This window comes from Erigeron canadensis, chromosome 2 (genome assembly GCF_010389155.1).
Source record: "Erigeron canadensis isolate Cc75 chromosome 2, C_canadensis_v1, whole genome shotgun sequence".
NCBI classification, from domain to species: domain Eukaryota; kingdom Viridiplantae; phylum Streptophyta; class Magnoliopsida; order Asterales; family Asteraceae; genus Erigeron; species Erigeron canadensis.
Window position 1 is genome coordinate 1,556,645 of NC_057762.1, and position 144,179 is coordinate 1,700,823.

The window sequence follows — 144,179 nt, forward strand, 5'->3', positions numbered from 1 at the left end:
GAGTTGGATGACTTTAAAAAGCTAGGATAACTATTGTTTTATTAGATATATAGATATATATATATATATAGGGGAAAGATAATTTGAGACCAACTAAAAAAAGTCCAAAAAAGGACCATTGATTTTCGTAAGTTACACACCACCATCATGATCTACTACGATATAAAAGACTTTTTTTTGTAAAAACACTAAGATTTTCCAACGACGGGCCCACAAAAAATTATGTGTAAGTTAACTTACACATGTGTAAGTACTTACACATGTGTAACTTAACTTACACATGATTTTCTGGTGGGCCCATCGCCGAAAAGTCTTAGTGATTTTACAAAAAAGTCTTGTATATCGTAGTAGATGATGATGGTGTACAAAAATCAATGGTCCTAGTTGGTCCTAAAATAAGAGGTGGTCTCAAAATATCTTAGTGAAAAGTTATTTTGAGAACCCTTTTTTTTGCGAGAACCTTTGAGAACTTTTCAAATCAAGCTCAACCGATGATTATTCTTTACATGAAAATTGTTTTTTGATTGTAATCTGAATAACTTATGTGTAATTTTGAAGTTTATAATTTTGTGGAGCATTGATTATCATCCATTATACAATTATGTAGAGATTTGGATTATTGATCACATGTGCACGAATATTGCTATGATTACATGTGATCGACTTGCATACATGTGATCATAGCAATATTCGTGCATATGTGATCAAGAATCCAAATCTCCACATAATTGTATAACGGATGATAATCCATGCTCCACACAGTTATAAACTTCAAAATTACAGATAAGTTATTCAGATTACAATAAAAAAAACAATTTTCATGTAAAGAATAATCATCGGCTGGGCTTGATTTAAAAAGTTTTCAAAGGTTCTCGCAAAAAAAAAAAAAAAATTTCAAAATAACTTTATCCTATATATATATATATATATATATATATACATTGATGTGTCTCGATGATTGTAGGTAGTAATTGGGTGCTTACATGAATATACATTTATGACACTACAGGAAGTATTTGTGGAAATGCATCTTGTGTACAAAGGTTAAATAAAGCAAACATTTGTGACACTACAGGAAGTATTTGTGACACTACAGGAAGTATTTGTGGAAATGCATCTTGTGTACAAAGGTTAAATAAAGCAAACATTATTCTTATTTCATGATCGTGTATTAAGCATAATGTTAAAACCATTGGATAAAAGCAATTGTCAAATAACCGAGACAAAGAGGCTCGAGATGCAAAGATAGACTCGAGATATGACAAAGGAAGGAAGCTCGAGATATGCTTGCTCGAGCTAATATATAGGGTATATATTTAATTTTAAATTAAGGGATGGACTTACAGAAATTAGATATGCTCGAGATATGACAGAGGAAGTAATGCTCGAGATATGACAAGCTCGATATATGACAATCGTTGCTAGATAAAGCACGGTCTAAAGCTCTCGAGATTACGGAGATGCCTCCTCAATTATATATATATTAAGATCTAATAAAGGAATGGAAAGGCTATGATATTTAACCTAAGGGGCTCGAGATGCAAGGGTGGAGGCATGCCCGAGATATGATAATACATGAGCAATCTCAGGAACTTTGTTTCATGAGTACATGATATCACACATTGGGCTGGATCTATATCATACATTGGGCTGAGTTATATGACTTAAGTCATAAGTCTTGCTCAAAGTGTATGGCTCATGATCATATATTATTAGCATGCTGCTCGAGATACTAGTTCATGTTACATATGTAATGTGAAATTATACATATGACATATAAACATAAATATTCATATGATAATCAATACAAGTCAAACTACAGTCTTTACGACTAAAAGGAAATTGACAATATTAGAATCCTCGAAAGTGTTTGTCTGTCTTCCAAATATACTTCTATAAAAGCTCAATTCAATGCTGTCAATCGGGACACATTCAATTCAGTCAATCAATCATATTCAATCAATTCACAATCATTCCACAATCACTACCGCTTTAGGTTCGTCAAGAACTTGTTAGGTTCGCATTGAATTCTCAGGAGTTGCGGTGGTTGTGCCCCTTAATTTTATTTGTCACTGAGCCAATTAATTTAGGTTCAAACATTTCACATACTATTGATTTCTTATCAAAGCACCAAACAAAATTAGGTGTCGTATATAATCTGGATAATTCATGGGGTATAGTGAAAATTTTCTTTCCGTAAGAAAAGTGGCCTTTCATTATTGGACCACGTATACTCCACTTCCACAACTAGGGGTGGAGCTAGTGGGGGACTGGGGTGCTTAGTCTCCGCCAACCATTTATGTTTTCCATTACAAGGCTAATTCATAGTCGACTAATACAAAGGTCTTTTTGAAGCAAGCCACATTCAATATATAAATGTTTGATTTTTAAGCATGATAGTTTAAGTAAACCTTTACATTTGATGCATAAAAGTAAACCATCGCAATAAAATTTTATTTTACTAACAACGATCAGGAAAGAAATACAGTTGAGTCCCCCTCAACATGAAATCCTGGCTCCGCCTCTATCCACAACCATACAAATTTTATTTTTAACTTTTTACATACACGCGTTTTCTAGTACCATTTTGATTGTTCCACAACCGATACAAAGCAAAACAACGTTGGACCACATCTGTAATACCTATTTATACATGATATCCTTATGTTAAAAAGAATTGTAGCATGAATATGAATAGAAACCGTTTTACGTCATAATTTACTATACGTCTATCACATAGCATGGACCATAAGTCAAATTTTGCAATTTCGTATTATGTTCATGTTTTTAAACATGAGTTACTCATTTGTTTTAGCAAAACAAAATTTGGAGGTTTTTAATCAAATATATTATAACCTTTTCGTCGCTATATCCCGTATTCATATATATTATCCCGTATTCATATATATTATATACCGTTATACAACATTATTTAATTTTTCTCGTACTTTTTTTCATTTTATGTCTTTAACTAATATATATTGAAAAGTTTTATTAAATTTAAAAAAAACATTTATTTATGTTTTATTGGACATATAAAAATATGTATTCATTAGAATAAACTTTTAGAAGCGTTTATGCTTTTGACTATAAGAGGTGATATCTATATCACAAAATTTGATATATCTACCACCAGTATGCATTATTGACTTGTATAGTCATTTATAAAACTTATACATTGTGTTAGATGAATCAAAAAGTGTGATACGTTTACCACATCCCTTTGACTGTAAGCCAATATGTATTTCATATGTCAAAATTCTTAACTAACATATATAGTGACACATCATCAATAACAAAGCATAATCACAATAATAGAAACCCGCAATGACCAGAGTAAACTAATGTGGTTTTGCCCTTAAATAAATATATATTACGTTAAACATAACTATTTTTAATAGGCGGTTGAGAACTCAAAGCAATTATACTATAATAACTAGATTTTAGGCTCGTGTCCAATACAAGGAGTTTATGACAGTATTAATATTAAATTTAGTTTATCATAGTTATTTTTATTAATACAAATTTAATCTACATATTAAAACTTTGAATTTTTTTTTAAATATTATAAAAAATATGTTTATCGAATTTATTTAGTATGACATAATTAGTAATATTTGAATATTACAAAATCATAGTATGTTCATTGACGTTGTAGCTTGTGACACAGTTATTGATACTTGAATTTTAAAAATTATATTAGGTCACTATCATTATATTTCTTTATGATTACATACGGTATATTATATTGTTATTTTGCACTATTAAAAATATCCTTTTATTAGATTAAACAGATCCTAGATATTTGAGTCATATAGGTTTCCTATAAAGATTGACATTTTTACGAGTTTTGTTTTTGTCATAATAATGATTAAAAAAAACTCTAAAAAATGATATAGTACAATCACTAAATCTTATTATATCTACATTGAATTTTATTTATTTTTAACTAACTAATGTTGTATTTAATATATATATATATATATATATATATATTAGTTTTTATTCTATTGTATAATATATATAAGTTATTATTCTATTAGATATATATTAGATATTAATCGTGATTTATTATATTGAAAATATTAGTTAAAAATGTAAATTTGTGAGATATATATTAGTTATTATTTTATTGGATATATATTTGATATTATTTTATTGAATATATTAGCGATCATTTATGATTTATTATATGAAAATTGTTGGTTAAAAAATATAAATTTGTGATAAAAACAAAAAAGTATAAATTAAAGTGAATTTTGAAAATGAAAATAAACCTAATAAAATTGAGAATAAAGATTGATCGATAAATTTTTAAAGCAATTGTCTGTTAGCCCCGTTGGCCGAATTTTACTAGTATAATTTATTAACATTTTTTATAATCGACAATAAAAGTATTATATTAAAATATAAAGATCACTAACAAGATACTAGTCACAAAGTACTAACATATTAATATTAATAATATTAATATTAATATTTTTATTAACTTAATAGAGATGATGAACAGTAAGATTTTAAAAAGTAATATATAAAATATGTTCAGTAAAACTTATTAATATTTTATTCCAATAGTCACGTGTTTGATTCCATTATTCTACATTTCTACCCCAGCCATTATTTTTATTTTTTATTTTTATTTTTTGGTTGCATGTTATGTCTAAGATTTTTAAGATTTGACATAGCTAGGGATTTTATTGGGCTAGCTTAAGATATCAATCTTTTATTTTCGTATTAATAAACTGCTTAAAATAAATAAGAAATAATTGTATTGCTTTTTTTAAAGTATATGTTTAATTATACTTTAAAAAAAATACTACATTATAATATTATAGCCTTATTGAACTATTTCAGACACAAAAATGTATTCGTAATAGTAATATCATGAAGGTGGTTTAATTAAATCTACTTGAGCATTCGTTGTGCATGTTATTGCTCGTAACAAACACGTTTACGACAATTAAGGTTATGATATTGCCTTAAGGGTTTTTTTTATTTCTTTTTGTTTTTGTTAGTTATTTTGTGACATACTTTTGAGTCTTGTTGTGATATCACTCTTAATTAAATAGATATGATTTTAATATGAACAAACTTTTTTGTATTTATGATTGTTTTTTTAGTCTAGAATTTTATTATTATTATTATTATTATTATTATTGTTTTAAATAAATTATAAAGATTTAATGGTTAGGCTTAAGAATTTTACATAGGGATAGAAGGTAAATGGGCAACAAGCTGCGCCGCTAACCCTTTTTGAATAGAAGAACCAAGAAATTTAAAAACTATATTCATGTATGTTAGCATCATGACGTTAGTGTGCATGACCTGTTAAATCCTACCAAGGAACTCAACGCTTCAGATGCGAAAAATCCATTGTTGGTCTTTCTGTGAAATTTTTTTCGTTTCTCAAACTTCGTTGATAATAAACATAAACATGATATTTGAGGTCTGTTTAAGCATAAAATTACACGGGTTTATTATGTGATATTATACTTAATTTCAGGGGGGTTAATCTTGTATGGAACGTGAAAAGGTTATCGAGGGCTTGTTAGCGGTTCCATGTTCGGTGTGGAAATATGAACAATCTCCACGCTACCAAGCTACTAAGGCGATGTTATGCATAGGTGAGGATGGTATGTTGTACGTGTGTGTGGATCTGAGGCCAAAGGGTATGTTATTTATAGGCACCAAGGGGAGTGGTCCTTGGCGTGTGACGTTTTCATGGCAGGAGGCCGTTATTCGGTGCGTCGTGTTGCTTAACAAACTTTGTCTCTTTGGCTCAGAGGTCCCAGTACGATCTTGCAGTGTACAATCATAAACATCATCGCTCTGGGACCAACGCTTCCGGGTTAAGGCATTGTTCCGATGCTATAATGATAGCCGTAACCCTAAGCCGGAGGGTGTACGTCATCAAGGTCCAGTAGCGTGGGACACGTACCCTAGTGGCAGAGCTACCGAAGAGTGGGATGGGCCGTATAGTGACCTCATCTTTGTATTAGGCTGTTATATCTTTTGGCCAATCTTAATTAAAAGAGGTTCATCCATGATCAGATGTTTGATTGTTATTAAAAATTTATTGTTACTAATAATTTCTTATTATGATTTAGATTTCCTTTTACTTGTTTTTGTCTATCTTGCCCATCCTGAAAAAACTTTCTAGTTTTACCAGTGAGTCAGTGACGTACCCCGAGTTATATTATAATTTAAATTGAACGTGGAATAATATATAGCTCGCATTATATACTTTATTTATACTCATATGATATATGAATTGACTATACATATTGTATGCATTCGTTCTTTTCAAATGTTAGCCTAATAATGAGAAACATGTATCATAAAAATATTTTAAGAGTTGTAAATGTAGGTGATGTAAAAGAGATATGGTAGTTATTTTAAAGGTTGTTGTATGTTATAAACAATGTTGTTAAGGGTATTATTATAGGTATATAAGTTAAAGATATTTAAATTAGTGAATAAAGGAGATTAGTAATTTGGGTAGATAGTGGTTGGATAATATTTTAAGAATATATTGGGTAAATCTAATGTGTGGGTTGAGAAGGAGTTAAAATGTTGATGGATCTTTTAAATATTTTAAAGGCTATAATTTTAAAAAGAAAGAATAATGATTTGTTTTATAAGGGTGTAAAAATTACGAGTACAATTCTATAGTAAGTTCTCAACTCCATATGGAAGGTGACATGGAGTTAGGTAAAAGGCTTAAACCAAGTGCATTTCACACTTCTATAAATACCCAACTCATGTGACATGGTAGTTCAAACTTATTTACATTCAGTCATCAATATAAAAAAAAAACATATAGTCTCTAGTTAACTAGTCTTGAATTGCCATGGCGCCATTGCTTATCCCAAGCTTTTTCGTGCTTGAATCCGGTGGGAAATATTTGAGCGTAGCAGAGAACAATTCAAAAAACAACCTACCATCAGGGTTCGTGAAATTTAATGAAGAAAATATTTGGAGTCCTCGAACCAAGTTTGCGGCTGAGCCAGCAGAAACCGGGGAGGATGGCGCAAAATTGGTGCACATCAGATCCTGTTACAACAACAAGTATTTGGCGACACAACAAATCGGGAACAATTTATGGATTGTTGCTTTTGCCAAAAAGCCAGAGGAAGACCGAACAAAAGCGTCATGCACGTTGTTCGAGCCTCATTATTCCTTGTTGTCGTCAGATGATCAACAAACAACAACATCCGTCTGCTTGCGCCATGTTCAGTCCCAGGCCTCTGCAACACACTCGTTGAGTGCGGATGATGATGGTGACGCGGCCCAGGAAGGATTGCTAATATCCTCTGGTAGTGCTGGATCTGGTTTCCGTGCAATTGATTCCAAGTCTCTGATAGTACTTCCCACTCTAGTGGCATTCAAAACATCAGACGCTAAAGGAAAATTCGTCTGCTCCCGTAGACTGAGAAGCATTGCAATTCAGAGAGGTTGGCCATATCTGCGGTTCGAGGATGACCTCGATATCGCAGATGAAAAGGTGGCCAAGCAGCTCTTCCCCACTGCCCAGGGATACTATCGTGTAAAGGACTTGTACTTTGATAAGTTCTGGAGGCGTAGTAAACCTTCCTGGAATGGGGCTAACCCCAACTGGATATGGGGTGACGGCGAATCTAACAATACCTCTAACGAAACCTTGTTTTCCGTCGTCAGAGTAGACGACAATGTCATCGCTCTTAGAAACATGGAGAATAACAACTTCTGTGGTCCCCTCTCCGCGGAGGGAGAATCCAACTGTTTGAACGCCAACTTTCCTAATTTGACAAGTCAGGCTATGCTGATGATACAGGAGACCGTCCTTTTAAGGACGATCTCGGGTATCACATACCGGCTATCTGACGTAAGGATTTACGGGGAGCAGATGATAGAATGTGACACTGCTTTTGCAACCAACAACCTCCCAGACCATAGCGCCAATATCACGCTAAATTTTTCCTTTACCGATTCCAGAACCACTAGCTGGGAGAACTCAGTGTCGTTCTCATATGGAGTAATGACAGAATTCAAAACAGACAGGATACCCTTCATTGGGTCTGGAGGAGTCGAGATCTCAACCGAGTTCTCTCATTCGCATTCGTGGGGAGGATCTGAGACAGAGACGATTGAAAGAGGAGCCACCTACAGTGTGCCAGTGCCAGCGCGAAGTACGGTAAAGGTGACGATGCTGTGTAACAGGGCTCTTTGTGATGTCCCTTTCTACTACACTCAAACCGACCTTCTTCCTTCTGGTGAACGGGTTACCACCATCAATGATGACGGCATCTTCACTGGCATGAACTCCTACAACTTTCATTTTAAATCCGAGCTGGTTCCAAATCCCTAATTCTTGCATGCACTCCATATATATATATCTGTCGTACGTGTCGAATAAGGCCGGCCATGCTTGCATGGATCGAATAATTAGGCCATCAACTTTCGTTTTATATACTGATCTATGTTTTTCCCCTACTTCTGTTTAATTGTTTGTATGGAATAAGGCCATGCATGCCTCATCAATGTATGTATCGTACTTGCATATGTAGATGTTTTATGCATGCATCTTTGCTACTTTATATTAAACTAGCATTATTACCAGCCTAAAATATTACTTATTAACGTATATTATACCACTTTATATCTCTTTATATTTTGTGTGCATTATGTGTCAATTTACAAGAAAGTTGGTTTTTAAAGACGACGCAAAAGTCATCACCAAAACCCCACTAAACGATAAACAATTCAACGAGTTGACTAAAAAAATCAAAGAAACGTTTCAGCGGCGACAAAGTCGTCACAAAATAATTTTGCCTTTTCTTTTTTATTTTTCCCAATGACAAAAAATGAAAAATAATTTGTGATGCTTCATGTCGTCGTAAATGCCGTCACGAAATATATTTATTTTTCATTTCCATTTTTTTCTTTTCCCTCCCAAAAAATAATTTTCCCGCCATGCTTTTGGTGACGATTTTTGTGACGACATTGTCGTCCCTAAATCCTTTTTCCCCAAAAAAAAATGTCTTCGTTTTTCGTTTTAGTTTTTTCGTTTCCCGCCTAAATGAAAAGTTCCCGCCACTGTTCTAGGGACGAGTTTTGTGACGACTTTGTCGCCCCCAAATAGTTTTTTTCAGAAAAAAACAATGTTATTTGTGACGACTTTGTCAACGAGTTTTGGTTGTATTTTCTTTTTATAGAAAATTGAATAAGTAGTCGGAGTAAAGACAATGTTACATGAGGATTTAAGTAGAAGATCTTGCCTTGGAGGAACCTTATAATTAGCTGATGGATCAATGACATTAGAGGTTTATTAATCCCCTTATCATGGCTCTTAACATGTTATAACACCCCTAATGTTGTCAAGATCAAATCCCATTAACATATAGTGATATATATATAGTTTGTGGAAATTATTATAAAAATGTACAATTAATGTATTTAGTTCTCTAAATCAACAAATTCATATATATATCAAAAGTACCGAAATACCTTAATTGAATAATGTATTGTTAACAAAATAGATTGCAAGAATGACCTCCATATAATATTTAGTTTTAAAGCTTTAACGCTCATAACTCATTTATCATTATTATAAATCATGACATATTAAATGATTGTGAAATGCCTAGCCGAAGGATAAACTAAAAAAATATAAAAGGGTGAAAACGAAACTATTAACAAATAAAGGGTATGAAACAAAAAATAATGGTTTGATCGAGTTGATTATGTAACACATATATATTTGCATTTTTCTTTTAATTTATGGGGCCTAATTGGTTTGATTGAGTTCAACTAATTGAATATTGCCAAAAGAACGGTGTTTTTTTGGTCGGGCATTTCAATAATTTTATAATCTTTTCAGGTAACATATAGATTTTTTTTTCCACCTAACATATCTAAGATAATAGTTATAATAATAATAAAAAATAATCATAATAGTAATAAAAGCTCCAATAATTAGATGAGTATTGACATTTCTCAAATTTGCCTCGTACATATCATATCAAAGCGCGCGCGCCTCTCTTTAATTTTATCTAGGGGCACCTATATCTTGATCAGTTAGTTTCATGTAATTTAAACAAGGTAATTTCTAAAACAATCTTTGTTCATTTTTTAATGTTTTCATTTCAATAAAATTAAGTACGTGTTGAGAAGGATGACATACATGTTAAGCCCCTAATTATGTTACGTTTCTTTGTTACAGTTGTTTTATAGAGTTGTGATCGATTACAACACTATGGAAGATATGATCATCATTGTTGTTTCCTTGAATTGGTTTCTTGCGCAATCGTTTACTACTTATTTAGTATTATGGTCACTAAACGTAGTTCTTCAAAAGTCAACTTGCCACCCGGTCCATATTCGTGGCCGATCATTGGCAACTATTTTCAAGTCCGAAAGGATACCCATATTTGCCTCGCCGAGATGGCCCAAGTGCATGGACCACTCATGACACTACGTGCCGGTCAAAAACTTATCATCGTTGGATCATCAGACACCGTGGCAGCAGAGATTCTCAAGACACATGATAAAGCTCTTTCATCTCGAGATCTATCACGATTGCTTGTTCATGACAAGGAACAAGCCGGTCATAACAAAAATCTTGTTTTTTCGTCAAACTGTGATATGATGATATATGGTTGGAGGTATATACGTAATATCTACAGATCGGATCTTTTTTCAAGCAAAGCTTTGGAATATCGTAAGACGTTGAGAGAAAGTAAGGTTACGGAGCTGATGAAGTATTTGAGTTCAAAAGAAGGTGAAGAAATATGTATAAATAAGGTCATGTTTGCAACGGCAATTGACCTCTTAAGCAATACAATATTCTCTATAGATTTTGTGTACTTTGAGGGCAATGGTATAGGTTCATGCATTATGAACCTGACTAGAAGACTTTCTAAGTTGGCTAAGCCACAATTAGCAGACATGTGTCCTTGTATATATATTCGGTAGATGGGATTTATATGGTTGGTATAAGAGGTCATGCATATTTTAAGGCAGCTTGGAGATGTTTGGAAGGATAGTCTCGATAAGAAAAGAAGAGATAATAACAATGGAAGAGATATTTCTTCGAGTCTAATCGACTTTGGTGATACGTTGATTGAAAAGGGATTTGATAATCACCAAATTAATATCGTGCTTCAGGTGTTTTATTCTCTTGCTCTTTCAAAACCTTAAGCTATATATATATTAACATTAACTAGTTTAATTAGTTAAATTATTTTTAATTACGTTTGAACCTCTTAAAAACATGCATATTGGTTTCCTTGATTATGTTCCACTTCCTTCTTAGGAAATATTCTCGGCAGGTACTGAATTGAAAGCACAAGTGCAGTTATCGAGTTCTTCATTATAGAGCTTCTAAAAAACGAAGAAGTAACGCATAAGGTTGTCGATGAAGTCATGAAACAAATTGATGGAAATATATATAGTGACAGAGTCTGATTTGGAACGCCTACCCTACTTAGAAGCTTGCTTTAAAGAAACACTCAGATTGCACCCTCCAGCACCACTTCTTTTGCCTCATAAAGCTACCCAAACATGTGAAGTGATGGGATACACCATTCCAAAAGATATATAGTCAAGTACTAGTTAATGTTTGGGCAATCAATCATGATCCAAAAAATTGGGACGATCCTTTTAGCTTCAAACCCGAAAGATTTATTGGATCGAACTTGAGTTACAAAGGCAAAGACTTTAAGTACATACCGTTCGGGTCAGGAAGAAGAATGTGTCCAGGAGAAGCAATGGGATCCTAGACAATCCCCTTAATAATGGCCTCTCTAATTCAGAACTTTGACGTGTCCCTTCCAAATCACATAAATGCCAAAGAGATAAACATGGAAGAGGCATTTGATTTTGTGATGCGCAAGAAAGAGCCAATAAATGTAATTTTCAAGCTTCGTGATCGAACAGTCTAAGAATTGACGTAAATCTCATGCATATCTGCTTTTGTGAAGTATCTAATGATTCTAATCATCATCTCGATCTATGCATGCAAGGGCTCTCTATATATAAGTTGTAATAGAAATAAAAATTGAATGGGTACTTGTGTGTGCTTTGGTGCTCTGAATGTATTATATATTTATTATCAATTGATGAAATTTCGAAGTATAAAATGTCTAATGATAGCTTTTATTTATTGTATAAAAAATATAAGTTGTAAATTGTTCTTTGACGTGGATATAAAAAATATATTTTTACAATTTATAAAAAATATAAATTGTAAAAATATAAAATGTCTAATGATAGCATATGTTGATGTAAATAAAATGTTGAGTATATTGTATATTGTATATTTGTATATATATCAGTATGAGAAATTGTGAAAATATCAAAAGATTGAAGAGAAAAAAATTTAGTTAGAGGAATCTTAGAAAAGTGGGTTAAGTTATTAAATAATGAAAAAAACTAATAAAGTACTTTCTAAATGTTAACTAAAAAAGATTTTTAAAGGTCACTGATCTTTCAATGTTTAATGTAACCTTTTAAAAAAAAAAATTTTCTTTATTAGAATGCTAAAAATTGGTTGTCATCCAACCTATTTCTACAAATATATAGTGTACTGCTTGCTACTTTAAAAAGCACGTGAAGTCTAATAATTGGTTGGCATTCGATTATTATCTATATTTTTCCTTTTATTTTGTACATGATAGATAAGATTTTTATGTCATGATTTCCATATTTAGATAACATTTTTATCTCTGTGAATAACTAATATGGGTGAGAGCATAGGGTGTGGGGCTCCTATGCCGACACCGAATCCCACATAGACAATTGACGTCGACCCCCAACCATACCGCCCGCTTAGTTCTTGGTTCTTGCTTTGGCATGTGGCATTTGAATGCCGAAGCTCGGGGTTTGATTTTCTTTTTTATCTATTCCAAATGAATACTAAAAAGAATCGAAGAGCGCAAAGGCAGAAGAAGACAAGAACAATAATGGAAATGTTAGAAATGGGTTAAGTATTTGGAGATGTACGTAACATGTACTCGTACATTTTTCTTATTGTGTGAAAAAAAAAATTATTCGGTTAATTGCATGTAATTAACTTACAAATTTCAAAAAAAATGTGTAAGCGACAAGCTAAATGTTGATGTGGGGGTCACTCATTGTGTCATGTTTCAGATGTAGGATGGTATCACGTTAACATCCAACCGATTTTTTTACAAGATTTGTTCTATTTTACAAATTATTTACATACAATAAATCGAATGGAATTTTTTTTTCACATAATAGTAAAAGTGTACAAGTCATATACATATCGAGATACCTAACCCATTAATTTCCAAAAGTCTTTAGAAAAGAAAGAGAAAAACCTTGTCCTTGACCTATTCTTCAAGATTAAGCGCGTCAAACTCAATGGACCAAGTTTAACCAGGTTAATATTTTTACTAAGTAACAAGAGTACAAAATAAAAGAATTTTACCACAATAGTCAAAATTCCGGGTCCACGAACCGCACAGCTTGGCTTCAAACCCATGATAACTGCCAAATTTATCACAATCCTTTTCTTTAGTGCACAATAAAAAACTTCGCACACAATCTTATACTTTGAGAGATACAAAGGTTTTTTTTAATGTAAACAACTTATATGTTTAAGCTAAAACAAAGACGAACACTTTGCGGCACTTTCAATAGCCTTAGGGGTTTCTTAATGGAACTCAAAGTCACATGTACGATTGTCATTCTCGGTATAGTCTAATTTAACAAGCAAAACTATCTATAATACTCTTTATAAAACAAATCCAGCCTTCTCCTTAATTAAGATTTTGAAATACTTAAATTACTCTAATAAATTCAATATTCTTCTCATTCATTCATTAAATGTATACAAAATGCCCCTAACAATTTTAACTCACACAAATCTAAGGTCAAACCCTAATCTAATTATTTATTTATATCTATATTATTATACGGCAAATATCATTTTATTGAATTTTAAGTTTCAATATCCCAAAATTCATTAAAACTACATTGTATCAATAACTTACACTACTTGTCACTGCCACCATTACCACCAATCGTCGCTGCCACCGTCGACGCTACCGTCGCACACCAACATTCGTTATTGTCACCGTCGCCACCATTACATCGCCATCACCACTGTCACCTCTACCTCCGCCGTTACCGCCACACGCCACCACCACCCGTCATCGACCACCTCAATCGCGTGGATACTCTTCTAATATAAGTAAACGACCTCCAAATTAGTTTAAAAGAAAGGCAAAATGATGTTTTCCTTTTTATTTTATATATTTCATTTAGGAAATTTAACACACAAGCATACTCGTTGATTTAATTTATCATTGTAAATTATAATAGATTAATTAACTAATAAGAATATTAAAAACGAAAGATATTATAGCATTTGATATTTTGTTATTCAGTTAGGCATTTCGTCAAATACATTGTATGCATAAAATACAAACAATCATGTAAACAATATTAATTATTGCTTGGATCTTATCCTCTCGAAAAACAGACAAACAAAATATCAAAAAATGTGATAAATAAAAAGATAAAATGAAAAGATATAATTTTGAAGTTTTAAGAAGCTTAGAGAAAGGGAAGATTTAATTTGGGAAAAATAATGGCGGAGTTATTTTAGATTTTAATACGTTTTGGCCAAAATTATTCAAACATGGAGGGAACTTTGTTTTATTATTCGAGTGCACCTCCCATCATATAATGATAAAGTTTTTACATATACTTTAAACTACAATACGTCAAATATCTCATGACATGTCACTTTAAAAAATCAAACCTATGACCTAATTAATAGTAATATAACTTTCATTGTCTGAGAAAACCTTTAACAAGTAAAAGAGAAAAAATTATGTAATCTAAGTAAAAATTAGTGTATGTACGTATATGTATTTCAGAAAAGATTCGCGAAATACGACGGTTGTTTTTTTTTATATTTATGGTGTTCAATAAACGGTTGTCCCAACTTATGATTTAAAAAATAATAAAATTTAAATGCAGTGGCGGCTTAAGGTTTTTTGAGGCCTCAAACGGTATCAATTTTTGAGGCCTAATTCATTACCATATAACTTAGAGTAAAAGAGAAAAGCAAAAAAAAAAAAACAACTCGATTTTTATTATAAACTACTAGTAATAAAAAAGATATGGATGTTGATACCAAAACCAATAAGAGCGTTACTATAATGCAAATTATATATTGTAGTTAGTCCAAAATTCAAACGTTAAGTCGAATATACAAAATATTGAGGCCTCGAAAATTTAGAGGCCTAAAGCGACCGCCTAGTTCCATAGTACTGTTGAACTACTTCTGTTAAAATGTGATAATTGTATACAGATGTGATGGTTAAAGTTATATGACCAAATGTCAAAGTGCATTCTTAAGTTTTTATTAATACAATAATACGATTTCATCAAGTATTAAAAAACCACCATAATAAGATCCAACGGAAAAAATAGATATCGTTATAATCATACTTATTCAGTTACTCGATCAGATAATTACCCAACATAAATCTTGTGGTATCAGGTGCTTTTTACGACTATCAAGTTATCCTGTAAATACTTGAGTGCCTTTTAGTGATTTATATTGGTTCCCTATTGTTGTAAGATGCAATAAAAGGTTAGCACGTAAATTAACAACAATAGCTGCAGAGACTCTATTGTTGTTCTCAATAATACCGGTCCTCAAACAACTTTGTCCTATTAGGGTTTTCTCTCTTCTCTCTTTAACCTCTCCCTCTCCCTCTCCTTAACAGTAACAAATTTCTAGATCTAAGATCTGAATTTGTGATCCGAAGAGTAGGATTGAGATTGAGATTGAGATTGAGATCGAGATTATCCCTATCCGGTTAAGGCTTCCACTTCGGTGGATCTAACCCTATTTTTCACTTTTGAGCCGGAGGTCCCTTCCACTCCGGTGGATCTGGAAGCAGCCTCTCTACCTTTGAGTAGGGTTAAGGTATGTCTACATTATACCTCCCCCATAGCCCGGCTTATGTCGGGATTGGGTACCTTGTTGTTGTTGTTGTTGTTGTTGTAGCTGCAGAGACTCTATTATATATTGTCTTGTTCTAATTCTAAGTTATGAAGGCTGATCGGGACCACTTATAGCAAGTCACGAACGACATGTCTTCAAGGAATTGAATTCTTTGCACTTCTTTAAGGAATCAGAAGATTAACAAAGACTCCTTGAAGTATTACACAAACACACATTCGCTGAAACGTACCATTGAACTTTTGTGCCCAATTAATTTGAATTTATTTTTCTTATGTGACATGATTATTGAGACCCATCCTCTCCAATATATAATAATGCAGTGAGATTTTAGCCTTTTCTAATTATTTGATTTCAGTTGATCATCATGTACGTTGGTTTTTATTTATGAATGAGATAAGATATGATCGATTTTGAGAAGTATTTTATAATACATATATTAATTGCTGGCCATAGACAAATTAAATTTCATGACTCAAGTGGCTACCAGAATTGAATTTTAAAGCTCCATCATATCTGAGAAAATTCTTATCATCGCCGGCCTCGATCTTGATCAGTTTATCTTGGTTTCATATTATTACAAGGTAAAATCTAAAACAATCTTTGCTTACTTTTTACAGTTTTCATTTACTTAAATCTATGTACTAGTAGCATATATGCAAGTTAAGCTTGATTATGTTACGCTTTTAATTTCTTTGTTACAGTATTGCGATTACAATATATGGAAGATATGATCATCATCGTTTCCTTGGTTTGTTGCGCAATCGTTTACTTCTTATTTAGTATAGTCATTAAACGTAGCTCTACAAAAATCAACTTGCCACCTCTTCCACCAGGTCCATATTCGTGGCCGATCATTGGAAATTACTTCCAAATCCGAAAGCATGATACTCATATTTGCCTCGCTGAGATGGCCCAAGTGCATGGACCACTCATGTCACTACGTGCCGGGCAAAAACTTATTATCGTTGGATCATCAGCAACCGTGGCTTCAGAGATTCTCAAGACACATGATAAAGCTCTTTCAGCCCGAGATTTACCACAACTAGTTATTCAAGACAAGGAACAAGCCGCTCACAACAAGGCCCTTATCTTAACGTCAAATTGTGATGATGGTTGGAGGTATTTACGTAGTATCTACAAATCGGAGCTTTTTTCAAGCAAAGCTTTGGAATCTCGTATGGAGTTGAGGGAAAGTAAGATTATGGAGATGGTGAAGTACTTGAGTTCCAAAGAAGGTGAAGAAATTTGTATAAATGATGTCATGTTTGCAACAGCCATGATCATCCTAAGCAATACATTATTGTCTATGGATCTTGTGGACTTTGAGGGCAATGGTATCGGTTCGGACCTTAAGAACTTGATACGAAGACTTACCAAGTTGGCTGAGCTACAATGGTATAGGCATGAAATATTTAGGTCAGGTGATTTACATGCTTGGTATAAGGAGGTCATCCATGTTCTAAGGGAGCATGGAGATGTTTGGAAGGATAGTCTCGAGAAGAAACGAAATGGAAGCTCTATATCATCAAGTCTAAATGATTTTGGTGACACTTTGATTGAAAAGGGATTTAACGACCACCAGATTAATGTAGTGATCCAGGTTTTTCATTCTCTAGCTCTTTCAAAGTTAACTTCAAGCTATCAACTAGTCATTTCTAGCTTGTCTCATATTATGACAAAAAAAATACATAAATACGCATCTAATTAGGTTCAAACTCCTTAAACATGCACATTGATACTAGCTAGTAGTCATTAATTAATTAGTTAAATCATCCTTAATTCTGTTCTTTTTCCTTCCTAGGAACTACTTTCGGCAGGTACTGAAAGCACGAGTTCAGTCATCGAGTGGTATTTTGTAGAGCTTCTTAGAAACGAAGAAGTAATGCACAAGGCTGTTGATGAAGTCATGAAACAAATTGAAGGAAATGTCGTCACAGAGTCTGATTTGGAACGCCTACCCTACTTAGAAGCCTGCTTTAAAGAAACACTCAGATTGCACCCTCCAGCGCCACTTCTTTTGCCTCATAAAGCTACCCAAACATGTGAAGTGATGGGATACACCATTCCAGAAGATAGTCGAATATTAGTCAACATTTGGGCAATCAATCGTGACCCGAAGATCTGGGACGACCCTTTATGCTTCAAACCTGAAAGATTTATTGGATCGAAGTTGAATTATAACGGAAAAGACTTTGAGTACATACCGTTCGGGTCAGGAAGAAGAATGTGTCCCGGACAAGCAATGGGTTCCAAAACAATCCCCTTAATAATGGCATCTCTAATTAGGAACTTTGATGTGTCCCTTCCAAACCACATGAATGCCAGAGATATTAACATGGACGAGACATTCAATGTTGTAATGCGAAAGAAAGAGCCATTACATGTAATTTTCAAGCTTCGTGAAAATTCCAAAAATTGAGGTACATCATGGATATCCACTCTTGCGAAGTATCTTATGATCTTAATTACTCTGTATTCTAAAGAAAAATAATCTTAAGATTATAATCGTCATTTATACCAAATGCTTTAAATATGTAAGTTGTAACAATAATAAATGAATGAGTGTGTGTGTAATTGCTTTCATGTAGGCTATAAATGTATTAGACTAAGGCGTATGAGGCGAAATATGAGACGCTTTGGCCCGGAACGCCCGCTAAATTGCCTCCTTGGCATTCCAAGTTTTTTTTCTCTCCTTCACGGGTGGGCAAGAACGTTGACTTACACACCCCGTCACTACAAGAAAAATATCATTTAGCGACATTTTTAATGACTTATTTGGAGACATATTTGAAGGTAGTGTCACACTTAGCGATATCAAGTAAGAAGTTTCTAGGAAAAAGTCGTAGATTTTTGCGACATTAGAATGTAAGACGCTGAAAGTAACGACAATAATAGTGTTAGTCCTCCATATGTCGCTAAAACTGACGATAACCTTGTTAATAATCTTAAATAAGTCACTATTCAAGCATGTCACTCTACAATCTACATGTCTTTATTATTATTTATTACGAGAGCAAGTACCCGCGCGTTGCGATGGTGAGATGGTGAGGGTGATAGGTCGTAGAGTATGATAGGTCATAGGAAGTAATATGTCATAAAGTGTCATAGCCAAATGTCTTAGCCGTACGGGCTCCGCCTTCGGATTTAAAAATTCGTCGAAAATATATCGAATGACATCTCTAATGAAAGAGCATGAAATTTAAATAACACCCATATAATTTTTATAATTTATCGATGTATGGTTTTTGAGATAAAAGATTTTGAATGAATTGGAGGAATAAATGATTTATGGAGGAGAGAGAAAAAAATGATTGGTTGAGATTTGAGGAGAGAGAAAGAATGGTAGGTAAATATATAATTGATATATGGGCATTTTGAAAAAGTAAATGTTGAAACTTAAAATGTAAATGGAGAAGATCTGCTTATATATAGTATAGATTAGAGACCCATTCTCCGTGTCATATGTCATATAATTTTTTTTTATATGACAGCAATTTGCTAAATAACTAATAACTATAAACCAATGAATATGATATTCAAATTCAAACTATTATACGTTACATAACTGGTTATTTCTTCTAATATCCAAAGTAACTTCTAAATAAAACTAAACATCAAAAAGTATGATGTTGTATTCATTATACTATTTTCCAATTCTTCAGAAATCAGAACACCATAATCTCTCTGATGTCGATTTGGTGAAACATGTATATTAGAAATTCACGGTATATATCTTTCGTTGTGTCAAATATCTGCACGCGAATACTAGTAGTCTTCGCAAAAATCTACAACTACGATTAGTAGATATATTAACGAAATGAAGAGCATTCTTACCTGTTATCTATGTCTTATTGCCCCAACGTTGATAAATTTCGATATAATATTATATTACTTAATTATAATTTTGATAGTTCATATGTGAATATATTTGTCACATATAAACTATTAAGTTATATTTATAATTAGGGAAAATAATGGCTACAGTCAACTGCATTGCAGTTGCTCTCACAATCATTTAAGTGAGTGGTTTATTACAAAAATGCTCTCCTGATTTTCCCTGTAAAAACACCCGTTGCAGTGCAGCCAGCCGCATCTAAGCTATTCCCTTATAATTATCTATGTTCATATGTGAATATTTGTCACATGAATCTTACCCTATATATAAGATGAAATGGAGTAGACAACCAACATTCTGTGATTTTTTTTTTTTTTTTATTTCCGTGTTTAGTTTATAAAATTTATTTTTATATTGTTTTTATTTTATATATTAGGTATAAACTTAATAAAAAATTTGATGTGAAAGTTGAGGAAGTTTAGTGAAATTTGATAAGAATGATGTTAGTGTTTTGGTGATATTTGATCAAATTCAAAGAAAATTGTGGTAGATAGTTTATTAAAAATTGATGAAATAGAAATTTAATAAAATTGGTGAAGACCACGCCCTCCCCTTGGAATACATGTGTTAAAATGGAAAATAATTCATTTTTTAAAATATTAGCTTAAAAATTTTATTAAAACTTTATGAATGTAACATGTGGATTCACTTAATTTGTTTCTTAATCACTCTCATTGAATTTTCACATGTCACCATCTCAATTAATGATTATAAAGATTAATCATTCCTTCCTAAGAATGTGGATAATGATAAATTCTCTGAAAAATTAGTTTAAAAAATCTCCTAAAATTATAAGAAAGTGGCATGTGATATTAATTAATTCTTTTTTTTAATCTTGCATCCTTATTATATAACATTTATTTATTTAATAATTAAGAGTATTTTTAAGTTATTTAATTAGGAGATTAATTATTTCCTTAAAAATATCTTTAGCAAGTTGCCGCCGACACCGCTTACTCTTTGACTGTTTGTGCTTTATCCATTGACGACAAAAATTACATGTGTTTTGTGGTGGTGGTATCCAAAAAATAAATGGTTGGCCCTTCCACTTTACTGAAATGTACTACTTCACCCCCTTTATACACATGGAATTCATGTTCTCGTTACCTTTGAATCTTTGATCATTGTTAATTATAAATCTACTATTTACACATTAACATTATGTTTATTGATTAACGATGATAATGGATCAGATTTGAATTTGGTGAACCTATAATATTCACAGTCATATGTATTAAATTTACATTTGATTGTCACATCTATATCCACGTAACTTTTCAATATATATATATATATATAGGTTTTTGGTAAAATAAAACAAGTATTAAAGTAAAACAAATAAAATTAAGGTTTTTTTAATGAAAATCACCATGCATCATGAAAATCATTATACATCGATTGTTTCGTGAATCTTCGTGCATCAATTTAACCATGATCTAAGAAGATTGTGTCTTATTTGTTTTACTTTAATACTGGTTTTACAATACCCAACCTATATATATATATATATATATATTAAAATGGGTAAAAACAAATTTTTTTTTAATAAAAGACCAACTTCTAAGCAAAATCAAACTATCATATGCTTAAAGGTAAAAACAGGACATGAAATCACATTTGAAACTAGACTCTAGACAATCATACTTAATTAGTTCTCATTGTCTATATTATTTACTCTCTCTGTCTCATGTTTGTCCAGTTTTGACTTGTTAAGTCTTATGTTTACAACTTTAACCATAAATATTTTTGTTTATATTATATAGTAATTGATGAAAGTTATATGAAGTGTACTTAAAGTTCAATCCGACCATAAAATTTATATGAAGTGTTATATAATACAAGCAAAAATGTTTACGGTCAAAGTTGAAACCTTGACTTGACAAGTCAAAATTGAACGCTTAATATGAGACATAATATGGGACGGAGGGAGTAGATTTTGTTTTCGACTGACTAGTACGATACCTCTGTAATGCGTCAGTAGCGGCAACAATGGCGGTGTGGTGGTGGCGGCGTAGGTGATTGGTGGCAGGGGCAGAGTTGAGAAATGTAGGTTGATTTAAATGTAATCTATTGTAAAGGTGGTAATAAAGATATTTTAAAAGATAAAAGTTTATGATGTAAATTAATAAGATAAGAGTTTAGTATGAAAATTAATTTATTAAAGTCATAATTAGGACATTTTAACATATCTCTCTATATAACTAAGAAAGGATAATTTTTTTCCTGTGTGACATTTTTTTATTTCGTGTCAACTAAGTTTTTCGCTTAGGTGTCATTTTCTGGTAATTTTAAAAATTAATTACTTAAATGGTACCTAACGTTTGCGCGATATTGCCAGTTTGATACGTTTTCTTTCGAAATTACGCGGATCATACCTAACGTTTTCAAAACTCCACTCGGACCATACTGGAACCAAACGTTGTTTGATGGCTGTTAAACCACGTCCCCCCCCCCCCCCCCCACACACACGTGACTTGCACCTGAGGGGTAAAAATGTGATATTGCTCATTTCATACCTAATGTTTAGTTATTGCTCATTTCATACCTAATGTTTAGTTATTAATTACTATTTTTTTTTAAAGGTGAATTTCGCTTAAAACTTCGTGTTGCGATAAGTCTAACATATGTTGTCTTTTTTTTCTCTTAACGATAACATATGCTAGATCTCCTACTACCGAATCGCGACACGAAACTTAAAGCAATGTTTTAAATACCGGTAAATACCGTCCGGTATTTATGGTATTCTTGGTATTTTCCGGTATTACCGTTGCAGTATTTTCGACATTTTCAAAAAAGAATATTTGAAAAAAAATTTAAATTATGTTTACGATACTTTATTGCTATTTTTTGTTATTTGTGAACTTTAAAACTTATATTTTTTGATACGAAATATCTATTTGGTATTATTTTCTAGTGTATTATAAGTGCATTTTGACGATTTTCGTTAAATTGTAACAAGATTTGGAGAGTTTTTATAAAATAAAAAATAAAATAAATTAAAAATAGTCGTAATAGACGGTATTTTCGACAATATCGGAAAATTTTCACACCGGTATGACTAAAAATCGGTTTTTAAAACATTGTTTTAAAGCGAAATTTACCTTTCAAAATAAAAAAAAATACAAAAAAAAATAAAATAAAAAATTAATGACTAAAAACTTTAGGTACCATTTAAGTAATTAAGAAACACGATATTATATTTTTACCCCTCATGTGCAAGTCATGTGGGGGAGGGGGGGGGGTTTAACGGACATCAAACGATGTTTGGTTCCAGTATGGTCCGAGTAGAGTTTTGGAAACGTTAGGTATGATCCGCGTAATTTCGAAATGAAAGGTATCAAACTAGCAATATCTCGCAAACGTTAGGTACCATTTAAATAATTAACTCTAATTTTAATCATTTTTTTTATATATATTGACATTTAAATCTATATTTTTTAATGAATGCAAGTGTGACACTTCATTCGTCACGTCATTTATTTCTATCAATTTTAAATAACAAATAAAAAGTACAAATACAAGATTTGAACTCATGACCTCTAACTACTAATATTGCACACAAGCCACTTGATCTAAGTTAATATTTGTTTATTTTTTGCAAACTATGGTAGATATTCAATGAATATTATAACTAATTATAAGATAATAATAATATAATTGTCAATCTATGTAACTTATCTTCTTGTATTTAATTATCTTTGTAAATGGAATATAATTTACTTTAATATAATATAAAACTAGCTAGATTGTATTGATAATTAAATCTAATATATTGCTAACTGATTATATTTTAAGATATATATTGTCTTATTTTAATCTACCTTTATAAAATATTAAAGTTAAATTAGATATTTATTTTATCAATTTCACACACATATTATTGATATTTGTTTTTATATTTGATTTATATTTCTCCTCTTCTCTTTTATATCTTCTTTTTTCTTTCTCTAGAATCTACTTATGTTTCTTTTAAATTTTACATACATAATAAGAGTATAATATCATTAGAATCACTTTAGTTATGTTGTAAAATTTATGAATAGATAATGCAAACAACTTTTATAAAATATTAAATTCTAATATTTCTTATTAAATTTATTTGGTTTACATATGATTTGATAAAACAACATTTATAATAAATATTTAGTAATTTGTTTTAGTTATAGTGTCCGTTCATCGGACAGGTATAATTAATAATTTTTATTTAGTGTCATAGAATGTAGATATAGTAATATGAAAATTTTAAAAGTCTATCTTGATTTTAGCAAAAAGAAAATGCTAATTAATCTTTAAAAGTTTATAAATCTTGTAGTCTTTGATCATTTTAATATAAGTATGACTTAAAATTCTTAAAGCTTGAACTTTCAATAAACATGTAAGTTATGTTTGGCACAAGAATGTCAAGAATTTTTTAAGAGTTTTAGTTTTTTGTTTTAAAATAAAAGCTTTTAAAGTGTTAAAAGTTTTGTTTAGATAAAACTAGCGTTAGTTTTTTTTTAGACAAAAAAAACGCCAAAATAAAACGCAACTTGAAGTAGCGTTTCGAGAACTTTAGCTTTTCGATGAAGCTTTCAATCTTTAAAAATTACACAAATACCTTTTGAAGTTGCAGCTACAACTACCAAATCAAACACTTTAAAAAAATAAAAGTTATAGGTAATAGTTTTGTTTAAAAGATACAATAGTTTACAACTCTAACTAAAAGTTGCAACTATTTTTACCAAATATACCCGTGATGCTAATGATATAAACTTTACCCAAAAAGGTATAAATGTATTATGTATATGGGAAAATTGAATATAAGGTTGTCTGATACTTAAGTTTTGGTGTGGAACACCTCACATATTAATTTTTTAGAATTTTTTATTTAATGAATAAATGTTTAGGCCTCATAAATTTTATAAATTAAAAAATTAATATGAGAGTGTTTCAAACCTAAATTTAAATACCAAACAGTCTTTTATATTTACGACCCCTTATATATATTTGAATCATTCAGGTTGACAAATGGATTATTGAGAGAGGACAATTTATCGTCACATCCACATCCATATCATTTTGTTATCCACTAAAAATATAGGCAAAGGGTAATACCACCAGGCAAAAGTCAACCCGATCCAAGGTATTAGCGGCAACGTCGCCGCTAATACTCTGACACTGACAGGGGCCCCGCTAATTTCTCGTTCAAATTTACCATTACAGACATGGGGGCCCGCAGTATTAACGGCGATGTTGCCGCTAATACCCTGTGTGATGAGGTTACACATTTTTCTCTGATGGGGTTACCCATCCCGAAAATGTATCTAGGGTATGTTTGGTAAAATTAGTTGTTAGCTAGAGGCTGGTAGCTGTTAATTAGTAGCTGGAAGCTGGTTATTGTTAGTTGTAACTGGAAGCTGGTAGCTAAAGCTTTTTATATTTATTTAAGTGTTTGGTAAGATAGCTGTAGCTTTTAATAATGTATAAAATGACAAGATTAGACATGAACAATATGAATACTTAATACAAATAAAACCCAATTTGTTTAATTGTGTAAAACTCAAAAATGCATATACGAGTATACGTTTTCTCAATTTAATATACAAGTAAATATATAAAAAAGAACTTAAGTATGTGAGGAGGAAAAGAGTACCACAAGTAGACAAATGACCTTCTATAAGAAAAGAAATTGTTTACTTAAAGAAAGCTTTTGAGTATTCTATGCTATATGATGTTCAATAGCTCGATCTTATTATCTTCTCTGTAAAAAGTATGCAGTGTCATAAAAAGGTTATTTAAGTAATATTAATATATCATCGATGAAAAGCTTGTAGCTGTTTATAAACGCTAGTATCACAAGCATTCAAGTAAGGAGCTTTTTGTTCCGATTTAAAAGCTTGAAGCTCCTCGAACCAAACAAAGCTTTTTGTTAAATGAGAGTTTTTTGTTAAAAGCTTGAAGTTTGAAGCTCCTAAAAGCTTTTTGCCAAACACACCCTGTATGAAATCATTCCGGGTGATTATCTATCATGTCGGGTGGCCTTTGCCTCCCCTTAGTATAATTGACTTCGTGTCATTCGTTAGTGGAAAATGAGGTATGAGATGTATACTTAAAATATCCCAATTTGAAATCTAAAAAATTTGTTTAAAACAAATGTTAAGATTAAAATAAAAATAGTTAAAAAATTCAAGGATTCATTTTCAATCATACATCTGGTACCCGTATGAGTAATATTGATTTTAGCTCATCAACACACAATTTTTTTTCGCTAACTTAATTAAATATTCATTGATAAAACATGTTATAGTAAAAGAATAAATTTATAAAAATCTATTTTTGAGAAGATATAACTTCATGAATTGAAATTGGGAGAGAGGCAAACCAAGTTGGGACTTTGAGACGAGCTGGTAATACATGTTGGGTTCTAACTTATTTTCAATTTGCTGCTTTTTTAAAATGTAATTACATCCTCTTATTATTTAAGATCATTTGAGTTTGAATTTGTGTTAATTTTACAAATGTTGCAAAAGAAATCTCAAAGATATTGTCAATGCCAATAGAAGATGTGATTCTTTACTTGCAAAGATAACAAAATTTTCTAAAACACAACAAATATATAATCGGATATGAATTGTTCGTATAAGTCTAGTCGATATCATCTTCGTCGGTAAGATAATCATGTTACTTTTGAAACACTAGTATCGGATATATTTATCTCCACATTTAACAAACAATTGGACGAGTCTAGTAATAGATTCAACGTCAAAAAGGGAGTTGTTGGGTATGTTTTGCAAAAAGCTTAGAGTTATGGCTATGGTCAGAAGTTTGGAGTTGGGGCTTGAAAATGAGACTAGGAACTCGAGCTTCTACTTTAACCTTTTTTACACAAATTTTTATTTAAATGATTTTTTGAGGCTTTAAAGATCTTTTTGTGGCTGGAACTTTTGATCACAAATGTATATTCAAACAGAACTACCTTTTTAAAAAAGGTATATTTTCAAAAGTTTGAAGATTTTAAGCTCCTAAAAGCCCCAAAAGACCTTACTCGATAGACCCGTTAACTCATAATGCGTTGTTGTTTCCCAAAGGGAATAATAAAGCGTATTAGTATCGAAAGGTGTGATCGATCTTCGTGTTTAGCAAGACTGGAGTTTCTTTTCTATTGTTCGTAGAACCTGGAAACAATCTTTTTACTTTTGTAAAGATAAAACTGTTTACATCTAAACCTCTTATGCACCATTACTTTTCAGGATTGAAAGGTGTTCCGGACAAATTCTGAAAGGAGGAAGTAATATGACAGTATCGCCACTCAAAACTTGATAAAGAAATTAAGAATGATATGGTTGGATCAGTGGTAAACACCCTTGCTTCTAGAAAAAGAGGTCATGGGTTCGATCCTCATCCCATGCAAAGGTTGGAGGGCATTTTCTACCATTTAGGTAGATACTGGAAGCAGCCTCTCTACTTAGGTAGAGGTAAGGTCTGCCTACTTCTTAACCTCCCCCATACACCGTTGAGGTATTGGGACTCAAAACCCGCGGAAGGTGGCACTGGGCAGTTACTTACTTACTTACTTACTTTTAGACATGGTGGGTATTGGGGTGCACTCTTAAAAAGTATAAGGACCAAATCTTAAAATTTTCTTTAAGAAAAAAAAACAAAACAAATAGAGTTATCTATTTCGCAAATACAAATTCTCATCACTTTTGTTCCCACTGTCTCTATCTTTTTGCAACTGTTACTTTCTCTCTCACACAGAAGACTCAAAAGAAGACAATGGGGAGTAGGGTAGTGTTAATGGTGGCACTGTTATGTGTGGTCCTGCCGGCGTTGATCGACGCCGGACGTCCGATGTCTCGGCCATTCCGTTTACAAGGCAGAGTTTACTGTGATACTTGCCGTGCTGGCTTCGAAACTTCTGCCACCACTTACATTCCACGTACCCTCTTTCTTTTTCTATTTTTTTTTTGTAACTACTATATTTCTGTTACACATTTATATAAATTTTATAAAGGTTAAAAAGATAAGTAGATCTGTATAAATGAAAGTGTAGATGGTTAAGTATATTTGTAGATCTGAACTCAGAGTGATAGATTAGGGTTCTACTTATTTGTATTTATGTCATTTAGCCTTAGCCCTCTACTTATCCATTAAATTAATTGTAATTGTAATTTATTATCGTTAGGATAATAATGTAGGGGTATATTGGTCATTATAGTATGACAAGAGGGACAAGTTTATCAAAAAGATTCACATTTAAAATGAGATTATTATCTTTTGTGATGATGGTTAAAATTGGATCTAGTTGGAATCAAAGTGTTTACAGGTGGCTTAGGGTTTTGACTTAAGGGATTATTATCATCCAATTAATAAAAGAGAAGTTTAATTAGGATTAGGATCAGTATTTACTATTTAGGACAATTGAAATATTGAACATTACTTTTGATTGAGTATTCTTTATGCCTTATGGATAATCGATCCAACCTTGGTTCTTCACACACGAGTCCCATGGCTAACATGAGAGGTAGATTGTGTAATCTTATGATTAAAATGACACGAGAGAACTATTTCTTTGGTGTTGCGGCGTCTTGCCAGAGCATAATATTCATACAAATCTTAGCCGATAAAAAAAAAATGACACGAGAGAAGTAGATTGTGTTACATTGTAGTTAAAGTTACACGAGAGAAGTAGATTGTGTAACATTATGGTTACATTTTACATAGGTGTAAAATTTGTGTTCGGAAGGAAGTGTTGAATTGTATGTATGAACTTTTAGAGTTAGTGTGATTATATTCATTTTCTCATTTTGAACTTCATTTACATGTATCAAGGCAGAGAACTATTATGTGATTGAAATATTTTGCATAAGATGAACTATGAGTATGCGAATACACTCTATTAAGCGTTCCTTTAATTTAAAGATTCTCATTCTTTAGGACATTATAGGGCAGCATCTACATTGAGTCATAAAAAAATCATATATGCCGTCATTAAGACTATAATTGATGTGTATCATATTTGTTTGCTATATAGGTGCCAAGGTTAGGGTTGAATGCAAGGACAAAGAACAAAAACTCGTCTATAGCAAGGAGGGAACAACTGATGCCACCGGAACTTACCATATCCTTGTCAATGAAGATCACGGAGAAGAGACCTGTGATGTAATGCTTGTCAGCAGCCCAATGGGTGACTGCATGACTGCTGACCCTGGTCGTGAACGTGCCCGTGTTGTCCTCACCAGCCACAACGGCATTGTCTCAAACACCCGTTTTGCCAACGCCATGGGGTTCATGAAGGACGATATCATGTCTGGCTGCACCACACTTTTGCAATCACTCATGGAAGAAGAGGACTAGATTGTGGTTAACAACAAATAACACCTAATGTTTGTGTCATGGCATGGATCAAGTCATTTGAGAAAATGTTGTCCTAATACCATCTATTTATGTGTCTGAAGTCTAATGTTGGAGCTTGTAGTATTCTTTTGTTTGTGGTAATCTGGAGATTATTATTATTATGATTTATGATGAATATATTAAGGATTTTAAGGTGTTGTTTTAATGTTGATATTAGCAATCAGCATTATGAATGATATTGTAGCCCTGCAAAATGTTACCTGTTTTGTTTTAAAACGGAACCGAAGTATCTTACTATATGATTGTTAGTCGAAGACCATACACATTTGTGGGTGATTTAGGTTTGGTGTCATTTTGGTTATCATGATTTGCTCGAGACTTTGAGGGTTTCGGTTATAAGATCAGATACTGCACTTGTTTTAGCTAGTTAGATTTATGAAATTGAAAGGTTGTGTTTGGTTTATGTCATTTCTTCCAAAGATACACCTTCTATGAATTGGTACTTCTTTTCATACTCAACTACCATCGAACCATGAGGTTTTCTTTGATCGCTCACGAAATTTTTTTTATGGTAATTGTAACATGTGAATTAATAGCGTGAAAGATAACGTAATTTGTTAAAATGTTAAATTCATTACATATACACTTAGTTCTCGACTATAATTTTGACTGTCTGTATTAAATTTACAACCATTGTAAATTCTCATTTAAGTATTTCGTGTATAACGAGGCATTTTGTTCGTCAAAGGTTTATCCAGTCCTCTCAAACCCTATTTACTCGCAACATTTTGTTCGTCACTGTAAAACTATTTATTCAAAGCAATTACAGAAAACGAGTCAAATATATGTCAAAGCGAGTAAAGTAGTACTAGTGATATCAAACTGATTATGAGAGATAATCAACATTACATTACAACCTTTTACTTTTGATGAGATGATAATCTTTGATTAATTAGGGGCATTTATAAATAATCAAGAAGTAACTATGGCTCAGTTGCAAAATACAAATTGGTCTATATATATAGTGAACATTCTATTTATTAACAAGAGTAAACATAAAATGGTATCATGGGGATGTAGCTCAGATGGTAGAGCGCTCGCTTAGCATGCGAGAGGTACGGGGATCGATACCCCGCATCTCCACTTTTTTATTGTTTATTTATGTTTCCACATTTCTAATAACACATTCACAGACAATCTGATTTCAATTGTGAATTCTTTTTATAGGCATTTATCCTTGATAAAACTCTTATGTTCATAGGCCTAAATAATTCCAATCTAGCTACATCCAATTGGGGTTGGAGTTGTTCGGTAAGATAGAAAGCTTTTTGACTCTTTTGCTTGGATATCTATTCTAGAATGTTTGTTATTTGTCAAAGTTGAACTGATTATATTGCATTATCATCGAAAATACTACAGTAGGTTATTCCATCACATGGTTCGGGCTTCAGGCCAATCATGGGTGTACAAACCCATTTCTTAGACCGGGCTGAAGTTGACCCGGTGAGATATCGGCTCGGTTCACTTTCTGGTAGTTTTCAGTTTTTGGTTAGCAAAATCTAAGAAAAAAATATTCACGTACAGTTGTAGCCCAAGCGTTTTAGGATTTAGGATGTGGTTCCAACATATTCCCATGTAAACGATTTAATTTCGTTAAAAAGGTTAAATTAAAGCTTATTAGTTTATACATTATATCACAGCGTGATATAAGAAATAGTGATTGAATGGACCTATTAACTCATCTAGCTTCTAAAAAATTAATAAACAAAAACTGTTTGAATAGATATACATAAATTAAAATGACCTTTTAATTTCATCAAAAGACAATATTGTCAAAGACCACTTACAATAAAGATATATGGTTATAGAAATGATCATTGCATGTACTTCAATTTAAAATGAAATGAGTTGTTTAAACTTATGAATAGACATGATAGTTGTATTATATATACTTAACTTAATTTGTTTGTTTGTTGTTCATATTCTTGTCCGTCAAATATTTCATAATTCCTTGTAATAACCATTTGTTTAGCCTCGAATTTATCTACAAATTTCATCTTCTAAACCAAACCATTTTGCATTGGTATATAAGTACTCTCACTTCTATTTTCTCAACTACTATACACACATTGTGTTCGTAGCTTGCATAAGGTAAATATCATATAGGGTATACATGTTGCTAAATATTTTGTTTGAATTTATTAGCTGTTTTCGCACTTCAGTTTACATGAATCTACACATAGTTATTTTGACGCATGGTTCATCTGTTCTATGTTTAATATTTCTGACTATGCGGATTATAAGTTAGTTTTTCACTGTGTCCGAGTTGATTTTTTTGAAAAGTATCACAGGTAACCCGTAACCACAATGGTGGTGTCTTAAAATTTTGGTCTCTAGAGGTTCCAAGTTCAAATTTAGGAGGAAAAAAAAAAATTCCCTTCGTGACTGTGGAGATTCACTAACGAAACTATATATCATGAATTTTTTTTAAGCTAAGTTATATACTTAAATATTAAATTTTATACGAGTAACAAACACTGCCCTACTAAAACTTTTTGTTGGTTGGGCTACCATATATGTCACCATGAGACATTGAGTGAACTTAGTTTACTTTCTGTCTGACGGCCCAAGGTTGTCTCTCATGGGCCTGTCGGGATTTCTCTGGAATCAACCTTTGGAACATTAATGGTGCGTTTTATAGGAAGAAATCTGGTGAAATGAAATACATTTAAGTGTAAATACGCATTTTTATGCTGTAGAAGAATTATAGGTTTTCAATGAATTGTTATACTATACTTTGGTGGGCATATTTCTTGCACAAAAACATTTATTTGAAATGACTTGCTTCGACTTTGGTGGTAAATGACTTGGTTCGAATTTTGGTATGAACTATGTAGTGAAAAAAATGTGTCGCAACCAAGTACAGTAGATCTTAATGTTACTAATGGAAATAGTTTTCAATCTCAATTTCAAATGAGTAATTTTACAAGATTAGTGGTAATCGTCTTGTATCCAACATGTTAACTCCCTACTAAAAAAGTACATGGGTCATTCTATTTCCCAGAATGGAAGCAACAGCATTTCAACAGGCTACTGGTACTCTGCAGCCTCATGGTTACAGTAGTAACTCTGCCCTTCCTCGTGAACGTGAAAATGTGTCCATGAGGTCGATTCCAAAAAGATTCAAGCTAGAGATTGGCGGGTTATCTATAAGAGAACGTTCTCAAAAGAGGACTGCTGGTTTGATTCAAGCATCTGCTTTTCAGACAAGTGTATGCAATTTAGTTTCAGTCCCATCAATCAACGCCCCAAAGGAATCTAAATCTCCAAAGAAATCGAGTATGATAGCATGGTTTAATTATGATAAAATACATACTTTGTGTAGAATCTAAAATGTTTGGCCATTAGGCCATATATCAAGTATCTAAAGTGCATTTAGTAGACAAATAATACAATCTTCTAAAGTCAGTCAATGTCATCTTGTGAATAAGTAATAATTTTTAAATTGATGGTTGTTTCAGGAGAAGCTGCTTTGATTCTGACTAGACATGGTGAGTCACAATGGAATGCAAAGAACTTGTTTGCAGGCTGTGTTGACGTGCCATTGACGCAAAAGGGTGTGGAAGAAGCAATTGAAGCTGGCAAGAGAATAAGTAATATACCCATTGACATGATTTTTACGTCTGCGCTCATTCGTGCACAAATGACTGCTATGCTTGCCATGACTCAACATCGACGCAAAAAGGTATTAATAGATACATCATACCTGTCAATCATACATAAGTCCATCCATACATATGTATATATTCATATACATAGAGTAAATTTGTCGACATATCTATAGGTGCCAATTGTCATGCACGACGAAAGTGAACAGGCAAAGGCATGGAGTCAAATATTTAGTGAAGAAACTGAGAAACAGTGTATCCCTTTCGTAACAGCTTGGCAACTGAACGAAAGAATGTAAGCATTTCTCGAGTCTTTTTCATGCTTCCGTTTGTTGTAATCCTGATTATTAATCTAACTTAAGCATTCAGGTATGGGGAGCTTCAGGGTCTAAATAAGCAGGAAACTGCAGATAAGTATGGAAAAGAACAAGTCCAGCAGTGGCGTCGTAGTTACAATATACCTCCACCAAATGGCGAGAGTTTGGAAATGTGTGCTGAAAGAGCTGTTGCATACTTCAAGGAACATGTAAGAATGATCTTCTGTTGTGTAAAATCAAATGAAAGGTTCTTCTCTAGCTAAATGTTTGCTTAATTTTCGATCTTTTTCAGATTGAACCTCAACTGCAAGCTGGAAAGAACGTGATGATTGCAGCACATGGAAATTCGTTGAGGTCTATAATAATGTATCTTGACAAACTAACTTCCCAAGAGGTTTGATTCTTTTCATAAAAAGAATTAGTTTTAATCATATTAATGATCAAGTTTTTCTTAAATATCTTTAGAACGGGCAAAATAGTGGTTTGGGTCAACCCATACTAACCCATTTCCCTTACATAAATTACTTGGTTCACCATGACCCAACTTGCCCATGATTTACCTATAATTAGTTTGTTCCATCTAGGAATCATGAAAGTTAATATGTTTTGTATTGTTAGGTTGTAAGCTTGGAACTATCAACTGGGATACCGATGCTTTACGTTGTCAAAGAGGGAAAATATTTCAGAAGAGGAAGTCCGGCAGCACCAGATGAGGCTGGCGTTTACGCTTATACTAAGGTAGTAAATACTTTCCCTTATGAGCAAATAGATTATTCACTTCTGACTACTGTCTTCGTCTTGTGAAAATTTGAACATATGGTTCTTCTGTTAATATAACTAAAAAGTTTGAGTACCGCTTAAACGTCTAACAGACCCCTACTTTGACAAAATAAGGCAATGATATGGACCAACACTAGAAACAGGCAAGTTTAATTTGTAAATTTGCTAAATACTAAGATTGCAACTCTTTTAAGACACCCTGAAACAAATTGAGTTATGAAGGTGATATGTAGAGGTACCGGTTGTGGCCCGTTTGCTTATGAATGGGATTGTTCACGTTGTGTATCATCTTTAACACATCGAACAGGTAAAATCATAAGGACTTGGGTAAAAAAGAAATATGCCTAACCATTCGATGCATTTCCTGTTTAAATTTTGAACATTTTGGACAAGCAGTGTATTGGGCCACTGACCCATAACAAAAGTTACCTGGTTTGACCAAAACGACAAAACCCATTTGTTCATCACGAATGAGAAAGACATAAACAAGAACGAAGAAAAATCTGATGTCTAGTCATACTGTTGTTTCTGTCTTAATATGCTCTCCAGGTAAATCACCAGGAAAATAACAACAAATTTTGATGTGGGTTCTTACATTTTATTGCAGCATTTGGCCCGATACAGACAGAAGTTGGATGAGATGGTAAATTGATAAAGCTAGAAGCTTTGAAACTTGTCGAAAAATCTTCACCAATCTATTGAAGTTAAAATCAAATCTATTGAAGTTCTTTACATATCTGTAAAAAAGTGAGACCAACTGATGTTCAAATTATCCTAAGGTTAGGTTGATTTACATTATCCATCATATTTACATCACATTGACTTAAAAGGCCCATAGAAAGAAAATAAAGGATACCTCATACCTTCGTATATCATATGGAAATCTTTATACGTAGGTCGATTTTGTAAGTAACAGACAACTGTTTAAAAAGTGCGTTTGGAATTACAGCAAGTTGCTTAATATGTGTATTCGTCATTTTGGTTTTGATATTTGAGATTTTATGCCTTGTCTTTGTGTTTTACTATAACTTTTTCTTCAAATAGTATGAACATTAGTAACTTCAAAAGAATCAAGGCTAGAAACACTTCTGATATCATAATTCTCATGATAACAATTCAACAATCTAAATACTTCAACGAGGGAGAATGTACTTGTTTGGCCTCATAACGACGTCGTTTTGATAACACATATTGAAATTTTAAAAACCTGTAAGAGACATTTGAAAAGGTTTGATGATGGTCTAGAAAGGACACAAAAAAGTCCAAAGGTGAACGACAAATTAAAAAATAATAATAAAAAAAAAACATGCTTGGATAGTTGAAAGCAATAACCACAAGGGTGATTATATCAATTCAACATTTCTCTTCATTTCTCTTTATACTCGTAACTCGTAAGTTCCCATCTACTCAACAATGGTTTCTACTTTAAAAATTGAGGCTTGGGTGTGTTGCTATTAACATCAACTATTTTACTCTAGTTATCAGACAAACTACTTAAATCACTACCCAAATGACCATACAATCTGAATTTCAGAAGTCCTATTGACTTGATTTAAAGTAAGGTAAGATTAGATTTCAATTTGTAAAGGGGAAGCAACACATCTGATATATATAGTAGTCGAAAGAGTATTCTGCTTGGTGCATAACTGCATAATATATAGAGGACAATTTGCCTTGACATAATAAAGGTCAAATGATCATTCAACAATAACATTTATGTATACTTCACAACAAAACATTACTACGCTTCAGATAAAACAGTTGAAATAACTAGCCACAGATTGGACAACGGCATGTGAACATACAGGTAGCTGCTACACAACACCATCAATCTAATTTCTCTATATGTTGTAAAAGGTTTTTAAAGGCAAAATCAAGCATTTGATGCACTTACAGAACGAGATACCAGTAACAAGGGCAGTACCACACTTGGAAAACACGTCTATATTCTACTTAAGATAACCTTCAGATTGTGCATAATATAAAGCTGCAGCAAGTAACAAGAAAAGCAGTATGACCCATAAGCTCATTCCTGCAGAAAAAAATGTAAAAGAAACCAAACATCAGCAAGCATATGTATGGGCACTCAAGCATGGATATCTACAAGATTGACCACAAACATTTGCTACTAGTTATTATATGCATTAACAAAAAACTTTGGGAAAATTTCACCGTGTTTGACCCAAACTGGTTTAGCTTCAAAAAAGAAAAAGTTATTTGACCGGTTTGATATAAAACACTACCCAAATTCATGTACATGGGTCGAATTCCCACCTCTAATTAATGCTATCAGATTGTTAGAAGAGCCAAGGAGTTGCATACCAGTTTTCATATTTTCTTTTATTAGTGTCACTCTAGCACTTGAATCTAAAGATGCAGAAGCCAAAGCCCTGTAGATTTTAGACAAGCCTAAGCAAGATATTTGGAGAACAAAGTTAACCTCCAGATAAATAGTGTTGAAAATACAGAACGCACCTAGAATCACTTGAAAATGCTAGTGCTGTTACAAGCCCGAGATGTGCTTTCTTAACTACAGTATGTACCTTCATGCTACTAGAATTCAGAATAAGAATATCTCCTTGAATGGTACCACTGCCATGGAAATGAAGAAAATTAATAGAGGAAGATTAAAGCACTCAATGAAACCAATATAAATCTGCTGAGAAGATTCAACGGTGCAAAGTGTCAAGTTTCAAGAATTAATTATACTTTTAGTAATTTATTATTTTTAGTAATTATACTTTTAGTAATTTATTATTTTTAGTAAAACCTTGTACACCAAGTTAGGGTATTTGTCACTTGTCAGCTTGGTTAAATAAGGCCATAGGCCACTGTGTTTTGTGTTCAGAAAATTAATCGTGGAACTTGTAGGAGTTGCTAGACTCAAACCAGTTAGGGAGCTTCTGTAGGAATTGCTGTTAATTAATTGCTAGACTTCAGTCGGTTTTATTCGTGTTAATTAATTGCTGTTATCTTATTTATTCTGTAGGAATTGTGTATTTGCTGCTGTTTTCTGCTTTCATACATATGAGAAACTTACAAACGAGAATTTATCTGCGTTTTTTATATCACATGAGGTATCAAGTGCTAGCTACTTCAATGAATCAAGAGACTTCCTATCTATAGATCAGATCATAATCTTACTAGAGATGGCAAGATGAGCTGGTTGAAAAACTGGCCGTTTTCAGGAGAGGTTAAAACAGGTCAGGTTGAGCTAACATATATCTTTTCCGTTATATAAATTTTTACAAAATAATCAAGGCGTCAACTAACCATATAAGTGTATACAATTTGTAATACAAATATTAGAATAAGAAAAAATAGGAAGGTGGTAATGTGGCATGCTATATAGGCTTTGGCAAACTTTTGTCGACCAGCTCACGTTTAGGAAACTTCTATAATTGACCATTTGACCTGTTTGAGAAGAAAATAACCCAACTAGGAAACGCCGTTACCAAACACTCATGAGTAAATGGGCCAGGTTTGACGCCTCTACAAAACATTTTGGAGGAAAACTTCAACATAAGAAAATAAGAACTAGCTTATGCTTAAGGCATGTTTTACCATACAAATGACCATCTATAAATCAGCTAAGATATCTTAAATTTTGAAACAAGAAATCATCAATCAACAAAGCTTACAAAAGAAACAAACCCTTACATGGCCAGGTGCTTCCCATCATCTGATACATTGAAAGCAGATATTGGATCTCTGATAACATGTTTTGAGCTTATCCGCTTCCAGGTTGTGGTGTTCCACTTCACTATACTTCCTCCTCGGTCTAGCAAAGTCAGTAAGTCCATAAATCAGTCAGGGCGTTCAATAACACAGAATAGAGGTTTTTAGAGTTGGATACACACAATAGCAAACAGAGCAACGTTGAGTACACTTTCATGCACTAATCCCATCAGTTCAAAGATAATGGAAAATTTTCCTTTTGGTGATTTCTGAAAACAAATTCAAGTTTGCTTTTTTAGGTAGATACCTCTTTTTCCCATTAAGAATGATTTTAATAAGTATATAGCATAATAATTTACCCCCACAAGGACCTCCATGTCGATGCATGAGGGGTACTTTAGATATGTGAATAATAGCGAACACACTCCATTAGTATCGTGTTTGGTAGTCAAAAGTTAGTAAAAATGGGACCGGGTACTTATTCACAACTTATTAGTCAAGTTTAACTAACATCAATGCATATAAAAAAAAAACTAATAGTTCAAATACATAACCAGTAGAAGCAAAAACCAGAAAAATGCCAAACAGTATATGCACCTCGCATTGCAGTGACATAGAGAACTTGATCATTCCCGCTATTTTGTGAGAATTTACAAAATCCAAAGATTTCATCCTGTACCAGACGCATGAATGAGATTAGATCAAGAATGCGGAAAAAAAAGAGTAATACAAGCAACATGTAAACCAATAACTTGCGGTTCATGAGATTATTGATTGACTAGCATTAAGATTGAAAATTAATAAGACCAGATGGACTGAAATACTATTAAGCAGTATAAACTTATTGAATCTTCAATAAGTACATTAAACTTGCTCAAAACTTGTTCATGTTTTGAGTTACAACCTCACTACTTACCAAAAACATGTGCATGCTCACCAACTTTATATACATGCAGACTAACCACCAAGACTAAGACATCAGATTGCTTATGAATGGGTCGATCTGGATCATCTTTTATTTCAAAAGAGTCAAACTAACAGAACTTGCTTAAAAAAAGAGTGGGTCAAAAGTTGCCCAAAGGTATTTTTAACGCCTAGAGTCGCTCTAATTTGCATTATTAAAATACTTCAATTATTGCTACGTATAAATTTTGTAACTATAATTAATGTATCAACTAGTTATATAGTCTAAAACAAAGAAAAACAAGAGCTTAGATCAACCCACCGACCCGCAAAAAGTGTTACTCAATAAACCCAAACCACTTTTGACCAGTTACTGAACAGGCTTATCTTGCCACTCTACTTGCCATTAGGGGTGTAAACGAGTCAAGCCTGCTCGCGAAATACTCGAACTCGATTCGTAAAAAGCTCGTTTCGAGCTGAGCTTAAACGAGCTCGAGCTTTGAATCCATAACTCGATTAAGCTTGCGAGCCTAAACGAGCTTTCATATACTAATCGAGTCGAGCACTATCGAGCTTAGTTTTGATCACTTACCGAGCTAGATCTCGAGCCAAACTCGAACTTATTTAGTTTTTTTGACAAACGAGCCGAGCTTGAGCTTTCTTAACAGATCACGAGCCGAGCTCGAGTTTATATACTAAGGCTCGAACGAGCTCGAGCCCGAGCTCCTTAAACGATCTCGAGCTCAAGCACTATCGAGTTCGGGCTCGGCTCGGCTCGTTTACACCCCTACTTGCCATCATATTTTTATAAAATACACAATTAAGTATAAAATCTTACATTTTCTTTTGGTAAAGAGGCTTTGGCTACGGAGGATGAGAGTTCCCACACCCTACCAGGGCCACTTCCTACCGAGACAAGAAATTTCCCATCAGGACTGCACGACAAGTCAAGGAAACTATTATCAGAAAACATGGAGAAATGGAGTAGAGATTAAGCCTTATGCACCTATTATAATCAAACCTGAAATCTAAGTTCTTCACAGATGAATGAGCCTTAGGTACATCAAGAATTAATGACATGCTAGGCCACTTGAATGCCCTCAGTGTACCATCCTGTACTGCACCATAATTGGATGATTAAAATCCTTATGCTTCCTCAAACTAAACACAGACTCAAGAAAAAGGTAAATCTCCAAGCATTTGCTTTTAAAATTAAAAATGGTATGTACAATAATGTCACATAATCTAATGAAGACAAACTTAAGTATGCAAAGAGAGAGCAACCTAAAATATTACAAACATGCATCCAAAGAAAATAAGTGAAACCAAGACTCGGCTCTGTTAAAGGATATTAAAAACAAGTGTAATACTAGCCCTACCTCACCGCCAACTGCAAGTAGAGAACCATCATGGCTAAATGTAACTGCCAATTGTTGCCCAACATCTTCCAATTGGTCAAGAATTTTTTCAGACGGTTTTACACTCAACTTAAAGATATCTTCCTTGGTAAAGGTATCCCATTCAAACCACCTGCAAAACCAAATTCAAAACAACGATGTAGAACCTAAATAAATAACATGAACATAAAGACTTCAACAAAAATATTTTAGGTTCTTTACAGATATGGCAAGATAAACCTATGAGCCAAAGCAATGACCTTGTTCATATTTAAAACTAATCATTGCATAGTCTCAGGGAATCTCACATAGTAGACACTGTAAAATCAAGTGTATCGCACTCGAGTCTCTACTATTAAAGTCAAACATGGTTTTTGAATTTTTATTGCTTGACAAATTGAAAAACTACAGCTCAATATTAACATTTGGGTGTCTTTTGGGATTCTTGAACCCCATAGTTAAGAATTACCTGCAACTTTTTGGCAATGAACATATTACACCTTCTCCTCCAGGGTGAACAGCCATTCGGTAGGGCAGATCATCACCAGTTCCATGTTTATCCACCTTATAAAGAGACTCTAACCGTTAAAAGGTTTCTGTTATTTAAACAGCACAAGCAATACATGAAAACACAGAGACGCTAGAATAAAAGGAAGCGTTTGACATATCACTAAATATTTGAAGAAGGTTAGGCTAGTCGCATTTAGCTTGCCAACACGAAATGGGGTCAATATGCCCAGGTAGATCCAGTCCAAGGATGCAATTGAACAATTAGTAAACATGAAAGTGGTATAAAGACATAATTACCTAACATTCTTAAAAGGGATGACTTGTCTTGAAAACAGAAGGTATTTGTAAGTGAGTATAGCCTATCGAATCTTTTACAAGCCAAAATGCAGTTTAAAGTGTGCATGGTTATTAAGAACATTTTTGCTTAATTTAAGGAAAAAAGCACTTATTTTTAAGCCTGCCTTGTTAAAGCAACTACTTGGTAGGCTTCTCATCTTCCGTCTTACACTTAAGCTATACGATTGTTGCTTATTTTGAACACAACTTTTAAGGCATAAGCACTAATAAATAGGCACTTCAAAGTTCTTACACACCCATTTTTTTAAACAGCAAATTTCAATAAGCCAACCAAACAACTACAAGGTGAGACCCCAAATTAATGATTAAACACCTATACCATATTTGAACCCGAGACCTCCTAGGGAGGCAAATCATCCTACATCCAACTCGGACCACTAGACCAATAACTAATTCGCTCTCAAACACCCTCTAACTTGTACCTATCTATATACCTCTTAAGACAAGTAATTCTAATCTTTTGTCGGAAGAAATATTTAGTCGTAATTGCATTTTCACTTTTTCATACAAGTACCGATAACTAGAGAACTAGTTGAGGTAACACAATCAAGTAATCAATAGCAGATATTAAATCCCTAAGTCACTTTTAGCATGCCAAAGATACAAATGTATATGATATTGACAAAAGTTAAGTGGAAAATGGGAAACTCACGGGCTCATCAGAAAGGGAATTTGTGGCGGCATCAAAAACCGAAACAACAAGAGCATTAGGGATGCCACTTCGACCTTCACCGCCCCCACCGGAGAATATCACATAATTCGGTCTAGAATTATCGTCTTCTTCTTTCTTAGGTTCGGCATCATTGGATGATTTAAGGAGAACATTATGGGGAACAAATGAAGCACCATAAAATGGAACTCCATATGTCTTGCTACAATTCTCATTCTCCCCCATTATCACTTCTACTTTATTGTTATTATCGACAACCTATATGAATTATTTATTTATTACTATACTATATACACACATATATAAATCTATATAAATTATTTATTTATTACTATTACTATACATACACAGATAAATCTAAACAACTAAATATAATACTGTATAAATATAAGCCTATTAGAAATAATATATGAACTTAGCTTATAAAAATCAGATTATAAACTGGATCAGTCAACCCTAATTGACATGATTTAGATTATATTTTATGATTTGAGATCAAATATATAGAGAAAGAGAGATGAATTATGCAGAATTTACCTGCTGCTTATATGGATGGAAGCCTTATGAGTGATTCAATTATGCTCAAATTTAAATTTAAATAAATTCTTAGAAATATAGAAAAGAAATAGATAGATGGGGCAGGTTTCAACTCCAACATGGCTGGCTGCCTGGCTCCACGTATTACAAAAACAGAACAACAAATCATGCCCAATCAAAGTGTTCCACGTGGTTCAGATGCTTCCATTAAGAGCTTCATAATCGTAAAGGGAATAGTCGTAAATCAATTACATCTAGAAAAGACATAAAAAGAGTCATTTTACACAGAATGGTCGTAAAACAAATATAAATTAAATAAAAATATATTATAAACTGAATATGATTTTTTATTTATTTGATAATGAATGATAAAACTGATGTGTGAAAGTTAGATATAAAAGTTGATATGTAATTTTTATGATGTATAATGAATTTTAATTTAAAGAAAATAATTTTATTTTTATTATCTTATTACTTTTTATATTTGAACCATAATCAAATTTTACTAGACACATGCCTACATAATGTAAAAGTGACGGTGATACCGGCGACAGTGTGGTGTAGTGGTGGTTGCACAGTGGCGGTACGGTTTATTTTAGCACAGTGTGTACTTTTGTAAAAATAACTTATGGATGTGAAGGTGTCATGTTTTTTAAATCATTAAGTGACCGAATAAATTAAGTGATTGAATGATTAAATAATATTCTTATGTATCCGGTTAATACAATTGTTTTTTTATCCATTAAGTCAAAAACAAACAATGTTGAGTGACTTTAAAACCTAGATCTTGTTTGTCTTAACCTTAAAAGCTTCCTTCGACACTCATAGTTTTGTGGTTGGTGTTCTTCTTTGATTTTGTGGTTGGTGGTAAACAGACAATTTTTTACTTCTGATTTTTGAATATGATCTATCTATATTAAAAATAACCCTAGCAAGATGGTAGAAACTAAAACATACACATCTAAAAATAAACAACACATTAGAAAACTTATATTTAAAAATCTATTATTTTTTAAAACTTGTCTCATTGTATAGTTCTCCTATACATTTTTTATTTAATTATGACATCATCATCATACTTTATTAATTTAAGGGTAAATTACAAAAATCATACTTGAGGTTTGTTCGAAACTACACTGGTCATACCTACGATTTAAAAATTACACGAGACATACCTATCGTTGTCAAAACTTTACACTTACCATACCTATCGCTGACGGTCGTCTATTTGACCGTTAAGTCAAGTCACATGCCTTGCATGTGAGGTATCAAAATCGTAATTTCGTGTATACTTCAGGTATCATCTGTGTAATTTACTCTATTAAAAAATTATTAAGATATTTATGTTTATATTTCAATTATTAAAGCACGTATATATTCTATATTAAATTTCATATATATAGGGTAACACTCCGGCAAGAACTTTTTTAAAATAAGAACGGTCAAAACACTTAAATACATCATTTTGATGCATCAAAAGTCCATAAAACTAACATAGTGCATAACTAATTATCATTATTTAAGTGTTTAACAACACATTGATCCGTCAAAATCGGAAAAGTCACGTTTTTTATTGGATGCATCATTTTGAAGAATATGCATCCAAGATGGATGCACAAAACAAAAAACATGTTTTTCTCTGAAACTCCAAACCCAAAATGCTACAAAATACTAATTTGAGAAATATTTTAAAACCGTAACGAGTCTTCAACTTTGTTTTACCCCTCTAATCTCAAGGGATGACAAAAATCATATGAAAAAGTTATATTGCTTTTTTAAAAAAAAATTAAAATTTGTATCTTTTTATATATAGGTTTATATCAAAAAGAATAAATCATAAAAAATAAAATAATAATAATAATAATAATATAAAAGTAAAACTTTAGTGGTTTTATGGTTATTATAATAATAAATGCATTCTTGTATCAATTATTTTTTTTCAATACATTTTTCATTAAAAAAAAACTTTTTTTTCATAATTAAATTATTTTCTTTTTTTCATATCTACCCAACTCAATAATTGAAGTATAAATAAAACTTTAAAATTCTTAATAATTTTTTATTAGGGTAAATTACACAAATGATACCTGAAGTATACTAGAAATTACAATTTTGATACCTCACATGCACGACACGTGACTTGACTTAACAGTCAAATAGACGACCGTCAGCAATAGGTATGGTCAGTGTAAGTTTTTGACAACGTTGCGTATGCCTCGCGTAATTTTTAAATTGTAGGTTTGACTAGTGTAGTTTCGAACAAACCTCAGGTATGATTTTTGTAATTTACCCTTAATTTATAATTTGAAATATCTTTCCTTTTTTACACACACACATATAGATTGTTATTACATTAAATGTTTATATTATTATGTAAATTTTTAATCACCTTAATTTGTCGTTATAATATGCCAAAAATAATGGTGTCTTTCCGGATGACGGTTTTTTTTTTTTTTTGCTTTTAGCAATCATATGTATTTTAATGTGTGTCCAAAACTATACAACTTTTGTTTTCATTTAATTTCGTTTTTTAAATAATATTTTGTTACAACTTTTCAACTTATTTAACATTGTTATTATGCATTTTAATATAACAACATATTTTAAAGTTATCTCAGTAGCATTCGGTTTATTTGCAAAACATTTATACGTTAACCCGTATTGAATACGGATTGATTAACTAGTATTAGTTAAAACAGATCTTTAAAAATTTCCCCATGCAAAATTTTTTTTTTTTATCGACAAAATCTTAAACTATCAAATATTCCAAGTATAATTTTTAGACGTCATGGTCTTTCTATCAAGTATATAAAAAAACCCAGCCACGCAATGGTAATAAGATATCGAAACTTTTGACGTTCGATTAAATAATTATTGGATATTGGGTTACTCCTTTTAGTATGCATTGGTTTGACATAAATATAACGATAATAATTTTTATTTTTTTTGAAAGGTAGATATATAACGATAACAAGTAGTTATATGTTTTGAAAACTATATTCTTACTTTAGCAGATAAGGACAAAACGAAAATAATATCAGAAACTTAAAAATATAAATCTTTCGTATTCCATGGAAAGAAAAGAAAAAAAAAAGTTGAAAAGATCCACATATATAAGCTAATGGCAGTGACCGAAATTATTAAAAATCAACAGGGGCAAAACTAGAAATCCATTCATCAGGTAAACATAAACAGGTTTACATTGTTTTTTGGTTTTGATATAATAGAAAACCAGTTCCTTGTTATATAATCCACCATCAACCACCACCGTCGGCCGACGACATGACGTCATCACCACCACCACAAGTACCATGGGGAACATGGGATGAGCTGTTATTAGCTTATGCCGTCAACCGTTACGGTACCAAAGACTGGGACTCCATTTCATGTGAGCTACAAAAACGGACACCCGACCCGACCCATATTACTCCTCTTCATTGTCAACAAAAATACTCTGAACTCAACCGTCGGTTTAATCATCAAAACCAAAACGACGTCGTTATGGATGATGATAATAATAATATCCCTTGGCTTGAGGATCTGAGAAGACAACGTGTTTTAGAACTACAAACTCGGCTCCAGAATTACGATCTTAAAATCTCGTAATAATATTTTAAATTAAAATTTTTATATACATATAAATATTATATAGATCTATAGATCTGTACGTATATATAAATATAATATATAGCTATACGTACAGATTTTATGTATCTATAGATTTGATTTTTTTTTGTTTGAAAAAACAGGAAGTTGCAATCAAAAGTGAAGAAGCTAACGGAAGAAAGTGAAAAACCGTTAGATTTAGATAACGGAAACGAACCGGAAAAACCGGAACAAGAAGAATTCCCGGTGAAGTTTTCGGCGACGGAGGCGGTGGTTTCAGGCGAAGGAGAACGGTCCGACGAAGAGGAGACGGTTTCCGACAGGGATAACCAATCAGTGAACGGTTCAAATGGGAACGTGAATATAGAAACAGAAGGAAAACCGGAAAATGGGAAGGAACCGGGAACCGGGGAAGAGAAAAGTGAACCGGTTGAAGATGAACCGGTTAAGAGTGAACCGGGTCAGGGGGAAAGAACCGGGTCGGGGGAAAAGGAAAATGTGGGAATGAAGGAGAATTCAGATGTACAAAGCTCGGCTAGTAAGTCGAATAAAGAAGAGAGAGGAGTCGATAAGATACGGCGAGGGCCCGCCGCTAGTAAAGGTGAAGACGAAGATGAAGAAGATCAATCGACGGATAGTATTCCTGTTAGATCGTTGCCTTTGGTTGATTTCTTGGCTCGGCTTCAAAAAGTTGGCTCGGCTGTGTTTGATCGCCCTCGGCTTGATCGTCAGGTCATTTTTCTTTTTTTGTTATTTTTAATATTTTATACATTTTTTTTTGTAAGTTTTATTGAAATCGGGATATGGTGTGGTCGTGTGGTCATCCGAGATTTGATAATATTCTTTCATTAAAAAGTAAAATAAATAAAAATATTTAATACATGAGATCGTGTGTTCTTTAAAATTTTACATATATAATTTCTTCAACAAACTTTAGTATGATTTTTTTTTAGTATTACAAATCATAAAATTGTTAAGTTTTTTTTTTTTTCCTTCAAACGAGGCGGTACCTCCAATTATATTAATCAAAAACTCATACTCGTATTAAAAATCATTCCTATTAGCAACTTCCCCCAAGTTTTACAAATCTGTATTTTGTTTACTTGATTCGAGTTTTTTAGATGATCTATTTTGGAGTAGCTTGACCTAAAAAAAAGTACCCAAAAGGCCAAAAGCCTACTTTTTACCCATTTATTTTTAGACAGTTACCATATATTTTGTTTTTCTAACGGCGTTACCATATATTTTATTTTTCTAACGGCGTTACCATGTGCTTTGATGAATACCCGTTAAGTTTAAAGAATGTTGCACTTTAAAGGAATCCAATAATTCTTAGCTTAACCAAAACTGGTTTAGCATATATATATAACGAAAACCAAAATACTGTTAAAAACATGGTAGAATCATGCTTCTTTCTTACAAACTCCCCCTTTAAATTAACCCTATATATATATATATAGGATGGGAATATAAGGTTGTCAGATTTTTAAGTTTAGGTGTGAAACACTCACATATTGTTTTTTTAATCCATAAAAATCATAGGGGCCCATTTCATTAAACAAGAAATAATAAAATATTAGTATGTGATGGGTTCTACACCTAAGCTTAGGTGCCAGACAGCTTTATATTCTATTTTCCATATATATATATATAATATAAGTACTGTTAATACTTAATATACATATATGTCCTGTTTGAAAGCAAGAGTTGTGTTTCAAGGTACTTATATTAGCTGAGAAAGTTGTCATCTGAAGATTAATTATATAGATGTGAGTTGTGGCGACCATATTGATGTATATGAACATGTGGCTGATAAGGAATAGTTGATTTGAGATGGTAAAAGGGCTTGGATTTGTGAGGAGGAATATTTTTTAGTATAATTCTTTACTACTTTAGTATTACTCGTATTATATTTTAACATGATATTTTTTTTATTATTATTAAATTTTTTTACCAATAAAAAATCAAAAAAAGAAAATCCCAACCCGTTATCAATCTCCCACTCCAGCAACTTTTATTCTATTAACGTATCTTAGGGATGTAACATATGTTATTATTATCAATAATAATAGTCTTCGTGCCACATTAACTTTGCAGGAAAAACAAAGATACAAGAACTTGATTAGGCAACACATTGATTACGAGATACTACAAGCCAGACTCAAAGAAGGCTGGTATTCTGATGGCAACGATAAGTTCTTTAGAGATCTTCTCCTCCTTGTTAACAACACCCGCGTATTCTTCCCCAAAGAATCTCAAGAATCGACTGTGGCTAAGGACCTTCGACAGCTTATTCTAAAGGAAATGATGTCCAAGAAGAAACTAAAAACGGATTTAAAATTGATGGATAAACAAACCTCGTTAAAACTTGCAAACTTACCCACAAAACGAGCGTCTGAACCACCTGATTCGTTGCTTCACAAACCCATTTTAGCTGTCCCGATGGTTGTTTGTAGAAAAAGAAGCTCGATAACAGCTAAAGCAGCAGCGGCAGCATCTTCGTCTGGAGTTGATAAGAGAAAGGAACAAACGGATTTAAAGAGTTCTGAAAAGTTAGATGAGGAGAAGCGGGAGACACCAAAGAGATCTAAAGATTCGTTTCCTTTGATCACGAAGAAAAAGGTGAAGAGCATTGAAAAGAATCCAGGTAACGAGACTCCAAACATGAAACCCGACAAAAAGAAGAAGCTAACAGAAGCAGAAGAGAAGAAGCAAAGCGCAGCCAAGTTTTTGAACAGAATGAAACGGTCCAACAATGAGCCATTGCTGAATACATTGAGAAGCACGTCGGAAAGTGGGGGAAATTCAGAAAACGACGGTAAAGGAGGAGGAGAGACTAAAAGAAGTGGAAACAAGGGTGGTGGTGAAGGGAAGAAAGACCAGGTGTCGAAGAAGAACTCTGGGGGCCGCCAACGTAAAGAAAGTCCTGCAAAAAGGAGCGTCGGCCGGCCACCAAAGAGAGCTTCTGCAAGGTCTCCCTTGTCGGGAACTTTAGGAAAACGAAATCGGGAGTCGGGGGATTCGGAAACATTGGTTACTAAAAAAACCAAGAAAAGATCAAAGAGGTGAAATGGTAATGTAGTTTATGTTAGTGTATGTTTCAGTTATCATTAAACTAATTAGTCTAACCCTGTTGCTCTATTTATCATTTTGTTCTACATTTGACATCATGTTAACATGTTTTTGTAGTTGGTAGTTTAAGAAACTTAGCAACTTGTGCTTCTAAATTTGTACGAGTAATTTTTTGGGGTAAGTGATGAATGGCTTTCGAGATTAAATGATGACATCAATCATTTTCATTTTAAATCGAAACTTCTCTAAACTTGAAATCAACTTTATCAAAATTTTAACTTAGATAATTTTTAAATATCTAAAAGTCAAAATTCTTTCATTTCACTTATAAAAAATTGTTTTCAAACTTTAAAGATCTCAATCTTTTATTTTGTGTCACAATCTTGTTGGTTGTCATGCATTTATTTAATTTGCTAATATTTTAGGGTCTTTGTTCTAATACTAAGGTGGATTAAATAGTTATACATTTTTCATAAAATTTAGGGGTATTTTTTTAATATGGATGATACAATTTTTTATGCACTAATCAGCGGCATTTAATATTTTTCTATTTTTTAAGTAGTATAGAATTCAATTATATACCAAAAATAAGATCATATGTACCAAAATCACATTAATTCTATTCTATAATGAATATAGATAGAGAAGTTAGAAACATAACATTACATTATGTGTTGCCTACAAAAAGATAGAAACATAATAATCGTGTTCGTGTTCCATTATTATAAGGTTTGTGTCTTTCTCAATATGTAATTCAATGATGATGCATTTTATTGATTCTATAGTATTTGAACGATAATTTTAAGGGTTTTGTTAAATGAATCCCTAGGCGCTTTTGTTAAGATGCATTTTGCTAAATGAATCCCTAAGCACTTTTGTTAAGGTGCATTAATTGGTTGAACACTTACCATAAAATTCAGAGGTGAACTTTAAGCAAACAAGATACAGTTATGTATGGAAGGTTTGTGTCTTTGGCCAAGATACAGTTATGCATGGAAGGGTTATATATAAATTCCATTATTTTAGTAATAAAGATATTCTTAGAAATCTTGTCAGCTTCGCATATAATGCGACCGAAGCTTTAGGAGCTTCCTATATGATCTCCATATTCAAGTATTCAACAAAAGAAGATGTTAATATCTGTTATATATGGTTCGTAAATAATTCTATTCAATTTTTGTCTGTAATACTTGACATGTATCCTTTATTTCTAACTGATTTTTCTCTTTAGGAATTTTTTGTAAAGTGTCAACACAAACAATATTCAACAAGAGATGTTAATTGAAATTGAAGTTTTCACATTTATCAATGGAATCTGGAAGAAAGAAATGATAACCCAATGAAGACAATTGCATACTTATATTATTATGACAAAATAAAAAGGATCATTGACAAGGTTCTGTTATAGTCCCAAAAAATCAATTAATAATTTCTGTTCTATCGGGTATTAATCACAAAATCTTTCTGATTGCATCCTCGAGTTTGTCCAGTTCTTGAAACAAATCGTCGTCTGTTAGTAGATGTCTAACAATTTTTTGACCAGCAGCATCATCTGTGGATCAAACGAGACTCGTGTTAGTAGTGATCATATCAAATGTGATCAGTAAGTTTCATCTGTTTAAAGATAAGAAAATGACACCAAGAGTGCTAACTTTATGTGTATTTGCCTTACCTTTGGACTGCTTTCTTGATTCTATAGAAGATCTGTTTTTTCGACATGTCCACTCAGTAATCGGATCTTTACACGTTGGTTTATCATTTGAAAAACTATTCTGTCTGCCGGGTTTCCTGATACCAGTATCCATCTTCAAAACACTACAACTTTTAACTTTTGTCACACTGTTTTGATCATCTTTCGAAAAAATCAAAGGCCGCTTCGTCCTGCTAGACTCTAGATGTTGCCTCTCATTTGACCGGTGTTGTGGTTTACTAGAAGAAGAATCTGTCTATCAAACAAGGCTCGAGTTAGTAGTGGTCATATTAAATGTGATCAGTAAGTTTCATCTGTTTAAAGATAACAAAATGACACCAAGAATGCTAACTTTATGAGTATCTGGCTTACCTATGGACTGCTTTCTTGATTCTATAGATTTGTTTTCTTGACATGTCTAACCAGTAATCAGATCTTCACACGTTGGTTTATCATTTGAAAAACTCTTCTTTCTGCTGGGTTCTGTCAATCAAAAAAGGCTCGAGTTAGTAGTGGTCATATTCAATGTGATCCGTAAGTTTCATATGTTTAAAGATAAGAAAATGACACAAAGAATGCTAACTTTATGAGTATTTGGCTTACCTTTGGACTGTTTTGTTGATTCTATAGAAGATCTGTTTTCTCGACATGTCCACTCAGTAATCGGATCTTTACACGCTGGTTTATCATTTGTAAAACCCTTATTTCTGACGGGTTTTCTGATAGCAGTATCCATCTTCAAAACACAACTTTTAACTTTTGTCACACTGTTTTTATTATCTTTTTTCAAAAAAATCAAAGGCCGCTTCGTCCTGCTAGACTCTAGATGTTGCCTCTCAGTTGACCAGCGTTGTGGTTTACTAGAAGAAGCATCGGATACACATGTAAGCGAATCTCGACAAGTCCACTCGGTAATCGGATCTTTACAATTTATAAAACTCTTCTTTCTGGTGGGTTTTCTGGTATCAGTATCCATCTTCAAAACACTGCAGCCTTTAACTTTTGTCACTCTGTTTTGATCATCTTTTTTTGAAAAAATCAAAGGCCACTTCATCCTGCTAGACTCTAAATGTTGCCTCTCAGTTGACCGGCATTGTGGTTTACTAGAAGAAGACTCGGATACACATGTAAGCGAATCTTTATCACCGTTAGCTTGTTTTTGACCATCAGTATCTCGAAATGGCGTAGACTGCATCATCCCGCTAACATGTTCCCGCTGCGTGTTTGACAGACCATGAGTAACCCGATGAATTTTATTTAAAGTTACTTCTCTGGCCGTTACAGGACTGGTTGATACAATGATATATATGTGCATATGACCCAAAGAGAATGTGATGAGAGGTTTGGCATTACTAAAGAAAATTGAAAGCTTTGATAATTGGCCACGTCGAGCAAAGATGTAGACGGTAAGTGTGAAACATAGGAAAATCGTTGCCAGGCTATTGACAACGAAAGAAACAAACATGTACACAAAAACAGCAGAGAGAAAGAACTCGACACAACAAGCAGAAGGCATTAAAGAAAACATTTTGAGAGAGACAAACAGGCTTGATTTGGTGTGATGAAGTTTAGTCAAAAAAACCTGCTGTATATATAGGATCATGTAGCTATTCTATTAGTTGAAACACTACGCATATATAGTAAACACATTAATTAAATTTCAATCATTCCATTTACCATTTCTGCCTACTTAAGATTCTCAATTTTACCTTATTAGTCATATTTTTTCAAAAACAATTTATGACTAACCAGTCCATTATCGGTTCCTGACCAATGGGTCCTTCTAGATACCATCATGTTTAATTTAGAAACTTTTAGATAATTGCATTTTGTTGCTTTGTATCATATGCTGAGGAAGACTTTATTAACATTCAAACTTATTTATTTTATTGATCATACTACAAGGTCAATGGCATACTCTTGGTCTCCCACAAGAAGGGAATGAGACCCTTGTTCGATGACCATCAGCCCATCTTTGTTAGCCCTACTAAAGTGCTCACAAGGTTTGACAACAAATTCAACTTCAACCCTTTCACTTGCTCCTAAACTCACTCTCTGAAACCCGACCAACTGTTTGACCATCGGTCCATTTAAATCATCACCCTTCGCTTTTGCAAATAATAACACAGTGTGATTACTTGCCTGGCCCTGGTTCTCAACTCCAACCACCACCGGGAACTCCACTTTTTCACATCTCTTGATCCCAACCCCTGAAGTTAACACGTAAGGTGAAGGTGATGTTTTGTTTGGGCTAAGAATAATCTTGCTTTGATTACCCGAAATAAACTTGTAGGAATGCTTTGAGTAACTGAGACCATGTCCGAATTCAAAAACTGTTTTACCGTTATAAAATCGATATGTACGACCTGGGTAGTCTGATGATAGGTCAGGTCTCATTCGCATATCTGTCATCGACACGTTAGAAAATTCTTTCGGATACCAAGTCATTGGTAATCTTCCTCCTGTAAGAAATAAAAACATAATATTTTATCTGCATTACGTCTTATATACTGAGACGAATCAAAAGGTTGACTTAAGAAGGATATGGATTGGACAAGTTAAAAGTTGCTCCTGTGTTATATTTGATGCAACAGCAAGGAAACATACTCGCCCACTTCATTAACAAAGTCATATTATAATTATGAAAATAGTGTTTGTGGGTTAAACGAGTACACATTTTGAACCAAACCCGTTACCCAGCCCACCCCGCCCATTTGGCATTTGCCAATTGTGCTTTGACTTTCAGCTTCAAGCATACCATATCATACAAAGTTAAAACCACCGATTCATTTACAAGATGCCTGATTTTGGTACCCAGAAAGAATTTAGTGAGATGAAACTTTAAATTAAGAAATTCATGTGTTTGACCTCATAAGTCAAAAGTGCAAGCTCACCTGGGTTATGGTCACCAAAGATGATTTCCGCTAGTGCAGTTCCACCAGCTTCACCAGGGTAACCAGCCCACAAAATGCTCCCAATTTTGGCATCATCTTTAGCAAATGAAACATCAACTGGACCACCACAAATTAAAACCAGCAAAACTGGTTTCTTTGCAGCTCGAGCCACCGCTAAGACAAGATCCTCTTGCTTCCCTGGAAGTACTAGTTCAATCCGATCATGTTTCTCCCTTTCTTGGCTTTGATCCAAACCCATCACCAGAATAACAAAATCAGCCGCTTTTGCTATACCCACAGCTTCATCAATGGCAATAGAGGTGCAATTCACATAATCGACACACCCCTGGTGGTATTTTGTGTTTTTCACATATTTTCTGAGTGCTTCAAAAACCGTAACGTTTTTGCAGGCCACACCCTCGTAGTTTCCAAGCAATGTTTCTGTGGTTTGAGCATTAGGGCCAATTACAGCAAGGGAAGTGGTTTTGTCTTTTGAAAGTGGTAGATGTTTAAAAGAATTTTTAAGCAAGACAATCCCATTTCGAGCAGCTTCAAGAGCTAGGTCTTGGTGCTCTTTAGAGCAGACTTCCTTGGGTCCGAGGTTGCCATACATGCCTTTTTTTGGGTTCCCGTTGAACAAACCTAATCTTATTCTGATGGTAAAAAGATTCTCTAGAGCCCTGTCTATATCTGCTTCTGTTATTTTCTTCATTTCAACTGCTGATTTTGTGTATTTTTTCAAATATGAACCGCAGTTGACATCCATCCCTACAAGAGAACTCATTCAGTCACAAAATTATGTCAGCCATGTCATTTGTTTTACGGATAAATTTAGTCTTAACAATGAAAGTTTGCCCATATAGGAAGAGCCAATTAAGTGGCATGCTGTTAAAATTCTAATTAAAGATCATCTACTCGGTATTGGAGTGGCCATACTCAGAACTAATGCAAATATGTTACAATAACGTTCATTAACATGTTTACATTGTGTTGTACTTGGTAAAAAACTTAATACCAATAAACAAGTCCTACTTCTGTAGTTCTGTACCCAGGAGGCCAGGAGTTATAAATAAATAGGCCATATGGAATGCTGTAATGCTATTGACCTATTGTAGCTTGTACTTTAGGCATTTAAGGTTGTATATTGCACTTGAGGTGGCCATTTCAGAAGCAGAACATGATTGAAACAGAATACCAAAAAAATGTATAGTTATAAAAACTAGAATGTATTGCCTGACTGAATCATTAAATTTTGATGCAAAGAAACAATCAGGCATACATTACCGGCTTTAAGAACACTAGCAACAGCATCTTCGGGTAATTTTGAATATCCTTGAACATCATGCATAATCGCAACTGCATCACAATCAGACACAATGTACCTGTGATCATATGAACAAGTTAAACAACAATGCCACTATTACATTTACAAAGGCAGAATCTTGGTGCAAAATGCATCGCCACTTGTACAACAGCAGTACATATGGATGATGCACTTCTCTATCAGAAGTCTGCTTATTTTACAGAAACATAACTTTTATATGGAAATCCGACTACCCTTTAAATCCCCAATCTTGTCGAGCCAACTTGGTCAAAAGATTATAATCAGCACAATTTGGTAAGTCGTTGACTCGATTATAAGCACACATTATCCCACTGGCTTGCCCTTGTTGGACACACTTATGAAATGGTGGTAAGTATGTGTCTGCTAGATCTTGTTGAGTGATCTGCGTATCCGTTTCACAAAAATACAAGCATCATTGCATGGAAAATTTGTATTAACACTAAGATTGCACGAGAGAGACTTACATTAGCATCAAAATTGTAACGATCAGCCGTTTTCCAGTTATCTAAATCATTAGCAATGAAGTGTTTGCAGCAAGCAGAGACTTGAAGATTGGCACCATTTGGGTCAAGTTTTCCACCTTCAAAAGTGTCACCTTGAATCCCTCTAACGTACGAAACTGAATAATCTCCAACGACCAATGGGTCTTCTCCAGGTGTCTCTTGTCCTCTACCCCATCGTGGGTCTCTTAGCACATTAATGTTTGGTGCCCAAAAAGTCAAACCTCTTGCTTGACCCACATTGTACATTGCTCTTGCTTCCCTCCCAATTGCCTAAATGTGCATCAAACTCCAATGTATAAATATCCAACACATGGTCTAACAAGAGTACCAGTATTGAAGTCATTGCTCAGAATTCATTTGACCAAGCAAAGTCAGCGTTACAAAAAGGAAGTGATGCATGCATTTGACTAAAAGTTGACTATTAATCTTCTAAATTGAAAACTATAAAAGGTTTGACTTAAAATTACCAGCTTAAAATCCTCAAATATTTGAGTAAGAGTAAATATATTAATATCAACAACAACTTACGAATCAAAAAAAAAAAAAAGTGCACATTATGTTTATCAATTTTTATTTATTTAATTATTTATATGCTAATTAATAAATTAATTATAAATATACCTGACCAATGCGGAACCAAAGGCGTGAATCAAAAGAAGCGGCGGTGAGAATAACTTGAGGAAACATGGTTGACGCCGTTATGCTTCCGTTAAATCTCACCCCTTTTCCGTGTCTCGATACCCCATGTAAACCCTCTGACCACCACTCGTAACTCGATACCCCCAGCCGCGGGATTTCCGGAGCGCCGTTAACTAACTGCAACACTTTTTCGTCTAAGGTTAGCCTCGAAACGACGTCGTTTGCGCGTTTCGAAATCGGCAAAGTTACGTTGCAAAATGGATACGATGATGATGGATTGCATGAATATGGCGGGTCATTAAGTGGATGAGCGGGTTTGATGATTATCATTATTATGATGATGATGTTGTTTATAATTGGGTTAATGTTGTTACGACGTCGTTTCATGTTGAAGAGTAAGATGGAAAATGCTTAATTATGATGTTATACGAAGTGGAGTGTGTGTTTTGTGTGAATAGAGAGAAAGGCAGAATGAAAGTAGGTCACGTGTGTGTAGTGAGTAACGACTAGTGCTCTTGGGCGGTTGGGGATATATATAGTGGAAAAACCATACATACAATATATCATCACTATTTTTTGGTTATATTTCCTCACTTACCAATTACTCCTAACATTCAAACAATATACATATACAAGGAAGTGGACAAATTTAAAAATCAAAGTCTTACAAAATTTTTAGTTTTTATTGGCAATAAAATCTTTTTTTAATTTGACGTAAACAATTATAAAGATTGAGTTAGTCATAATTGTGGTGAACCACATACTTAATGATAGACTTTTAGTCATATCTTGAGGGTAACCTTTAATTATTGACATAGCCAAATTTATGAGTTGCAAATTCAACATGGACATGTTTGTCTGCATATCAATTTTATATGTTTTGATTTCTTTTTCAAGTTTTTAGTCTTTAAGGAGAATAAGTAAATTACCATATAAAGTTGTTTTAACAGTTATGAGTAACATACCTTTTCTTGATATCTTCTGACTCTTCTGAATTCTGTTTCTGCTAGTGACCAAACCCAACCAATATTTCCCTAGCGACCTCCTGCCTAAACGGTACTTCATCATGGCTTCAGGGTCTCCAGGTTTAACAATAACAATTATTTAGAGAAAAAGATAGATAACTAGAAAAGATAGTCTTATTTCATAACTGTCTCTTATCCGAAGATAAGAAACTTCTTGATAATTTACATTATTTCTCCTTAATGGAGAAACTACTCACTAATAATCATAATATTATACAATGAGAGAGAAAGGTGTGTGAAGGATGTTGGAATGAGATTACAGGTGGTGATGCTAAGTTGAGAATGGGATGTCTTAAACTAAATGATCCATCTTCCTTATATAATGGAAGTGGCTTATTACAAGACAAATTAAAAAGTCGTCATCTCTGACGTTTTTTGCTCGACAACCGCATGTGTTGAGTTAATTTTTCTTCTTTCGTCATCCATGACGTTTCTTGATCGACAGCTACATGTGCTGGGTTTATCTTTCTTCCTTCGTATAAAGAGATTCTTTATTAGTGGAGGGACCACTAGAATTACTTTTCTTCTGTTGAAGATTCTTAGCAATAATCGTAATTTGACTTTCAGTCATTGCTATTAGCTTTTTACAAAGCTTTTTCTTCATCGCTTGAACTTGGTCATCAATGGTTTAGTAGAAGGTTACCTTTAATGGTATTTCTTTCTTTCCAAATTGTGCCGAATAGCGAGTAGCTTCTTGTTGGGCTTGTAACAGCGTTTTATATTTTTTATATGGAAAAGAATTTCCAGTAACATATTTGGAGACAATTCCCCAGTCTTCATAAATTCCTCTGTATTCGCCTTCGAAAATGACATAATACTTGGAGTTTGTGTTTATGGGCTCTTGTAGAGCGTAACTTGGTCTGAGAGAGACCTTTCCAGTTTTTAAAAAACAAAATGGCTCTGATACCATTGGAAGTCATAATTTATAGTTGATGAACCACGACCATGTTGCCAAAGCGTGATTAACCATTTTGTTTTTTAAAAGGGGGAGATGGAGAATAAATCCATTTTAATAAATGATTCTGAAGAATCTAAAGAAAACATGACTGAAATTTTAAATTTCAATGAAAATGAAAAAGGTTTTGTATCAGATTACATGATTAATTCTGATCAACTTACAAAAATTAACAAGCTTAAATTCAAGCTTGATTCAAGACAGGTTTTTAATCAGTCTGGATATTTACAGAGTTTAGTTTCAAAAGCTTTTACTTGAAAAAATAAAATCTTTCACTGTTTTAATACTGAAGAACTTTCAGTAGATATAAAAGATACTTCTGGAGAAGTTTATTTACCACTTTTAACCAAAGGTGAAATAGCAAAAATGCTATTAAGTATTAGACCAGATTTAAGAAAGTCTCTTAATATGGTTCATATAGGAGCTGTAAAAATTCTCCTAAAAGCACAATTCAGAGATGGAATTAACTTTCCAATAGAAATGGCACTCGTTGACAATAGAATTGTTAACAGACAAGATGCTCTATTAGGGGCAGTACAAGGAAATTTAGCATACAGTAAATTTATGTTTACTGTTTATCCTAAATTCGCATTACATAGAGAGTCTAGAGATTTCGATAAGTCTTTAAGCTTTATACACCAATGTGAAAGAACTGACCTTATGGAACCAGGTAATAAAGTATTTACGGTTAATTATTTAATCGCATATGCTATTACAAATAGTACTCATTCAATAGAGTATAAAGAAAAAGAGAATATCACAATGGAAGATATATTCTCAGAAATTGGAACTGTAGAAGGCAGTAAATTTACTGAACCATCACAGTTACAAGAAAATTGGGCAATAAATATTGCGCGAAATAAAAAGGTTTTACACCAAAGGCCTAGATATAATTTCTCTAATTCGTTAAGATTAAGTGAACCTAGTTCATCTGAAATCTCTTCTGATTTAATGAGATCAATGTCCGAAAGGATAGATAAATATGGAGAAATCCTCAAAGAGGTAGTAGGAATTTAATATGTCCTATTATTCCTAAAAAATGAGTTCTATTACTGAGAAGTTAGAAAAAAACTTTTTTGATAACTTAGAAAAAGATGATCTAGATCAAGTCAATGAACTAGTGCAACTTTTATCCTTAAGCGATGAAGAATGTGAAAAAAGGTTCTCAAAAAATAAAGAATTGAAAAATAAATATTTTCCCTATCAAGAGAAGATTTTTACTATTCAAAAACCAAAAATTGAAGAACCAGAAACCGAAGACGATTCTTTTGATGACATGGAGGTTGAAGAAGAAGAAGAGCCAATAGAGCACAAAATAAATAGGAATCAAACTCAAGCTAGTAGTAGCAAAAGGTCTTCCTATAATAATATTAAATCGGAATTCTCTATGCCATATCACAAAGGCATACCCAATTCAAATAACAATGGAAATTCACAACCCATTGACACTATAAAAATTGATTGCATCTTTGACTTCGAAAGAAGAAAAGAAATAATTGATAAATGGAATACTGAAATAAGTTTAATTATTCAGTCAAATCCTAATGAGTTTTCTCATGCAAAAACTGTTTTACTTTTGGTAGAACATAAATCTTCTGGCATAATTCAAAATATGATCAAAAGAACTAATTGGAATATAGATCTACATGGAGGAGATTTAAATTATCAAATTATTGGTGCCATATACATGATGTTCTTAGGACTTGATTTTGTTACCAATAGAGATCAAGAAAATGGCAAAATACAAGAAAAGGCAAGACAAGCCTTAACAAAAGCTCAAACTTGCGATATATGTCTTTTAGAAGACTTTACTTGTTTATTTGAACAAAATCTATGTAAATTATCCACAAGTGAATATCATAATTGGATAGAGATATATTTAATGAAAATTCCTATCGTTGGAGTAAAAGCCAAAGTTAGATGGAATAAAGAAAAAAATGATTTAACAAAGCACTCCCTTGGATTTGCTACAAAAATTGTTAAAGAAGAAATTGCAATTATTTGTGATCTTGCAAATACGCAAAAACAATTAAAAAGGTTTAATAAAAATTGTTGTACAAATTTGACTGATATACCACCATTATCATATGGTTGTACATAGTTAAAGACAAGAAATATTTCAAAAATAAATATAAAAAGAAATATGATAAACCTACCAATAATAGAAGGTTTTGGAAGCCAAAAAAGAAAACATTTACCTCAGGAAAATACTTTTCAAAAGAAAAACCTAAGGTATGTCCTCAAGGTAAAAAAGACTGTCGGTGTTGGATATGCTCCGAAGAAGGGCATTATGCAAATGAATGTCCAAATAGGCAAAATTTTCCTAACAAAGTAAAGCTTATTTTAGAAGCAGAAAAAGATGGATATTTTCCCTCAGAAGACAATTTTAAAGGAGTAACAAAGGTATACTCATTAAAAATTGAATACTCTTCGTCAGAAGAATCTAGTGAAGAATAAATATTATTTTAAACAGATGTTTCTAATAAATTTTAAAGCGCAGGTTTTGAAGACAAAAACTGCAGGAAAAGAAGAAATGACCAAAGAAAATTACTCATGGTAAAAAAGATTATCTATCCAGATAACAAGTGATGTCTTGTCAAAAGACAAATGCAGATTTCAAGATATTCCATTAAAACATCTTGACAAAAATGATACTGTTTATTGCTTGACCCATTATTTTCATAAACGAAAGCAATGACACAATCAAAATTTTTGCTATAAATAGCATTCAAAGAGTCTTTGAAAAGGAAAAAGACATCTAATTTTCCATTTAAAGAAAGGGGAATAATGGATGAGCTTAAGGCATTTCGCCTAAAAGAAAAAATTCTTTTGATTGAGTTAAAAGCTATTCAAGAAAAAATAGCTCTCTATGACGAAAGTCTAACAACTGTTAATTCAGAACAAGAATCCGCAAGGATAAAATCTGAGTCTATTCCCTCTCAAACGGTAAAGGGTAAAGAAAAAGAAAATCCGTTGACTCCTGTTGCTTTGGAAAAAAGCAAAAAGAAAGTTAATGAAGAACTACAATCTTCATCTAGTCCAGCAGCAAACGGCTCTGGTAAAGACACAAAAAATCCGTTGATGGCTGACAGTTTGCCAAAAACTGAAACGGTCTCTCTCAGACCAAGTTATGCTCAAGTGATACATGAGCCCACAAACACAAATTCCAAATATTTTGTCATTTTCGAAGGCGAAAATAAAGGAATTTACGAAGATTGGGGAATTGTCTCCAAATATGTAACTGGAAACCCATTTCCGTACAAGAAATATAAAACGTTGTTACAAGCACAGCAAGAAGCTTCTCATTATTCAGCACAGGTTGGAAAGAAAGAAATACCTTTAAAGGTAACCTTTTTTACTGAGCCATTGAAGAGCAAGAAGAAAGAAAGAATCATCGAATTCAAGCAACCTTTCTCAAGACCAACAATTATTGAAGAAAAGGAAGAAAGAGATTTAATCTCTCTAGACGAATTTAGAATGATGTGGTCCAAAGCCAGATCGCTAAGTCAAAAAGACTTTGAGGTCGAACATATCTATTCAGAAGATAAAGCTACTAAAAGTTTAATTATCTTTTTTCCAAGTACCAGCCCAGAGCTTGTTTCTCTAGCATTTTCAGCTGGATTAATAAAGTTCATATATCCTTCTCCTAACTTGCTAGAAATTAGCTTACTACCAGAAGGAATGAAGAAAGCTATTAAAAACTTTCGAAAAAAGATTGCAGCTGCAAAAGATGCAAACATCTTTATCAAGTGTAATTCTACACTACCAGATTGGTCACATGGAGAATCCTTCCAGAGTTACCATCTTCTAGAAATTGGCATTGCCCAAGCAAGAAAAGTTGATCCGTCCAAAGTAATGGATGAAGACTACAATGACCCAGAAAACTGGGTTGATATTAGAGCAAGAGGATTTATAAAAATCCTAAATAATCTATAAGGATTAAAAGCAGGTAGCTTTAACAAAGTGAATTATTGTAGTAACCATTGCATTTTCACTAGTTATTGTGGAACCCCACTACCAATGCACGAAAAAGAAGCTTTAGAGAAAATGGAGCAAAATTTGCCTTAAATACAATTGAAACAAGTCCAATCACTAAAGAAAAACTTTGCAAAAGGTTAAAGGCTATGACCAAAAATCATAACTGCGATTATTGCAAAGAATCTTCAACAGAAGAAAATAATTCAAGTGGTCCCTCCACTAGTAAAGAATCTTTTTATACGGACGAAGAAAGATAAACCCAGCACATGTAGCTGTCGATCAAGAAACGTCATGGATGACGAAAGAAGAAAAATTAACTCAACACATGCGGTTGTCGAGCAAAAAACGTTAGAGATGACGACTTTTTAATTTGTCTTGTAATAAGCCACTTCCATTATATAAGGAAGATGGATCATTTAGTTTAAGACATCCCATTCTCAACTTAGCATCACCACCTGTAATCTCATTCCAACATCCTTCACACACCTTTCTCTCATTGTATAATATTATGATTATTAGTGAGTAGTTTCTCCATTAAGGAGAAATAATGTAAATTATCAAGAAGTTTCTTATCTTCGGATAAGAGACAGTTATGAAATAAGACTATCTTTTCTAGTTATCTATCTTTTTCTCTAAATAATTGTTATTGTTAAACCTGGAGACCCTGAAGCCATGATGAAGTACCGTTTAGGCAGGAGGCCGCTAGGGAAATATTGGTTGGGTTTGGTCACTAGCAGAAACAGAATTCAGAAGAATCAGAAGATATCAAGAAAAGGTATGCTACTCATAACTGTTAAAACAACTTTATATGGTAATTTACTTATTCTCCTTAAAGACTAAAAACTTGAAAAAGAAATCAAAACATATAAAATTGATATGCAGACAAACATGTCCATGTTGAATTTGCAACTCATAAATTTGGTTATGTCAATAATTAAAGGTTACCCTCAAGATATGACTAAAAGTCTATCATTAAGTATGTGGTTCACCACAATTATGACTAACTCAATCTTTATGATTGTTTACGTCAAATTAAAGAAAGGCTTTATTGCCAATAAAGACTAGAAATTTGTAAGACTTTGATTAAAAATGGTCTTATACTTAAAATTCCTTAAAAAGGAAATATATCGTGTTAATCAAGAGATTATCCAAAAGAAAAATATGATTAGAAGGTTATATGAATCTATTCATAAACAACCAATTGATAGACATGTTGATATATGTCAAATAATTAATTTAAAACTCCATGTAGTTTTATTAAATGAAGAAATGAGACGCTTGTCTCTAAGAGTCTTTTAAAGATCTTTTTATAATTTAATCAATTATAATGAGTTCATACATTAACTTCTTGAAACAAGAAATTAAAAGAATTAATCATCAGATTATTCTTAATAAACAACGGATCCGATTGTTATCAGATTCTGTTATCCGACATCCAGCCAACTGGCGTAGAGATGTATCTCAAATACGAGAGTTAAAACTCTATCTAGTTGAACTAGAACAAGAACTGAGACTGTTTTAAAAGTCATTTATTATATTAATCAAAGTTATCTCAAAAAATATTTTTTTTACCCTAAAAAAAGCTCTAGCTATAGAAAAAAAAATGAGCTCCTAAAGAATTTGGTTAATGTCGGGTTTAGTCAAATTATCAACAGTCGGTGTTGAGATGGTCGAATTTCGCTGAGGTAAGTGCAGTCTATGGGAACGACTATCTTTAACATCGGTCTTTGAAATTTTGGAACATGTTATGACGAAGGAGTTGAGTTATATTAAACAAAATAAGGGTAAGTTCATCGAAATCAATCACATAAACTAGCTTCAACATATCTTTTCTACATTACTATTATGATTATTATTGTATAATCATTTGAAAAGAAAATAACATTTTCACATACAATATATTATTAATGTATTATACGTTTACCCAAACAAAAAAAACCCTTTTTTTCAACCTTTCTTTTTCTAATATATCAATAATCAAAATAATTCAAGATTTTTACTTTACCAATAGAAAAATTTATCTCAAAATTAATGCTTCCAGTGATATACTTTTAAAGAAGAGGCTTTATGACAACAAAGATGATATTTGTATGTATTCTCTATTTGTTTATATTTTTTTAAAAATAATTACATACAAATATGCCTTTAAAAAAATTTATATTGTACCAAAATTAAACTGGAGGCAGTTGCTCACACTGCCCTATTGTAGTTCCGTCCATGTACATATGTACATCATGATATCAATTGGTGAATGAAGATGTCACTTGGTTAAAAGGATAAAAACGTAATAATGATGTGAGAGGACTAATTAAACTCTCATCTCAACCATTTGGTCTTAGATCCATCTGAGACTTTTTTTTTGGGGTTTAGGGAAGAAGATATTGTGGGATCGAATATTAATTTCTTATAATCTTTGACATTTTTTTTTTGATACGTGTGGGTCGTGTTATAGCATTTTTGGTCTCCAGAGGTGGCAAAGGGTTCGCTAGCATGCTGCCCGATTGGATGTCACTGCTAGCGTTCGAACCACTAACAGACTAACACGTCATTTTAGAAGAAAAAAAAAACTCTCGTCTCTAGGAAGATAACTATTGACTTTAGAAATTAAAATTTTTTCATTCATAATTTAAGGTAAACCAATAAGACTCAAATTGAAGACTCTAAAAAATAAACAAATTTCCGTCCGTAATTTAAGGCAAATCAGTAATAAGCCCAAGTAAGTAAGTTGATCAAATACAAACCATATGCGGGTTTATCTTTTATCCACTCTTAAAAGATGACTGTAAACATAATATTAATGTGTAATTGTGACATGTACTATGATTTAGTTTATCATATGATATGATGGTTGGCAGACTTGGCACAAACATATATCTTAAACTTTATTTTCTTTTAAAAAAAATACTTTATCTTATTTTCAACTTTTTATCCTTTTAAATACATAACATGTCGCTTCATTTTAACTCTTTTTTTACCCACACACCGAATTTAGTTTATAACATACATTTATCAACCTTTAAAATAATTACATTACTTTTTTTACATCAATTACTTTTACATTAATAATCACACTATTACTGCCACAATCACCATCACAATCACCATCACCTCCGTCGTCGATCGTTGTCATTGCCACAACATTGCGCAAATACCCATCTAGTGTGTGTATATATATCTATACCATCTTATTGAAAAAACAATCCCTTATTTTTAGAAATATTGAAAAGTTGTGTAATATTTTTACGTAGCACTCATTAACATATTTTCATCTACACTATTTTATTAACATTAATGATTAAATTATATTTTTGATCATTTATCTTGTAAAATATTTTCATTAACCATTTACATCAATTACTTTTACATAACATATATCCACACAACTCGAGGTCGTCTCCAACATCACACCGTCGTTATTACAACCACTGTCACATTGTCCGGGTCGCATTGAACGAGTATTGTGCTAGTATATATAAAAGGTACGAAGTTTTAAAACAATGTTATTCATAACAATGTTTAATTCATATGGAAAACTCGCAATAATTTTATTCATAACAATGTTAGGGAGAACGAAAAGGATTTATTTGATATGCTAGTTTCGACTTCATTCTTGTGGAATTCTAACTGAGGAAATAAACTTGGGGTGGATTGGTCTCATTGGGAAGAATGTCCTTTAAGGATGTGATGCTCCTTTCCATCTTCACTATCTGTTGGTATGATGGTAATGTGGACTTATCAGGTTTTAAAGCCCCAAGTCGTGTTGTCGAGTATGCCCCTTAGTTCTTTTGTTGTCTCTTGTTATTTTATTTTTTACTTGGTTATAACTTTGTACCTTTGTTTTGTGACTTCTAGTACCTTGCTAGTTTATTAATAAATGTTTTTTTGCCGTTACAAAAAAGAAGTTTTAAAACAAAGGTCGTAAAAATTTACCCAAACGAAGAATATTTGAATCCATCTCGGCCTTATTATATATAAACCCAATACTATTGGGCTTTATCACGTGAGTCTTATTGCTATTAGAATTAAAAATAAAAAATAAAAATGGTTCTTTCTTTGTAACGGGTCATAGTGGATCAAAAGCGCCCTAGCTGTTTACAAGACTCCATTGCCTTCGTGTCCACTCTCCTACAATTATTTTAATTTGTTTCCTTCGTCATCTATCAGGTTTTTCACTTTTCCTCTATCAATATTATATATATATATATACGAGACGGGGTGCCCGCGCGATGCAGCGGTGATGGTGGTAACGACAAAGGTGTGGCTGCAGCAATTGTGGCGATGATGTGCGGCGGTAAAGGTTAATATGGTTATTTAAGGATTGGAGAATCTATGTTGTAATTTATTTTATTAAGGGTATTATAGGTATATAGGTAAAGATGTTTAAGTTAATGAATAAATAAGAAGGATAATATAGTCATTTCAGGTTCTTAATTACTTAAAGGGGAAGACAGTTTGATTTATATATAGTAGCATAGATACACACATAATACATATCATTATAATAATAAATAATAAGAAGAAGAATTAGCGTCAATATATTCAAACTATAGTGGCAATTTTGCGAAATCCAAAAGTTAGTACCATTTACTCACAGAAACAATTTGAAACCCTAGGCCCCTTCCTCCCACTGTCCGCCATTTACGGAACTCTTGCAATCGCCGCCTTCTGGCACCGCCACCAACTTGCCGTCCGGCATTCTCACTTGCTTTACTTTCAAAGTGTGTGTAAATATATAAACTTTATTATTGTATATAACATTATTTTACTGCATATAACCCCAAAACTTAATATCGTTATAATTTTATAGAATTGCAGCAGGCTGTCTGCTAGTATAGAAGTGGACCTTTTTGCAGTTAAAAATGGGTATGTTTTTGTTTTTTTTTTTTTTGGATTCTCATTTGTTGATTGGTTGGAAGTTTTACAAAATATCAAAGATGATTTTTTTTTTTTTATTATGTGGGATGTAGGTAAAGAATCGGGAGTTAAATCTCGTAAAGAGAAACGGAAAGAAGCTCGAGTGGAAAAGAACAAGAAAAAGTTTGATTCTTGGGTCCAACATAATGTATGTTCAAAATTCTTGGATATAGTTTTTTTTTACCTTAAACCTGTTTTGGTTACATTGTCGGATGGATTTTGTACTAATGTGTGTTTATTTTGTGTGGGTTTATAGCAAGTTAAGAAAATGAAAAGGGTAACTAAAAAAAAGAAGGCGAAAAAGGTGCAAAAGAATGTTCAAGTTGCAGAAGCGGAAGAGTCTAAGATGTTAACGGAAACTTTAGAGGCTGAACACGTGGAGACCCGTAACGATGGAATTTCTGGTAATGGGGACTTAGGGTTGGAAAAAAAACTTGCCAAGAAACTGAAAAGGAAAAATAAAAAGTTACGTGAGAGAAATGATGACGATGATGAGGAGGATATGTCATCCGAAGGAATTCCTACTTCCCTCGAGTCTTTGGAGACAGAAAAGGAAGGAAATTTTAGAAAGGCTAATACTTTACGTAAGAAAAGTAAGAGACGTGTAGCTTCGGGTGATGACCAAGTGAAGAAAAAGAAAACAAAGTTCGAAAAATATCTTGAATTGGAGACGCAGACTGATATGGCCTCTGCTAAGGAGGATCTTGCTTTGGAAAGAAAACTTGCAAAGAAGCTTAAAGTGAAAAAAGGGAAATTAGGGGGAGATGATGATGAGCTGAACATGTTATTTGAAGGGATTTCGTCGGTGTTTGATTCTATGGAGCCTGAAGAAAATTCAGATATTGAAGAAGCTTCTAGAAAAAAGAAATCAAGGAAGAAACGGAAGAAGAACACAGAACAGAAAGTTCATAATGAGATCAAAAGTGAGGACGTGGTTAAAGAATCTGAGGGCGAACCTGAAACTGAATCTGAACCTGAAAATAATCATGTTGAATCACTGGTAGTTGAAAAACATGCAAAATATGTGCCCCCTCAACTGAGATCATCGTCGAGAAATGAATCAGAGGAATATTCTCAAGTTCGTAAACGTGTGCGTGGTATGGAAATCGAAATTTTGAATCGATGTTAGTTTCAAATTGCTTTCTTGATTATATGTTAAATGGCTAACCATTTTGTGTATGAATCTTGATTGGTTTCAGGTCTTCTAAACAGGCTGGGTGAAGCCAATGTTGAAGGAATTACGGGGGAGATGTCCACTATCTTCCAGGTAAGCCTTGTAGTTTCATAAATTCCTTCATGTATTCTATCTAGTTATCATGCATAACAAAAGGTTTTTATGTACCATCTATAGTAACTTACCAAGTATGCTATGCGTATTTGAGGAGCTATCTTTCATTTTGTTATCCTAACTCAATAAGCTTTTATGGCTTCACAAACAACTTTACAGTTTATCTGCTTAGGCTTAATAAGTCTAGTTTTACGAGATAGTGAAATAGAGTTATTTGAATGGTGCTTATTTAGCTTTAAGAGCGCTTTTGTTATAAGGCATAAGCTGTGATAAATAAGCTAACCTGAACAGCCGCTAAGATCAATTTTACTCAGTAGTCTCATTTTTGTCTAATTACCAACTTGCAGTCTATTAGCCGCAGTGATGGTACTAAAATTATCAGTGAAGAAATCTTGGCATCATGTTCGGGTGGACCTCGTGGTAACGAACAGTTGAGTCAATCTGCTATACCTTATAAATGTTATTCCTCTTCATCGTTCTGTTTAGCATTTCTCTGACTAAATGACATTTTTTTTCCCTGCAGATATGCTGCGATTTTTGCAGCTTTAGTTTCTGGTATGGCTTGTTTGGTTGGGATAGACTTTGGTGCAAAACTGCTTGCTTCACTTGCAAAGTGTTTTGAGGTTCTTTGCTGCTATTAATGATGTTTGTCTTTTTATAAGAATTTTTAATCCAGATTTATTAGCAATCAACTTGAAAGTTTTTAAATTTTGATGTTTCTTGTGTATATATTAGGACGAGTATGAGAAAGAAGACAATCTTTCCTTGCGGAATCTTACTCTTTTACTCTCTTATTTGTACATGTTTGGAGTTTGCTCAAGGTTAGTCAATTTCATCTGAAGTCTCAGCATAAAGTTAAACGGACATTGTAACAATCAATTGTCATTTTAATGTGTCATTTATCATCTTGACAACACTCTTTATGTCCGTTTAATTGAATCTGTTCAAATGGCTTTCAGTGATTTGATATACGATTTTATGATGATGCTGAGCTCGCGGTTGACTGAGGTTGATGTTTCCACTATCTTGACAGTTCTCAATTGTAAGATTCTAGATACTCCAATGCTATACTTATTTCTGCTAGAGCTGGGAAAATTGGCAGGTCATGCAAGTTTTTGGTACGGGTGAAACCTGGCCTGATTTGGGCAACTTTTGACCCTTTTGGTCCTGTTTTCTTTGAAGTTAAAATTTTGTTTACGCATTTGACCTGTTAGGGTACAGAGTGTAACTTAGCTCAATCCATTCATAAGTAAATGGAAGTTCCTGTCTGTAATACTTGTTATAATTGCTTACTCTGTCAATATATGTACACAACATTTCCATCAATTGATTGGTCTAAATATTCTGTCAGTTGAGTTGTCTAAGTTTACTGGTTTATCGGTTTATAATTACTTATATTTGCATCAATAGGTTCTGGAATGAGATTGAGAAGTGACGATCCGGCCAGCATGAAAAATTTTATTGTTAGCATACAAAACAAGGTGACAGAACTGAAGGCTGCTTCTGGGGATAGCCAGGAACAGACTAAAAGTAAAAGAGTACGTATTTTAATAGTACTTAAGATTCATTAGGAATAAATGAGTATTCTCTTCATCAATTCATTTTTAACATTTTACTTAAATTATCTTCTCAGTTTAGCTTCTCTTGTAACTTTGTTCATTTCACACATAACAGATGGAGTTCATGCTTGAAACCATATGTGACATCAAGAACAACAAAAAGAAGGCGAAAGAGGATACATTACAACATACACGCATCAAGAAGTGGCTTCAGAAGGTCAGTAGAAATAGCTTATTTTTCTTATATATAATTAAAAAAAATTATTACACCAAAATTCATTTTATTTTTATTTTTTTCTGACAGTTGAGGGTAGAAAGTATATTAGTGCGGGGATTGAAGTGGAGCAGGCTTATTGACCCGGACAAGAAAGGTCAATGGTGGTTATCAGGAGATATGGTATCCACTACAAGTAATATTGAAAATGTTGCTAGAAAGATCGATAGAGAGAGCTCAGAGGCTCAGAAAATGCTTCAACTTGCTGCTGGACAAAGAATGAACACAGATGCAAGAAGGGCAATCTTTTGTATAATAATGAGTGGGGAGGATTACATTGATGCATTTGAGAAACTTTTAAGGCTGGACTTGCAAGGGAAGCAGGTAACTATATATGTCTGACTGTCTGTTTATTAAGGGTACAAAATGGGCGGGTTAGGTTGCTGGTTTCGGGTCATTTTGGTGGGGGTTCAGAACACATCAATATAAAGTTATCTGCTATATTAGAGGTGCAAAATAGATGGTACAGGTGGGTTGGGTAACAGGATATGGTAAATGTTATTCGGTTTTGGTTCAAACTGAAGTGGGTCTTGTGGATTGGCCCGGTACACTTTTTGTCCTAAATTTTAAAAAATTTAAATTGTTGCTATTTAGTGAATTCAATGTGGTTATAAAACTTCATACTTATTATTACAAATAAAACAATTTAGGAGGTTTTATGCATGAAATACACATTGGAGAACTTATTTTCCCATCTTCTTCTAAGTTTTTAATTTACTAGAGCATTTACCATAACGAGAAGTGTTGAAATTGTATATCTAGTTATCCGACCTTTCCCATTGTTACAAATGAGATAATGACAGTAACATAATTACGCAAGATTTATCCTTTTTGTCATTATGGGTGGGCTGGTGTTGGGGGTGGGGGGTGTCTTTACATGTCATGGGACGGTGGCTGGATCGCCCTAGTGACTAACCTATAAACTTGACAAATAGTTGCCATTTCCAATGTACGCATCATAGTCGCGTGTAACTGGGTTCACGGTTCGATAAATTCTAAAATTCGGTATGATGGGGGGCAGGCTCATTTACGGATCAATATAATTTGGTATGATGCACCCAATATTAAAGAGGTGTTTGGATAAATTTTAGATTGATAGGTTTGATTCCCAAATTATAATTCCAAAGCAATAAAGCAAACACTTTCATTGAGAATGAAAATGATTCCTTCATTCCCATTCCCATTCCCTTAAACCAAACATACCATATAGTTTCCTATATTTTTTAGACATGTACACTTCACAACCAATTTCCCATAATATATTTTTTTTTAGAAACACTTTATCCTACTCCTACTTCTAAATTACACGCATGCCTAGGATGAACTAGACTCTCGAAAAACCCTCTATTAATCCACCCCCACAAATGTGGGAAGTGGGTCTCGAATCCAGGTGGATCCTTTCAAAGTCAATGACCTTACCAATGGCCGACCAGCCCCATTGGCTTCCATAATATATTAAATTTTTTTTTGAACGGCAAATTTGGGCTCAGCGGTATGTCTCTTCATATACCCAACTCCAATTCCAGAGGAAACCCATTATGGGAAAACCCCTATCTCCATTCCTGGGAGCATTTTGCTCACACCAGGATTTGAACCCAAGACCTCTCAGTCTCAGGCTCCACCATATACCAATCCATCTATTGATGATTGGTTTCCATAATATATTAAATATTTCAAAATGTGTTATACTCGAATAGAATTTTGCGAACATATCTAAAGGAACACATCTGGTATGCTCAAATATTTTGGGGACTCAGAAACTCACACAATCGAGTAGCTGATTTATTGACATCAATACACCTTACCAAACATCTTGGAACTTGATTTTGTGGAACCCAAATTGCGATCCTGAACACTCCAGATGGCAATTGTACTGTAATCCAGTACGGCCGTATCAAAACGAAAATCGTGGCTCGTTCTGTGATCCTTGTGACTATGGTACAGATAATCTTCGCTATGGAGTTCAAATATTCTTGTTCTTATTATTCTTGGATAATCTTCCAATGGAAGTATATATTTTCTTTTTGTCAAATCGAGCTCAGTTATCGTGCTTATCATTAACCGATTATATTAGTATTTCATTATCTTATTCTTTCTTGTGATATTTTAGGATAGGGAGATCATGCGAGTCCTCGTTGAGTGCTGCCTGCAGGAGAAAGTATTCAACAAGTACTATTGTGTTCTAGCTTCGAAGTTATGCAGTCATGACAAGAACCACAAGTTCACGTTACAGGTACATTATTTCATTTTGTATCTTTTATATAATAATAATTCATGTAACATTTTAAACTGGATATTTGAGGAAAATTGATACATTAGTCATTTGAATACATAGTTTAGACCCAAGCCCTGTGCCAAAGCCGGGATAAGGGGACAAATGGTCTTGTTGGCCCAAACTGGAGGCCATTCTTTTTCTTTTCCAGTTATATTTGATTACAAAGTATTTTAAGTTCAAAACAAAATATTAAACTTCCAAAAAGATAGAATCGTTTACAATTTAGTTTTATGAAGGATGAGAAAATTGTAAAAAAAAAACTCACATTTGCTATTTGAAGCATTGAAGTATTCAAAGTTTACATTAGGTGTAAAAATTATTTACTATTTTACATATATATTACTTTGGAAAAACATTTTTCTGTGCTGGGCTCAAGGTACCCGACGTTCGGCCCTATGTGGTCCTGAGGGGGCCTAACTGAGCGTTTTGATTAAATTTAGATAGCCTTTTCCCTTACTAGTAAGGGGCAGCTAGTAGTAGCGCGCGTTGTACTAGTGAATAGGAAAAGCGAATTGAGATTACTAATGACGGATGTAGGTTGAGGATAGAACATAGATGGTTTGGACCTTCACGCCTAACCAATCTTCTATAGGAATAAGTCTTTTGAAGTTTGGACCAAGCAAGAAAACCAGATTAACAGCTCGTTACAATTGAAGTTTCATTAATCAAGTTCTAATCAATTTTATTTCTTAGTACTGCATATGGGACCACTATACCGATCTGGAATCGATGCAGCTAATCAGATCGATGCACCTAGCGAAGTTCATAGCAGAAATGGTTTCGTCTTTCACTCTTTCTCTAGCAGTCTTAAAGAAGGCGGATTTACACGACACAAGTCAACTCACCTCTAGAAAAACCATGCATATTAAGATCTTTTTCGAGACTGTATTTGAATATGCAGATAATACGATATGGAACGTATTCAAGCGTATAGCCGGTTCACCACAATATGAGACCCTTCGAACAGGAATCAGGTTTTTCATAGAAAGGTACGTTATTGGCAGCGAAAAACAATTTGCGGCAAAATATAAAATTGCAAAAAAAGCCCTAAAGAGTGTAGAAGAAGACGACCCATTTAGTTGAAAGGCTCCAATTCTGATCCTTTTAATGTGTTGCATTGGGTCCAAGAAAATTTTTGTAGCTATAGGGTTTAATATATTCCAGGTTTTTTGGCTTCTGTTTCTTTAATTTGGCGTTTTAACATTGTTTTGTCACTTTATTTTTGGTCTCGGTATAATTTAGACAACAATATTTGTTTGAGTTAATTACAAAAATCATCCTTGTCGTGGTACCCAACTTGCAGGTTTCATCCCTAACTTTCAAAAATTACAGTTTTAGTCCAAAAAACTTTGCTCCGTCAACAGTTTTAGTCCTGGCCATAAACGGCCGTTTAAAATCAAGTCACGTGATGGGTAATCTCGTAAATTGACTTAATAATACCCAGAGTTAATTATAGAAATCGTCCCTGTTGTGGGCGGTCATTTGCAATTTTCATCCCTAACTTTCAAAAAATTACATTTTTTTGTCCAAAATCCAAAATAAAATTAAACGCAAAATCATTTGGATTTCTAATGCATAACATATATCACAGATACAATCCCATATCCAAAATCAAACACAAATTTAATCCAACATTTAATGAAACTTCAAATCTCATTATTTTCATATCAATACATGATCTGTATACAAACATAATATATAATTATATATATTAGATATATTCTTTATATACAATTAACTCACAAATAAAAAAATCTTAGAAAAATCTCATCATCTTTATTATTCTTAGCTCTTCCTCTGTTTTTATAAGTTCTCAAAACAAAAATAAAACTAAGTAAAAAAAATATATTAATTACTTAAAATCCATAAACACTTAAGTCCAAGAGAGTCTGAATCTCTAGTTTTCAAAAAGAGAGTAGGGTGTAAGTTAAAATTGTTTGTGAATTTATATCTGATAGAAATAGAAGAAGTTGGATAATTAGGATTTTTTTTGTGTGTGTAAATGTTTCTTTTCATATAGATTGAGGATAAAAATTTTGGACCAAAACTGTAATTTTTTGAAAGTTAGGGATGAAAGTTGCAAGTGACCGTCTACAACAGGGACGATTTCTGTAATTAACTCTGGGCATTATTAAGCTAATTTACGAGATTACCCATCACGTGCGAATCACGTGACTTGATTTTAAACGGACGTTTATGGTCAGGACTAAAACTGTTGACGGAGCAAAGTTTTTTAGACTAAAACTGTAATTTTTGAAAGTTAGGGATGAAATTTGCAAGCTGAGATGACAGGGACGATTTCTGTAATTAACTCTATTTGTTTTAATCACTGTTGATTAAAAGCTATTCTAAGATTCTCATTTTCAACCGAATCAAATGTATTACTTTTTAGTCAAAGTGCAATCAATGTTGGATAAAGTTCAATGAGCTTTATCTTTATTTTAAGTACACATGGAAGATGTTATTTTTATTTTTTTTGGAATGGTGAATTTCGCTTGAAATTTCGTGTGGCTATTCGACAGCGAGAGGTCTAGCATACGTTGTCTTAATCGGTTCCGCGCTAGAAAGCTCCCTTAAAGTAGAAATGTCTACCCCTCAAGCTTGAACTTGGGTATACCCTAGTCGAGTCCTCATTGAAGGACTACTTATATCTCAAAGTTGGTGCAATAGGGATGTGAACCTGGGACTAATAGGTTATCAGGGGAACTCCAAACCATTATCACCTGATTTGCGGTTCGCTCCGTTTTGGGTTCGCAATTCGCAGGGACCCGCGAATTCGGTTCGGAAGGGGTAGGCTCATTTAGGTTCACTTCGGTTCGCATCGGTTCAGTGAACCCGAATTTAGGCATATAATAATAGATTCAAATATTGAATATTACAAAGTTCAAACATTTTTATTACTTCAAATAATAAATTACAAGTCTTTAAACTTAAAAATTTAAAACTAACTACATAAAATAAAATAAATGCTTAAAACTTACTCCATCCTTTCTTTTTTTTTCTATCCATTTTAATATATTCACTTTGATAATTGCAATATTTAGTTACTACTTAAATCAAAATCATTGAACCCAAACACAATTCACCGAACTCAGTTCTTCAAAAACGTGAATTTTTTTTTTGTCCAAATCGTTGAACTACACCTATTTGGGGTCGTCGAACCACCTTCTACCGATTCGGTGTTTTTTGTCTTCAGTTCGCGAATGGGTTCACAAATTGTATCGCAAATTGGATCGCCGAACCAAAAACGAAATTCGTGGGGTGTTTCAACGAATCTTGTAACTATGCTCCAAACCACTACACCAACTCATCATTGATACATGGAAGATGTTATTTAACTTTACTAGAAATGAAAGTATAATTGTGAATTATTAACTTCTTTTCATCCATTTTTATTTAAAAACACATCATATTACTGAAGGTTATATAATTGTCTTTTTTTTTTTTTTTTTCTCTTCAAAGTCAAGAAAAAGCATCTATAGATTCAATCAACTTGAACAGCTAAACGTTGAATGTTAGGCCAGGAGATTCTTTGAACATCAATCTGCCCTTCTATTTTTATTTTTTACAGCAGTTTTTTTCATAATCTATTGATCCGATTACCCTAAAACGTCTGTGAATACGTATTCTTCTCATTAGTTCGAAAACTTTAAGTTTTATAATCAATGAACTTGTACAAAAAAATATTTGATAGCATGTTCGATAGACACCGAGCCACCTTGTTAGGGAGTTGAACAAACTAACACCAGTGATTATTAACGCTTCGGAGGAAAAGTTGATTAAAAAGTTCACGCCTCAACTGTTTGATAACCCTCACTGATATTCTGAAGTCGTTACAGATAAGGAAAAAGTGAAAGTTCATGTGAACATATTTTAGTTCAAACGTCCTTTCAAAGGCAAATAATAGTTGTCCTACCAAAAATGAGTCTAAAAACATGTGATTGAAGATATCATCAAAGCAAAGTAAAAGCAAATAGTCACAAGAAACATCGGTACATGCTTCACGGATTTGGGACGTCTTCAACATGAAGACTTCGTACAATTATAGATGTACATATCAACAAATCAACAAATTGCTTGATAATTTATGTATCGGAGGTGATAAAATTACCACCATTATTGATTCATTTACCACAATATTTAATTTTTATGGCAAATTGTACAAGTTAATAAGAAATAGTTATGAAATGAATCAAATATTTATGGTAGCTATTTCACTTCCCTTTATATATACTTATAGGGAATTTATATATACTTATTGGGAAATGCTAAATACAGCCCTAAGGGTTGTATAAAAAAACTTATATCTTCCATATTAAAAGTCCGCCCCCTGATTTTCATAGTAAATCTATAAATAATTTATGCACCTTAAACACAGCCCTAAGGACTGTATTTAACAAACCCCATACTTATATAGTTCTGTATCCTTCTATTTATTGAAGCTGAAGGCATACTTTGGAAATAACTTAAATTTCCCTTCTTTACTCTTGATATTGGTGTAATTGAGAAACAACATAGAGAAAGCTAATGTGGTTCATAGCTTAATATATTGTAACGGAATATAACTAAAACTAACAAAAGTGAGATGATTGTCATACAACAACAATACTCAATTCCGTGAAATATAAGATATAAAAAAGATGAAACGTAAACAGTTATACATCATGTATATATTCGATCGGAGTGAGATGACAATAGATAACAAATAAATGCAACACACAAGATGATTTAACTTTTACTTGGGTGTAAATCACACGACACATTCACATTTTTAATTTCTCAATAAGTTATCCCTTGTGGGAAGCCTACTCAGCCCCACTCTCCAAACAAACATTAACATCAAGTAGAATCCAATTAAACAAACGCCCAGGACCTAAACTAAAAAAAAAACTATATTATCCATAAGACCATAACACATACAATTTTTGACTTTTTAAAAGTTATTTGAATTATAATAGTTCATTTAGATGGAGCATGCACTAATTGATGAATTACAAAGTAAATGGTGTTATATTATTAAAGTTCGTAGCTAAAGTCAACCAAACATAAACGCGTAAACAATTGTGCTATACTGAGATAGTGAGATATATCACAGCTTCGAGCTTACGATACGTGTGGGTTCCACAGGCTGCATATACATAAGTTGCTCTAAATTCTCGAATGCACGAAATAAATGATAACAACAATAAAAAAAATATTAAATATATAAGATGCAGATGCTAAAAATTTCATATGGGATATTCTTTTCAAAGGTAAATATATGAGTAATCTAGCTACCAATTAATATATAAATGCTACAACATTAGATTATACTGCAGATCGAACTAATTTTAAGGTTTAAATACAAACAAGTAACGGTCTGGTTGTAAATTTAATTACAAAATAAATTTAATGCATTAGATGTTTGACATATGTTATAAAAAAATTTTCTCTCCCCATTTTTATCATTCATTATGTTATGAGTCCCTATCATATTTTTGAGCTAATCTTTACACATATCAATTAAACCTATTAATCAATATTATAATTAAATTTTTATCAAATACAATATCGTTGTGGATATTCATCATTCATGTGATAAATATGAAATTAGGAAAAATTTATAAAACTAATGTCTTTTATATATGAAAATGCATATAATAGTTATTTGTTGCCCATTTTAAAATAGAAATATACCTTTTGGCACAAGTTTTGAGCCAACATTTGTAAATGGACTCAAGTAAACAACTACTACACATTTTTGTGAATAACCCTTCGTCAAAATGTACACTTAATAATTGAGTTGTATTTAAGATGGTGACCTTTCTCTTCCTTGTTCGTATTTTTTCTCTTTTTCCATAATTATTCACATTTTTGGTCGATATATATGGATATTCAGTAGAGAAATATCGTTGTCAACATGACTCAATTTCATTTTAATAATCAATAAAATATATAAATAAACGTGTACGCATCTTCTCCTATCTCTATAGGTTCATATATCATATAATTTAAAAATTAATATATGGTTTGCCACGTCTTTCAAATGTCATTTTAATGTTTGACTAATTTGAGATAGTTTATTTAGTCAAAATGTACATGTTCTTATTATTCTTTCGTGGAAAAAGAAAAAGCATTATCATTATATTTAATAAATTGTTAATTAATGATTATAAGTTGTTAACTCATGATAAAGTAAACTAAACGGCATTCAGAAATAGAATACCGGCCAGTTCTATTTTTTTTTTTTATGGATATATTTATAAATTTAAAATATTTTATGCCTTTACATATACTATTATGTAGTAAAAACCTAAATATGCTAGTATGCAATTATAAAACTTATTACTCGTATTTTTAAAGCCGTTCCATTTTAATTGTCTTATTTTGGCTGGTCAAAGTTATATCAATGAAAAGTACATTCAAAACTCTATCAATTCATATATGCTATATCAAATGTTACATAATACAAACCAAGATATTTATGGTCAAATTTAAAAGAAAGACTCAAAAAGTCAAACTATGACACTTAATATGGAACGGAGAGCATGTTCTCATTATTATGAAAAATTTTAGTTAATTAAATACATATTGAAAGATGTCCTTTCGGTGGAATGTATGAAATTATTAATTTAGAAATTAACAACTAACATTTGTTGTTAAATAAGAAAAATACATACTAAAATTTGTCCTAATGACATAAGCTAAGAAAACCAAATGCACCCTAAGTATGATTATGAACGATGGCTTTTGGATATAGCTTCGAAAGTGTATGAATTTGTTGGTTTATTGGTTACGAATATTCAATAGTTAGTGAGCCTATAAATTGAGAACTCTTTAAGATGATTAATTTTTGGGAAGAAGTTAACAGTTTTAATTTTTGGTGCTGCAAAGGTTAAAAGTTTTTAGAGAAAATGTCACAAATAGTCCATGTGGTTGTCGGTATTTGCATTTTGCCTTTTGTACTTTTTTTTCGTTGCAAATAATCCTTAGGTTTTTAATTTTTGTTACAAGTAGTCCCTGACACTAACTTTCATTAGTTTTGGACCGTTAGTGGGGGTATAATCGTCCATTTATATAAAAAAAACCTTTCTTCTTTCTCCTTCTTCATTACTTATCCGGCCACCACCAACACCACCGCAATTCCGGCCAATTCAAAAAATGCTAACCCAAATCTCTCATTATCTATATCAAATCTAAATACAAATCTATATATATAAAAATAACCCAAAATTTAACAACTGCCCTCAAAATTTATATCTATACCTCAACATCACCATAACCATGGCAGTAGTAAATCGATAGTTAAACTGATTTGATATGCATCTAAAACAACTTTTTCCTATACACACATATACAAAATACATGTATACGACACACACACACACAAAAAAAAAAAAACACACAGATGTCGGAAAAATGGAAAATATATTACTAAAAGTCCTAAGATCGAACCACAGTTTGCTAATCTTGAAATTCAATTAGCTTCTCATTCGGATCCACAGGTTCACTAAACAACTTTCTTTTTCGAGTTCACTAGATTTAGTGGCGACGGCGGCGGCGGAACAACAACAGAGCAACGACAGAACAATAATATCAGCAACGGAACATGGTATTGGTCACAACTTTAATCCATCGTCACCTATGCCGTCTTCGTCACTCTCTACCGCCACCTCACGTCCGTTATGATCAGTTGCTCTTGTTTCATATCTGTGTATTATTTGTAAATATAATATGTATGTCTGTTCATTCTGGATCTCTAGTTTGAAGATGTTGATAAAAATTGTCATATGATGATGATGATGATCAGGGGAGTTTGTACCAATTGATGTGTAACTTTTAAGTTTTTGATTGAAATTAATGTTGATACGTGGTTGATGGAATTTAAGATGTTATAAGTTTTGGTTGATTATTAATCAAATCAATTTTGATATACACATACGTATAAAGGATATATAGATATGTTTGGTGATTGTTTATGTTTAATGAAGAATATTGATAGAGGTTGGGGAAGAATCAAGTCAAAAGACTAAAATACCCCTCATGTGCAATGCACATGAAGGGTTTAACGGTCCAAAACTAACAGAAGTTAGTGTCAGGGACTTTTAGCAATGAAAATGAAAAACCAAAGGACTGTTTGCAACGAATAAAAAGCACATGGGGCAAAATGCGAATACCAACAACCACAGGGACCATTTGTGACATTTTCTCAAGTTTTTAAAAGTTTACATACTTGATTTTTGAACATTAAGGTCGCGTTTGGTTCACAAAATGTTTTTGAAAGTAATTAAATTTAATGGTATGAAATTTGATGGAATGAAATTAAATTCAATCAATGTGTTTGATTGGTAAAATGCAAAAGGAATGCTTTTGACATAATGACTAAAATGACATATATATCCTTCCTTAGTATAAAACAAAGAAACACATACATATCAGATCTAGTTTTATCAAAGCCAATATTAAAGGGGAAAAAAATATGAACGAGTATAAATGGCTACAGAGATAAGGCAATTATAATGCCTTTTTACAAATTGCAACCTCTAATCAGATCTTCTTTTTTGTTTTTTTTTCCCTCCTCAAACCTTTCTCTCCAATTTCCGGCCGTCACATATTGTCGGAGTAAACTTTCTCAAATTTTCCGACCATCATACATCGTCGGCCACCGCCACCAGCTTGTGCTGCTGCGCTCAACAACCACCCCCACCGCTGCAAAATTTCCAGTTCGTACCAAATTTATTATTTATTTATCTTTGGATGACATAAATTAACTAATTTATGTTTTATTGTAACTATGGAAGAAAACCATTTTCTTAACAAAGTTATCGGCTTGTAAATGAAACAAAGTTTGTTGTTTTATTGTAAATTAACTTTCGACAACTTGAAGGTTAAAGATTAACAAAGAGTTAATGGGTGTGTGTTGTGGGTTTTATTGTCTTTTGGAGATAAGAGATATGATGGAATGAGATTCAATCAATACCTCTTAAGGGATGTGAATTCTGTATATGCAGGAATCTTTTCATTATGTGGAATTTGATTCATGTGACATCTTACAACCAAACACGCCTATAGAATGAAATTAAATTTCAATTCCATCAAATTCCTTCAAAATCCGCGAACCAAACACGGCGTAAAAGTTTACATGCTTACTTCATAGTTAAATTTATAAAATTAAATTAAGATAGATTTTTAAGAGCATTCAATATCCATATTATAGTCGTCGAATAAAACTATAAAAATTTAATAATTAAGATTATATTATTTGGTAGTGATAATTAAGTAGCTGGAATTTATCATATTGTAAAGTTGTAGTATATATACGTTGGCCAACATTCGGGAACAATAATACGCAAACAAACACGTGATGTAAAGATCAATAGTTGACTTTCTTTATATTTGATCAAAAATAATAGAGTATACAAAGTATTGGTATTAAAATAGATCAATATACTCCATTATTTCTCTTTTCACAAAGTCATATGTATCTTTTTGGCATCAAGGCTCTCTCTTTATCTTTTGCTGAAAGAGGGTTTATCAATTTTATCATTGTTGTTGTCTATTATTGTGTGCCAAATTCCAATTCTAGCATTTTCTGTATATGACCAAAGCTTTTACAAGAAGTAGATGATCGACATTTCACAAGATAATACATTTAAATCATTTGACTAATAACAAATGCAGTGTTTTTTTTTTTCTCATAGAATAATCTGTACTAGAAATAAAAATAAATATTGGGTAATCTATCTATAATATAACTAAAAGTAAAAGTTGGGGGTACACTTTAACACCCATAATCCCCCTCTTTGACCCTAAAACTCCCTTCTAATTAATACTCTATTTTTTAAATATTTTTTAAATATTATAATAATCCTTCAAATATGATTCCCACGCCCATCTTTTCTCTTATCTTTTCTTTTGAACCCTTACGTAACTTAATATCAGAACCCCTCTAGGACGCCACTTTCTTTCTTTTTTCTTTTTTTTTAAATTGTATATTTAATTTTGAGTTAATTGCAGGATTCGTCCCCGTGGTTTACCCATTTTCATGGTTTACATCCCTGTTAAGTTTTTTTAAACAAAACCGTCCAAACCTGTCATATTCTTTGCAAGTTACGTCCCTGTGGTTAACGACGTTATTATTTGGCCGTTAAGTCGACGCACATGAGGGAATTTTTGTAATCTGCCACCCACAAACAACTTTGTAATTGCACGATTCGTCCCTGTGGTTTGTCCATTTTAGTGGTTTACATCCCTACTCAAGAATTTTAGTGGAATAGATCCAAAGTACGTAAATTTGTTGCATGTTTCATCCTTGTGGTTGATGTAGTCAAATTGTTTACGTTAAATGGGATCAGACGGCGAATCTGTTTAAGAGAATTGTGTTAAACACAAGTCCGGTTATACTTTGTTTTGTTTTGCAGGAACTGTTCGTGTTGCCGATTTTATTTAAATCTGTTTTTCATTTTGTTCCTGTTTAATAGCTTCATCATTATCTATCGTATTGTAATGTACTTAAGGAATTACGTATTATTATTATTATACTATTTATCCAACAAACTTAAACATATCGATTTAACAACACGATTTGTTATTAACTTGTTTCGGTGTTCTTCCTTCAAAATGGAATCTCAACCCATGTTCTCTGTTATTCCCACTTCTGGTGTTCCTGCAGCTCCTGCTGTGTCTGCGATTATGGCATCTGTTGTCTTTGTTACCTCCATGATAGTTCCACCATTGCGTACTGCGGTGGTAACTTAGGCCGAGAAACCCGAAAAGTTCGATGGTGGGAACTTCAAACGTTGGCAACAACAGATGTTCTTTTACTTGACAACGTTGAACCTTGCGAGGTTCCTGACTGAAACCGCTTCCCAAGTCTCTGAAGGGGAGATGGATGCTCAAATTGTGAGCGCGATTCAAGCTTGGAATCATTCTGAATTTTTGTGCCGCAACTATGTCTTGAATGGCATAGTGGACTTGCTCTATAATGTTTATTGCAAAATCAAGACTGCCAAAGAATTATGGGAGTCATTAGAGCGTAAGTATAAAACAAAGGATGCTGGCATCAAGAAATTTGTGGTGGCTAAATTCTTGGATTTCAAGATTGTTGATTCAAAGAATGTCATGAGCCAAATTCAAGATTTGCAAATTATGCTCCATGAAATTCATGCTGAAGGAATGACACTGAGTGAGACATTCCAAGTTGCTTGCATAATAGAGAAACTGCCACCAAGTTAGATTGATTTCAAGAATTATCTCAAGCATAAGAGAAAGGGGATGACCATTGAAGATCTCGTTGTTCGTCTTCATATTGAAGAAGACTTCAAAGTTGCTCAAAAGCAAAGCTATGTCCCAAACTCAGCAAAGGCTAATGTTGTTGAAAGTGGTCAATCTTCATGAGGAAACAAAGGCAAGGGACGGGTTAAGAAGAAAGGCAAAGGAAAAGGTCCAAATCTTGGAACCAAATATGGAATTGTGAAAAAGAAATTCCAAGGTACCTGCTACAATTGTGACAAGCCAGGTCATAGGGCAAATAAATGCAAGCAGCTCAAAAGAGAGACTACTCGCCAAGCTAACATGGTTGATGTGGATAATCTGGTAGTTAGATCTCCGATCTCACTATGATGATCTTTGAAGTTAACTTGGTTGGTTGTAATACCAAGGATTGGTGGGTTGATACCGGTGCCACCCGCTACATTTGTTCTAACAAGAATCTGTTCAACACCTTCAAGGAGGTTACTAATGGTGAAAAGTTCTTTATGGGAAACTCAGCCACTGCTGATGTGAAAGGCGAGGGTAATGTGCTCTTGAAGATGACTTCTGGAAAAGAATTCACTCTGCAGAATGTGTTGTATGTTCCAGAGATTCGTAAGAATCTTGTGTCTGGTTGGCAGTTGAATAAGTTTGGTTTCAAAATTGTGTTTGAGTCTGATAAGGTCGTGTTGACCAAAGATGGTTTGTATGTTGGTAAGGGCTATGCCCTCAATGGTATGTTCAAAATGAATGTAATTGCTATCAATGGAATGAATAAGATCGGTACTAGTTCTTCTTACTTGCTTGAGTCTTCTAATGTGTGGGATGGTCGACTTGGTCATGTCAATTTTAATTCCTGATGTGCGAAATCTAGCTTTAAATTTTATAAACATGATTTACCGAAAATACTGACTACTACACACTCACAGGCAGTGTACCTGATCGCATGCAGTATAGTTAAAACTGGTGAGCCGAGATCGTTCGCAAGGACTTAAATAAGCAATTGTAAACATTAAATGATTCAAGTAAAATATGGGGGGTTTTGTGGCCGAATTGCCACGTTGCAAGTAGTTAGTAAAATTTGTTAGTAATCCCGGAGGATTAATCGAAAGAGAAGTTTGTTGTTGAAAACAATAATTTAAAAGTCACCCATCTTGATTTCGCTCAACAGAATGTTAGGATTGCACATTTGATGAAGTTCAAATTCAATTTAGTGATTAAATGACCGAGACTCAAATTAATAGTCAACCCCGTACCCGTCAAGTTAACAACTTATTCGACTCTCTTGCATAAACTAGTTTCATTATTAAGACCGGTACCCCGAGACGCCTTTTTATAACTTCCCTAGTTAAACAATGGTTTTGGTCATTTCAGATAACAATTTTGCCTATCGATTGTACCCAACCGTCAACCCGTTAATTCTTATCAAATATTGACTACCCTCTACCGTACCCGTCATAGAGCCAATTGCTTCTAACCGAGCAATCAAAATAACGTACACCCACATCCTAGTCGTCACTAAGCAATAAATACAAATTATCCGTAATCAATAATTGAATAACAAAGAATTAATAGATTAAGTTCACGAAAAAATGTTAAATCAAATCACTCGAATTAATAAATATTGTGCAATCCCTACATAATGTCTCACTCCATCAAGATGGATGAAAAGACGATTAGCCACTCATATTAAATATGAAATAACAAATCAAATAGAGAGAATTCATCGTTACCGAATACAAAGAATTGAACGGAAATAACGAGAATAATCCAATCGTAATATCGATCTTCAAGGATGATAAATCTGATCAAAAGTCTCCTCAAAAGGTCTTCAAAACGGTTGGAAAGTGTAAGATAGGGTTTTGGAATGAAAAACAAGCTATTTATATGTTTCCAAAAACTCTTATGTAGAATCGTCCTTAGCCGCGGCTCAGTTCCTCTTTAATTGCTGTTGACTTTTGACTTTCATTGACTTTGCATGGGACAAAACTGGACGAGCTGCTGCGCAACTTAGGCTTTCTGTTTCACAGCTGCTGCTCAGCTATACTTGATTCCAGGTTTGACTTTTGTTGACTTTCACCAAACTTCATCCAAACGACCCGGTAATCATTCGTAAGCACTTATTTCACTTCAAGAATGTCGTTTTCTTCAGAAATACGCTCAAGTATCTGCTATTAACCTGAAACACTAACAAATACCATAAACGCACCAATTGTATACGAAAACGACTCATTAAACATGCTAACTTAACTATATAAACCGTGGAAAATGGGTATAAAATACGACATATCAATTCCATTCGTCGTTTGATTAAATTGAATTGCATACCAAATTTCCATATTGACTCAAATCATAAATGTGAAACTTGTGTTGAAGCCAAATTAATAAGGGCACCATTCAAATCGGTTGAGAGAGCTACTGAACTGCTTGATATGATACACACAGATGTGTGTGATCTGAAATCCATTCCAATGAGATATGGATTTAAGTACTTCATTACGTTTATCGATGATAACACGAAGTATTGTTATGTTTACTTACTGAAAAGTAAGGATGAAGCAATTGAAACTTTTATTGCTTACAAAAATGAAGTTGAGAATCAACTTAAAAGGAAAATCAAGGTTGTACGAAGTGATGGAGGTGGTGAATATGTCTCACCTTTTGCTGATTTTTGTTCACAAAATGGAATACGACATGAGTTCATTGCACCCTATTCACCTCAATCAAATGGAATTGTTGAACGAAAGAATTGAACCTTGAAAGAAATGGTGAATGCCATGTTGATGAGTTCTGGTGTCAATCAGAACATGTGGGGGGGGGGATGCCATTCTATCGACAAATTATCTTTTGAATAAGATACGCCACAAGAAAAAGAATGTAACCCCATATGAGTTATGGTGGAAGAGGAAATCATCCTATGAATATCTAAAAGTGTGGGGGTGCCTAACGAAGGTAGCTGTTCCACTACCTAAGTCCCAAAGGATAGGACCCAAAACTGTTGATTGCATTTTTATTGCATATGCTGATCACAGTAGTGCATACCGTTTCCTTGTGCATGAATCCAAGATTCCGGATATACACACAGGATCGATAATGGAATCAAGGAATGCCCCATTCTTTGAAAATATCTTTCCATGCGTTGCAAAAGAATCTGTAAATTCGTCTAGGGTAGTCAATGAAAGTGTCCAAGATGAGACACCCAATGAGCCAGTCCAAAAGGAACTGGAACAACTTGAGGAAGAAGAACTTGAGCCTAGACGGAGCAAAAGAGCTAGGAAAGAAAAGTCTTTTGATCCTGATTTCTACACTCATGTGGTGAAAAATGAACCTCAAACTTATCGTGAAGCGGTAACTTCCTCAGAAGGGCCTCAGTAGAGGGAAGCCATCAAAAGTGAAATAGATTCCATTTTACAAAATCATATTTGGGAGCTAGTGGATCTTCCCCTAGGATGCAATCCACTAGGTTATCGATGGATTTTCAAGAGGAAAATGAAGTCAGATGGCTCCATTGACAAATATAAGGCAAGATTGGTGATCAAGGGTTACAAACAGCGAAAGGACTTTGATTATTTTGATACATATTCGTCGGTAACTCGAATAACCTCGATCAGGTTGGTACTTGCCATTGCCGCCATTAGAAATTTGGAAGTTCACCAAATGGATGTGGAAACCTCTTTCCTAAATGGAAATCTTGAGGAAGAGATTTATATGGAGCAACCTAAGGAATTTATAGCTCCCGGGCAAGAAACGAAAGTGTGTAAGCTTGTTAAGTCTTTGTATGGATTAAAACAAGCTTCCAAACAATGGCATGAAAAATTCGATAATGTCATGCTAGAGTCTGGGTTCAAGATTAATGAATGTGACAAGTGTATATGTGAAAGACACATCAGATGGATATGTCATCTTGTGCCTATATGTAGATGATATGCTCATTGCTGGAAGTAATGACAAAATGATAAAGTCTACAAAAGATCTCCTAAAGGCAAGGTTTGACATGAAAGATATGGGTTTAGCATATGTGATTTTAAGGGTTCAAATCACACGAACCCATGATGGACTTGTTTTAAGTTAGTCCCACTATGTAGACAAAATTCTTGAGAAGTTCAATACAAATGACTCTAATGTAGCAAGGACTCCTATTGACATGAGTCAACATCTTGTGAAGAACAGAGGAGAGCCAGATGAACAATTACAATACTCAAGAATTATTAGAAGCCTAATGTATTTGATGAGTTATACAAGACCAGACTTGGCATATGCTGTCAACAAGCTAAGTAGATATACAAGTAATCTAAGTTCAAGTCATTGGAACTGTATGACCAGGTTACTTCGGTATTTAAGGTACACTCGTGACTATGGTTTGCATTATGGCAGATATCCAGCAGTGATTCATGGACATTGTGATGCAAATTGGATATCTGACACGAATGATTCAAGAGCAACAAATGGATATGTATTGACACTAGGAGGTGCAACTATATCGTGGAAATCATCTAAGCAAATGGTTATTGCTAGATCCACGATGGAATCAGAGTTCATCGCTTTAGATAAAGCGGGTGAAGAGGCAGAATGGCTACGCCAGTTTATTGAGGATATACCAAGATGGCCTAAGCCGGTGTCAGCCATATGTATATATTGTGATAGCCAATCGGCAATTGGCAGAGCTCATAGCACAATGTACAATGGTAAGAATAGACATATCAGCCGTAGACATAATACAGTACGACAACTAATCTCTACAGGGGTTATCACTGTTGACTATGTAAAGTCAAAGGATAATATTGCGGATCCGCTAACAAAAGGCTTAAGCAGAGAGTTAGTTCAGAAGTCGTCAATGGGAATGGGACTGTGCTAAGTTTATATGAAGGAAAACCTAACTTAGCTGACTGGAGATCCCAAGATCTGAGTTCAATAGGAAAACCTAGTTTTATGAACTGGCGAGGTCACTATGGGGGGATTTGATACAAACCCCACGCTTTTACAAGGGATTTAATTATAGGGCATAATAATCTTCCTAGTCCGTTCCTAAAAGTGACAAGTTATGAGGTTAAGCCTTTGGTTTTTAATGATTCAGGTAGCCTACAAGGTGAATCACCTATGTGAGAGAGAAGTGGGGTCGTTTCTTAGGGTATTGATGGGGGCACAATACTCAACAGCTCTCACAGAACCAGGTGCATGTCCAGGACCATAACGGACATAACTATGAGGACTTGACTTTGTCAGGGAGAGTCTTGTGTGAAGCGTATTGTCGCCTACACAAATGGCAGACGAGTTCAAATACGTCACTGTTTATTCAGAGCCAGTAAACTAAGTGCGTTTCATGAGCGAAGTTTCAAAGGGTAACACCTACCTTCGTATGCAAGATTCAATTGTTGAAATTTGAATGGGACACTGTTGTTTCCGAGATCGACCTCCATTCATGCGGGGGATTGTTGGGAAAAAGTGTATTTTTCCACCATTTTGGACTTTAATAAAAATATGGTCAAGTGACATATATCGGGAACCGTTTAATGGGTTTTGTAGTCTCTGGCCAAGGCTACGCAACGAACTAAGATGCGTCCAAATTGGGTTAAAGATGAATGAGATATCAAGTCTCAAAGTAGTGTGTTTGGTGCATAAGTTGGAGTTCAAAACCATTTGTCCCACATTGGTGTGGGATCTATACTTTCACTAGTTTATAAGTGGAAGTTTCTAAGCTATGTCAATATCTTGTGTTTGTGTTTTACTCTGGCTCCTACCCGCGTGCAGGGGGGGTGCAGAAAACGGGTTTCTGGGTCAAAATTCTCTGAACCAATGCGTGTACGCGCGGACACGAATGCAACTCAAAAAATTAGGGCCTGCACAGGGCTCCTTTTTGCTTCGACCCGGTTTTTGACCCGTTTAAGAATGATCTAGAATAAGCTTTTGGCATGTTTGTAACTCCTGAAACTAATGTCATAAACATCAGTTTTGTAACTCATGAAACTTATAGTAATTAAATCACCATTATTGCTAATTAATTATATGAGTTACAATTTTGTGTATAAAAGGTCCGATCAGGGACTTGGAAAATACACAACAAATCACAGAATTCGTATCACATACACATACTCTCTTTTGGGTTCCTGTTATCTGAAAAAACATCTATCCTTGTGCTTCGTTCTTCTTTCAGGCAATTGATCAACGTCCGGCAGTACGTTGCTTTCAACCGGTGTACCCTGGGAACAGACGGCGAATCTGTTTAAGGGAATTGTGTCAAACACAAGCCCGATTATACTTTGTTTTGTTACGTTTTTTGTTTTGCAGGAACTGTTCGTGTTGCCGATTTTATTTAAATCTGTTTTTCCTTTTGTTCTTGTTTAATAGGGTAATTACCTATCATATTGTAATGTACTTAAGGAATTACGTATTATTATTATACAGTTAATCCAACATGACTAATTATGAGTATAAGGTATATATATATATATAAAATATATATATATATATATATATTTTTGATATGGTTTTTCATTGATACTGTAGTTTGAGTTAGAGTCCTATCATGATTGATACTGCATTTTTAATGTTAAAGTATTGATTACTTCTGCTCACATACTTTAGGTGTTAAAGCATAGTACGCTCAAGGTGAAAAATGAGAATGTGCTATTGAGATGAAAAAGATTATTGAGAGGCAAGCTTACTTAACTTTTCTTTTTGATTTTTGTCTTACTGTTGTGTATAGAAAACTATTCTATTGGTGTTTAAAGTCATGCAATTGAAACGTTAAATCTCTTCGGGATTCAACGCTTAATGGATTATAAGGTATAAATACACTTTGATATGTTTTTTTATAACAATTCATTATTTTTGATTTTTTTTACTGAGTATTTAACTATTGGAAAAAAGGAGATTAACTAGATTCAATATTTATATAGAGTTAGTTTTCATATGTTTTCTTCTTTAGTTTTCGTAATTATAGTCTAAAGTTGTTGTTTGTGTTTGTGTTAAGTTTAGATATAATAAACTACAAATTTTTTATTTAACTAAAGTTGCAATAAAAAGGGGGTAAACTAGATTCAATATTTATATAAAGTTAATTTTTATATGTTTCCTTCTTTAGTTTTCGTATTGGTTAAATTGTCGTATTGGTTTTAGGGATTTTGTCCCCTTTCACGATAATTATACTGTTGAATATTAACATTGAACCTTGAGAGTGCAATCTGCCTATAGGGAAATACCGAACCACGAAACTTAACTCATGAAAAAAATGTATTTTAATTTTATTTGGTATATATTTAATATACTTGAATTCCAGTTTTTTATTTTTGATTAATATATTTTGAAACTACCCGTCTATTCTCAAATACTAGTTAATATATATATTCAGGTTTTCGTGCATCGGCAACAAAGGCGCAGTCGAAAAATGTGAATGGCCATGTGAGATGAACGTGGCTTTGTTGGCATAACGGAACTCAACCATGGTCAGGTAATAAGGTTTAAGTATTCACATTCACGTCTTTTACACAATTACACACATGATACATAGATAATCCAAATTGTTTTATTGTACCAAGTCAAATTGATGCGGAATATCATTATGATTTTAGTAATTATTAATTGTTATTTAGTACGGAGTAGTTATTACTTTCCATATTTTGATGATTTGTTTCCATAGCTATCGTTCTTGTATCTATAAATTAAGATATAAGGCTCCATTGTGAAGAAATTAGTTTTATTTATAAAAGAAGTATTGTAAAGCTTTAAGCTTTAATCAGAATCATTCAGCATTTAAATATTATCATTAATTTTTGATTCATTTGATTGTGCTTTTTTCTGCATCACAAATTTCAGGTTTAAAAGTGTTTTTTTCTGCATCACAAATTTCAGGTTTAAAAGTTAAAACTTAATGTTGACATTGAATAGTTAAGTTGGTGATAACCGAAAACTAATATTTGACGTTTTAGTTTTCTTTGTACTTTAAGATTCCTAACGTATCGTCTTTTTTGTTTTTTTTTTTGTCTCTAGCATCTTGCTAAATGATCGTTATCTAATAAAATTCTAAAGAAAGAAAAGAAGACAAACTAATTTGCATACTTTAAATTCAATTTATATAGAAGAAATAGTTGAACTAAATCTTTTATAAGTTTTATGTGCAATTTGCCAATTGAAAGGGTTCCAGTCAATAGTCATCCATATTTATTGCGACTCTTTAAGTCATTAATAATGAAGTATGGTGTGTCCACTACGTGACTACATGTAAATGTCTAAAAATAATTGTAATATATTTTTAAAAGATATATATCGTGTCTATCATCATATAGGAGTATCAAATGTTTATATTATCTATCTTATTTCTCCTCAATTTAAATGTTTATTTCTTCTGAAAATTACAATAACCATTAACTTAATACTATACTATTTAATTAGATTTTATAAAAAAAAAGTGTGTGAAAGGTAGAAACGAAAATGTCCATCGACTATGTATATAAGTTCTTAAGGGTGACAAACAAGATTTTTAACTATTATTGTGGTATTGTTGTTACAACATGAATGAAGTGGCGGTAGTATATCACGAGCAGTATTGCAATTTACAACACACTCCCTTATCCCTACTCCCTCCCATAAGATAACTTTATGTAGTTAATAAGACGGCAGGAATTGTTAGAAATTTGAAAAGGTCACACCATATATTTTAGAGATCATGCGCGTAGTACGTGGCTATGGGAACCAACGTAGATTCATTCTTGAACCCATTTGTCTATCAAGTCATCAACAGCTCACCATCATAACAAAACAAATACTCTACCTTACTCGTAAGAGAAGCGATCATGTATTCACAACTTAAATTTGTCATTTATAACAATTATATGTTTCAGTTTGTTGTACATTATGCAGTAAATACTTATACTTGTTATAAAGCTAATGGGAACAAGACGTTCTTTTTCCACTTTTCACCTTCGGAAAGCCCCGGGAAGCACGAAACATTGCCCCAAGGGGCTTTCTTGGTCAAAAAATAGATGGGACGTGAGAAATCCGACGACATGCTATGGCGTGCTATGTGAAGAAACTGTGAAGAAGTTGTGGGTCCAAAAGGAATCTTTTATCTTTTCATAAAGAAAGCCCCATAAAGCCTTACTCCACCAATTAATTTAAGGAAGTCCCTTGATAATTGGACTGTCATGTGTTGCGAGACGCCCCTAAGAGGGAAGCCTTGTTCCGGATAGTCTAAATGACAATTTTTTGTTGTGAGTATACCAATTCCCTACTCATAATTAGGGGTGAGATTGAGTCGGTTTGGGTCAGTTTTTACCTAAACCGAAACCCATATCGGTTTTTCATATTTCGAACCCAATGGATTTGGCTTTTCATCGGTTCGGTTTTTTGGTTTTCCAGTTCAGTTTGGGTCGCTTTTGGCTTTTTGTTCGGTATTTACCTTTTGGGCTTGGTCCCAAAAAAATGAACTCCTTTAACTAGTGCTTACATTTATAAGGCATCTCCTTATACACTCTACTTCTTCCCTACTTCTTACTAGAGATGAGCAAAAACATTGTTGACCCGCGCCCGACCCAGAACCGGCCCAAACCGACTGGTCCGAAGCCCTAACGGGCCAGGTCACAGGTTAAGCTTTTGGTGTTTTCGCAGGTCACGGGTTGGACGGGCCGGGCCGGGTCGGGTGAACGCAAAAACCGAAAAAGTGTGAAGGAAAGTCGTGACCTGCCCGTGACCCGCCCAAACCGACCCGACCCGTGTCTTCACGGGCCGGGTCACGGTTCACGTTTTCAATCTTTTGCGGGTCGCGGGTCGGGTCAGGTTTCGACCCGTGCTCATCCCTACCTCTTACCCACTTCTTCCACTATTCATCAACTTTCTCTCTCTTAGAATACCCCAAGAACACCTCCCTCCTTATACTACCACTTTTTCCCCACTTCTTCCACTATTCATTTATTAATTTATTATTTCATTTTCTTTTACAAAATTAAATAAAAACACATTCAATTTTTCAAAACAAACACGTTTTTATTCTGAAACACAAAACAATATATGAAAATTAAACATTACATCCTAAAAACACATATTAAACCTAATAATTAAAACACATTTAATCGGAAAACACAAACTACATTTACATATCCTTAAAATATGGCCCGTACTTATCAATGAGGCTTTTGCGCGTACTTCGGATTTGCTCCAACTCGTCTTCGTCTATGCCGGTCGGAATTGGCTGTTGCAGAAGCTTAAACGCCGCCCTGACTTGCTTTCGGAAGCGATCATCCAGTCTCATCTTCCACTCCTCCTCTATGCTTCTCTTATCCTCCTCGATTTTTAACATCTGCTATTGTTGCACCAACAGCATTTGATCAAGCTTGCCCAACGCCTGTTCTGACCCACTCGAACCACCACGGCTAGAAGTCGCATCTGAGCCACTAGACATTTTCCGGCTAACATTACGACCCGGTGGTCTTCTAATTGGGTCGTCTCCAAACAACTGGTTCAAAGCCACATCCGGTTCCACCCTTGGACCAGCCCCAACGTGTCTTTTATCCTCTCCCAAATCAACAAAATCAGTTGCAGTTCGTTTGGCAGTACTATGGTCTTGCCAAAATGCAGGACAATCTTTTAGCACATCGTAACACTCCTCATATGGATATCGGATTTTCCCATGGGCATGTTCATAGATTTCATGAGCAGCCTTATACATTTGTCTGTCATCTGCCCCGCTCTGTCGGCCTTGATCTTGCAATCTCTTCAAGATTGCTCCAAACTGCTTGGTGGTTCTCTTGTTCTTGCTCCATTTGCCTTGTAGTTGACTTTTGTTGCGCTCTTCCGCTGGGCGGTTACGGTTGAACCCCTCGATCACTTTGCCCCAAAACATTGACTCGTCTTGGCTTATCCCCACTCTCGAGTCTTGTGAAGCATGTGTCCACGCCTACACCAACAAAACCGCCTCCTGAGTTGACCACTTCGCCTTATCCACTAAAGCAACCCCTTTTTCATCAACCATTTAGGCGGGGCAGGAACTTCTTCCACGACTTCCTCGACAGAGGCGACACTAGTTAGTGCCGGTTGAGACGAAGTCTCACCTACAGGCCTTTGGAATTGAGGAAATTGTGAATTCGTAGCAGCATATTGATTAAATTGTTGCATTAACATGAACTGCTAACTGTTTGTTCAATAGTGGCGATTGCAACAACTGCGTATATGATTGGTTTATAGCACCCGAGCTACTAGATGCCCCCATCATATTAGACGACGACATGGAGGGGGGAGATCCCACCAGCAACGCGTCAAATTCATTGATAGTGTTTTGGTATTGGTATTGATTTGGGTTTTGATTTAGATTTTGGTTTGTGTTTTGGTTTTGGTTTTTGTTACTTCTTTTAGGCATGGTGGCTGAATTGGTTTTGCTTTTGCTAATATGAAATGTAGAGAGATATATGTGAGTATGAAATGGTGAAGAATGTGAAGAAGTATGGAGATAGTGGTGGTTTAAATAGGAAAAAAAAACGGGGGGGGGGGGGGGGCATATAGATTCAAAAACCAACGGCTACTTCTTAATATTTTTTTTTTGTTTTTTGTTAGTTAAGTACATGCGGACCCCACCTCAAACCAATGAACGCGCGTTTGAAAATGGAATAAACGGCCGGAACGCGCTTGAAGACGCAGTCGTGCTTATAGCGGCGCTCCTCGGCCACGCGTCAGACACCGGGAGACGCGCCTATAAGGACGGGCCTAATGTAATTGACCCTAACTCCCTAAGACATATATCATATTAACAAAAGCTCAATTCAATTAAACCAATATATAATTATATATGACACAAACGTATTACACAAAAGTAAAAAGGATTGTGTTGAGATATTTTTAATGATACGGGAATAAGGGGTATATAACTAATATACTAGGTAAGGGGTGTTGAAAATAACCAAACCCAAATAACTCGACCCAACCCGAATGAGTTTGGGTGAAATGGGTTGGGTTATTCGGTTTACGGGTCGTCATTTGGGTTAACCCGAATAACCCAAAGCTTAATCGGTTTGGGTTATGGGTGAAAATTCAATAATTTGGGTCAACCCAAATAACCCGAATAAGATGTTTGTTTCTTTATATATACTAATATATAACACATCAATATTGTTTAAAGTATATATTCTTGAATATTAACGATAAAACAACTATCTTTTCATTCAAGAACTCAAAAAACGCAAAATTATATGTGTTTCAACCGTTTTGGATATAAAAGTTTGTTAATCTAAATAAATATCAATATTACTTAAGTTTTTGAAATTGAAATTACATTGTTTCAATGTTGCATAACTAACAAATTTTTTTAAGTTGCACGTAAATTCATCAATCACGTTTATTTGGGTCACCCAAAACCTGACTCAAAAAAACCCGAATAACCCAAACCCATATAACCTAAAGCTTATTTGGTTTGGGTTACGGGTTGATTTATAATTTTTCAAAACCCGAATAACCCAAAATCCAAATAACTCGACCCATCAACACCCATACGTAGGTATATTAGAAGTGAAGTAAATGGATAATTTCTGCAAAATGTTTCTTTCATTTTGCACTGGTAAATTCTAATAAACGATAAGTAACTAAGTTATCAAAGTCATGTTGTAGAACATACAACTTCAAAAATCAAAAGTTCACTCGGTTGTAATGATCATTATATATTATATGTTTAACTTTCGGTTCGGTTTATTTTTTCGGTTTTTGAAATTAAAACCAAACCGAACCAGTAAAATCGGTTTCTTATCTAATCAAACCCGAAACCCAATGGTTGTTTCGGTTTTCGGTTCGGTTTATATCATATTTTTTGGGTTTTCGGTTTCTCAGTTCAGTTGATGCTCACCCCTACTCATAATAACTAAATTCAGGAGCTTTATCCTTACCATAATAATTAGAAAAAATAAAGTAATTCCCAATGCTGTATTCTATGAAGTTTGGGTTCTAATACCGTTTTGACGGTGTGTTGGAGAGGTTGATATGTAAACAGTCTTACACCTGACCATAGTAAACTTGGAAAAATTTAGATTTTTTTGATTTTTCTAAATTTATCAGCATTACCTATTTATATATTCATTTTTAATTTGAGTAATTTTTTACGCATTTGATCACAGAATGTTTTATATGGAAGAAATTGAATTTATAAAAGGAATTGGAATTTAAATTATTGAAATTTACTTAAAATGTTTTTGATTTCTTGTAAATTTAAGTGACAAAAGGAATGAAATTTCTTCTCCCATCCCCAAAGAATGGATATTCCATAAAATGATGAAAGGTTTACATTCCAACGGAATGAGATTCCATCATCTTTGAACAACTAAACACACAAAGGAATGAAATTTAATTCCAATTTCTTCAAATTCAATATGAACCAAACGTGATTTTAGTCTCTAGTCAAAGGGTAATTTGCTCATACTTAGGGGCAAGGGTGAAGGCGGCTTGTTTTATCGGCAAGAAGCATCGGCATTTCGGCTACACTATAGAACGTAAATCGGCTTGTATCGGCAAGTTCAATCGACAAGCATTGGCTAGTTTTGGTCAATGAAAGTGAACGTTGGGCAAGGCCACGTGGCCATTTTTGGCATGTGGGAGCGTGTACTTTTGTTTTTTTTTAAACTTTCCCCCCTCAACTTCTACATATATACAACTTTTTCAAAACACATAACTAAAACACATTTTATTCATATTAAAAAAACACATTTTACACTAAAAAAACACATAATTAAAAGAGACAATACATGATAAAAACACGAAATACACTGCATACGATTTTACTAGTAATTATCATCTCTGATTGACATACTTCCTAAGCCACGGTAAGCGTAATCGTTGAGCCACCACTTGTCGTGTTGTGGCCATTTGACTTCCCACTCTTGAAGTTGTTGATCTCCCCTTGTAGAAATGAAGAATAGTGTTCTTCTTGCTTCGAAACGTTGCGACCTGGCGCTTGTATTGCCTCTACCTTTTGCTCGCATCGTCGTCTTTTCTCCCTCAGGTATTCCATGACCCCAAAGAGATCAGTTTGAAGGAGGGTGTCTTCTTTGATATCAGCCATGATTCGTGCTTTCATTTCATCTTCGGTCAGACAAGGTTGGTGAACATTCTTTTTTGATGATGAGGATGCCATTTGGTTCGAAAGAATAAGTTTCTAGAATGATGGAAATAATGCAACTAAATTGAGCTCTGTGTTTGTATTTATAGAGTGACAATACAACTAGCGGTTCAGGGACTGGATGTGTAAATGTATCTGAATTTTTGGCCGTTTGAGGGACTGAAAGTGTAAATATTTTGAATTCTGCCGTTGGAGGGACTAATTGTGTAAATATTTTGAATTTTGAACGTTGGGGGAGCGTGTTGTAGTTTCTCTTTAAATACTGGGTCCATCATCTAGAACACTATCTTAAAACACAAACTTTTATACATCTTAAAAATGTCTTCTTCATCAACAAAAATGATTGTTGATCAAGTGCATGAGAGTATCATGGCTGATATCCTCGACCACCAAATAGTCAAAGAAGAACTTCTTGTTGTTATGCGAAAACTTAATGCGAAGAAACAATGGTGTCGGCAAGAAATTGATTACATACAAACTGGGTATTGTACTGATCTTGAGAGTCAATACTTTACTTATTTGCAGGGGAAGATCGATAAGATTACAACTGCTATGCAACAAATTGCTTCTGCAGTCATGACTTTGGATTATCTGATCGTATGGGCAAAAGCAATGAATAATTTCCGTTCTTGAATTGTTCTGAAACATTATTATGTTGTATGTTTCTCTTTAATAAGTTTGTAATGTTTTAAAATTATGAATAAATTTCCGTTGTTGTTAAATAGCCAAGTAGACATATTGTATTAAAATATTTAAAGACATTACATAATTAAAATACTGAAACACACTTAATTAAAATACTAAAACATACTTCCTAGTTCAATTCAATACAATTAAAAACCAACCACGATAAGCTCCCTCAAGTAGTGCTCGTAGCTGGAACGCCTCCCAAACTCCTCACGGTACTTCTGATGCGCCGTTTCATTCAACAACTTATCAGAGACATTCCCCTCTGCATTCAACCTTATACATATTGCCTCAAAGTGCTTACTGGTGTGAATAATTTTCCTGAAATGACAATTTAGTTGATGTTCGCTCCGTGGAACTCCAGTCGTGTCCCTATTGGACATTTCATTGATGTCGTGCCACACGCTGGAAGTTGGGTTAGCCATTTCACATATACCGGTCAAAGGGTCAGGTCGTCTCAAAATCCAACACCTCATCAACAAAACATCCTCTTCTTCAGTCCACCGATGATGTGCCATTTGGTTGTGATGAATGAAATGATTTGATAAAGAGATAAAGGATTTGAGATAATATTGTTAGAAAGTATGTGTATGTATATATAGAGGTTGGAAAAAAAAACGTCCAGACGCTCCTAACGTTCGAATTCACTAAAAAAAAAAAGGTCACTCCCAACGTTCACTAGCATCGGCTAAAACTACCCATATGTTTTTTTTTATTTATAGTGCGTTTTTAGGTTTAATGAAAGTTAAAGGTTTATTTGGTAAATATTGTATAGCCACAAAATTGGCAAGTTTTACACTACACCACTAGATTTGGCAAGGATTTGGCTAATTTTGGCTAAACCACGTATCAAGCTTACATTGGCTAATTTCTTGCCAAACTTGCCAATTTACCAATTCTTTGACACTACACCCTTGCACCTTAGATTTAAACTCAAACTGTAAAGTCTATGGTTTACTCATTCTAATATCATTTAATTTATCAATAATTTATTATTATTATTTTTTTACTTGCGAGATAAACTATTATGAATGCAATATTAATTAAACTTATAAGCATGTTTATTTTTAACATGTTAAATTTATAAACATATTGGCCTCTTTATCTTTTATTATTATTTTTTTAACGGCAGTGTTAGTCTCGTGGCATGCCTTTTCAAATACCCAACTCCAACTACAGGAGGAAAAATCATGCTGAGAAAACCCCTGTAGAGGTGAACAAAAACCAGTTTCTACCTAACCCGACCCGAACCCGAACCGGTTTTTCGGTCAACGGAACCAAAACCGGGTTTGACCCAACCCGACCCGGTTTGAAACCGGTTTAGGGTCAAACTTTGACCGGTTATTGACCGGGTTTGACTCGGTTTTTTTGACCAAAAACCGAACCCGACCCGAACTCAACCCGGTTTCTAACCGAAAATAAAACCCGAAAACCCAAACCGATTTGTAACCTCCGGGTTGGGTCAAACCCGAACCGGTTTGGGTCAAACCCGGTTGTTGACCAGTTTCGGGTTCGGTTTTGTTTTCGGTTTCGGTTTCGTTTTTGGGTTCGGGTTCCAACCCGGTTTTTTTGTACACCAACGCCTGTATTCATTCATGTGAGCATTTTGCTTACACCAAAATTTGAACCTAAAACTATATGAATGTGACAAGTGGATGACTGGATTCTACTTGATTTATTTTATTATTGTATTTAATTTTTCTTATCTTATTATTTAAAAGGATTTTTAGACTAATCAATTAAAAAGAAAAAATGATAAATCCTCTTAATAGTCTAATAATCTCTCTAATACATTAAAAAGGTGACATGTGGTATCCACTAATTCTCTTTCCTAATCCCTGATTTTTTTACATGTCATCATTTTATAATTAGGAGGATTATTAGGCTATTTGGTTATAAAGATTAATCATTTTCCATTAAAAAAAATTAGTCATTATTTATTTTTGTAAATAGTGAATGAGTCATGGTACTGACTACTGTGCACTGGCCGATGTTAAAATGTGAGGACGAATGAGTCAAACTAACTTTGATGCCAACAAGGCCCTGTTGGTAAAATAGACACGCGTCAGTGTTTAATTGGTTTAACTGAGTATGACGTCATATACGGCAATAGATCTTGAAATTGTCACATACTTCAAAAAAATAATACAAGGAATTAAACCCCACCAACAAATAAAACCAAAAAAAATGTTAAACAACTAAAATGACTTTTTGTTAAACAAACATTTGTATTTAGATTATCAAATATATGAATATAATATTTTTCACTAATACTTATCAAATATGAATATTAATATTTTTTTAAATAGATATATTTTCAACCGCTTTTATGATAAGTATTAGTAACTTATGTGTATACATGAATTTTGTTACACACAAGTTACTAAAATTTTGTTGAAAAGATTTATATAAATTTATATTTTTTTCAATAGTTGGGAAAATATATTTATTTAAAAAATAGTCTAAATATCTTCTAAAATCATAAGATAAGTACTAATAGATATCGTGAACTTATTTTTTAATTTTACCAATTGATTTTTCTACGCATCATCTTATATAATTAGAAGAACTTTCAAGCTTTTTTTAGATAAAATATCATTTTTAAAACATATATGTATCTTGTTATATAATACTGTATATAATTGCGTAAATTATGTATTAATGCAAATGTTAATATTAATTTGCATTCTATATCTTCTACCAAAAAAAAAATTTAATTTTCCTTCTTACATTATTATAAAGTAGTAAAAGTTTTGTTAAATGAAGAAGTTTATTAAATAATAATATATTTATCAAAAAATTTAGAGACCAAACTTTTGATATAAAAAATAACAATTTTTTATACACGTTGCAGGGATATGTTTAGCATTTTAATCAACTTTATTTTATTTATTTATTTTTATCTTTTTGTTGAAAAGGCAAGTAATCAACTCTAGTTAGGAAGGAGGGTTGATGTTGGGTTAAAGCAAATGGACTTATCACTTCTATAAAGGACAACCACATCTCAACCAAACTCTTCATACTAAACACAAAAGGTGAGGTTGAGAGTATTCATCTTTTCACACACACACACACAAGCACTCACACAAACACACATTCAAGATTTCAGCAAATTCTGGTTTGTTTCTTTTATTTTTTTTTGTATAATTCCCCCCTTCTATTATTCCCCTCTTCTTTAATCCCTTTCTGCAAATCATCTGTCTTTCAACAGGAAAAAAATTAATTGATTTGGGTTTGTTCTTTTTGATTTTCTCAAATTTTCTTGTGAACAAAAAAAGCAAACTTGATTTAAGTATTTTTTTAAAACCAAGTGAGTCAGGTGTTTTCAGAATAGAGATCCATCTTTTTTAATTGGGTTCTATTTCCATTTCTTTTTTTGAATCTTTATTTTCCTCCCTTTAAATCACACCTTCTTGGGTATATTTTTGTCCCACAAGGTTGATTTTTTTTTTAATTTTTTTATTTACTTTAGTTAATATCTCAAGAAGAAAAAAGGGTTTAATTATTTGTTAAAACCCATATTTTCTGAATTTCCCTTCCTTTTTTATTGGGAAAATCTTGAAATCATCACCTATTTTTTTTTTGTTTATTTTCGTTAAACAAAAAAGGTGTTTTTTATTTTATTTTAGTTTTTCTTTAAAAAAATATTGTTAAGAAAAAACAAAATAAAAATGGCTTCTACAATGGAATTATGGAATTTTAATGATTTCCAACAATTTAATGGTGGTGAGCTAATGGATGCACTTGAGCCTTTTATGAAGCAACAACAAATTTACCAAAATACCCTTCCCTATTCTTCACCTTCTACTTCTGTTTCTTCTTCCTCTTCTTGCATCACCCAACAATCCGGATTCTACCCGGATATGTACCCGACCCAAGACCCGACTTTTTCATCATTCGGGTTAAACCTAAACCAGCTAACCCCAACCCAAATCCATCAAATCCAAACCCAAATCAACTTACCAACCCATAGCAATTACTTGGGTCCGAAACCCGTACCCATGAAACAATCCGGGTCACCACTAAAACCCACAAAACTATACCGTGGTGTACGGCAAAGGCACTGGGGCAAATGGGTCGCCGAGATCCGTTTACCCAAGAACCGGACCCGGCTTTGGTTAGGTACTTTTGATACAGCCGAAGAAGCCGCGTTAGCTTATGACATAGCCGCATACAAGCTGCGTGGCGACTACGCGCGGCTCAATTTCCCACACCTACGCCACAACGGCTCACACATCACCGGCGCTGGCGGCGCGTTTGACTATTCGCCGCTTCATTCTTCCGTCCACGCGAAACTCCAGGCCATCTGCCGGGATCTCGCCGACGGGAAGAGTATCGATGCCGGAAAGAAGAAAAGTCAACGCCGGTCAACGAAAGTCAACGAGGCGGTGGAGCAGCCGGAGGAGGTTGTGAAGGTTGAAGGGTCGGAGACTTCGACGATAACCGAAAGTGGTGGCTCCGGTGGGTCTTCGCCGTCTTCGGAGCTGTCGTTTCCGGAATTTACTGATGACGGTGGCGCGTGGGGCGCGTCGGATTGTCTTGCTTTGGAAAAGTATCCGTCTTATGAGATAGATTGGGGTTCTATATAAGTCAGTTAAATCAGTTATGTATTTAGTTATGACTGCCACTTGTTTTTTTAGATCAGGTGGTGGAAATTGTTAGGGGTATATTTTGTAATCTGTAGGAGTACATGGTATGTTGTGTAAATTTAGGAAAAGGGGGCTACTGCAATTAATTTTTGACAATTGCATAGCTTATTGCTTTTCGTTAGTTGTTACTATATAATTATTATGTTGTATTTTGTTAGTTGTTTATGTAATTCTATGAAGTTTAATAATGTTATTATGTATAAGCTTTCGTGTCATTGATATAATTGTTATATAGTTAATTAACTATCAATTATAAAAACAATTTAAAGACAAGTTTATCCTAATGATAAAGGTAAGTTTACTTTAATTTTTGAGTTGGAAGAGTAGGTAATCTGTCATGATAAACAATTATAAAGATAGGTTAAATTACATTATGCCAAAAACTAACCAAATGACCTAGCGGTGTTTTTTGTGTTCTTTCTACATGGATTAATACTTTATTAATCCACATACAAAGTCATGTGTTAATACTTTATTCCACTACTAGAAATATACATGTAACATAAATTAAGGAAAAAGTATTGTTAAACAAGGCGAACAAATTAAAAAGATTGAGATACTTTAAAGTTAAAACCTAATTTTATTGGTAAAGTTGGTATCTTGACCACTGGATTAAATTTAAAGATTAAAATTCAAAAATCATATTTGAATCTTGACCTTTGATTTGAATCTTGACATTTGATTTTAATCCAAAGGTCAAGATGTGTTCAACTTTACCTATAAAGTTTTAGAGGATCTCCATCTAAATTAAAAGGGATAGACTTTAAAGAGAGTATTGTTAAACGGATTATTTCCTCAATTTAAATCAAGTTTGAGAAAATTTTCACCCTTGATTAAAAATTAAGGGACAAAATTTGAATCTCGGGCTTTAATTTTAAATTAAAGGTCAAGCTTAACTTAGTTAGGTAACATGAAAAAATCTCTCCTCGGAGTACAAATTAAAAGGGATAGACTTAAACTTTTAGACTTTGATGCAATTATGTATCATGAAGATCATTTATCCATATCATATTATTATGATGATGATGAAAATATAAGGCTGTTAGGTACTTAAACTTAGATGTCGGACATTCACATATTAATTTTTTAAATCATAAAAATCATGGGGCCCAGACATTTATTCATTAAACAGTATATAATAAAATATTAGTATGTGAGGGGTTTCACACCTAAACTTAGGTGTCGGACAACCTTATATTCTCTTTTCCCTTTTATTATTACATTACTATTACGATATGCAATACATTCATATATATATGTCCACTAATCTCTCTATATAACTAAGAGAAAATAATTTTTTAATTAGTTGACAATTATGAGGGAAAGTCATGTATGAATTTTCATTAGGTGTCATATCTACATTAATTTCTTAATTTTAAGCATTATATTAAAAATTATTCTTTATCCTAATCATCATTAATTAATAAAAAAAAAATATTATTAGGGCTCAGGTGGAAATCTTTAATTGTCAAATAAACTTTTATCCTACATGGAATTTTGTCATTATTGTAATTATTATTTTTTTTATTTAGAATAATGAGTTTCTACAAATTAATGTAAATCTTAAGTTTAAAAAATTTAGTAATGTAGGACAATATAAGATGCTAATTTTTATTTTTAACCGTATTTATCATTATTATTTATTTTATATTTTGTTATCATTATTATTTATCATATTTAATGTAAATCTTAAGTTTAAAAACTTTAGTAACGTAGGACAATATAGGATGTTAATTTTTAATTTTAACCGTATATATCATTATTATTTATTTTATATTTTATTACCATTATTATTTATCATATTTATATATCTATATCTCATTATTGTACGGTTTAACAAAAATAATTTATACACTTTGTTAATAAAGATATTATTAGTTTTTTTTATGAAAAATTTAAATCTATACATAGTGGATTCTTAATTGTTTCAATTCTATTTTGTCACTTTGATCTTATCGCAATTTGGGTTATATATCATATCTCATAATATTAATTTTTGAATTTTCGTTATGGACATAAATTATCTATCGCATAGGTTTAATCTAGTTTCAAATATAATAATGAATGATAAAATGATAAACATATCTATGCATCTTTCAAACAATTTAACACAACACATTACACATCCTATTATTGGAACCCACCGTTATCTTGATAATCTTTTACAATAGTTTACAAAACATCGAATTTCCTTGGGTAATTTTCTCTTACAGAGGCCCCTTAGGTCTTGGCAAAAGCCAAGGGACAACCCTTACCTTTGTCATGAGCCCATTTCTGTCAGAGGCTCCATAATAATAAATTTGTTTATAACATTAGTTGTTACTTATAAACAAAATTTTATTTATATATTTGAGAAGTTACAAGATTATTATCCCGGCTCATTTTGTCTTGAGAATATAACTAAGAAAATGGCCAGTCATTGATACCTCGATTAAGAGTATTACATTTGAATAAGTACTCCTTACATTCATCTATATTACGAGTTAAAAATAAACCCTATTAATTATGTGTATCATCAGTCGTCGTACCACTCGATGGTGCAAATTTTATATCATGGAAAAGCTCTACGCCGTACAACTAACATAATATGAGTTACATAATGGCATTCCACATGGTTTTGTTTCAAATTCATATTATTCTTAACCTCTATACGAGTAATTCGAATACACGTCTTCCGATTATTGATATCTTTTGGTAACCTAATTCCTTCCTTCTTGTAAACACTTCCTTTTTGAATAATTATCACATTTCCATAAAAAAAAAAGAATCTAGAATACTAATATTGATTGCATAATCTTTTTTCTTTGTTTTTTTCTCTCACAAACATATTCCAATTTCGATTCTAATTCTGAAATGTGTGCGGGCATGTTCACACCATAAAAGGCCAAAAAGAAAGAAAAAGACATTGGGAGAAAATCATCAAAAATCCCTATCTTCATCTGCGCATCATCATCACTCAATATATACTCCATAATTTGCTATCAAATTAATAGTGTAAGAAGATAAAGTTGTGAAGGCGATTGATAACTTATACCAATACCAAAACAAATAATAAGCATTAATTGATTTTAAAAATGCTACATATAAAAAGTTGAATAAATAAAGGGTTTTGTAATACAAAGTTTTAAAGACCGTATATAAATTACATTAAGTATTTGTATACTAACCATGAAATTCAAGGGTATGTGACCAAGGTCGTTAAATCGATCAAAAATAAAAACTAAATACCTATAACTAGTATGAGTAAGTCCAATATCGTATCATTCGGGAATAATGAGAAAATGTTAAACTAATTGATAAGATAAGTAAACAAGACATAAACTTAAAATTGGATTTGTTGATTGATTTGATTAAAATAAAATTGATGATTTGATTAACAAAATAAAACGATAATAATAAAGCAGACCATTCTCATGCTCCCAATTATGCTTTCAATTTATGTAATCTAACTTATATTCGTTGGAAATCACTGAAGGTGATTGATAACTTATACCAATACCAATATAAATTGTTGTACAAGTTAATATCTCAAAAACACACACACCTTAAAGGACAGGAGACCCGATCAGATGTAATATAATTTAGTGATAAGAACGGGATCGTTCGCAAGGACGCTTTGCTTTACCTAATCTAGTGATATGTGTAATTCTAATTGTTTTGGGGGTTGTCACGATTTCATAATAAACTAATGCTGAAAAGTAAATATCCGGTATTACTGGGCATGTCGTTTCTGAAATAACGTAAATAATTGGAAAAACCTAATAACAGTAATTAAATTAAAATACTTGTTTGGCATCTGCGATCTCATGTTATGACTGAATACTATTCTACCCGTTTGCTATATTGTTGGAAACTTAATCATGGCTCAGATTCTCGTTAGATTCACTTTGCCTAATTACTACTGTTGTCGCTAGACTCACACAAACCTATAAACAAATTCTCATTAGATTCATTGTTTAAGAATTATTGACCTAAAGTTTGTGTTACTAATTGATCTTTTAGTTACCTGACTTTTAAGCCATGACCAGATAATAATTATCTCCAGTGACCACAATGCTCGTTTCCAAGTCAAAGGATCGCGTCTGACATTGTTAAGCATCATGTTCTATTCATCCTAATTACTATGGTTCTGGATCTCTCGGTTACAAGTGAATCACTTTTTACAACTAGTTATAGACTGACTAGTGTTTTCCATCCTAACATATTAGTCCTAGTGTATGATCATAGACAACCATCAGATTTAAACTAATATATTCAGATATAGAACTGATAATAATATGAAAAACTAGTAAAACATGGATCTACGATAAACAGTAAAACACATTTTAACAGATTCTAACAAACAAAGTAAAACATTAAACGCCTACATGATCATATTGATCCAAACAAGTATTCAACCTACTAGCCTGACATCATTAAAGAAATAACATAGTCTGAAAAGATGAAAGACATTGTTTACCAAAAAAAAGTAAAATAAAAGAGTAGATCTAGACCGCGAATGAAGATCGGAAGGTGTTAGAAGCTCCAAAATCTTCTGGAAATTTACAACTATGAACAGGGTTGACAGTGGGCGGCTAGGGCTGCTAAATCGGCTATCTCTTAGGGTTTTGAGGGCTAGTTCGACTTAAATAGTGATTTAAGTCGGTTGCTGATATGGCCGCCCAACGGTGCTGGGACTGGGCCAGTGGCGCCGGGTTTGGGCCAGCGACGCTGGCTTGGTTGCTAGCTGTGTTGGAGCTGCTGCTTCTTCTCGTACGTCTTCGTTTAACTCCTGAATCACCTCCTTGTGTCTTGTAACTTCATAAACCTTCATCTTGAGTTACTTGATATCATCATTTACCTTCTCTCACATCTTCCGTGAAACTGCGTAAACATACGACTCATTAAGTACCGGAATAGTGGATCAAGTTTATAGAATGAAAGTTTATTCCTATACATATTTAGATATTATTTAAACATGTTAGTGTAACTTGAAGTAGAATCTTAGAACATTGATGAAGTTAAACTTATGATATGCATGTCCACGCACACAATGCTCATACATACACATAATTTATCAACACGCTTAAACACACTTTTGATTTCGAGTTTTTGGGTTCGATCTTAATCATTATTAGGATAGTTTTGAAGTAGTTTTGAAGTAGAAACAAGATACATTTCGTTAAACGAAAAACACACTTTTAATAGGCGTATAATAATTTTGTATATTTTACTTTCTTTATTATGCCTTTTACATACGAGTAACTGATGAGTATTCATTGTTGTTGTGAATTAAACTTATACTAATAATCGAATTTGTAAGATGATGTATATAATCGATCTGATTGTCAAACACGCGCGGGAGAAAAAAAAGGTGAAAATGTATTAAAAGCCAAAAGGGCTAGTGGATACTGGATACCACCATTCACCTAAAAACAAACCCATCTAGTCCAAGTGGGAGGAGAAAATTAAATGTAGATTTTGACATTTATATACTCGTATTTTGAAAGGGAAAAAGGAATATAAGGTTGTCATGCACGTAAGTTTAGGTATGAAACCTCTTACATATTAATATTTTATTATTGAATAAATGCATGGGGCCATGATTTTTATGGATTAAAAAAACAATACGTGAATGTTTCACACCTAAGCTTAAATATCCGACAGCCTTATATTCCCATCCGCCATTTTAAAAACTATATATATATAGATCCAAGAAACGTATAAGAGCAATTTTCGAAATAATGTGTCTTATAACTACGAGTATATACTTAGCAAATTGATGTATTAACCTTTGAAAAACATGGCAAAAAACGAATAAAAAATGTATCATACGGATGCCGTTCTTAGAATCAACGAATATGCTTTATATATACTCCATAACATGAATAAGACTTTTCTTTATCCTTAGCATTTTACATTTTTTTTTTGTTCGATCTATGTCACAAATCATTTTTCTTTTTAAAAAATGTATATGAGAAAAATTATTTAATCTTCAATCACACACACAAAAAAAAATTCTGTTCAAGTTATGTGAGAAGATAGGTCTATTTTAACTCATATTTATGTAGCATAAACAGGATATCCCGTATTATTTACAAACCTTTCTCTAATCACTTCTAATAAGTTCGAGAATCAGAACTTTTATAAAGAGATTTGATGGAATAGTGGTACAAATTAAGGGAACATGACATTGAGAAATCTAAGATCCACGGTGTTAACTGCTATCATTCACTATTACTGTTATATTATCTTTCCTTTCTTTTTAATTTCTTATTTCAAAAGATGATGATTAGGCCAACGGATATATACGTAAATATAATTCAAATTTTAGGCAGACCAATTTAATATATTCCATGATTCCATCATACCATGATCTATATAATGTCGTATTATATTATCACACATATTTCATATTTTTCTTGTTCACATATTCCCATTTGTCTCGATAAATATCATAGTACTGAATATTATTGTTAACAAAGTGGGTCGAGTAAGATTGCCTAATGAAAGAGTACAAACTGATAAAACCAAAATAATTTGCGCATTTTAAGGAAGCTTTTTTAGTTGTTATCAAACTAATGAATGTTGATTTAAGGTAAAGCAAAGTCCTTATGGTAGGGAATTAATCCTTTATCTACTCAACCTTTATTAATCACAAGTGGTTGTACACATTAATATCGTCAATTCCGGAAAGTTAAAACTTTTTACTATATACGAGTAGTAATGATGATGTACCAGTTTCGTAATAAGACAACATCCATAAGTTGAATCGAGCTTCTCATGTGCTAATCACACATATGATAATAGTATAATGATATGATATATTACCAACTTTTATTGATCACAAAGTGACAATCAAATATTGTCAAATCCGAAAAGGGGGACAACTTTAACTATTTTGGTATTGACGCCTAATAGTTTACAGTAGTAATAGTAACAAGACGACTCTCTTGGATTAAATCGGGTTTCTCGTGCGTTAAAGAGAAAAATAATCTATATTTGTGCATAACAACATGGTAAACGATGCAAGTTATCATCCCGCATATCGAATTGAGACATTAATGGGATATTTTAGTAGTGTATATAACTTGCTTTTTGTTAAAGGTGAAAAAAACACCCCACGTTGGTGTGTTTACGTCAGTTCAACTTCTGGCAACGCCCAAAAGAGTTTGCTTCCAATGTTTTAGATGAGTATATCATTGTTAAGGCCTCTTACCACTAAGATGATCAAAATACGGGTCAGCCCGTGAAACCCGTTGAACCGGCCCGGGGAAAAACCGAAACCGTTGTAACCCGGTATAATGTGGTCCGGTCCACGGGCTTGATTTTCATGAAAATGTGGTCCACGGGTCAGGCCGGTCTAACCCATGAAAAACCCGTGAAACCCGAAGTTCTTAACAATTAGATATTGATTAGGAGCTTAGGAGTCCTTGCGTTAACATTAATATTTAATACAATGTATATACATATATAATATCTATCTACCAATAAACTAAAACAAGATTGTAGCATGATTTGATCGACACATAACGATATATTAAAGCGACAAGTGTCTTTTAGTCCTATTTTAAAAAAAAAACTTATATGATAAATTTCTTATTTTAATCACATCTAATTATATTTAAACTAGGATATTTTTGAATTAATATTATGTTCATGATATATTATTAGGAGTTTGCTAAATACAGCCATTAGGCTGTGTTTAAGGTGCATAAATTATTTATACATTTATCATGAAAATCAAAGAGTGGACTTTTAATATGGAAGGTACAAGTTGTTTTATGCACGTTAAATACAACCCTTAAGGCTGTATTTAGCATTTTCCATATTATTATTGTCGATGTTGAATTCATATAGGATTATAGGATATCTATCTATCAGTTTCCTAATGATCTTAAACTTTTACAAATATTTAAACTAGCATTTTTGTTTTTCGTATGATGTGTATGTATATTAGTTTTCTGACTTCCTCTTCTACGAAACCAATGATATGTTTTTATTATCATTATTATGAATCATTAGATTATTTTACTTTAATTTATGCCATCCTTATTTTTTAACATTTGTTATGAATTTCTAATGTGTTCCTTTAGTTTTTTTTGGTTTATTACTAATTATTATTATTATTATTAATTTATAAGATTAACAATAAAATAGTGAGAAATCGAGATACTATCAGCCCCCACTCCCCTAGTTATCACAAAGCTAATCCTATGATAAATATAAAGCTAATTGATTTGGGGTTTAGAGAATTACTTTCATGGCAAACATTCATATTCCGAATGATTTTTTACCTTATGAAATTTTAAGTTATATGTTTAATTTGGTCACAAGCATATGATTAGATATATTAGATTTAGGTCGATGGATTTAGCTTTCGTGTTGTGTTTTTTCTTGATACAATGTTATAACTTTTGTTACCACTTGGTTTAAACATAATGGCTACTGCCGAAGACTCTTTGGTTGACAAATATATAACTTTATTATTAATATATATATATATATATATATATTATGAGTCAATTCGTACATCACGCATGAGTATTAGTACTATTGGTATTATACAACTTGAAGTTTAGGTACAAAGATAAACATATATACTTACTAACCACCTGCTTCGATATTTTGAAAGGTTCTGTTGTAAATGAGTTAGCATATATTGAAAATTATTTGTAAAGGAATTAGCATATATTGAAAGCTATTTTGGTTCGTGTATAAATCAGTTAGTTTGTTGTGGTATTACAATACAACATGCAACTGTAATTAAGATTGGTGATATCATGAGTCTAGATTTTTACTTATTCACAAAAACAAAAAGCGAAGAATTACGTTGAAGCAGTTGAGTTATTAATTTATTATGAATGTTTTGCATTGCATGATCATAGTTTGTATGGAGTTTGATTTTTCCTCTTCTACAATGTTTGTAGCTTTACAATGTAGATCAGATAAGAAACGTTCTAACTTAAATTTTAAGCAATAATTGTACGGGCTCGAGCTGGCCCGTAGAAAAACCGAACCCGCATGATAACCCGGACTGGACCGACCCAATGAAACATGGGCCGGTCCTCGGTCCAAATACTTTGTATTTCACGGGTCACAGGTCGGTCGGGGCTGAGGTCGTGTCGGTCCGGGTTGAGCCCATGATCACCCCTAACTTTTTGCATGTGATATGATTCGAACATGAAACCCCTAAAAAAATCACTTTATAAAAACCCTCTAATCACTAGACTAATACCTCAATAACAATGTGTTTTTCAATTGGCATAGGGATTTCATTATTGGTTATTGATGTTGCATGCCGCTACTTGCCGATTCGAAATTGTTGCCACATATCCAAATGTGATATCGATGATTTTTGTTAATGATACCCGTCATCCTTATAAATGTGCCTAATGAAATGTGCTTAGCCTATGATCTTAGAAATGTGCTTAGCACACCATGACGTCTTTTATACATCACTCAACCCTTTTGGTCATGGGGTCGTTGGGTCCCATATTCTTTGAAAATTGATATTCCAATTACCTTGTTGATAGGTTCATAGTTTCACACTAGCCCAATCTTATTAACTCATACCCAAAAAAAATGCTAAACTTTTTGGTTTGGTAAGTGATAAATCTACAACAAGTTTTTGCTATCAACAACAATAAACGATTTATACAGTTGTATACTGTGCAATATAATATGTATATTTGTTGCAAATGACAAAAATTTGATGTAAATATATCATTCCTCTTTTGGTTGTTGTAAGTTGTAACATTAACCACAAAGTGTTTACAGAATGTATACATTATCACGAATGGAAATCTTTATAAGAACTTCAATCTTTAAGATTGCATCGGTAGATATCAATTCTTCCATGACTTTTATTCTTGTCATTCAATATGTTTTGTCAGCTCATGGAAAACATAACTCGTAGGTTCTTACCTATCTATAGTTCATGCTGAATATCAAATGGTATGTTTTAAATTGGTGAAACAACTCTTCTAACTATCTAACCAAACATGTATGCTTAGCAGCGGCATGAGCAGTGTCGGCTTTACTATACATAGAGGTTAGGCATGTACCTAAGACCCCTAAAATACAAAGGCCTCAATTTTTATATTTTGGACTTAATGTTTTTGACTTTAGACTTTTGGGTTAGATGTTATTATATACAAGGGTAACAAAATTACAAATAAATAATTAGACAAATAAACTTCATGACCTATCTTAGGAAAAGGACACCACATAAATGAAGTTATAACCGTCAAAAAAAAAAAAGAAGAACAAAAATTAACCATTGAGATATCGAAAAGTCTGACAACCGATTTTCACTCTCAAAAAGGATTTTTAACAACGAGTTAGTGATTAAATATTGATTATATCAAAGTTTTTCTTCAAAAAATGGTAAAGAAGTTTGTTTCTTGCGTTCTTTTCACATAGAAGCCTAGTATATAAGATGAATTATTTTTTTTTTCTGCTTTTTGTGTTTACTTTAATTTGTATTTGAGTCAACTAGACTCTCAAAATTAATCTCGCTTAAGGCCCCTAAGAAGCTTAAGCCGACACTGGGCATGAGCCATGGCTCGATATTCAGCTCTAAAAAGAGACTGTGCAATAGTTGATTGTTTGTTGGAGAACCATTAAACATAGACTGTGCAATAGTTGATTGTTCGTTGGAGAACCATTAAACATAGAACATTAGAACCAAAACATATTTCCGACTAACTGGAGAACCATTAAACATAGATTACATAGCTCGTGACAGAACGAGGAGAAAGAGGACAAGCTTCCCAATCAAAATAACTATGAAGACTAATGTTCGTTGAGTTAGCCTTTAAGCAAAATGCCTTAGCCACTCGTTCCTTTTAAGTATTACAACAGACGATGGACACCACCCAATATATGCTGCGGAGTTTGCATGAATTGACTCAAAGTTTGACCTACAAGAGCCAAATTTGGGCTTTTGTGGGTCAAAAAAATGAATTTACGGATCAATGATTGTTACATATATGGGCCATGTAATATGTCTCCTTATATATGGGCTGGAAGGACTTGAAAACTCCATATTTTGTAAAATAAGAGCAACTATGGGCCTGGCGTCTAAGAAATCAACGGCGTCTAAGAAATCAACTTAAGCGAGTAAAAGTTCGTTAGAGTTTAATACCGTCAGTATAATAAACATCTACCAATAAACTAAAACATGATTGTAACATCTATTAATCGACATGTGGCACAATATTAAAACGACACGTGTCTTATTAGTCTATATTAATAAAATCTTCTTTTTCAAAATAACCTTTATTATTAAAATATTAAATTAAAGATAAATTAAAGATAATAGTAATTAATAAATCCTATATAAAATATATTATATTTATAGTACATAATTTGTTTAGATATCATAATACGTATAACTTTACAAATTCAAGATATATCTATAAGCTATATATATTCCTTCTTTTGATATACTTGCCACCTATTTAGTCTAATCCTAATCCTATGTCCAACGAATTTAATAACTTCTCAAAGTATATTTAATATCGATACCTATCTAAATGCATGCATATATGTTATCTTTGGTGGTAACATATAGGTATACCCGAATTTCTCAAAAATAATTGTCAAAGGTAAACATCTTGTACTTTTTATTGCTTTTGCTTGCTATTTTATATAAGTGGATAACAATATTTTCATAATTATCATTTTTGACATTAATCCATTATAACATTAACTATAGATTGTGCTATAAATTGTTTTTAATCGAAAGAATAAGGGCTTTATATTGTCAATGTACCACGCATAAATATGAAAACAATACTAAATCTAAACATAACTTGATGTATAAAAAATACAATTAATTAATATATGTAATTTTTTTAATGCGCACCCATAAAATCGAAAAGTCCATCCTGGACTTGATCTTCCTCAATAATCAATATATCACATATGATACCAAAATAAAACAGCTATATATAAATTTTAATTAAATATACAATCAATATTGTAAAATAAATTATATCAACCGTGCATCACGCATGGATGTAGAACTAGTAGCCATATATAATTAACCTTCAACTAGTAAAGGCAGCTATCAAGAAGCTAAATGAAATATAGTCTTTCTATACAAATGTTAAAAAAAATGCAGCTAATTTCAAAGGCTGAACTAAATAGGAGAGCCCATTCGGTTATTTAAGATGGATAAAAAGAAAGAGTAACTCGGGTTGCGGCGTTACACAGCGTGAATAACTTGTTGGCGTTCCAATTTAATTTTATGATAGTTAGTTACTTTGTCTATCCTATATTAATAAACAAACTACCCTTTCTTATTTTTAATTCTCTACCTTTAAAATACCTTTATTTTCTAGCATATTTTTAACTCACACACCAAATCTACCCAATTTATCCCTAAAATATTTTACACCCATATTTATCCAAACTATCGATCTACTTTATTAATTAATGTTAAATATTTATACCTAATATCTCTATAATATTCTTAATGAAGTTATTTACAAAAGATACATCTCTTAACCATAAAATAGCTACACTACCATTTACGTCAATTACTTCTAGATTAATAACCACATCGTTACCACCACCGCCACTAGCACCACCCGTTGCTGCTACCACCGCCACATTGCGCGAGTACCCATCTCACAAGTTATATAAAAAATGAATGAAAACATAGTAACTTTGTTTTTACTTGATGAAATATACCAAATCTTTAGAAAACCACAATTGATTCACAGGGCGTGCCATGAATTTTGGGTGCCCAGCTTGATAATATATTAATGATGCCCATTAAACGTCAAAATTTGTCATTAACGGTTGAAGTATAGTAAGTATATATAAAAAGGTATCAAAACAACCATAACAATAATGTCGTTCGAACAAATAAAGTAACTATAGCAAAGTTTTCTAAATTATTTTTAAATGCATCAAAATTTAAGTTTTGATAATTAATACCATAAGTTGTTTAAGTCTCTCATAAAAAAATTAATCAAAGTATATAAATCAATATATATGTTTGAACAATGAACACTTCCAGTTTGCGTATTTATTCTTTGCGACTATCTGCATATATTAACGTCAAAAAATATAGGATGAGATTATTATGTATGATATAGTAATAAAACAATAATATAATTTATAAGATATTGATGGACTAGTGGACTTTAATATATAAGATAACAATAACATTTTTTGCCTATAGATATATCTTTAGCAGCAAAATTAATTTAATATATCAATATATAGAGTGACTAAGTGACGTATTGTATACAAAATTTGGTGCCCCTTATTTTTTGGTGCCCTGCTCAATTGAGCCTTTCGCACTTGCCTAAGACCGGGCCTGTTGATTCACTGAGATTGACGTGTAAATAATATTTTGGATTTTCCTTTCGAAATGGTTATCAAAATTTGTCATTTTGATATCATATAACAGCGCGAGCTTTCACATGACAAATATAACAAGTTCACTTATTTGGGCTTAAAACCATCAGAAGCCCATTTTTATACTATAAAGATACTACTCGTACAGTCGTACATATGTAAACATTAAACTTGGACTTGTCCAACACTAGCACTACTATAAATTTTATATCAATGTATTTAACACAAATTGGACATTAGAATGACCAAGAAAAACGGTATCTAATAATAGTCTAAAATTGTTGGTATTAACACTATGTACATCACCAAGAATGAATCCCATTCTAAGTGGTCTACCTCCCAAATTTTTGATAGCAAAGAAACCTCTATTCCACCCTCAATGCAATCCATCATCCCTATCCACCATTATCGCTACCACCAACACCATCATCGACCATTGTTCTCCATCCTTCGATGGAGGAGAGGGGGCCTCCCTCCACTTCCGTTCACGTTTCCAACAACTACCCCCCTAATCTCGTTACCAGCGACCTCCAAAACGTTCGTCCGGGAACTTACGTTGTTCAAGTCCCTAAAGATCAAATTTACCGAACCCCTCCTCCACAAAACGCATTAATTGCTGAGCAACGAAGTAAGGCTCCTACGATAAGAAATTCTAGTGGTCGTGTAAAATGTGTCTTGATTTCCATAATCATATTTTTGCTCGTCTTGGGAATTATATTTGGGATTATTTTAGGTGTGATCAAGAAAGATGACCCTAGATTTCGTGTTGAACGTATTCGTGTCACCTCAAAAGGCAAAACCCGACAACAAAAACATCAAATCGATATCACATTGGAATCAACAAACCCTAACGCTCAAACCATCATTATATTTGATAACAATGGCAAAAGTTCTTTATCCTTTAAAGACAAGAAATTCGCCAATGGGAAGTTTCCATCATCCAAACAAGACCCTAAAAACTCAAAAGACATTAAGTTAACCCTCATGAGTTCATCCAACTCAAAGTTACCTTTAGAAATTCGAAAGAGCATGAATGCAACAAATGTAAAATCCCAAAAAAACGTGGAAATATTACTAGAGTTTAGAGTTCGGGTGAAAATGAAGTTCGGGAAATTGGAAATGAAAAGCAAGACGCTATCGACGTTGTGCCATTTCAAGGTTAACAATTTGGCCAAGAATTCACGTGTTTTATCTCAAAATTGTGATTATTCCACGAGAGAATAGCAAAACTTGATGGTGGTTCGATCGATGGTGGTAATAATTTACGTTCCAGATTTTGTTACCTTTTAATTAAGTGACTAGCTAGCTAGGTTAACATTTGTAACATTGTACTTAGCAATTCGTGTTCATTTTGTAAAATTTATATGTAAGAAAAGAAATCGCTCGATTGTTAGGCTTTAGATGTACATCAGTAGTTCTTTTCCCAATTGCATCGTTTGATCCGAATTTGAAATTAACATCAGTTTCTTACCTAGGAAATGTTATCATATAGGTAATAATGAACCTCTCTACTTTGATGAGAGCTTCGAAACAACTTTGGACACGAGTAAAAGTATGCTCGGCTAATATATGTTTTGGTTTTACTTTATTATAAAGTGAACGTAAGTTCATTAGAAAATTGATTTTTTTTTTCAAAAAAGAAAAAAAAAACTAGATTGCAAAAACACTATATTCAACTCCACAATCTCAAGTTTTTCCATCACAGATGGTAATTCAATAATTTTTCATGCGTTTGGGTTTCAAGTTTGGCAATTCTAGTTCTATTCAGTATTCATTTCTTGTTATTTGTTTGATTTCATATCAAACTTATTATCTATTATCTATCTATACATAATAAAAAGAATAGTTTTATGTTTAATGTTATATGAGGATAAATGTATAAACTACTCTCTACCAAAAAACTTTCTCTTTTCATTTGTAGTCATTCACACACGCAACTCTCTCTCTCTCTCTCTTTCTTTTATTTGCACCATGTTGATGGTATCCGGTTCAACGCGCGAGTACCATGCTAATGTAGTTAAATTTAGATATAACCATTGTATATATTACATGTATTCATATTGTAATGTGTATATATATATACTATAATCAAAATTATGTTTTGGATACCGCATTTTTTTTCTTAGGAAAGCTAGTCTTCCAAAAATCCTAATTCAATGTACTTATGATTTCATAATTGCTAAATTATCGTGACTTCCAAGATCACTCTTATCAATACTTCCATAAATAGAAGTATTTTATTCTTCAATTTTTCAAAAGAAATCAAAGATTGTACTTAGAGATCGATTATGAACGTACCTCAATAAGCTAATGATTATATGCAAATCCATTGTATTTGATACATGAATTTGATTCGAAAACGTTTATATGATCCTTTCTATGTCAATATATTGTTTGGAAGCATATAGTTAAAGAAAAATTTCTTTAACTTTTCTTCGATCTCCATTCCTCCAAAAGATGACAATCAAAGAAATTATCAAAAATATATTCAAAGATTTTCATTTTTTTTTTAAGAAATGAGTCTTTCATTGTGGAATGCAAATTGTAAGTGGTTTGGGCCAAAACGTTTTGAGTCCATCTTTAATAAGATTTTTCTGCATAAACTCGTAAATTTGAACCCATTTGTGATTTGCTTGAAATTGCTTTGAGACATCTAGATTGATGAAGTGTATTTGTTTTGAAAGGTGTTGATCATTTGCTCGTAACAAGAGATCTAGTTTATGTTGTTTTAACCGGGTCTGCGCTAGAGAGCCCCCTCACCCTTAATACCGAGTAGGAGGAGAAACCCCAACTAAACCGTCCGTATACACGATATTTAATTGAGGTAAAACCCTGCAGGACTCAAACCTGCTTCACTGGAGGACCTTTTGTGAAATTCCTTTTTAAATGTCTTTCCCATGTCTCGAACTCGAGGCCTACAGCATGTAAAGCTGGTGCTCAACCATTGAGCTATAATGCGAAGTACTGATGAAGTGTATTTGTAATTTTACTTATTTGTGATTAGTACCTTGCTAGTTGCATTTTCTAATAAAATTCGACCGTTCTAAAAAAAAGATTTTTGCATAAACTCGTAAAGAGAAATAATGGGCATGCCAAATTGTACCTTTTTATCAATTGTTGAAGTACTTAAGGGCGTAATTGGTTTTATAAAATGTTTTTGAAAAATTTAATATCGATTAATGAATGTGAAATTTGGAGAAACGAAACTTAAATGAAGGTTTGATCTTATAGATATTTAAATGGCCGATGGAATAAAAACTTTTTTTGTCATGCCTAATGAAATAAAGGTAATCTTGACTTTTAGATTAAATCAAAGGTCAAGATTTTAATTTAAGAGTCAAAATTTTTCTAACTTAATTCAAATTGAAAAAATAACATAAAGGAATTCCCCTTCTAATAAATATTACGGAGTAGTTTTAAAAGTGAAATGAATAGTGTTCCACAATTTGTCATCAATTTTAGAACTAAAGCGAAATGAATAGTGCTTCGGCATTCATTCGGTTCAACAGTAGAGGTAAAATGAAATGAATAACAATTTCTTAGATAAATAGTGATTCATTATCAACAATTTCTTAAAAAATATTCTTTATGGGTTCAAACACGTACATTATTTATGTTAAGAATAATTATTGTAAAATAAGTATTAAAGTAAAAATAAATAAAACAAGATTTTAACTATTAAATCATGATAAAATTGATGAACAAAAATTCATAGATCACAAATATATACGAAGAATTTTATAATGCATGTTAATATTAAGTTTTAAAATTTTTGTTTTATTTGGTTTACCTTTATATCGATTTTATTTGAATCAAAATCAAACCATATACAGTATACACATACAAACAAAAGTATGACCTGAGAAAGAACCATAGCCTTCAAACCCGAGATTTTGCAGTTTTAGCTTTGACACATTGATGACTTATCTGATTCCTCGTAGGCCTTTAAAAAATCCGATTACTTAGGGGGTACCCAATGGATTCGTCCCTCCTTCGTTCCTAGCTCGTGGATGGACGCGTCCACACCATTTGGTGGGACTCGTCCCCCACTCATTCCAAAGATTCGTCTGTGCCATTCTTTCCTCTAGGGACGAGAAGAAAAGGAGCGTGTGTGTTTTTTTTTCTTTTGAAAATCCAATGGTCAAAATAAGGAAGAAGACAAAAAAAAAATTTAGAATTTGGCAAAACATATCTCTCTAACGATCGTTTTGACTAAAACAAGTTCAAAAAAGTGACACTTTTAGTCGTTAATGACTAGTTTTTCTAAATTCCTATATATACACCTCCATTGAAGCATTAGATCACACCACTCTTTCATTATTAAGTTATATAACACATAAAAATCCATTTTAACAACAAATCATGTCAAACTTCAACAACCAAAGATCCGACGATTTCTTTAACGCTTTGAATGATTTGAATAAATCGTTCCCGAACCAACCACCAATCCAACTTATGATTCCACATCCAAATGACCTCCGTTTTCAACAATTAATGGCAACTTATTACACCCAACTTTCCTCACAACAACCCCCTAATTTCTACCATGGGAGGTCATCGGCGATAGGAGCTTATCAACAACCCGATTTTGCACAACAAACACCCCAATCCTTTCCCGCACCACCATCTGTTCCTAAACCTGAATCTGTTCCCACACCCCAATCCATTCCCGAATTACAACCAAAGCGTACCAAGGTCAAAACCATAGCCAAACACACGAAGAAAGACAAACAACCAAAAGAACCTGCTGCAAACTAGTCACCTTGGACCGAGTTGGAAATGAAAGTTTTCACATAGTGTTGGCTCGATGCTTCAGAGGATCCAATATATGGCAAAGACCAATCCGGTGATTCTTTTTGGGGGAGAATTATAGATAGCTGAAATGCAAGATTCCCCAACAACCAAAGAACAGCCAATCAGATTACTAGCAAATGGAGAAAGATCAAAGCAAATGTTGCAAAGTTCAATGCAATTTGGGTAGGTTAAGATTCGAACCGGTGTAATGGGGAGAACGATGCCCAAGTCATGGAAGAAGCGCATTCAGACTACTTTTCTCAAACCCGCACTCAGTTTAACATGTATGAGTGTTGGTTGCTTGTGAAAGTTAGGCCAGAGTTCTACGCTCCATCCGCTCATGATGTTCTGGGTTGAAGCATGCATAAAAGGAAAAACATTGTTAATGTTGTTGATAATGAAGAGGAGGAGGAGCCCCAATTCGAGCCCGCAGACCTTGGAGACAATGACCTTTTCGGTCTGGATACGTATATGCGCCCCATACTAAGTCAAAGGCTTCGCAAACCTCGACGTATTCCAATGCGGGGTCTACTCGTTCTTCAGCTTCCGACCTAGCCGCCCGGCTCAATAGACTTTGGTATACCAAACAAGCAGTTTTGGAAGAACAACAACAATCTTTGGCGGCCATTTGTGAGGAAGAAAGAAAGCGCACCATTTATACAACTTTTTCATTCATGGGCCAAATAGAGTGTGATGAGGAGGAAAAGAGGTTCATCAAGGAAGCGAAGAAGAAACCGATGGCCGAGTACAAAGGCTTCCTTTTCGGAGATAACGACAATTAGTTTAGCTTAGCTTAGTTTTTAAAATAAAAATGTCTTTTTTCCCCCAAATTTTTAGGTTGTGTTTTTTTTTTTTAATTGTACTTTTTTAAAAATTTTATTTATGTTCTAATGTACTTTTATTAATTTTTAATGAAGCTGTGTGTATTATTTAGAATCTGTGTTAATGATGTAAAATGTGTTTTATTTATATTATGCAGAGTTAAAAGTGTAAAATTTAATAATTAGTGAGTCCAATGCTGACTGGGACTAGTTCTTGGAGTGCAATGTATTGGGTATATATGTTTTAGGGTTAGTACTTGAAGTATTTTTTGCTGATATGACGCCGACTGGGACTAGTTTTTGAAGGATGAGTTTAAAGTATTGGCTAGCCTCTTATAAAATACACTGATGACTTATCTGATTACTCGCGTTACAAAATTTTGTCTGGGGTTACCCAAAATCATTTGCCCAAATAAAATGCTTTTATTATAGCTAGTAAAATATTAGAGCCCAAATCTTAAATTTAGTGAGCGGCGCCAAATATTTATGTAGATTGCTTTTTTCGCCTCTTTTGTCGTCAAAGTGCCTATGGTACCAGATCATATCTGGTTATACAAATAAAAATTTTAATCTCAAAATTACATCATACTATTAGTTAGCCAAACCGATGTATCTCATGACACTAGCTACACTTGATCCTCTAAAGCTAAAAATGAGCTTGTTATAACTAATTAAATCAAATTTAATTACACATACAGTAAAACCTCTATAAATTAATAATGTCGGGACCGGGGTTTTTTATAAATTTATCGAGATATTATTATATTGATAAATTAATAAATTATTAATTTAAAGATATTCATATATTACCTTCAAAATTTCCGTTTTTAATTTCCATTTTTAATTGATGTTGACACATTAAAGTAAATGAACTTGTCAAGTGCATTGTTTTGAATTAAAGATAGTTCAATATACATGATTCTAGATTTCTCACTATAAAATAAACAAGGATAAGTTTTAAAATCACATCAACTATGGCTTCTAAACTAAAAGGTGTTAAAAAAATCAACCATGAGTCCATGACGAATCAACAACAAAAATTGTTATACAAGTATAAGATAGATCATCAAGGGTGTACCAAACAAAATTTGGTGCAGTGGGTTGACAAAACTTTTGATCTGAAAGTTAGTCAAACTACAATATAAAATACTCTCAAAAGATCATTGAAAACTTTGCAACTTTTTGTTACAATACGAGAAGATAATGCGTCAACTCTTACATGCGATGAGAAAATTTAAAGATGAACTCAATTTAGATTCCAAGTTCCAAAAAAGACAAGTGACTATAGCTTCATTATTTTAATAGATAATGTTAAAACTTTGAAATATTTAAAGAATTATTAATTTATAATTTTATTGGGACTAATATATTTACATTAGAGTTTCAAGAAAGTTATTATCTTATTATATTATTGATTGGGGTCTGATTTTGTACTGGTACCAAGTTGGGACCGGACAAATTATTAGTTATATCGAGATTATTAATTTATCGAGTATTAAATTATAAAAGTTTTACTGTATATAACATTGATATTCAAACTATCATGTATGATTTTTATAATTGATTACCAGTTAATTAGTTTTACGCACGATATAAACTTGATTTGAAGTTCAACATACTTTTCTTTAACCGCATATAATCTTATTATTAATCTATACTATCTAATAACACAAATGGACCTTTTTTAATTTAGGAAATTCTGTCTTTGAAAACCCCAAATTGCCCTTGGAATTTTTTTTTCTTTCCGTAACTACTCAAAATCTCTAATAAAACAGACCGCCTCCCCGCTATTGCCGACGCATTGCGCGGGTATCATGCTCGTTAATTAAAAATTAGTTTAAGAAAATGTATCAACCGGGAAAACAATCATACATACATGAGTGTTTTCATAAGCCACTCTTTTCAACTAATAATTATCGTTTTCTTAGCTGATAATAGAGTCGACAAGAATAATACTCCTCTTCTTAAGAAGACTAAAAACAACATTATATCGTATTGGATTCGCCACACCATACCGCGTAAACCACTTTCTTGAAGAGGTTTTTTGCTTTGTTAATTTGGTTCCGGCAAGTCATCCACAGAGTTAAACATACATTCATCAATCAATCAATAATCAGTATGGTTTTAGTTATGATAAAGTTGATGTTGAATGCTTAGAAAAAAAAACAATGGTCTTTTCAAGATATATATTTAGATGGTCAAAGTTGATAATGCAGCAGTAGACGATACGTGAGGTGGGCAATGAGCTTGCAAAGCTTTACAGGCTGTTACGCCAAGCATCTTCACGTGTGTATATCTTGATAGTGAACCACATATTGCAATATGGAAGTTCTCTCTTTTCTTGTCACGACATATAATACGTTTATCTATTTTTGGATCGGATACACTTTTTTGAACGCCAATAATTTGATCAAAATATTATTGATTTAAATAAAGCAAATGGAAGCGAAAATAGCATACAATAAAAAGCTTTCCGTGGACAGTGATGAAGAAAATATCGAATTTATATACACTATCTTAGTTGTTCTTATGTTATCGACATTTTCTTGTCTTGTTCTGTTTTTATGTGCATACAAGTGTCAAAGGTTATATTGGCCTATTGGGTATAAAAACTTCCTATTGATTGTTATTGAATGTTTTCTGTTACCTCCACATATATAAGATAATTTTTAAAATTTTTTTTTTTTTCCCCCTCTCATCATAATCTCTAAGGTTAAGAATATTATAACCATAATTTATAACGAGAAACGTGAATACAAGGATGTACGTCATTTAAACTTAGATGTGAAACTTCTCACGTTCTAATCTTTTAATATTTTTTGTTTAATGATTAATAAATGCTTAGATTTCCAAGAGGCTTATATAACCATCCTCCATCTATAATAACCGCACAAAGTGAGTCTTATCCATATCCCTAAGTTTTTTTTTTTTTAAATAAAAATTACGTAACATTTATATAAGTTAATTGTCAAGTTATCCGTCACATAATCTTCGACATATAGAATTTGAGGTTTTGAATATCAGAAATATAATAGCAAGACACAATAATATTACGCACTATTGCACTATAACCTTGTAACAGTAAACCAGATGATAAGAATGAGAAATTACTCAAACTTAGCCCAATCAACGTCATATGGTTAACCTTTTGTGTTCGGTTATTTTTTACCCGCTTTACTCATCGATCACCAAAGGGAAGCTAGGGACATGTACCCTTTGGCCAACTTCATTATTGATATGTGAAAGGAACATAACCAAAAAGAAACCATAACTAAAAAGATATATTGAAAGAAGTCTAATTTCTAAAGCAAAGTAGTGTAAGTGGGTAGAGGGGCCTATCAACCATGCTCTTGATTGTCTTTCCTTCATAATTACTTCCCACACTTTTAACTAACCAAACCTATAATATTATTTTATATATTTTGAAACAAACTTTTTAGGTCATAACTTAACTTTGTAATTAGAAGACAAATTAGCCTAAATTATCTCTAGATAAATTTATCTCTGTCCAAGAAAATTAACCCATGGTAGGTCCTATATATCGAAATATATATGATGAGTTAAATGAAATAGTACCATGAAAAGGTAGAAAATACAAGGAAACACAAGTCAACTTCAAATGGTTATAGATGTTAGATTCACGTGAATTGTTATAGCAGACAAACAACCCACACAGAGAGGCTTTATATAAGATCAAGTGTCCTACGTTGGTTTAGCCAAACTGCCAAACGTATACATCTTATCCGTACAGCAAACATGTTATCTGCTTGTAATTTATTTTTTTTTAATTCATTGTTATATAACGTATTTTTAAAAAAGTTTATTTTATATAACGTATACTTTTTAAACAAACACACTGTTTATTACATATTAGTTCAAAGTATCTAATGCAACGCAAGCATATGCACGGGTCTATACTCAGCCCGGCAAAACCCGTAACCAGCGACACATATTAATCAACTGAAATTTGTCCCATTAAGCTGTTTGACGGGCCGGGTTTGGGCAATGCGCGGGTCATGAGTTTTTGAGACATTTGCTTATTTTTCTCTAGAAACTCGGCCGACCCGACTTGGCAAACCCAAAACCTGAAGTTGCACGAAAATCAGAACGAAAGCCCGACCCATTAAGCTGTCAGTAGGTCGGTTCGGGTTGGTTTGGGCGGGCCTGGATCCGGACTCTGATTTTGGGTTATTTGCATCAATGTACTTTACTATTTTATTATATTACTCTCTCCGTCCCAATTTAAATGTCACGTTGACTAACTTTAACCGTAAATAACTTTGTTTGTACTATATAGTAGTTGATGAAACTTATATGAACGAAAAGTACATTAAAAACTCAATCCATTCATATATTTTATATCAAGTGTTACATGACACAAACAAAATTATTTACGGTCAAAGTTAGTCAACGTGACATTTAAATTGGGACGGAGAGAGTATTAATTTAGTTTGTGTAATGTACTTTCCAAATAAATTCAATTTATGTAATGTACATATTTTCATAAATAAACTTACATGAAACCTTTGAATGGAAGGAGTTTTTCAATAAATGTTTTAAGTCCGACAAGTATAAATAAGTATTATTCTATCCGTCCCAATTTAAATGTCATAGTTTAATTGGGTCTTTCATGTTTAACTTTGACCGTCAATATTTTTGTTTGTGTTAAATAATAGTTGATGTAAAATACATGAATGGATAGAGTTTTAAATGTATTTTACATTGATATTATCTAATACAAACAAAATTATTTACGCTCAAAATTATGAAAGAAAGACTTAACAAGTCAAAATAAGACATTTAAATTGAGAAGTAAAAGAGAAAATATACGATGCGTTAGGTACGTGGTTGTAAGAATGTAAAGACTGCTCGATTTGGACAAATTATGGTTGCAATAAGTGGTAAATATTGCAATTTCATATTTATATTCTCTAAACCGTAATTTTTTTTAATCTTTTTTTAGTGTCATGACTATCAAAAGTTTTGAAAGAATATAGAAAGTTTTTGGATTTAAAAGGTTGATGCTAATTTTTAACCAGGTATTCGTCACTAGTGATGATTAATTATATGGTAGTTATTGATAATACGTGTGTCGTTATATATAGATACATGAATTAAGAAAGTATCACAAGTCGATGAAATGATTATCAAAAAACAAAAGCTCGTGGCCATCATAATCACACCTTTCTCCTTTTATCTCACTTTCTTCCCTTTTTCCCTTATACAACTACTTACTAAAATTTTTAATTTGGTAACTAAATTAAAGTTAAGGGTTAGCTGATGTATAAAGTAGTTGATCACTTGTAAAGCGTGAAACAATCCCAAGTCTACGTCCAAAAATAATTACTAGCATTTTACTTTTTATGTTAGTAGAAAAAGTATTTATGCGCGCTTAATAATGGTATGACTATTATTTTTTAAATTTTTATGTATATATGTAGGTTAAATGTGTTTAATTAAAGTTATGTCAATGTTTATAAAATTGAAAAGTAGATAGTTAAAGTGGTTGGTTGATTAATCAAGTGTTTTATTAGAATCCCTTTTTCCTTTTTAGAACTTGTACAAATAGCCTCTCAATTACTACAATATCTACAACCAACAACAACAAGGTGTAAAACAAAAAAAAAAAACAAAACAAAAAAGAAAGAAACACCAAGTCTAAAGATCATAGAAAAGATGATTAGAAGAGAAGGGAAAGGGCCTCCATCAACAAGTGATCTTCTGGTATGTTTTCCAAGAAGAGCACATCTTACATTGATGCCAAAGCCGGCTTGTAGCCCACGTCAAAATCTTCAACGCCACTACCAAAACCACCTTAAGAAGTCTATGAGAAGTGGTAGAAATCTCAGTATAGGTGGTGGCCATGCAAGTCCATATACATTGTCGGGGACAAAGCAGATGGGCTCAGACAACTTGTCTGAGCCCACGTCTCCAAAAGTAACTTGTGCTGGCCAAATCAAGGTTAGGCCTAGCACAAAATCATGCAAGAATTGGCAAAGTGTCATGGAAGAGATTGAAAGGCTTCATATTAATAATAATAAAAAGAAATCTACTTGGGTAGAAACATTAGGGTTCAAGAAAGAAGTCATGCATTTCTTGAGTTGCTTAAGGAAACTTAAGTTTGATTTTCATTGTGTGGGAGCTTTTTCCCATGTAGATATAAGTTCAGATGATGAAGAAGATGGTGATACCAATGATATAGAAATCAATCAAGATCAAGATCAAGTTAATAATCATCATGTAGATGATCATGATAACCACGACGAAGAAGAAGTTTCATCACGAACCGTGTTTTCAAAATGGCTTGTGGTATTGCAAGAGAATGAAGAATGTGACGTGCATGAAAAAGATCAAGAGAAAAGTTTGAAATCATCAAAAGAAGCTGAAGAACTTCCATCATGTCCACCTCCAAATGCACTTTTGCTTATGCGATGTCGCTCTGCTCCTGCGAAAAGTTGGATGGAGGAGAAAGCTGAAGAAGATGAAAAATTAGAAAAGGATCATGATCATGATCATGATCATGAACATGATAAAGAAAAAGAACAAGAAGAAGAACTTACAAATAAAGAAATTGATCAATTGGAAAAGAAAGAAAGCAAAAGGAAAAGTTTAATGGAATTGATGCAAATTGAAAGTGGCGACTTCTACAAGTTATCATGTGATATTGCAAAGGAAACTTGGGTCATTGGTGGAATTCACAAAGATCCATTCTCAAGAAGTAGAAGTTGGAAAAGATGATGATCCATTTTCCATATATCGTCAACCTTGTTAATTTCTTTTACTTTTTTACTAAGAGTTTTGTAAGTATTAATTGTGTATATATATATATGTCGAAAAAAGTTTGTGGTAACATTTTTAGCAGTGTTGTAATTAAAGGTTTTAAAGGCTGTTATGATGTCATTATAATATTTAAAAGTGGTCAGTTGTTACATTATCTGTTTTGTATGGAAGATTTAAAGGTTGCGGTTAATAATAGGTTAAATAAAGGATTTGATGAGCTAGAGTAGTCATGGATAATAGATAGATATTTTGTATTTATTGGCCAACTTTGGTTTTAGGTCCAATACAAATGTCTTATGAAATAAGAAGATTTATCACCAACAATTTTAGTTAGGCACATGTTGTAACTTTTAAATCAATAAAAAATTCATATAACAATAACTATAGTCTATGGGTATTTTATGTTTTATTTATAGTTTTATTATAATTATTACCTTATTTTGCAGGGAAATTGTTAATATATATTTTTTAGAACTATAAAATATTCTTTATAAATTATATTTTACGCTATAATTAACACCGATATATCTCCATCAAATTAATAAGATTTATCCAATCATAATCGGTCATTGTGTGACCACCAACCGTTGTTTACGACCATAATTTTCACAAGACATAAATACTGTATATGTTTTGATAGTACGTGGCACTATAACCAATTAATGTCACTAGGATTTGAATGAGTCGGATTGATCCGATCCAATGCATTTAGCGGAGTCCAGTTGTTTTTCTTTTTCACACATACTACATTTTTTTTCCTAAATATTCAGTCGAAACACGATATCAAAGAAATCTCACCGTATAATGGTGAAATTTTGTATGTATCATAAACAACGAGATGCTAACCATGAGCCGTTACAAGTTTTCAGAGGAAAAAATCTCAAGACTTGTCATACATAGGGATCGAATTCAAGATCTTGAGTAAAATCGGAAATGCACCTGATGAGTTGGGCTAGTCATCATTGGCACTACATCTTTCTTTTAGACTATGATCGAGGAGTAGCTCGTTATTTGCCTCACATTCGCCGGAACGCCCTAGGGAATGCGTTCCCAAAGAAAAATAGGCTTACCCGTTCCATTCCTAATGCTCAAGCCCCCTTGTCTTCTAGTTTGCACATGACTGTTTAGTGCATAGGTTTTATATATAATAGTTTAAAATAAAAAAAAAGAATGCCCATACTTCAAAGGAATGTGGGGAATGTCCACACTAATGATTGGATGCCACATGGCTTAATAGAAGTGGAGGAGAGACATTTTAGAGATACTCTACTCCTAATAGTCTTGCTTGGTTCAACGTGTGGAATGGGAAAGGGAATGCAATGAAATACCAAGGAATACTAGCATTGCATTGATTTGCTTGGTTGACACAAAGTAATCATTATCATTATCTTTGATATTGCTTGGTTCTAGTAAATACACTATAATAAAACAGAAGCTTATTTTTTCTTAACTCCGTAAAAAAACACGATTTCATATCTATCATACAAGTAGTATACATATCTTAAATCCAAAAGTTCTAGCTCGAAATAACGAAGAAATAATAAAATAGTAGAATGAAAATGTTAACACCATCATAGTAGTCGTTATTTGTTGAATCAAAAAAAGTTTCCTTAGTTTGCGTTGTCTTCTGTTTATAGGAAGACGAGGCATTTTTATCTACACAAGTGCAATTAAACGATTCAACAGTATGATTAAAAAAACAGATTCACAGTATGCAGAAAGCACATTACAGGTATTTTAATCTGCAATATACTACAAGTAGAGTGTATGATTTAGCCTTTAATTGCAACATGTCCACATCCAATTACATTAGATATATATATATATGGGATTAGTTCCCTCGAATGTAAGAAACTTTGAACGAATGTCTATAGTAGAAAAATAACTAAAGCTGTGTGTATTGTATGTAAACAACTTTGAAATAATGTTTATTGTATGTAAGAATTTCGTTTCAACCAAGGGATAAGTATCCAGAAATGCAGTCAACTAATGCTCAAAAGTTATTGTGTGCACGAACTTTAGGTCAGCTTTATTGTATTCAGAAAACTTGTTCAATATTCCTATAGCATGCAAAAGTGACCGGGTCAAAAGTTAGCCGGTCACCACTTTCGCGTTGACCCGTTGACTTCTTACGTGACTTGCACACAATAACTTTTTGGGATTAGTTTATGCACACAATAACTTTTTGGGATTAGTTTATGCACACAATAAAAAAAATAGATTATTTTTTTTCAAACTCGTCGGAAACTGCAAATATTCGCCGGAAAACTTAAAAATCCGATTAAATCTTCGTTTCTTCGAATTAGACCACGAAATTGGTACCAAAATACTCAAAAACAGCCGCGAACAAACCCTCGGCAAAAGTTAAACCAATTGAGACTCGTCGGATAATTAATCAACTCGCCAGAAAATTTAAAATCACCATAACTTTGTTGTTTTTTCGAGTTTCGGACAACAAATTTGAGCAGTTTGGTGTTGGTTTCAAGTCGAACACAAATAAATGGTTTATGGCATACAAATGTAACCACCTATGACCAAATGGTTATTTAATGTAGTGACCCATTCATGTGGCTATGTAATGTATCCACTTATGTTTTCTTGGATATACTATGTAAAATATGTACTGACTTTACATAGTATAGCAAAAAAAAATACATAGGTTCTTACATTGATTGACCCAAATAAAAAGAACCTTACATATTATAGCCAAGAAAACATTGGTGCATACATTCCATAGCCACCAGAATAGGTCACTACATTACGTAACCATTTGGTCATAGGTGGTTACATTCGTATGTCATTATCCTCTCAAATAAACAACAAAATTATGGTGATTTTAAATTTTTCGGCGAGTTGGTGAATTTTTTGGCGAGTCTCAATCGGTTTAACTTTTGTTGAAGGTTGGTTTGCGGCTGATTTTTGAGTATTTTGGTGCGAATTTCGTGGTCTAATTCGAAGAAACGAAGGTTTAATCGGGTTTTTAAGTTTTCCGGTGAGTATTTGCATTTTCTGACGAGTTTGAAAAAAAATAATCTGTTTTTTTTTAATTGTATGCATAAACTAATCCCAAAAGTTATTGTGTGCATGCCACGTAAGAAGTCAACGAGTCAATGTGAAAGTAACCGGTCCCACATAGCCATAATACCGTTTTATGTTCACAATAACAAAAACTTCAAGTTTCGTGAACACAATAAAGCTGACCTAGAGTTCGTGCACACAATAACTTTTGAGCATTAGTTTACTGCATTTCTGTGCACTTATCCCTTCAACCAATTACAATCTGACAAGTGGCACCTGTATATGGTTGTCACGTATGTTTTCTTATATACAATAAACATTTTTTCAAGTTACTTACATACAATACACATAACTTTAGTTTTTTCCTACTATAGACATTTGGTCAAAGATAACAACATTCCAGGAAACTAATCCCTATATATATGTGTGTGTGTGTGTATGTATGAAGAATCAAGAAAGAAGATACAGAAATAACCTTAATCATGTAAACACAAAAAGTAAATCATTAAAATTAAAACTCTATTATATATATTATATACTAATATATAAATGTTAATAATCAAAGGGATTATATCAAGTCATTATAGTTGATCGAAAGCTTTTAATGATAATACAGTATGGACAAAAAAATAATATAATATTCGTAGTTTGGTACAGCCATAAAAAAAAATTTGAGGCAAAGATAATTTATGAAATTATAAAAAATACCTTGAGTGATGTTGAGTGATTTGCTTCAATCGTAAGTGTGAAATTTTGATGGGAAGCAGCAAGCAAGAGGATGAGAGATAATAATATAAAAATACATGGATTATGGCACCAGAATGTAGCCAATTATGACTCAATGGTTATGTAATGTAGTGACCTTTAAAATTGGCTATCTGATGTAAGTATCTTCCATTCTTTTAATGTATCACACCGGGTAACATCCTATTTGTAACCGGTAATGCCACGATGGACGTAAAAAAGAATAGGGATTAAGGCACCGGAGTGTAACCAATTATGAGTGATTGGTTATGTAATGTAGTAACCTACGAAAGTGTTAAAATTGATGTAAGGGACTCTCTGTTTTGTTCACTCGATGTATCCTACCGGGTTACTCCGACGACTTTATACTCTGGTCATCTTCTCCGGCTAATTTCTGGCACTATCTTCGGTAACAACAATTTTTCGGAGAGCAAATGTGAAACTGTAACTAAATGTTTAACTTCAATCCTGAACACAAATCAAAACTAGATATAGATAGATGCATATATACATTTATTGATTTCAGAACACGATTAAATAATAATCATACTCAAACCCTAATCCCCAAATCGGATTGTGTTATGATCACCCCATCATCATTAACCATAAAGATCCGACCATCCCATCCCCGCTACAATCAAGATCCAGCGACTTTGGTTTACAATGGGGTAAAAAGGGGGATTTTGACAGAGAATGACGACGGTGGTTTTCTGGGTGGCGGCTGACATTTGTTTATTTTAGTGGTGGCAATCAGCGGTGGCACCTGTCCGGATGTGGAGACGGTGAAGAGATGACCACATCTCTTGAATGGAAGAAAAAATGGGACCGAGACCACCCACTACAACCTTGTCAGAGTCTAAGACCATCCACCATTGACCATCCATTTCGTCGAAGTTCATAACCCACAACCGTAACCATGACCGTACAAAATATCAACCAGTACATGAAAAGTACAAAAATGAGAGGTTCTTACATCAGATCGGCAGTTTTAAAGATCACTACATAACATAACCATTCAGTCATCTTTGGTTACACTCTAGTGCCATAATCCCAAAGTAAAACTAACATTGTTACCTGCTACCGGTACAATAGGTCAACCGATACATTAAAAGAACAAAAATGAAAGGTACTTACATCAGATAGCCAATTTGAAAGGTCAGTACATTACATAACCATTGAGTCATAGTTGGTTACACTCCAGTGCCATAAAGAAGAGAACGTGGATGACTAATAGTGCGGGAAAAAGAGCGGGGTATTGATAACCATTCCTCGCAAATTGTCCTATAATGGGGCATTACCCATTTTTAGGATTGATTAACCACTTTTTTTTCAACCAAACATTATTATTCATTATCTTATCCATTTCCCACTCTCAAAATCCCCCCGCCAGGCACCCCTTAGGCTGGGGGGAGGGCTTGCCCACTCCTCCCTCCCCTCCCCGATTTTTCTTCTCCTCCCCTCCCCTCCCCTAATGATAGGAGCACCTCGCCACCCCCCTCCCCTGCCCACCCCAGTAATGGTCGAAAAACGAATAGCTAGACCCGGGCATGGCCCTCCCCACTCTCCTCCCCACCCAACCGGTACCGGTACCACGGGGCGGTGTTCCCTTAGGTACCAGACCGGTACCTATTCGCTCCCCGCCCCACTCCGTCCACCCTTAGAGTTTGTTCAATCATTATATAGTTGGATTGTTCAGATCCGATGCATTTAAAACTTTAGTTTTTAAGGTACTCTAACAATAACCCTCCGAAAATACTTAATAAAATAATTATACAAGTTGAAAAATGTATTAAAATTGATTTGTACTATTTTTTCTTGAAGTTTCGAGTAAATTTTAGATATTTGTAATTGTTACTAATAATACCTTGATATGAAATGGTACGGAGTATAAGATGGATACACATGATAATGATATTGATTACATATGTCATATCATAACTTAAGAGCAACTTAATTCATAATTTGAAAAGCAACGTTCGAACAAATGATACTCCAACTTTTCAACGGTTCCTCATTCTCGAACGCTTATAAAAGTTAATTAATTAAAACAAACTCTTAAAATTCAATTATTGAATGATTTGATTGGTGGTTTTCCGTAAGGAAAGAGAAAAACGTCTTTACGCAATAAACCAGACAATTAGAATCTTGTTTTACATAAAAGAAGAGAGATTGATTGCAATCTTATACAGTGAAGAAATGAAAATCGAACAACTTATAACAATCTAGCAATATTATATGCACTAACTTAGTAAAATGTTAAATCACGTAACTAAGTATGGACAACCAATTAAAAACTTGAATGTGCTAGCTCATATGGGGTACGTGTCACATATACCATATTACATGATTTGAATATTTTTATTAAGTTTGTGCATACAATGGACGTTTTTGTAGTTCGTGCAACACTATAACATTTCGTCCTTAGTTAATTACATTCTGATGCGGTTATCCCTTTAATAATTTAGCAAAATATATATTTGGAGTTAGTAGGATGACTTTCAATACGAAACTGATGTACTGAATTCGATCTACCAAAACTAAAAATAGCCTAAAGTGAGAACTGAATACCTTATTGATTGTATGGGTATGGTATGATATTGGCACCGGTTCATCCGTATTTAGTACCGAATTCTGACTTGTCTCTATTTGCTTTGAATCCATTAACCTGGATCACCTTTTATTTTATTACAGAGAGGCTTAGAAGCTACTGGTATTATCATAAAGTGAGGCAACATGGTGCTTGATTAGCTAGGTTTTTTTTATTTCTTTATTTATCACCCAAATAATAAAGTTGTATGAAAACTTCTTATTAAATATACAATTCATCAACAACTACAATATAGTTTAAAAAGTTGTATGAAAACTTCTTATTAAATACACAGAATCAACAATATATTTAATTACTCAAAAGTTTTTATCTTTTTTTTTAGGTATGTAAATAGCAACTATTAAATTATCCATGGAAGTAGTATGGGCAAAGGGCCAAAGGAACAATGCGATTTATATAATGATTGAACAAACTCTAAAAGAAAATGTATGGTGCTTGTAATAATGTCTAATAATTGTTTCTTTAAATATTTCTATGAACACCTCCCACCCAATATAGTTAAAGTGGAAAAAATAGTCATCATAGAATTAAAGTATACTCGTATATCATAAATAATCTTTCAAGTTTATATGCTTAACTTAATTATCACTCGTCGGGAATGCATATTGAAGTCCAAATATATGTACGAATTATTTGATCTCCAAGCTAAGATGTTAAGAGTTCTGCATTTTTTTTAAATATAAGTTTTTTCTTTGTTGATTTATATCAATAAGGAGACGTGTCAAATTGTGTATATAAATCATACCATACAGATACACAAATCATTGTTGATATATACAAATGAGATTTTCATTATTTCACAGTTTAGTAGTTTGTGAATAAATGAGAGTAATATATATGTATATAAATGAGATTGTCATTATTTTTCAGTTTAGTACTCTGTACAACTCAAATTGTGTAATTATATATTTCTCAGTTTGCTATTTGGTGTTTGAATTTTGTAATATCAGCTTGTGTATAACTCAGTTACAGGGATATTGAAAATTGAGATAACGATCTTTACCCTTTAAAAGTGTGAGAATTTAATGTTCACGCTTATAAGTGTGAACAATTTTGACAATATCTTCATACTATGACAAAAATGTTCACATATTTAAGTGTGAATTTTTTGATAAAATGTTCACAGGTATGTAGAATTATGACATTATATTTTACGGTTTTAAATGTGAAAAACAATAACAATATATTCACACTTTTAAAAGTGAGGACTTGATATCTTTTTGTAACATCTATTTTCTTCACACATAATCTTAAATGTGAAGTATAATTTTTTATACCTCCTATACGTGAATACTTGCATAAAATATGTGTGAATGACTTGTCATTTTGTTGTAGTGCGTGTATCTAGGATTTTAATATGAGGAGTGTCGTATTATATTGAACAAGAGTAACCATAGTGTTTTTTTTATAGTATGTTCCGAAACCGTTTATGTTAGTTTGAGATGGTATTGTTACGGATGTAAACGAGCCAAGTTTTTCATGAACTACGAGCTCGATCGTTGAAGCCGAGTTTGAACCTAATTTGAAGTTCGTCTAACAAGCGAGCTCGAGCTTCAGATAGTAAATATAGAATTAATAGATAACCATTCATTTATAAAAATATGAAAGCCAAAAAAAAAAAACCACATATAAATAAACTTATTTAATTTGTGAATGATATCGTGCCGACCAAGAGTCGAGCTCTAGTTAATTTGTAGGATTTTTCACGAATAGAGCTTTAACTTTACGTATAAGACTCGAAACGAACCAAACTTGAGCTCTTCAAACTAATTAAAACGAATCAAGCTCGGTTTATGTTTGTTGTTGATTGAAAAATCTACAACAAAATATGCAATGCTAGTAATCATCTAAATTTGGAGATCAAAAGCGAACCATATATGCAAATCATGACAAGTGAAAATTCAGATAATCATGTGAACTTGAAAGATGATATAACAATTTGGCAATTTGTTCATGGTTAATAATAATTGAATAGATGGTAAAAGATTAATTAGAAATCATCTTAAATTTTCCTTTTTATTAGCAACGTGATCTTATCAGTACTTTTTTTTTATTTTATTTTATGTGTCCTGAATATAGATCATACTTAAACAATTTTGTTTCTAATGCATGATCAGAAAATTTAACACAAGGTAAAAAAAAAAAAAGAACCTAAAGAATTTGCAAAAACACACGTTTTTTTTTTATTAAAGTGAGTTTCAATTCAGACGTGTTGGTGGCAATTTTAACCAAAGATTTTCTAGACCACCAACCCCCTCCTCATGGAAAATTCTTTTGAGATGAGAACCCCAAGACTTGAACTTGAAAACCTAAAGAACTTGCTAAAACACACGGGTTTTTTTTCATCTTCGATTATCTATAATTTATGTGCCCTGAATATAGATCGTACTTAAACAAATTTGTTTATAATGCATGATCAAAAAATTTAACACAAGGTATAAAAAAAAAACCTACAGACCTTGCGACAACACACGTTTTTTTTTTTTTTTAAAGTGAGTTTCGATTCAGACGTATTGGTGGCAATTTTAACCAGAGATTTTCTGCACCTCCAACCCCCTCCTTATAGAAAATTTCTTTGAGATGAGAACCCCAAGACTCGAACTTGAAACCTTAGGTAAACTCATCCCGGGGCCCACATAGTGAATTTAAAAGATATCTCTAGCCACTGGGGTTTAAGCCAGTGGTTCAAAAACACACGTTTTAAAATCAGGCATGTCAAAAACTGCATACTTCATCTTGAAAATCCTTACATATAAGTAACAAACTGGATTTTAGACCTGTGTCCACGGGGATTACGATATTATTAATATTAGATCTTCATACATTTAATTCATAAAAGTTAATAATTTTAAAGATATACGGTTCTAAGTGTTATACTTTGCAAGTTGTGATACAATAATCACAGGTTCGTCAATATTATTATTAACTGAGACATCTATATTGATGCAATTGTTTGTCGTAATCATTCCACAAGACACATGCTTTAACAATTTCCCTATTATAGAATTATTTGAAACCAGTTGTACTCATAATGTGATACTGTTATGAAAGATAATTAAGTATTAAAATATAAATATACTTGTGATTATATACTTGACAATCAAGTATATGTATTTTGATAATGATGCAGTCCGTAACACGAATAGGTTTATTTTCAATCACATGTTCTATGATAATTAGATGTTAATTAGGATTGTTTTTATATTCGTTGATAACAATTAGGACTCTTGATTTGAGTGACAATTGTAACTTTAAATAATTAAATATATAAATACCATCGTTTAAAAAAAACAAAAAAAAAAACTCTCAATTTGATGGTTACAAATAAATATATAAAAAAAACTTTTCGAGTTGATAGTTAAAAATAAATATAAATTAAGTATTCAGGACTAAAAAGTGTAAATTATTGATGAAAAACAAAAAAGTGTAAATTAATGAGACTCTTTTTACAATTTAAAATAAATACTAATATAATAATATATTTGAATGATGATTATTACGATTTTTAATTTATAGTTAATCTAAATGATGACATAAGCGAAAGTCAATTTGATAAAATTGAACGATTTGATTGATTAATACGACATTAGTTTAACTGTCTTATAGTATATAAACTAGATTTTAGACTCGTGTCCAACAGTGGACACAGGTTTTACAATAATATCAATATTAGATTTTCATACATTTAAGTCATAAAAGCCTATAATTTGAAGATATACGGTTACAAGTATTATACTTTGCAAGTTGTAGTATAATAATCACATGTTTATCAATATCATTATTAGCTAAGACATATTGATGAAATTGTTTGTCGTAGATTCCATAAGGCACATGATATAATAATTTCTCTATTATAAATTTTTTTGAAACCAGTTGTACACATATATATAGTGATATTATTATGAAAAATAATTAAGAATTAAAATATAAACATATTTGTGATCATGTACCTGACATTTAAGTATACGTCTTTTATCATGATACAGGCCTTTAACACGAATGGATTTAATCTCAATCACCTATCTTATGATAATTATTGATGGTTAAAAATTATTTTTCAATATGAACAATAATTCAATTTGATGGAAAACAATAAATAAGCAGGATGGTTAAAAATAAATATAAAATTAGTATTCAAGGATAAAAAGTGTAAATTATTGATGGAAAACAAAAAATATAAATTAATGAGAATTTTTTTATAAATTTAATAAATACTAATATAATAATATATATGAATAATGATTATTAGAATTTTTAATTTAATCTAAATGATGACATAAGTGAGAGTCAATTTGATGAAATTGAGCGATTTGATTGGTTAATAAGTCATTTGTTCAACTGTCTTATAGTATATAATAGATATTAGACCCGTGTCCAACACTGGACACGGGGTTTACGATATTAACAATATTAGATCAATCTACATACATTTAAGTTATAAAAGTTTATGATTTGAATATATACGGTTCCAAGTGTTATACTTTGCAAGTTGTAGTACAATAATCATAGGTTCGTCATTGTCATTATTAGCTGAGACATATTGATGGAATTTTTGTCGTATTCATTCCAAAAGGGACATGCTATAGTTATTTCCCTATTCTAGAATTTTTGGAAACCAGTTGTACTCATAATGTGATATTATTATGAAAAATAACTAAGAATTAAAATATAAACATACTTGTGATCCTGTACTTGATATTTTAGTATATGTATTTGATCATGATGCGAACCGTGAACACGAATGGGTTTATTCTCAATCACCTATCCCATTATAATTGTTAATGACTAAAGATAAGTATAAATTAAGTATTCGGGCTAAATAGTGTAAATTTTGGATGGAAAACAATGCATAAGCGGGAGTCAATTTGATAAAATTGAGCGATTTGATTGCTTAATTAGTCACTAGGTTCTGAAATAAATTTTTGTAGACAATATTTCATGTGTTGAAATTCTTTTTATGGAAATTTTAAAAAATTCTCTCAAGTTGATTGCTAAAAATAAAACAAATTGAGTATTTAAGGCTAAAAGTGTAAATTTTTGATAGAAAACAAAAAAGTGAAATTAATGAGTCTTTTTCTACAGATTAATATAAATACTAATATATTAATATATATGGATAATGATTATTAAAATTTTTAATTTATAGTTAATCTAAATGATGACATAAGCGGAAATAAATTTGATAAAATTGAACGATTTGATTGATTAATAAGTCATTAGTTCAACTGACTTATAGCATTTATTAAAATTAAGATTAAGATAATAAAATAATAATAATAATAAATTAATTAATTTCAAGATTAAGATTAAGATTAATTTGTTATCAAAATTGAAAGACCACCGAATCAACCATATTGAGTTTCAGAGTGTGGGTTAGCCCAATGCAACCATACACCTCTAAGCCTGGCCCTTGAGAATGGGTTTAGGTAGGCCCATTCCAACTACACGGCATATGTATGGAGTAAAATATGGATTCTTATTTATAATTAATTTATAAATTATATATAACTAAAAAATAAATATTTTAATTCTTATTCATAACTAATTAAAAATAATAAGATAATTTTCGTATATATGATTAAAATATATATACATAGATTAAAAAAAATTAGGGAAATGCTAAATACAGCCCTAAGGGCTGTATTTAACGTGCATAAAAACACTTGTACCTTCCATATTAAAAGTTCACGCCCTGATTTTCATGATAATATACAAATAATTTATGCACCTTAAATACAACCCTAAAGGTTGTATTTAGCAAACCCCAAAAAATTATTCAAGGCGGTTGGATACACTGTTACAATTGCTATTCAAGACCATTGACATCTAATTTAATAAAGGTAATAACGAAAAGACCAATGTGACAAGGGCGTAAGTCAATATCATCAGTGTCGTTTTAGTACTGTAGTCCAGTGGTTAATCTTCGTTGTACTCGTAGTTCTTATATTCTTAATGTAGTTTACACTTTACACTGTTTTGAAAGAATAATACAAAAACAAATTAATAAACAGTTGTAACGATCATTATCTGACTCATATTAATTAGATATAAATAGAATTAAGAAAATAAATATTCACCTAATATGTCCAACAAAACAATTTCAAAGATGCCGTCTCGAAACTAGTTTATTCATCTTTGCTAATTGAATAAACGACATAATGTTTCAACTTGGGCCCAGAAATCATTGTACGGATCCAAAAAAAATTACAATATGACACTATGTTAGTCGCACTCGCACCATCCAATCCAAAATCTAAAATAAAACAGAATTCACACGTACTCAAAAATAAATAAACAAATTAAAACTTAAGCCGGCCCAATCTAAAAAGTATTTTAGTCCGTCGGTTTGGTACTTTGTTAATCATATAGTTATTTGTTTTAAACAGAGGTTAAAAAGCCTCCAAATTCATGCGTGTTACGACTATCAATTAATTTTACGGATTTTGTATCTGTAATGTGCTCTTTTTCAAGTTGCATTCGAGCTTCTAAGAGTTCACGTTCGACTTCCTCATTTCCTCGTGTTTCGTGATTCAAAACGTCATAGTCTTGAATCGCGGCCTTCCATTTTTCCAACTATGAAACAAAAAAGAAAAGGATAAAAAATGAAGTTACTCCAAAAAAAATTTAAATACTCCTCTATTCCATTAAAAGTGGTATAGTTTTAATTTTTAAAGTCTTTATTTATAAATTTTGACCTTAAATATATTTTTTGTGCTATATAAAACTTGATGAAATTATAAAAAGTTGAAAAAACGTCTAAACCACAATAAGTTTATATAACTTTCATTAAATATTATCTAACATTAACAAATATATTTAAAGTCATAGATGAAAATATATAAATTTTGAAAATTCAATATGTGACACGGGACGTAGGAATAAGTAACATAAGAAATAAATGTGTTAACAAGTGTTGATTTGAAATTATCTGTCTTTTAACAAAAAGCAGTAGATAGAGTTAAAAATGGACAGTTTAGTAAACGGAGATTAGAGGGTCAATATGATTAAGGGTAATTACCTTGGCATTGCATTGGGCTCTTCGGAGTCTAGCTTTAGCATAAGAAGGTCTTAAGTTAAGGGCTATGGTGCAATCTTCTACGGCCCGTTCAAATTGGCCTAGTTTGTAACGACAAGCAGCCCGATTGCATAACAATACTGAATTGTAGGGTTCGTGCTCTAGTCCTTCGCTATATACATTACACGCTTCGGAGAATTTTGATGCCTTGAAAATCTTGTTACCATTGGCCCGGGCTTTTGCCAATGCTCGGGTTTTCCTTGCTACGCTAAAAACTGCCTCACTTGGATCTAGCTCACATGCTCGTAACGCAATACTCACTGCTTCCTCGAACCTAAATTACATCTTACATGTTACTTATGACATAATAACTTGCTTATTTCCCAAAATAATCGACATTCTTGAACCACTAAGGTAGTTGGTAACCCTGGGCCCATTTGGTTCCCATAAATTCTGGGAACCAAACGAAGCCTAATATTTAAGGGTTACATTAGTACAACTATTTTTCGCACCGATTCCAGAATGAAAAAGGAAATGGTTAAGGTTTTTGCTTGGTTTCTAACCTTCCTGATGCCGAGTAAACTTGTGCCTGGACCATTAAGAAGTTAGTAGTAACCGTTGATCCAAACAACTGAGCCGATATGTTAACATCTATAACGGGTGCATTTTGAAAGCCAGAATACGCCTCTTCATGTCTATGAAGATTTAGTAATGCCTCGGCTTGCATAGCGTAGACCTTAAAACACCAAATAATCGAAAAAATGTAAGTTTAGTCAAGTTTTATTGGACTAGTAACTGTGAAATGAGTGATTAAAAAGTACCTGAAGGCATGAACTGGCACCTAAAGACGATACAAACTGACTTTCTTTTAGCAATCTTTTCCAGTCCTTGATTTTTCGAGCCTCTAAACATGTAACTAATTGCGCTTTAATCGCGTGTACTTTTGCAATGTCGTGCCTTTCGGCTTTCTCCCCTGAACACTTATAATGACATAGAGCCTTCTCTGCCTCCCCAAACCTAAAACAAACAAATTCAAGATTAGAAGGGAAAAAAAAAAGGTTTAGATGACCCGGAACTTATACTAACCCAAAAAACTAAACACTTGTACGTTCGTTACGCATTACCAAGCTGTACTGTATAAGTCAGTAAAGCAAAATGCGACCCATAATTGATCCTAGAATACCCAAAAACAGCCATCAAAATTAAGACTTGGATATCATTGACCTCCAAACCAAATTTTGAAAAATGTAAAAACTGCGCAAAGTCTATCAATGCCAAAAGTACCTGATATAGAGGGAGGCTAGACGGTAATGGGCCCGATGATAAGAAGGATCAATCCTAATAGCGATTTTACAATCTAGAATTGCATCAGTAAGTTTTCCTAAACCTATCAATGCAGCACTTCTATTACTATAATAAGAAGCTATTCTCGAATCCATCCCAATTGCTTCGGTATACAATGCAATTGCTTCATCAAACCGTCCTTCTTTATATCTTTCGTTACCCATGTTTTTAAACGCCTCATGGTCAGGTTTCCTAGCCGAATTTCCATAAATATTTCCTTGCTTGTTTCCATAATTATTACTGATCTTTATATTACTCTCAACAGGTTTTTTCTTCATTAGATTTCCCAAATGGCCCGGAACCATAACATGGTTTGATGAGGCCCGATAAGTCGACCCATTTGAATGTGGTGTTCCACGGACCGAAATTCTTAAACTTAACTCGCTTGACGTGAAGCTGGGCTCTTTTCTAAGTTGTTTAGTGTATGACACATTGGTTACTTGTGAAACATTATATAATGCACTTTTGGATAGTGAATCATATTTAGTGTTATGAATAACTGGCTTACTTTTAACGATAGTTGGTTTTTTAACCGTGATGGGTGGTAGTGGTGGCGGACGAGGGTTCTTAACAACTGGTTTTGAGAAGCCGGTGTATACTATTTCTGTAGCGGCGGTAGTGGTGGTTCGTGGTGGTTTTTTTGAAGTATTGTTGCCGGGAACATGGGTTTGGCGGTGTTCTTTTGAAGCTTCAAGCCGCGGAACTTGAGGTGTTTTCCGCGGCTTGGAGCTGAAAATTGATCCCATGAAACCGCAACCCATGTCTTTCCCGGCCATGTGTTGTGGTTTTTTAGCCATTTTTTTTTGCCTTGAGCTTCTTGCTCTTAGAGAATATATGGAATGCCGAATGTGTCCCCTATATTGAAGAAATGGTCAAGGCATTACTGTCACCACATATATATATATATAAAGAAAATAAAGTTGGACTAATTTAATTGTTTATTTATGCATTTTGTAGCCCTCTCATGCATTTAGTAGCACCTATTTATATTTTATTTG

The 144,179-nt window shown here is 32.9% G+C and overlaps 13 protein-coding genes, 1 long non-coding RNA gene and 1 other non-coding gene across 15 annotated transcripts; 11 read left to right on the forward strand and 4 right to left on the reverse strand.

Annotated features, from left to right (window-relative positions):
- The first annotated feature begins 6,850 nt into the window (after window positions 1-6,850).
- Window positions 6,851-8,347, forward strand: LOC122586683. Its single transcript, XM_043758668.1, has one exon. It carries the CDS (start codon window positions 6,851-6,853, stop codon window positions 8,345-8,347), a length of 1,497 nt encoding a protein of 498 aa, XP_043614603.1.
- A 2,075-nt stretch (window positions 8,348-10,422) lies between these two features.
- Window positions 10,423-18,498, forward strand: LOC122586686 (probable (S)-N-methylcoclaurine 3'-hydroxylase isozyme 2). Its single transcript, XM_043758670.1, has 3 exons — window positions 10,423-10,858; window positions 16,687-17,585; window positions 17,787-18,498. The coding sequence occupies exons 1-3, from the start codon at window positions 10,423-10,425 to the stop codon at window positions 18,402-18,404; spliced, it is 1,953 nt and encodes a 650-aa protein (XP_043614605.1). The 3' UTR covers window positions 18,405-18,498.
- Window positions 18,499-27,545: 9,047 nt separating this feature from the next.
- On the forward strand, window positions 27,546-29,421 carry LOC122587164 (protein DOWNSTREAM OF FLC-like). The gene is made up of 2 exons (XM_043759253.1): window positions 27,546-27,798; window positions 28,894-29,421. The coding sequence occupies exons 1-2, from the start codon at window positions 27,636-27,638 to the stop codon at window positions 29,214-29,216; spliced, it is 486 nt and encodes a 161-aa protein (XP_043615188.1). The 5' UTR covers window positions 27,546-27,635; the 3' UTR covers window positions 29,217-29,421.
- An 865-nt stretch (window positions 29,422-30,286) lies between these two features.
- On the forward strand, window positions 30,287-30,359 carry TRNAA-AGC. The gene has a single exon. It is a non-coding gene; the product is annotated as a tRNA-Ala (tRNA).
- A 1,922-nt stretch (window positions 30,360-32,281) lies between these two features.
- Window positions 32,282-34,670, forward strand: LOC122590150 (2,3-bisphosphoglycerate-dependent phosphoglycerate mutase 1-like). Its single transcript, XM_043762487.1, has 7 exons — window positions 32,282-32,555; window positions 32,738-32,961; window positions 33,061-33,179; window positions 33,254-33,410; window positions 33,494-33,595; window positions 33,820-33,939; window positions 34,589-34,670. The coding sequence occupies exons 1-7, from the start codon at window positions 32,282-32,284 to the stop codon at window positions 34,631-34,633; spliced, it is 1,041 nt and encodes a 346-aa protein (XP_043618422.1). The 3' UTR covers window positions 34,634-34,670.
- A 969-nt stretch (window positions 34,671-35,639) lies between these two features.
- On the reverse strand, window positions 35,640-42,121 carry LOC122587417 (SEC12-like protein 2). Its single transcript, XM_043759579.1, has 11 exons — window positions 42,034-42,121; window positions 41,479-41,754; window positions 40,429-40,523; window positions 39,942-40,092; window positions 39,584-39,675; window positions 39,401-39,497; window positions 38,257-38,332; window positions 37,642-37,762; window positions 36,457-36,573; window positions 36,304-36,371; window positions 35,640-36,013 (listed from the first exon to the last, which is right to left on the reverse strand). Exons 2-11 carry the CDS (start codon window positions 41,719-41,721, stop codon window positions 35,931-35,933), a joined length of 1,143 nt encoding a protein of 380 aa, XP_043615514.1. The 5' UTR covers window positions 41,722-41,754; window positions 42,034-42,121; the 3' UTR covers window positions 35,640-35,930.
- Window positions 42,122-45,132: 3,011 nt separating this feature from the next.
- LOC122589923 lies at window positions 45,133-48,945 on the forward strand. The gene is made up of 3 exons (XM_043762255.1): window positions 45,133-45,635; window positions 45,783-46,371; window positions 47,737-48,945. The coding sequence occupies exons 1-3, from the start codon at window positions 45,316-45,318 to the stop codon at window positions 48,706-48,708; spliced, it is 1,881 nt and encodes a 626-aa protein (XP_043618190.1). The 5' UTR covers window positions 45,133-45,315; the 3' UTR covers window positions 48,709-48,945.
- A 1,029-nt stretch (window positions 48,946-49,974) lies between these two features.
- On the reverse strand, window positions 49,975-51,702 carry LOC122590314. The gene is made up of 4 exons (XR_006322462.1): window positions 51,005-51,702; window positions 50,774-50,884; window positions 50,384-50,657; window positions 49,975-50,263 (listed from the first exon to the last, which is right to left on the reverse strand). It is a non-coding gene; the product is annotated as an uncharacterized LOC122590314 (long non-coding RNA).
- Window positions 51,703-52,265: 563 nt separating this feature from the next.
- Window positions 52,266-56,262, reverse strand: LOC122590313 (probable beta-D-xylosidase 7). Its single transcript, XM_043762633.1, has 6 exons — window positions 55,765-56,262; window positions 55,105-55,413; window positions 54,853-55,022; window positions 54,580-54,677; window positions 53,296-54,063; window positions 52,266-52,863 (listed from the first exon to the last, which is right to left on the reverse strand). The coding sequence occupies exons 1-6, from the start codon at window positions 56,167-56,169 to the stop codon at window positions 52,295-52,297; spliced, it is 2,319 nt and encodes a 772-aa protein (XP_043618568.1). The 5' UTR covers window positions 56,170-56,262; the 3' UTR covers window positions 52,266-52,294.
- Window positions 56,263-58,242: 1,980 nt separating this feature from the next.
- Window positions 58,243-58,779, forward strand: LOC122586687. The gene has a single exon (XM_043758671.1). It carries the CDS (start codon window positions 58,243-58,245, stop codon window positions 58,777-58,779), a length of 537 nt encoding a protein of 178 aa, XP_043614606.1.
- A 7,548-nt stretch (window positions 58,780-66,327) lies between these two features.
- On the forward strand, window positions 66,328-73,346 carry LOC122590012 (nucleolar MIF4G domain-containing protein 1). Its single transcript, XM_043762350.1, has 14 exons — window positions 66,328-66,458; window positions 66,548-66,603; window positions 66,708-66,802; window positions 66,911-67,751; window positions 67,854-67,921; window positions 68,290-68,372; window positions 68,466-68,565; window positions 68,678-68,763; window positions 68,902-68,984; window positions 69,353-69,480; window positions 69,617-69,718; window positions 69,806-70,099; window positions 71,886-72,008; window positions 72,744-73,346. Exons 2-14 carry the CDS (start codon window positions 66,600-66,602, stop codon window positions 73,131-73,133), a joined length of 2,397 nt encoding a protein of 798 aa, XP_043618285.1. The 5' UTR covers window positions 66,328-66,458; window positions 66,548-66,599; the 3' UTR covers window positions 73,134-73,346.
- A 27,731-nt stretch (window positions 73,347-101,077) lies between these two features.
- Window positions 101,078-102,916, forward strand: LOC122587284 (ethylene-responsive transcription factor RAP2-4-like). The gene has a single exon (XM_043759406.1). It carries the CDS (start codon window positions 101,724-101,726, stop codon window positions 102,639-102,641), a length of 918 nt encoding a protein of 305 aa, XP_043615341.1. The 5' UTR covers window positions 101,078-101,723; the 3' UTR covers window positions 102,642-102,916.
- A 13,594-nt stretch (window positions 102,917-116,510) lies between these two features.
- Window positions 116,511-117,281, forward strand: LOC122586693 (NDR1/HIN1-like protein 13). The gene has a single exon (XM_043758677.1). It carries the CDS (start codon window positions 116,511-116,513, stop codon window positions 117,279-117,281), a length of 771 nt encoding a protein of 256 aa, XP_043614612.1.
- A 9,948-nt stretch (window positions 117,282-127,229) lies between these two features.
- LOC122588784 lies at window positions 127,230-128,603 on the forward strand. The gene has a single exon (XM_043760981.1). It carries the CDS (start codon window positions 127,349-127,351, stop codon window positions 128,408-128,410), a length of 1,062 nt encoding a protein of 353 aa, XP_043616916.1. The 5' UTR covers window positions 127,230-127,348; the 3' UTR covers window positions 128,411-128,603.
- A 12,265-nt stretch (window positions 128,604-140,868) lies between these two features.
- LOC122589758 (inactive TPR repeat-containing thioredoxin TTL3-like) lies at window positions 140,869-144,032 on the reverse strand. The gene is made up of 5 exons (XM_043762084.1): window positions 143,122-144,032; window positions 142,659-142,854; window positions 142,401-142,573; window positions 141,841-142,171; window positions 140,869-141,395 (listed from the first exon to the last, which is right to left on the reverse strand). The coding sequence occupies exons 1-5, from the start codon at window positions 143,976-143,978 to the stop codon at window positions 141,201-141,203; spliced, it is 1,752 nt and encodes a 583-aa protein (XP_043618019.1). The 5' UTR covers window positions 143,979-144,032; the 3' UTR covers window positions 140,869-141,200.
- Window positions 144,033-144,179: the final 147 nt, after the last annotated feature.

Excerpts from the sequence above, each read along its gene's own strand:
- LOC122586683 (XM_043758668.1), top strand. The coding sequence starts at position 6,851 with ATGGCGCCATTGCTTATCCCAAGCTTTTTCGTGCTTGAATCCGGTGGG.
- LOC122586686 (XM_043758670.1), top strand. The coding sequence starts at position 10,423 with ATGGCCCAAGTGCATGGACCACTCATGACACTACGTGCCGGTCAAAAA. Across the intron at positions 10,859-16,686 it reads TGTGTACTTTGAGGGCAATG|TATTGCGATTACAATATATG; the intron begins GTATAGGTTCAT and ends TCTTTGTTACAG. Across the intron at positions 17,586-17,786 it reads AGATTAATGTAGTGATCCAG|GAACTACTTTCGGCAGGTAC; the intron begins GTTTTTCATTCT and ends TTTCCTTCCTAG.
- LOC122587164 (XM_043759253.1), top strand. The coding sequence starts at position 27,636 with ATGGGGAGTAGGGTAGTGTTAATGGTGGCACTGTTATGTGTGGTCCTG. Across the intron at positions 27,799-28,893 it reads TGCCACCACTTACATTCCAC|GTGCCAAGGTTAGGGTTGAA; the intron begins GTACCCTCTTTC and ends TTTGCTATATAG.
- LOC122590150 (XM_043762487.1), top strand. The coding sequence starts at position 32,282 with ATGGAAGCAACAGCATTTCAACAGGCTACTGGTACTCTGCAGCCTCAT. Across the intron at positions 33,180-33,253 it reads TGGCAACTGAACGAAAGAAT|GTATGGGGAGCTTCAGGGTC; the intron begins GTAAGCATTTCT and ends TTAAGCATTCAG. Across the intron at positions 33,596-33,819 it reads ACAAACTAACTTCCCAAGAG|GTTGTAAGCTTGGAACTATC; the intron begins GTTTGATTCTTT and ends TTGTATTGTTAG.
- LOC122587417 (XM_043759579.1), bottom strand. The coding sequence starts at position 41,721 with ATGGGGGAGAATGAGAATTGTAGCAAGACATATGGAGTTCCATTTTAT. Across the intron at positions 40,093-40,428 it reads TCATTGCCAAAAAGTTGCAG|GTGGTTTGAATGGGATACCT; the intron begins GTAATTCTTAAC and ends TTGGTTTTGCAG. Across the intron at positions 38,333-39,400 it reads CCTCTTTACCAAAAGAAAAT|GATGAAATCTTTGGATTTTG; the intron begins GTAAGATTTTAT and ends CGTCTGGTACAG.
- LOC122589923 (XM_043762255.1), top strand. The coding sequence starts at position 45,316 with ATGACGTCATCACCACCACCACAAGTACCATGGGGAACATGGGATGAG. Across the intron at positions 45,636-45,782 it reads AATTACGATCTTAAAATCTC|GAAGTTGCAATCAAAAGTGA; the intron begins GTAATAATATTT and ends TTGAAAAAACAG. Across the intron at positions 46,372-47,736 it reads GCCCTCGGCTTGATCGTCAG|GAAAAACAAAGATACAAGAA; the intron begins GTCATTTTTCTT and ends TTAACTTTGCAG.
- LOC122590313 (XM_043762633.1), bottom strand. The coding sequence starts at position 56,169 with ATGAAACGACGTCGTAACAACATTAACCCAATTATAAACAACATCATC. Across the intron at positions 54,678-54,852 it reads CAAGATTGGGGATTTAAAGG|GTACATTGTGTCTGATTGTG; the intron begins GTAGTCGGATTT and ends ATATGATCACAG. Across the intron at positions 54,064-54,579 it reads TGCTAGTGTTCTTAAAGCCG|GGATGGATGTCAACTGCGGT; the intron begins GTAATGTATGCC and ends GTTCTCTTGTAG.
- LOC122586687 (XM_043758671.1), top strand. The coding sequence starts at position 58,243 with ATGGCACTCGTTGACAATAGAATTGTTAACAGACAAGATGCTCTATTA.
- LOC122590012 (XM_043762350.1), top strand. Across the intron at positions 66,803-66,910 it reads ATTCTTGGGTCCAACATAAT|CAAGTTAAGAAAATGAAAAG; the intron begins GTATGTTCAAAA and ends GTGGGTTTATAG. Across the intron at positions 70,100-71,885 it reads TGGACTTGCAAGGGAAGCAG|GATAGGGAGATCATGCGAGT; the intron begins GTAACTATATAT and ends GTGATATTTTAG.
- LOC122587284 (XM_043759406.1), top strand. The coding sequence starts at position 101,724 with ATGGCTTCTACAATGGAATTATGGAATTTTAATGATTTCCAACAATTT.
- LOC122586693 (XM_043758677.1), top strand. The coding sequence starts at position 116,511 with ATGGAGGAGAGGGGGCCTCCCTCCACTTCCGTTCACGTTTCCAACAAC.
- LOC122588784 (XM_043760981.1), top strand. The coding sequence starts at position 127,349 with ATGATTAGAAGAGAAGGGAAAGGGCCTCCATCAACAAGTGATCTTCTG.
- LOC122589758 (XM_043762084.1), bottom strand. The coding sequence starts at position 143,978 with ATGGCTAAAAAACCACAACACATGGCCGGGAAAGACATGGGTTGCGGT. Across the intron at positions 142,855-143,121 it reads CTAGCCTCCCTCTATATCAG|GTTTGGGGAGGCAGAGAAGG; the intron begins GTACTTTTGGCA and ends TGTTTGTTTTAG. Across the intron at positions 142,574-142,658 it reads GTGCCAGTTCATGCCTTCAG|GTCTACGCTATGCAAGCCGA; the intron begins GTACTTTTTAAT and ends TGGTGTTTTAAG.